This window comes from Chroicocephalus ridibundus, chromosome 11 (genome assembly GCF_963924245.1).
Source record: "Chroicocephalus ridibundus chromosome 11, bChrRid1.1, whole genome shotgun sequence".
NCBI lineage: Eukaryota > Metazoa > Chordata > Aves > Charadriiformes > Laridae > Chroicocephalus > Chroicocephalus ridibundus.
This window is the reverse complement of record NC_086294.1, coordinates 15,568,999-15,712,339: the sequence shown is the minus strand read 5'-3', so window position 1 is coordinate 15,712,339 and position 143,341 is coordinate 15,568,999. Positions and strand designations below refer to the sequence as shown.

At 46.7% G+C, this 143,341-nt stretch overlaps 2 protein-coding genes and 1 long non-coding RNA gene across 9 annotated transcripts; 1 reads left to right on the top strand and 2 right to left on the bottom strand.

Annotated features, from left to right (window-relative positions):
* Window positions 1-1,603: 1,603 nt before the first annotated feature.
* SLC25A48 (solute carrier family 25 member 48) lies at window positions 1,604-28,323 on the bottom strand. 5 transcript variants are annotated; one of them, XM_063348909.1, is made up of 10 exons: window positions 27,848-28,323; window positions 25,063-25,106; window positions 21,359-21,430; window positions 20,535-20,787; window positions 18,929-19,177; window positions 17,553-17,686; window positions 3,745-3,789; window positions 3,615-3,641; window positions 2,816-2,944; window positions 1,604-1,810 (listed from the first exon to the last, which is right to left on the bottom strand). In XM_063348909.1, the coding sequence occupies exons 4-10, from the start codon at window positions 20,764-20,766 to the stop codon at window positions 1,703-1,705; spliced, it is 924 nt and encodes a 307-aa protein (XP_063204979.1). In that variant the 5' UTR covers window positions 20,767-20,787; window positions 21,359-21,430; window positions 25,063-25,106; window positions 27,848-28,323; the 3' UTR covers window positions 1,604-1,702. The 5 variants fall into 5 exon arrangements, 4 of the variants coding, with proteins under 4 accessions (XP_063204979.1, XP_063204978.1, XP_063204981.1 ...); XM_063348908.1 differs by lacking the exon at window positions 27,848-28,323 and adding an exon at window positions 27,013-27,768 and having other exon boundaries at window positions 1,605-1,810; XR_010072884.1 differs by lacking the exons at window positions 1,604-1,810; window positions 27,848-28,323 and adding exons at window positions 14,421-14,550; window positions 27,013-27,747 and having other exon boundaries at window positions 2,907-2,944.
* A 12,514-nt stretch (window positions 28,324-40,837) lies between these two features.
* LOC134522046 (uncharacterized) lies at window positions 40,838-81,103 on the bottom strand. Of its 3 annotated transcripts, none has more exons than XR_010072941.1 (5): window positions 80,889-81,103; window positions 56,418-56,496; window positions 49,455-55,383; window positions 48,530-48,994; window positions 40,838-47,664 (listed from the first exon to the last, which is right to left on the bottom strand). It is a non-coding gene; the product is annotated as an uncharacterized LOC134522046 (long non-coding RNA). The 3 variants fall into 3 exon arrangements; XR_010072942.1 differs by having other exon boundaries at window positions 52,284-55,383; XR_010072940.1 differs by having other exon boundaries at window positions 48,530-55,383.
* A 34,493-nt stretch (window positions 81,104-115,596) lies between these two features.
* On the top strand, window positions 115,597-124,602 carry CXCL14 (C-X-C motif chemokine ligand 14). Its single transcript, XM_063349322.1, has 4 exons — window positions 115,597-115,988; window positions 116,875-116,980; window positions 121,625-121,735; window positions 124,278-124,602. The coding sequence occupies exons 1-4, from the start codon at window positions 115,925-115,927 to the stop codon at window positions 124,291-124,293; spliced, it is 297 nt and encodes a 98-aa protein (XP_063205392.1). The 5' UTR covers window positions 115,597-115,924; the 3' UTR covers window positions 124,294-124,602.
* The last annotated feature ends 18,739 nt before the right edge of the window (window positions 124,603-143,341 follow it).

The following is a 143,341-nucleotide window of genomic DNA, read 5'->3' as shown; positions in this document are numbered from 1 at the left end:
CACAATGCGGGTGAGCTGCACACACAAAGATATGAGAATCAAGGCATTGTGGAAACACTGAAGTAGCTTGCACTTGCACTTGGAAAATATTAACAAGACTGAGTATCAGTATTCCGTGAGGCAATATTTGGAAATTTGAGACTTGACGTCATAGATTCACTGAGATCTATGGAGGTTAATGAGCTTTTTTCTTCTGTTTAAGGCATGTGTAAACATTTTGCTGATTTCTCAGAAATGTGGGTGATTTTTCTTTGCATTAGAATCCAAAAAAACAGTTATTTAGTAGAAAGCTGTCTGAGCTTAATTTGGAGTAGAAGAAGTAGGAAGATATGAAAATGTGAGAAAGATGAAATTTCTTGGTTTCATCTGCATAGGCGTTACCACAGAAAATAGTCTTTTGTATTTTAATATTTATTATCTTCTTACTGTATTTGAACAAAGTGGGAGGAGCACATCAAGAAATGCGTTTGATCTGATATATATTACATAAGTTTAACTCCTTTTATCCAGTTGTTTCAGATGCATTTTCTATAATCTAGTTCTCTCTTTTCCCCCAAGCCCATATTAATGGAAACCTTAAGAATATTGATATAGTTGATGAGTGTTTCCGTCCTGCTTTTGATCCTAGAAACACGTTCATCCCATCAATATCACACTTAATGTTGAAAAAAGAAAGGAAATTATATACCTTATTGTACGTTCCTTGAAGTCTGAAAAATCCACCATATTACAGTGGAGGTGGTGAAGAAATGATGTCTGAGTTCTTTGAAGATCCTCCATCCAAAGGCAGCCCTGTTACGATGCCTCATCTCTTTTATTCCTCTCTGAGGCACAAAGGAGCTGAAATCTGACCGTCTCTCACCTGGTTGGGATTTTCCCTTGTGTGAAGAGATCTAAGAAACTACTCGAAAGGCTGGAATAGGTTGCTGAGATAAGCGTCTCCCTTTATGTTTGGGTTTTTTCCAGCAAAGCTCCCTTTTTGCCTCTTTTGTTTCTGCTGAGCTGAGTGGAGAGGTGATAGAGAAGCATATCTGAGCTCATGGCACTACAGAAAGCTCTTCTTTGAAGCCAGTGTTAAATACATCCTGAGAAAGAAACTTGTTCACATGTTGCAAATACACAAGCGCATTAAGAACTTATAATTAACCCTGGGTATGGTCTTGCTTTTGTATATTAAGATGTTCATGAATTCTCTACTGCTGAATATTTAGAAGAAAAAAAAATAATAGCGGCTATGAGCAGGAAAATCTGCAACCTTGCAAGAAAGAAGCAAAGTGAATGGTGTGTAGATGTTATCAAAAAATAAAACTGAGGCAGAAAGAAAGCTAGAATTTCTGTTTGAATCTGAAGTCCACAAATACTTCTGTCCTGGGGACAGGAAGGGGAACTGGTGCAAACTCAAGTTCCCGAGCCCATGGGCATTTTGCTGTGGCATCTCACGTGAGGGAAACTGTTGGACCAGAGCTCTGCAGAAACATCTTAACACTCACTGGTACAAACACGGGTTTCAGCAAATATAAAACCTATAAAATGAAGACTCTCGAATCCTTTTGGTGCTTATGTAAATTATAGTTTTATTGGTTTAGCAGTTGTTATTTCTACCTTTTATATTTCAGGTGGACAATAAATACAATAAATAACTTTTCTGTTCCCTCTTCTTATTGAAGAGGTTTGGTTTTTTAAATCATTTTTAATTTTTTTTTTAAGCTCTGCGTTTATTGATTGCTTGATATGTTTGCAGGATTTTTTTCAAAAATTCCTTCACATTTCCCTTGGTCTTGTACTGGCATTGCTTCCCACGTGCCAGGCTCTGTGATGGAAGAAAGAACAAAGATTGGGTTACCAAAGATTTTATAAAAAAATAAAGGGCTTAGATGAAACAGTTAAAATACACATTCTTTGGAGCTAAGCAAGGATTTCAAAAACAATTCCTAAAGAACTGTTCCTAGAGCAGTGACTGTAAGAATGGCTTTTCGTGGTGACTAAGAAGGTGGAGGCTGGACTGTCATATAGTTATAAATGAAGTCATTCGAAGTAGGCTCTTTCAACACGGGAAACAGGGCAGGTAGAGCAGTTTAAGAAGCTGGGTAAGACGAGGGCAGTGGCCCTGCTCGGTGTTGCAGTGTCACTCTAACAATATTCCCCCTTGCAAGTTTGAAACCAGCTTAAAGGAGCTCGAGACACTGCACCACCAGCCTCTTCCCCGGCTCACTGAGTTACACAACAGTTTTGCTCAGTGTGTAAATAAAGGATGTTTCACTGCCTCAGAAAACTCATCTGGGGATCCAGGAGTCTTCTGGAGCATCATCACAAGTTTGAAGATGCTGCAGTTCACAGCAGTATTTCATGCCCAAGTATCCTTGAAGAAACTGCAGCTTAGGTAGAGTTAATGCTCCAGAAGAGGAGGTGGCTCTGCCTGCCTGTCCCCAGCCACGCTGCTTCTGCTCATCTCTCTGGTCTTATATCATTACTATTTAGCCTAAGAACACAGTTTGAGAAAGGAAAATAGAAAAGCGATTTAAATAAAGCTCCTCTCCCGGAGATCTGTAGTGACAGGTCCTCATGCTAAAGGGCTTTGGAGACGGGCAAGAGCGCAGCAGGGCAGAACCCATCTCCCTGCTTCCTCTGCCAATTTTAATAGCTTTCCATTGCCTCACACATGTTGCAGCTATCATATCTGGCTCCTGCATAAAAGGAGGATTTAAAACAAATTTGAAATTAATCCAACACTTAGCTACAAATATTTAAATTATCAGAAACCCTCTCTCTTGTAGAAGATAGACCAAGAGCTATGGAAGAGTAAGAAAAGTCTTACTTCACAGAGGTTTCTGTCCCGTTGAGCCTGAAAGATTCGATTAAGCCACTCAATTATTGTGTTTGAAGATAAGTTGTTTTGCCGCATGTGTTCGGTTCCTTCCACAAAGCATGCCAATTCATGGCCAGGCTGTTAAATGAAGAAGGCATTAGAAAAAAATAGAATACATTTTGTGTTTATCTACAGCAAGAATATGTAGTCCTAAACACGGCAGCAAGTCACAGTTAAATGTAATATATTTTGTGTTCTATTGAAAACTGATACAAGAACTTTGGGGGGTTGTAAAACACCGAATCATCATGTGTGCCTGTATATCATGTATAATAACACCTGTCACATCTCTCAGAAAACCTTGAACTGTAAAAGTAACCTCTTTGAAGTATAGTTTCAGCAAATGCGGGGTTTCACCGTATCTGAGGAGGCTTACAAAAATGGCTACACCTAGAGCTGAGCATCTGAGGCCGGACATCTCTGGCCCAGGTTCACTGGGCACCTAACCATAAAACAAGGTCTTGCGGAGATTTTCAAAGCAAGAACGTGTATCTCTTGATTTGTAAGTCAAGCCCACGGACGACTTTTGCCTGACTCTGGGCTCGGTTCTGGTTGCACTGGTAATGGGAGGACTTCTGCTTCCCTCTCCACCACTATTCATCACGCTCAGTTTTGCTGCTACTGGTGTATTAAAATCTTCCTCATAACCGAAAGCAAAAGTTGTATAAGGAGCAAAGTGAACAAACTTAAACTCAGTTAATACTGAAATTCTTGAACAACTACAGTAGCTTAAAAAAAACAGACTTACCTCAGCAATGGGAAGACATGAACATGACTGAAAGTGAAAAGAGTGAGCATTAAAATCCAGCATTGCTAGCATTCAACACACAAGTACATTTTTGTTTAGTTTCACAAGAGTCTCAAAGCGATGTACTCACACTGCCAGCTGTCTCCCTACATGGGCAACCTAGAGACCTTTCCTCCTGCAAGAATAACAAGAGAGAAATCAGTTATTTATTATCATCTACTTTACAAGCATGCATTCTTACAGAATTACGGTGCTAAACAGCCACTTACAAGTAGACGATTTGTATACCGGATAATTTCACGGACGCTGCAATTCTGTGCGTGCACAGAGAGCAGCAAACAAGAGAAGAGTATGTATGACAGCATGCTGGCATTCATGTGCAACTCAGCCTGATGGGTGACAGAAGAATAGGAGGACACTCCTTTTAATTGAGTCTTCACAAAATTCCCATTCTAATATGGAAAAACCCAATTATAAAACTGATACCAGGTGCCCACTATTTTTTCCCACTAGCTTGGACAGCATTTTAGAGAAATCAAACGTGGAATTGAGTCACCTTCTGCAGTGACTTTTCTTTAGTACTGCGGAAATTCACAAGTGCTCCTCAGAAGTGATTAATTTGAACATTATGATATCACACCCCAACAGGAAACAATGGTTAAAAATCTACGAAAGCATGTTTTTTTTCAGATGTGGGTTTTGTCTCCTATGCTTATGTAAATTACAGTTCCATGAAAGCGAAGAGACAATGTTCAGCATTGCCCAAGTTCCTGAGAAAACACACTGCCAGGCTGCGAGCTGGCTTCCCCCTGGATTCAAAGCAGGACCTTTCTCAGAGAGAGTTGCCAACGCTGCAGGGCTCTGTTGAGCAGATGAATGGACGGAGTTGTGGAACGGTGCCTGGGGAGGTTGTCAGGCCGAATTACAGCTGCCGGAGAGTGATCCCATAGTCCTCGATCCCACCTCTGCCGAGTGCAAGTGCACCAGTGTGCAGATAAGGATCGGGCCCTCAGATGTCACATCCCACCTGGTCCCTTTGAAGCAGAAAGGAGTGGATGCAAAACCATTCCTAGGTGACCAAAATGGTATTAACTTGGAAATTCTCCCAGATGGAGTCTCCAAATCAGGTTGAATGTCTGCTAGAGCTTTCTGTGGCCACAGAGGCTTCCTTTTTTCAAGTTGCACACCTTGGCAGAGCAAGTGGTAGCTCTTCAGGTGTTTTTAATATCCCCAGTGTTGACTTTTAAGCTTCCCTCCTGTTATGCCTTAAAGCCTGTTATGCCTCAAAGTTCTTCTCCAAAAGGTTGAGCTTTCTGCTGGTCAGTCTGGCTGAAGGGTGAGTGCGATCTCACTGGAAACTGTCCTGGAAAGAGAAAACATTGGGTTGCAATTTGCTGGGTTTTTTTCTCTGGCATTTGCCTATGGGCAAGGGATTCATCTGGCCAAGCGGGGCTCCGCTGCCTGCCCGGGGGAGCGCAGGAGGCTCTGTCTGCTTCTCCTGCCCCCGTGTGCCTGCCTGCGCACCCAGCGCCGGCTCCAGGCTGGGGCGGATGCTCCCTGCCTTTTCTTTGAAGTTTGTCCTTAGATGATTTAGTGTGGGAAGTGTACCATCCCATCACTCAGCTACAGCTTTCACACAAGCCCCGGGGAATACCTAGAAGAAGCCAGAAGCCCTCCCTTGGCAAGCTAAAGCTGGCAGCAGGCTACGTTAGGATGCACAGAGGCACAAAAGCGTATCACAGGGAGGGATGGTGTTCATGAGCTGGGCAGTGGCATATTTCAAGGCACTGGGCTGTTCGAGAAGGCCTAAATCATTGATTTGTGATCGAGAGCCTGTGATTCCCTGAAAGGCAGTAAAGAGACTGCTGGGATGGGTAGGTGTCCCTTGAGGAAACAGCCTTTTGCTCAAGCGGAGCCATGGGTGTGCTACGCTCTGTTTCTTCAGCCAGTAAAGCCCCACAGCAAGAGCGAGAACAATTAGTTCAAAGCGTAAATCCCTGAAGGAAATAAATGATGTGCAACGGTTGTGGAACACTCGGTTTCTCACATGGTTGAGAAAAGAATTTTACATGGTTTTACAGGAAGGAATTCACAAGCATCTTTGATTTAGCCAAGGTTGTGCAAGGAATACGGTAACAAGCCATGGGGGCAGAGGGACAAGGGGCTCTTTGTGACAGCCAGGGGTTTCTACCGCTTCTTGTTTTTAAGGAAAATATGTTCATTAGAAATCCCATTTTGCCCAGCAGCTGCCGCGCTCCATCTTTGCAAGGATTTTACAAAATCTGATGTACTTAGCAGGGTCTCTGAGGCCTCTTCACCTAAGGAATAGTGTCTCAATGCAGCTGCCATGCTCTGTAACTAAAAGCGATTGATGGCATAAATTGGATGCAAGACACACAATTAGGACCTTTCCATTAATGAGATGTAATTATGCTCGCTGGACAGTGAGCAGACCAGATAATTGCTTCCCAGGCCTACCACCCAAAAAGATAAGATCTGTATTTTTGTCACAGGTTGGAAATCAGAGTGGCAGAGCTTCCAGAGCTGCTCCTGGGCGGCTCCCTGCTCCTGCGGTTCCTCCTCACAGTCTCTGGCTGCCAGTGGTGCCAGCACTATCTCTACATCTTTTCATTTCCATTCGATTGCTCAGTGAGATCCGTTTCATGCTGTTGTTGCTCCAGGGTAGATGGGTCACCAGAAAAGCTGTATTCAATCTACAGTGAATCAGAAATCACCAGAAGTCAAACTGGCAGAGAAAGAACTTTCCATGTATCGGTTAGAGGAGTAGTGGATTGTGCACAGAAGTGAGTGGCACAAGTTACGGCTTCTCTTTGGAGAGTTTAGGCTCTATTCTGGAATGTAGAGGCTGATTCAAAGACCATGGAAATTAATATTTTCTGCCATCCCAGCAAAAAGACCAGGTTTTTAATGTGATCTTTAAACACTTAGTTTTGATATTTTAGAAGTCTTCATTTTGATTAACAGCTGCAGCAACGCATTTTCACAAATATGTTGTCATTTGTGTGTTAAATACAATCAGCATTTTATTTTTTGTCCTCGTGTCTAGATATCTGATCTGCCACTGTTCTGCTCCCTTAATCTCTCTCTAAACAACACAGGCCAAAATGTAGAGAGGAAACAGAGGTTTTTCGACCATCGTGCAAAAAAGCTGAAACAAATTCATAATATATTGGAGCAGGTTGGAAGGTGACAGTGTGAGTCTGCTTCCCTCCAAGGTTGCAAACCCACAAGCCTCAAAAGGCCGGTTGTCAAAGTGGGGAGCCATCAGTGCTAAGTGTGGTCTTTCTGAAGCTTTTTTCCTCCCTTTTAGGCTTTCTAGCTGGAAAAAAAACAGAAACAAAGGACTGAAACCCAGGATTTTTAGGAAAGGTGACCAAGCTCAAAGCCCACAATGTAGAAACATCCCCTACGTTGCCATTGGGAAACCTGAGTGGGGAAAGTTGCGGTTCTCAGCCTGGGGCAGGACCGTGCATGAGGAGATGGTATATCTCCATCCTTCTTATCGCTTCCCTACATCCTAAAGGATGCAGTGGATCAGCAGAGCGAGGAAGGGGGCAGAGGGCACTGCCAGCACCAGGGGAGCACATCAGCTGGGTGTGCCGGGGTCAAGGTCGCAACTTTCAAGTAACAGGATTGTAAGGTTTCAGGCCAGAACAGGTATTTGGAAAAGGTGAACACAAAAAACTCTCCCAATATATTTCTGTGCTGCCTTACAGGCAGTTCCCTCTGGCTCCTTTGGGAATCCTCATCTCACATCCTGTACATTTGGGATATATTCTCTTTTCATGCACCTATTTTGATGAGAGGTTGATTGACCGAAAATGCGACACAAATGCCCAATTTCCAGGTAACTATTTTAGCCTGGTCAGCGTGAACCTCCAGATCTGAGTTCTCATGAAAGAATTTGCGTCCCACTGTTGTGTTTCCAAGAAACTCTGTATGGTTTGGGCTTTTTTTAATGTAGAAAAAAGATTCCCTGTAGAAGAAAAACACCAAGATAACATACCAGCTTGTTTTACATTTGCTGTGTACACTGATCAAGATGTAAGAGCTTGCAAAGACCACAAATGAAAAGATGCTATTGATAGTTTCATTTTCCAGACATAAGGTGGTTTGGAGGTTTTCGGTTTTTTTTTCCTTTCTCTTAGATAAAGATGACATATGCCAGTGTAGAAATACAGGAAAACAGGGTCATTCTAATTCCTCCACAAAAGGCTAAACCATTGCATAGTAATAGCAAGTTTGTCTATGACAGAAAGGTGTAAAATCCAGATGAACTCAGGGAACATTTCACGTGCCAGCTTGAAGAGGGCAGTGACATCTCCTGAGAGCTGCAAGTTCTGCTCTGTCCTTGCAGATGGACCATGGGATATCCCCAGACTCAGGTTAGCTTCTGTAGATAATGGAGCCCCCATTACTTTCAGAAGAGTTTAAATTAATTGGAAATCAATCAAGCTAGCTAATCAAAACTGGTTGTGCGCAAGAGCTGTGAGATGGGGGAGCACAGCTGAGGAGAACCTTCAGAGCTGCGAGTCATCCTTGTTTCATGCAATAATACAGTCACCAGAGCTTTCCTGGGTTTTCTAGCAGGGGAGCCAAGCTGCAATGATATTTAGCAAGAGCTGAGGCATCTAAAAGCGAAAAGCCCTGGCAGCAACGTGGCAGCCATGCTGGGCATTGCACTTATTGCAAGTGCATCTCACAACCGACAGCCTCCGTAAGTAAGCAGAGGAAAACAGGAATCGCCCACAGAGGTTGCCAGATCTTTTGTATTTTAAGATTTTCCTGATGCCGTTGTTCTCACTTCAGCATCTCCTTTTGTGGTCCTGACCACTTTCACACTAGGAAAGAAAAACATTGCAGAGCTCTCAGGTCTTAAGCCCACTCACCCTTCCTGGCTTGTCCCACTGCGAGGTGCAGGATGTCCTTCTCAGCACAGCACACGGAGGAAGGTTGGACACGTAGGATGGAGAGACAGCACAACGCATTCACCCCGTGGCTGCGTTAGAGCCCTCCACCTACCATACCCGTACTGTAGCTCGCTTCCCATGCTGGAAGCATTGACAAAGCACCTGCAGATTGCTTGATGGAAACACGGCAATCACAACTTAATAACAAAATAAGCACGGATATTGGTTCACACCTAGTTGCATGAGTAAGAGCAGCCTGGCCCTCTTCCACAAGTCTTGGCAGTTCTTTCCATAGTATATGTAAAGTAGGCTATGTTAGCGCTAAAGTGTTTTGAAACGTGGGGGAATAGACCATGAGCCGGTCCAGTCCATGCAGATAAGCTGTGTAAGTCCTGATGCTCTTACAGCAGACGAGGCCGTGGAGGTGCCAGTCGTGAAGCAGCAAGTGTTGGCAGCAGGGCAATCTCAGCCTATGCTTCCCCTCTTGCAAGTTTCTTGTTTCTCCAACTCCTTCTCCCGGTGACCCAAGGTTCCCTGTTGCTTTCTCCATCACTTAAGAGGACCTTCTTTTCTTTGCAGAGGTTTCATGATCTACAACCCAGCAGCTTTGGTATTTCACCTAGACTAAGAAAGGATTTCTTGATGTTTTCAGCATTTTATATCTTACAGTGAGACCTCATACGGGACCTCTGAGACCCCCTTAAAAATATATTCTTCTGCTGCATGTCTGGCTCTCAGCAGGTTGGTGATTCCAGTAATATCTGACTGGAGCTGTCGCAGGATCTACAGTTCAGGAAAACTACTTTGAAAATCAGTGTAACTACTTAAATTTCCCCTCAGTGCATGGCTCAATTCCCTTTGGAGCCTATCTCTGGAAGGAGACTTTACATACTGCTTATCTAAGTTGGCAATGATCAGTCTTTGCATCACCATAGGAGCATATATAGGCAGAAGGTGGCTGTAGAGAAAGGAAGCTGTTCATGTGCAGTTTGTATTCAATTTAGCAACTTGAACTTCTTCCCACTTCTCTCCTTGGATCGCTCCATTTCTTCCGACTCTGCACTTCACCTTTTTCTTCACGGATACAAGCCAGGCGTTGGCCTTCTTGGCTTACATGAATGCAATGTCTGGGAGAGAAATCTCCACTATATCAATCTCTACGACAGAACAAGGAACTTCAGATAAACCGAGGAGATATATTATATCTTAATGTCTGCAAAGACGTCACCTACTGCTCTGTCTCAGAGTGCAACAGAAAAAGAGAAACGGAGATGGAGACAGTGTTCTCGCCCTCCCCTGAGTGTGGACACACCAGGCAGTGACTCCCGAGGCGTGAGAAAATCTCAGCCTGGCCCAGAGCGATCAGAGGCAGGGCTTCAGCAGGCACTAAAACCCCTGGGGGCAAGCGCCTGCACGCAATGTCACCTGCACCCTGCCTGGGAGAAGGACTCAAGGGCATTATAGGTGCCCAGCAGCAGCGGGGAGGCAGGAACAGGGAGGTGAGGTGGCCCCCTCCTTGCCCCCTGGCCAGAGAGCAGCCCCAGCCTGCTCCCTCCTCACCGTCCCCCCCCCTCTATGGATGTCACGAAGCTTGTCCCAGCAACCAAAGACCGTCCTCCAGGTCAGGGCTATTGTCCAGAAAAATTGCTTTTCACTGGGAAATTGGTTCCCATTTTTTTAACTGGGGAAATAACCTGCTGTTACCTTTTTTTTCCTTCCATAGCACTACACAGTGTATAAACTGGGAAAACAAGCTACATGGTCTCATTAAGTAATATAAGGTGTTGTAAGAGCTGGAATACCACCAGCGACATGAAAGTTGGGCAATTACAGACTCATTTGAGGCATGACGAGTCTAGATATGCTTTCATATTCCAGGCAAGAAAAACATAGAAGTAGGTTTCCCTGGTCCTTCTGGTCTCCCGTCTCATTTTTTACCAATTTCAGGATTTGCTGCATTTATCTTACAAATGTGGGGCTCTGTGAGCATCTGTGAACAAGCTGTCAAGCGGATGGTGTCTCCCACTCCAGTGTGTGTGGGGAACGTGCCGCCGACGGCAGGTCACTGTGGCTACAGCACTGGCAGAGGGGCAGGTCTGTATCCTGAATTCCGTTGACGCAGGGAATTTTTCTTTTGTGTAATTCAGGGACAAAACCACCAACATATGCAATCAGTGCCCCATACAAGGGATTTGACTCAGCTCTTTCTATGGCAAACTGTTGGCACTGTTTTAAAATCCCATCAGCAGGTCCCCGAAGAGGATTCCTTAGAGATCCTAGTTTCTATCAGTGGATAGTGACATTGATATTATCTCTAAAAACTACTGCATTTGATATATCATAAGGAAAATCATTCACAAGACACAGACCTGTCAAGTCTCAGCGTGCGTAAATTGTAATTGCCATCCCTCATCTTTGAGACACGGGCCTGACCCCCACTGTGGCAGCACTCGACCCCACCACCAGACCTCTTTCCTTAGTGACACAGTCAAGCACTCATTATGTCAAAAGCAAGACTGGATTATTTATTGGGCTCACAGCCAATCGTACCAATCACGTACCGTCACGGCGATGGGTACAACTGTGCCACCTAGTGCTGTGCCTCAACCGCTGCTTGTCCCAACCCTGCTGTGCCTGACCCAGCATCAGCCCCATCTCCTGCGCAGTGGCTGGGGCTGCTGACACCCTCTAAACCCTCATGCACCAGCCTGGCATTGCTTTGCCTCACTCGTGGTTTGTCTATGGATGCTAACGGGGTGATACACCTATTAACCAGTGCATCCAGGGCTTGACTCCCTCCTGCCGGGCCGGGTGAGCCATTGGGAGGGCAGGGGCACCCCAAAATCGGCTGCCGAGCGAGGGGCTGCGCTGTTGGGATGGGACCATGTGCTGGTCTGGCAGCAAACGTGGGCTCGGGGTTGAATGGGGCAAGGCAGAAAGAGGTTTCCTGGCAGCTGGAGTAAGTGGGGCGGTGAGGAGCACAGGGGCATGCCCTGCCACGGACGAGGGTGCCATCATGTGGCCAAAGCCTTTTATTCGCTCCTCATTTGCTTTGCATATTTTTTGTACTAAAAACTTTCTGCCCTCTGCTCCCTTTCAACGCCTGGAAATCCACAGCTCTCCCCGACAGCTCCTTCTGGCGGGTGTGCATTTCACAAGAGTTTTGTCCAAGTAAATCCTGAGCATCCATCTCAAAATTGGTTTAATTGGATGAAGAATGCCAGGAAGAATCACCAGGTGACTCCAACATGGGTCTTGGGGCCTTAAGCCCAGGAGGGCACTGAACACACCAAACCTGCGCACTGTGAGGGTGATCCAGATACGCAGCTCATTGCAAACCTCAGCAGTTTAATTAATTCATGGTCCATTTTACATAAGGCAATCAGATAAGTATCACCATTTATTTGCACTAAACAAATGGTCTCCCCGAGAATTATCCCTGGAGACATAAGATGTTACGCATCTGGAGAACGTTTTACATATATGCATTAAAACAGGTAACATGGAAAGGATGAATCCTTAAATGCAGCCAGCAACAAATACTTGTGTGAAGGCTCATCAGTTTTATCCATATTGTTTATCAAAAACAGATCCCTGTGCTCTCGCCAAGCTCAAAGGCACTGTGAACCTCCTTGCGTGCAAGTCCTGAGATGAAGCAACACCAGCTGTTTCTCCAACTTTAAGGCTGGTTTTGGAGGAAGCCACGCTTCTGGTTTTCATTTGGGCCAGAGCGAAGAAGAGACCAATGTTGGGGACCCCGTTTCTGAGTCTGGCTCCAGACCCGAGGTTTTAGGCACTTTCTGCAGAGGTATTCAAGTCTCGCCACCAATTCCTCCATTAATCCGGGGAAGAGAACTTAGGAGTTTCTCTTTCCTTCTCCTCCCTTTATGGAGGAAAGCTGGACAGCTGCTCCAGGTTGTCTTCAGAAACCTTTATTGAGGGCATCTGCTAAAACTGCCATTGCTGGGCTTTTTCCCCAGAGCTCTTCTTCTCCAGAGGAAGATGCAGGGAACTGGACATTTCTCAGAGGACAGTGTTGTCCCACGCTGTTCCCCCATGTCCCTCTTCATGCGAGGCTGTTACCCCTCAGCCTCTCCTGCCACTGCCACTGGAGTCTTCTTGTCCCAGCAGAGCTGGTTCTTCTTGGTTTTTGGCATCAGAATCTCCATGCTTAGAAAATAAAGCATGAAGATATTTAACAGCAGTAATCATGATGTAAAAGATCTTGGAATAACTGAAAGGCTGAGGTAGACCACAGAGAGACCTGGGTCTGCCCCAGTCATCTCAGTGGGAGTGCAGCAAAGAGCTGGAAGTCTGAAGTTGGCCCATGTATTTTAGACAATAATTTGGGATAAACCCTGCATCCCTTGAAGAGACTTCCTTTGGTGGTAGTCTCTCAAGGCTGCAAAGTGATGTCTGCAGGGTTTGGGAGTTGGCAAGTTGGACTGTCACATCAGGGAAATCAGAAGGTCTGACGAGATACCTCTAGCAGGTCCCTGGAGGGCTACACAAGGCGAGTTCGGTAAATCAGTAGGCACCTATCCATATGAAATGCGGACTTGTTCTATTGTTTTCTGAAGAAAAATAGCAGCTTAGTCTCTGAATTTAACGTCCTTCTTTTTCCCAATTTAATTTATGCCTTGGATAACTGAAGTTGTTGAAGCCCTTCACATATTTTCATAATAACATGTTAAATTGTGGCAAACTGGAGAGTTCTGTGATGTAAAATATGAGTATCCGTTCATACGGGTGGAGTCATCCGTTTCTTTGATCCTGAAAGCAAGCTAGGATTTGGTGGGAATCCAGACCTTCCAACATGAAAAGCACCTGCACACCCATCACAGCTCCCCCTTTCCTTGTTCACATAAAAGATGAGCATTAACGCAGTGTTGTACAAAAGACGCTCTCTCATCCGGTGTCGGTTGGGCTGGTTTTGGGGTATATCTCACTGGTGTGGGTAAGGGAAGTAAGTTGTTCTCTTGGCTCAATGGGAAAAATGTCATCGGTGAAAAAGCCCAACACCAACATGGGAATTATTAACGTGCTCTTAGACAACAGAGTGAAAGATTTGATAAAAAAAGCAGTCTTTGGATTTGATTGAGCTGGTGCAGTTTTTGGAGTCCTCCAGGGACTAAGTCCATGGCAGAAGAGAATGGAGATGCCATAGGTGCAGGAACAGGAGTCTTCAGTCAGAGCAGCTGAGCCCTCACCACCACCACACTGCTGATTTGGCTCAGGGAAGTAGGAGACTTTCAGGTCTTCTTGGCAACACTTTTGAAATAAGAAGGAAGGAGGTTTATAACGTACTGCAGAAAACAGCAAAGACTGCGAAGAATAATCTTGAGTATTTAAGTGCTAAAAAAATTTCTGTAATCGGGTATTTTTGATGCTGCTCCTTAATGCAACCCTAGGTTTATGAGGGAAAGAGTAAAACTGTGAGTTGGTAGTCAAGACACTTTGAAAGGGCTTAATTTCAGGTCTGCGTGGATGGATCAAAGAAGGAAAGGATATTGTGCAGGGACTTCAGTGAGAATGAGATTTCAAAACTCATAGAATTCTAGAGAATATTCTCTAGATTATATATATATAATATTTCAGATTTTCTTTTCTGATTCACACTCATCAAAACAATCACAACAATCAGAATGGATTGTAATGAAACTCCAGGAGATCTGGAATGAAACCAAAATCCATCGGCACATCTGTTGTCTGCTCCGAATCCCACAGACCCAAATTTGAAAAGTGTTTGACTATTCAGATGTAGGTACACATGTAAGGTATCTGACTTTCAGAGGATCTATACAATTGCAACTCCATTTGTTTCAAAGATTAATTCTCTAATTTTAATAAAGCTAGAGGGTCTTCACGCGCTGACCTGGAAGTTAAGGATTGCTCTCATTTTGGTCTCTTTTCATTGCTTTGAGGGAAAGTTCATAGCCAAGAAACATGGCTGAACTCGTTGGGAATCCTCGCACTGCATTGACCGTGGCGCCCCTAAAAAAGACCTGTTGGGGATGGAGAAAGGTTAGAGCATAGGAATATACCGGCTATTTTAAGAAGAAGAAGAAAACATTGAACGAAGTCATGGTGGGCTTCTGAAGAACCAAATATTGGTTTACTCAGGAGATAGATTCTCACTGCCGGTCTTTGCTAAAGTCTGCGCTGGAGAACAGAAACGCAATGGCAAAGGTCACTGGTTTGGTATCACTGGGCTCCAGTCTCCCTATGGACCTCCCCTCCGCATCTACCAGCAAGAGCTACGAGAGGTAGAGGGTAAAAAATGGCCTCATGCCACTGCTGTAGAGCAGAAAGCAAGAAATCTAGAACATCTTCCAGTGTTGTCCTATCCAGCTACAACCCCTCCTTCCCTGTGCATACATAAGATAAGCATGAGGGGGTCACGCACACCCCAGGGTACAAGAAAGCTGTTGCTTTCATGCAGCAAATGCTCAGACTCCCGGGGTTGGGTCTATGGGTGCAGAAGACGTTTGAGGATCAGAGAGGGAGGAGCGGTGTGGCTGTGAGCCAGCCCGGCCAACGCGGGCGCTGTGCCACGCGGACTATTTTGCAGCTTTCACCTTTGAGCATAGAAACAATTTCTCAATCAGCAGAAAACTAGACTTGCTCCGTACCTTGCTGAGAGCCAGCTCTTGCCACCAACTTTGGGAAAAAAAATACTTGATAGAAGCTTATTTTTTCACCTGTGGGTTCCTAAGGTCAAGATTTGGTGCTCATACATATACCAGTGTTTTCTTTCATCAAGATAATAAATATGAATATATATAATATATAATAATAAAGATGAATATATATAATAAATATGACTTCCCCTTCTGCTGAATATGTATTTTTTGGAAAGATGCTGGCACTTACAAGACCCTGCGTTTTTTAAGTCCTTGAACAGTAAAGTGCTTTCTGGAAAGCAGAGAAGGTGCCCTTGTTGCTTCTTGCTCCTGGCATTGGCTTGTCTCCCTTCGAAAAACCTCCTCTTTACAAACATTGTTGCCTGGTGATTGCAGGGAGTATCTCTGCTGGCCTATTTCTCACAAACTCACCCCATTAACGACCCAGGCTAATCACTGTGGTCACTACTCTAAGCACCAGAAGTTCAGAATAGACGTGAAAAGTAACGTCAGCAAAGCAAGCCCTTCCACGCGCTACAAAGGCAAAACTCCCACGCCTGCTGTAAGAAAGCATGGAAGATCTCGGCTCTAAGACCAGAAGCCCATAGATTTAAGTATCTAATCAGTATTTCCCCTGAAATACTGAGCTCTGCTAAACACAACCATGTTTTGTATCCAATAAATCCAGTGAATGGTGCCGACTTGTACCAGGCAGAATCAAAACATCTTCCCATTGTTTAGGATAGAGTTTGCAATGTGAAATTGCAATATTGGGATATTTAGGGTATTACTTGATTTATTGGGCTCTTATTTTGTTAGGAAAGACAGAATTTTCTGGGAGGAAATTTATATTTTTGCAGTAGCTATAAAGGAACACAAGAGAGACAAATTAAATAATAATGAAGACATATGAAGAAAAGCCATAAACTTTTCTCATCAGAATGAACACACCTGACTACGGAGAAAGAAGAGGGCTATATTTACATTTTTTTGTGTGCCAGGCAATTGTTTTCAGCACTGTGAATGCCGTTCCTTTGTCCCAGAATGAAAACATCCAGAGCTGGGTTTGCCATTTATCATCTTTGTGTTTCCTAACATCTAAAGAGATTTTTGCTTATAAGAGAAGGATCTATCACTCTTATCATCGACCCTATTGCCGGCTTCGGTCTGGGTGCCAGGCACGAGAGCAGAAAAACTGCAGGCAGCGCAGACCTCAAACAAAAAAATTTAAGTGCCTGGACTGAGGATGAGGATGGAGAGAGAAAGGAAAACACATAGAAATTCCCTTTTCACCCATCCTGTGTTTTACTGTGTGCCAGACTGCCCGTGCAGGGCAGGTACTCTGCGTAGAGCCTGGGGCACCCTGAGCCTCCTCCGACCACCCCAGCAGGGTCTCTAGCGTCTCTCCCGGTGCCTGTGCATCATAGGAATGTGACTTTCTTCACTCAACGGCAAAAAACAAACCAGGCTGCTGTGACAGCTGCCGTAATATAGTGGCAATAGGTTGGCAAATATTTAAATCACACCAACTTGTGATTTTGCAGGTTATTTTTTCTCTTTGTAACTTGTTACTTTCCCCACAGAGTGTGAAAATTAACCCTTTGGAGCTAAAAGCCCACATCATGTTTTGGTGACAACTTAAATACAGATTTATATCAATATCAGGAGACGTCGCTTCTCATAACCGTGCATTGGCAGCGCAATAAAGCTGCAAACCCTGGTTCTCTGCCATTCACATTCAGCAGAGGCAAAGTTTGCAGGTAGAACAAACAACTTTTATTACACTGATAGACAAAGTCAGAAAAAGAGATAAGTATTTTTTGGCACACAGCCCTTCTTCAGGTTTGAAGCCAAAGCAATTCTGATTTAAGAGCATTTTCAATCCACTCTATCTTGGTGGAAAATGAGGGTAAATGCGGCATCAGTTCCACCAAAGCATTGCCCAAGGCAACCCAACGCACCTTGGGTGCCAGCACGGTCCTGCTGGAATCAATTCCCATTGACTTCGGTGTCAGTGGGAACCATTTAACCTCTGCATTTTGTCAAAACAATCACGGAGGCAAGGATTTCTACCTCTAATTTATGATAAATCACATCCACAATTAAATGCACTCACATGAAGTGTTATTTTAAGTTAATTACACCAGCAGACCGTGACCCCCAGTCGTTCATTTTTTCATTGCTGTAAGGTGCATTATTACTCTCACTATTATGATTTAGAAAGAATCTGCACTATAATTACCGACTGTCATTATTATAATTTAGCAGTAACTAACTGGCTTTAGCTGTCTCTCAACCCTGCAGGTAGGTTCGTAACAGCCATTGCATTTCCCAAGTGAAAATTAAATGCCTAATATCCAGATTTTACTTGAAATATCACTTACTTTTAGGCCCTCGTTCCGGTAGCTCTGCAAGATACAGTCAAGGGTCCCTTTGTACTTGTTTAAATGAACTCCATCTGCCTGAAGTCGACTTTTCACAACGTCCATTGGCGTAGCAGTCACCCAGGAAATGGCTCCTAGAAAAACGCAGAAGTATTTGAACAATTTCTTCTCCCTATTTCCACGGCCGCAGCTCAGTGAAGTCAGAAATTCACCTCTTGTCTACCACGTCATATTCACGGGATTTTTGTTTCAGTGCATTCACCCTGCTCAGGCACAGGAACGGTATTTCTGGGAGCAAGTTCCCTGTTTCTGGAAGAAGTGGTGAGATTTTGGGATACGCTGGTAATCAAATGCAGAGAGCCCAGGAGGTGCTCCCCCAGGTGCAAATACATCTTCTGCCGTGCTTCTGGTGGAGCATGGAGATGCCGCGGGAAGAGCCTGAGCTGCAGGGAGCTGCTGCTTAGGGCAATTTAAAAAAAACCAAACACCTGGAGTCCTCAGATAATACTGTTGAAAAGCAAAGTTTGAGCTGAGAATGCAAATAAGAGGCTGGTCCATCTCATGCAACCAGGATTAGGCTCCACACAGCTGAGACACATCGTCACTCCTATAAAGAAATCCTCTATTTACATTGATTAGCCTGCAGCTGAGTGGGATGTTTTGCCTCTCTGGAAAGGTCAATGTATGACCCGAATACATGGCCCAGTTGGACAGACAAGAGCTACGTGAGTGTGGGGGCATACTAGAGAAGCTGTTCAGATGGGCCAGGGCTCTTGTTTATTTGCAGAAGAAACAGAGAGGGCATTTTGTAATCATTACCTGAGCTAAGGATTGATCTGCATTTAGGGGTCTGCAATTGAGAAATGGCCAAGAAACGGGGAGTGGGTGTAGGGGTGACCTCACAGATGTAAGCATGGTGGGGAATGAGCATGCTGGTCTTGCGGGCAGGTGTACGCAGGAAAAAAAGAAAGAGAAGATCAGTAGGAGTCAACTCTGCTGCGCGCGGGTAGGGTGCACGCCCTCCTGGTGGGCAGCCAACAGGTTGAAGTCCTCTTCTGGAGGCATCTTGGCTGCTGTGTATCACTGGCAATGTGATACTCAGGCTGCCGTGAGACATCCAGGGAGGTGAAGGTGCCAGCTCTTTTCCTTGTCACTGACATTGAGCCTGATGAAGATCTGATAACATGACTTCCATAAAGTTTGTCAAGTCATAAAGCGCAGCTGTGGTGCCAGGGGACCTGGCCCCGGGGGAGGAAGGTCATTTAGTCCCCTGTCTTCTCCTGGTGATCGGAAGGATGTGGTGGCCCCTGAGCCACCCCCCCAGGGAACCTTCCTGTCCTTGTTTTGCCCAGTGTTGTGGGAAAAAAGGTGCTTACCTGCTACACCCCCTGCCAGCCAGATGGAGGAGGGACTAGGGGAAATGCATCCGTCAGGGTTAATCCAGCTACAGAAAAATGTGTAAGGGATGAAATAGAGGCAGTACCCAGGAACATCCCTCAGAAGCATTGCTCCCATGCCTCGGTATATTCCTGCTATCCCCTCTTTCTGTAGGACTGTCCTAAAGCAGTGAATTGGGCCTCGGTACGCAGGAAATCCAGGAACTGTGGGCTTCGGTTTAATGTTTGCTGCAAAAAAAATATAACTGTTATAATAGCTCTATTGCTACAAAACTCCTCTCAAAAGCCCACTGCCATCCAACAGAAATTGCTGCCATCCATTTTCTTTTGCTGGAATGAAGATGTACGGTGGGGAAAGAAGGCTTTTGGAAAGAACACTTAGGTCCATTTTAAAAAGACATTTAGATGCTTCAGGACAGATTTTTCTTAGATACTTTGCATGCCTCCCAGTATGTGTCGAGTGAGATTTCCAAATGAATTTAAGGCCATGCACACAAATTTCATGGATTTTAACCACATCTGGTGCCAAGCTGCATCTTTGAAAGCCTTGACATCTTCAGAGTCTGGCCCTTCTGATACAGGGGACTGAGATGCTTTTGGAAAGGGCATTAGGTTGCTGAGCTGCATGGAGGCTTTTCAAAATGGACATAATAGTATTTTATCAAAGCAATAGAAAAATGTCAATATTCCACAGTTAAACACCACAACTGTAATCGTGAGAAAGGTGTTTGTGAAACTGCTGAAATACAATCTGTCAAGCTCTGAAGCTGTGCCGTCTCTTCCTTTGGCTGTGCATGGGCTCGGTGGGGCTTCATAGAATCATAGAATGGTTTGGATTGGAAGGGACCTTAAAGCTCATCCAGTGCCACCCCCTGCCCTGGGCAGGGACACCTCCCACCAGAACAGGTTGCTCCAAGCCCCGTCCAACCTGGCGTTGAACACCTCCAGGGATGGGGCAGCCACAGCTTCTCTGGGCAACCTGTTCCACTCGAGCAGAAGCAAATCCTTCTACCTGCAGCTTCTGGAGAGGTTACAGCTGCCCACTGCCATCCTGCCAGTGTCCCCTTCTGACCCATCTTGCCTGTGCCTGGGTACCTGGAACCCTGTCCCAATAAGCCAGCAGTTTTCCAATGTACATGTGAAATTTTGGAGGTTTATGGGCAAATGTATGTGGGATTGAGAATGTGCAGCAGTAGATGGGGAGCTGGCATTACCACTGGCAGCTGTGATGCTGCTGATGGGATCTCCAGGGGACCTGACAGCCCGGGGACTTGCTGTTCCTGCCCCATGGCTTGTGGGGAAGGCAGCTCCTGCGGCTCCTGGTCCTGAGCAGACCTGCCCGTGTGTTCATTATAGATGCCAATCAGCAGGAAATGCCAGCGGAGATCCGATCAATGTCATTGGTAAAAACCCTCCCCTCGAGCTGCGCAGGATGGGGTCCATCCTGAGGCTGGAGGAAGCACCTTCAGCTCAAGGTGGTGGCACAAGGCAGCAGAGAGCTGGGCCTGGAAGCAAAATTGTCATAAAGCTCTCAGTAAACACCGAGGACTGGCAGACAAAGGAAAAAGAAACTCTTGCTTCTTACCTTCGATGTACGGCTGCGTTTGCATCTGCAGCCTTATCTTTACCAGGTCCACAGGAGTGCCGATGCCCACAGAGATGAACCCTGCCACGATGCTGGCCAGAGCCACATCGGCAAGCACTGGCGCCCGGGCCGAGTCTCCGTGGCGGAAATGGCTGAGGAGCCGCTGCGTGTTGCTGAAGACGCCAAAGACCACGGAGCTGTAGACGGCGATGCTGGCCAGTGGGAAGGACATGCCTTTGAAGAAGCCGGCCACCTACCCAGGGAAGGGAGCAGGAGTTAAGAGAGCGAACAGGGCTGAGCAGTGTAAAAACCAACTTGTCTGTTGGGCCAGAAATGTAAATCCAAGTAGCAGGTGTCTCCTGGAAACGGCTGTTTGTACATGCTAATTAATTCATACTAGAGACTTGTAAAGATTATGCGGAATACGGGATATGCTGAAAGCACAAGAACCCACGTAAAAGTCCCTCTTCTGGCCAGCTTCTGTGCTGGCATCACCAAAGTCAGCAAAATACCTGCGGCTGAGCTTTGCCAGCAGGTACGGGCAAACCATCCCCTGTGGAGGTAACACCCTGGCCCATGCGGGAACATGGGCAGTGTCATTTATCACTCCCTGCCAGGGATCTGCCTTTTCCCTATAGGAATAACCAAGAGAGTTACCTTTGAGTTAAGCAAGAGGCGGCTATAGGGATTTGCAGGCTCAGTTGCACCAGCTTTATTGATCTTCATATAACTGCTGGTGTCAACAGTGACTTTGTGTAATTGCTTCATGTATTTATCTATTTGCATTTTCTACCAGTGCATTTTAAGTAAGATAAAGTACTTACAGACTCATTTCTGTACACAGTGAGAACACAGCTGAGTGTATTGCCATACCCTTGTCCAGCTTGCAAACGAGTCTGCAAAAGACATTCATAAAATGCAATTAAAATCTGATGCTTCCAGCCCAGGGAAGGCTCACGCTACATAAACAATGTGCACTTTGCTTTGAGAACGAAGCCTTCCTTAGTTGTAAAGAAAACAGAGCAATAAAATAAGATATACGTGCATCCACCCCCTTTGAACTTTGCCAGAAGCGGGGCTAAAGGGGATCTGAGAGGTCTGAAACTTTCTGCAACATCTGGAATCGATGACTGTCAAATTGCTCTGGAGTCCAGACCAGCTACTCTGGCCCAGCAGAGTGCTGGTGTGCAGAGCTGTCGTTGGCAAGGTCCGGATTTATGTGGAAATCGGAGAGTGATGTGGTCTCCTCCATCCGGGGACTCTCGGGGGAGGTTGGGATGTGTTGCTGAAGGATGGAGAGGAGAGTTCCCTTGGGAGGCTTCCAGGGCCCTTCCCATCCTAGGTGGATTTTAAGAGGTAGAAATACTAAACGGAGCCAAAATAGTTTGGAAATTCTCCATGCTTGACTCAAAAATATATTTTTTACATCATGTCCAACAAAGACATTTTGTTTCTGGAAAGCAATGGTCGTATGCCTTCCAAAAAATGCCTACAACAGCTGTGAGAAATGGCGTGTAAATCACGACAAAGCCTGTATGATTCAACATGCTTTCCCTGCTCTCACACACACACATATATACACACACATGCGCACACATATTTACACCATCTTTCATTCAAGCTGCTGAAAAGTTTGCAATAAAAATATCCTAACAAGTGATGCATTTTGGGGGCTTAGAGGTGTGTGAGGAAGTGGAAACCCTGTTTGGGTCAGAGGACCTGGGGCTGCAGCAATTAATCTCGGATGAGGCTGGAGCTCATATTTTTATCGGAGGACACTCACATGTGCTCTCTTGGGGACGTTTATAGGGAATGGGGACAGCATTTCTGGTCACATCCGTCAGCATTGCTGCTAGCAGGAATGACACAATGAAGCCCGGAGGGACAATGCCGACCTGTGCTGGAGACACAGTCCCTTCTGGCGGCTCAGCCCCAACTTACACTGGGGGTGAAGCAGAAATGTTATTTGGGAATTTAAAGCCCAAAGGAGTGAGTGTCCTCCAGAGTTCATGCCTGGGGAGAGCTTTTGGACAGCAAAGAGCAGGTTGAATTACACAACGGCTTGGCCCAGAGCCCTGCAAGAGCCTCGCCGGCGGGGTGCCGCAGGGGGACCCGGAGGTGGGGAAGAGAAAAGGACAGAAGCTCGGGCTCACCCCTCACCCCGGGGATGCTGCATCCATCCATCCATCCATCTGCCCGCACCGAGCCCCGAGCACTGCTCCGCACCTGGCCAGAGGCCACGGGGAAGGCGGCAGCGAAAGTAGAATATTTACCGAGCCCTTACAAACAAGCCGGTACAGGCAGATGCCAGCTGCGGCTCACACGGGGCACGTTGTGCAACGCAGAGGCGGTGGGCGCAGACCTGTGTGTGCCGTGACTCCCGCCGGGGGGAGCAGGGATGAGGGGGGCACCCCGGCGCAGCTCGGCACAGGGCGACCACGGTGCACAGCCCTGCGTTCCCTCCTGGCTTCATTTGCACACTTAGCCAGACATTTCCGTTTTGCCTCCGTGGGCTTGTTTTTTTTTCCTTTTACACAGTAACCAGGTATTTAGAGGTTCAAGTTAATACATTTTTTGACTAACTGAGTGTCCTCACAAGCTGCTTCTCACACATATGCCCCTTAACGAAGCTGTTAACACCCAGCCCTGAAATCCCCGCTGGCTTCTCTGTCAAAGTCAGCTGATGGCAGCTGGATATTCCTCAGGAAACTTTTCCTTTCTGTTACGTTTTAATTAGACAGGGCCCTTGGGTGACACCCAGCAACTGAAGAAAGTCCTGGGGAAACGAATGCAATATGGAGGATAAAACGTGAGAAAATGTAAAACTATTTACAGGGGAAAAACAGCTGCTTGGGTTTGATGGAAGCTACGACGCTGGGAAGGGGCCAGCTGGAGGAGGAGGCCTGCTGGATGGGAACCATGGTGCAGATACCACAGACCCCATCCAACCTGTCTTCCAGTCTTGACCTCTCCTCCAGGTGGGGAAGGACCCCCCATGCCTTGGAGGCTGCGAGTGCTGCTGAGCTGCCCCTTTCACAGAATCACAGAATGGTTTGGGTTGGAAGCGACCTTAAAGATCACCCAGTGCCACCCCCTGCCCTGGGCAGGGACACCTCCCACCAGCCCAGGTTGCTCCAAGCTCCGTCCAACCTGGCCTTGAACCCCTCCAGGGATGGGGCATCAACAACTTCCCTGGGCAGCCTGTTCCAGCGCCTCACCACCCTCACAGTGAAGAATTTCTTCCTGATATCCAATCTAAATCTCCCCTCTTTCAGTTTGAAGCTGTTACCCCGTGTCCTATCTTTACACTCCCTATCTTAGCGCCGTGTAAAAACCCTCCTTTCCACTCCCCTTCCGCTAAATTTGGAAAGATAACAATTCTGCCTACTTGGTATTCCCAGGCCATGCCCAAAGCCAAGGGCAGCAGAGGGGTCAGCCTGACAGTTGTCTTTATAAGCACTGAAGGATGGGCTCGCTCTTTCTTGGCAGCCAGAAACTCAATGCTTCCCAGCAGGATCCTCTCTCACTTGTTGCCAAACTCCCCCAAACCTGGCAGTGACGCCCTGATGGCTAGCCCGAGATGGGGATTGCCTTGGCAACCCTGGGCAGAGCCTGCCTGCGCTGCCCGTGCCCTGACAGGCCATCTCCTGATCCCAGGAGAGCCGGCTGCCTGCAAGGGGGTGGCTGTGATGGCTGGAGAAGGGACATGGCGGGGGCCGCGCTGGACCCTGCCTCCTCCCCATCACCCTCGGAGGGTCTCTAAGGTGCAACCAGGACCACTGGCTCTTGGGTTTGTCTCATCTGACGGCCCCACCGGGTGCCAGCCATGAGGCTTGAACCAGATGAGAGCACATGGGCAGAGCAGCAATGGAAGCTGGGCAGAGATGCCTATCACGCTGTACAAAAGGAGAAAGGAAAAAGAACAGGATCTTCCTCTACATCTCTGCATCACTAGGGATGGTCAACTCGCTTGGGTCAGGCTGTATTGGTGTCCGCATGGGCTTGTCTGCATCGTGCTAGCAAATACCTTCTTACATCTCTAATTCCTTCCCTCTGCGGAATAATTGTCTGGCAGGAATAATTGCATCTCATTGCCCTGGGATAACAATTTCAGCACTCTGCCCTTCCAGCGTTGCCAACACTAGGAAAACACATAAAAATGTGCCTGCGGCAAAACAAATATAATTCCCCCGTTGCCCTTTGAATACTTGTCTGTGGCAAAGTTCAATCAAACATTGGCAGAACAGTTTGGTAAACCACATATTAAGTAAGGCCAGGTTTAATTTTCAGCGTTAATCCTCACCGGAGGAAATCGCACGTATCAGCCAGTTCCTTTAGTTTCTCGTTTGAAATGAGCATGGGAGAGGAACAAAGGCTAAAGTCTATGAAAACCTTTCTACCCAGGCTAAATTCCCCCTTGGGCTGGCAGGGGAAGTGAAGGTCTTTTGAAGCATCATCTCGAGAGAAGCCACCTCCCCGTCGGTGGGGTTTTGGGTGGTGACATGAGAGCACAGTTCAAAGTGTTTACCTTGATGGTGTCCAGGGGGTGGCCCACAACCACGCTGGCGGCTCCTGGGGATGGAAGCAAAGTATTACACAAACCATTGAAGAAGGTTTTGTGACGGGACAGGAAGCGACGGGTTTATAGGGGAGGAGGAAATTTCCACGGGAACAGCCATACTGGGCCAGTGCAGTCTCTAACAACAGGCAAAAGGTGGGCAGAAACACTTGTACCTCTTCTCCCCATGCCCCCCCCAGATACTCTCCTGGACTCCATCAACATCTCAAAGGCATCCAATCGAGAAGAGGAGGCGGTGGATTTGTATGTTCTGTCCATGAACAACCCCCCTCACACTCTTGTAAGCTCATGCAAATATTTAGCCTCAAAAAGGTGAGATTCAGGTTAGACAGGAGGAAATGCTTTCCCCTGGCTCGGATAGTGATGCACTAGAGCCAGCTGCTGATGAGGACTGTGAACCGCCATCCTTCGCTGTTTTAAGAGCAGTGTATAGAGCTACCCGTCAGGGATGATTCAGATAAAGAGGATCCTGCTCCATATTGATCTCGATAGTTCCATCCAGCTTCATTCCCCATGGTTCTCCAGGAGAAACTGGCCCATTCCCCAACACTGTCCTCCCCAGGCCACTCACTGCCAGGAGCCCCCGTGGCAGGCCAGAGCACGGTTTGGTTTTCCCCTTCTCCGGGAAGACGGAGCAACCCATGTGCCGTGGCCAGGATATGGTTTTGTGTGCTTATAGCAAACACCACCTGCAGTTTTCAGGGTGTTTGTGGAGATGGTGGAGAGTTTGTGCTGCTTCCACATCTGCAAGTCTCCGTGCAAACCAGTGTCCCCAAGTGCTTTGGAGACTACGTTAAATTTCCCACCTATAGTGGATTAGGACTGAAAAGAGCATCATGTCCTTGGTCAACACGTTACGACTTTACTCAAAAATGTGTTATAAAATCTCCCCGCTCCTCCTGGACCTTAACCTGAGACCACCTGTGGCCTAGTGCTATGCATGAAAACTGGCCGCTGCCACCCACACCGGTGGCTGTTCACCCCCTGGGCATCCTGTCCCGCTGCCGGGGGTGTTCGGCAACAGCGCAGTTCAGCGGGGCAGGCTGTGTGCTGCAGCCTCCGCAGGCTGCAAACATCCCAAAATCTCATGTATCCTTTTGGCAGAGGTTCTGGGGTGGGTTTTTTGGGGGGTTTTTTTGTTGGTTGTTTTTTGTTTTTTTTTTTTTAGAGTCAGCTAACCTATTAACCTGAGCTGGCCGGTCAGGATCCGTGAGCCATCTCACATCCGTACCCCGAACCTGGTAGCCAGGGCAGAGCCCTGGGCTGCAGTGGCCAGTGCTGTGATTGCCCCTTTGCCCGGCCGCTCCTGCAGCCGCTCCCGGGAGCGGGGCAGCCCAGCCGTGCCCCTTATCAGCTGTTAAACCCAGGGGGAACATTCGCGTTTCCCTTTTCTCTCTGCTATCTGTTTTCCCGGTGTTTGCAATCAGCATTTTCAGCAGGCGGGATCGATACCGCACCTCTGCCGGCATCGCCGCCCTGTTTGCCGTACCGGAGTCAAAGCCTCCCCCCGGGGGTGTGTGCGGCTGGGCGACCCCGGGTTGGCTGCTGCGAGCCCCGGGCTGTTCGCCTCCGAGCCCGGGGGTGCTTCCAGCCGGGAGAGCAAGGGAGGGAGAGCCGGGGGCGTGCGGAGCGGCTCCGGCAGCCGGCCCCCACCACCGCAGCAGCATCACCCGTACCCACCCTTCAATTTTAAGTATCCCGCCCGCGGAAATGGGATTAAACTGCACTTCTGAGCCAAAGCAAAGCAACCCGCGCATCCACCGGTACGAGCACGCCGGTGGGAGGCACAGAGCGTAGGTGACACGGAGGATTTTATCCCCGCTCAGGCTCCTGTCCCCGTCCCCTCTCCCTCCACCCCCGCCCCGCCGCCATCCCCCCCTAGCCCACCGCACCACTTACCGCCCACCCAGCCCGCCGCGAAGTCCTGCAGCTGGAGGCTGCCCATGCCGCGCCGCCGAACCCCTCCCGCCGGCGGGGCAGGGGGTCCCCTGTGGCCGGGGGCGGGGGGCTGCGGTCAAGGGTCCCCGCCGGGTAAGGGGGCTCCCTCCGGACAGGGGCTCCCGCCGGGCAGGGGGTCACTCCGGACAAGGGGTTCCCCGCCGTGGGCAGGGGGTGCCCGCTGGGGAGGGGTCCCGCCGGGTAGGGAGACGCTCCGGACAGGGGTCCCCTCCGGTGCGCGGGGTCCCCTCCGGTGCGCGGTGCCCGCGGCAGCCCGGCGCGCGCCGCGGAGTGTCTCCCAGCCGCGGTGACATCACGCACCGGGCCTTAAAGGCGCCGCAGCGGGTCCGGCGGCGGGGAGACACCGGGGCGGGATGGGCTGGGGGGACGGGCGGGCAGCGCGGGTGTCCCCCCGCCTCTCCGGTGACCGGGGTCGGACCAGGCTCCTCTTCACCCTGGGGCTGGTGGCAGCGAGGAGGTGGAAAAGCAGCATCGGGGGTTTCCGTATGAAGGGGGAAAAACCAGGGATTACTGGGGAAGTATGCTATAAATACTTAAATTAGAGGTGTAAGTCCAGAGATAAAAACCATAACTCACACGGCCTTACTCAACCGAAAAACATCTCCGTTTGCTTCACTGAAATCACACCGCCCCATCTTTTCAGGTGATACCCCCAGTTTCTGTGTTATCTTTTCAGGACGTATCCCAGTTTTCTCTATTTTGGCAAGCAATGAACAATCGCTCCCTACCCCCTTCCCTCTCCATAGCATTCACCATTTTCTTGTACCACTCTTACCTGCTTCTTCCTCCTGGCTTTCCCAGAGTCAAGAGCCCAGCTCTGTTTAGTTCCCCTTTCACGCAAGATACTCCTTTTCACCCTCCTCTGTCATTTTTTTTTTTTTAAAGTCTTTGAACTGGGCAAACAGAACCACAAGTAATAGGAACAAACCAGGCATTCAGCAGCGTAAAGGTATTTTCTGTTTTGATCTCAAACCCTTCTCTGGTAATTCCTAACATGCCTTTCTGATTGAGACTGAAAGCTGGGCTCTCTTTCCTGAAGAGTAAATACCTGATTTTGAGCCCAGCCTGGCCTGTGTGGCACCTTCAATTAGTAAAATCTAACGTCTTACACCTGAATAGCATGAAGCTACTCAATAGCAGGACATCCTTCTGGTCCTTAACCAGCTCACTGATATCCCTGTGCTCACCGACTCCACCACAAAGCTCCTCTTGGACTCCAGGGGCACGACTTTGCTCCGCAAAAGATGCGTTGGCCCTTCGACACCGAGCACGTACGTCTGTCCCATCTGGCTGTGGTTTACTACAGCCCAAAGTGAATTTTGTTCCACAGAGGTCAGATTTCTGCAGGCAGCAGTTCCTTGGATCAGTTTTGGAGGCTTTCTGAAAAGACTGGCATCAGGTTTGCTGCACTGCCCTTCTGGAATACCAGATTGGGTTTTGTTGAAATGTATTTTGTCTACACATTCTGGTAACTACGCAAAATGTTGAGAGTTTATAAACAAGAAATCCTGAACACCAAAATACTGGCTGAAAATATAATATTTTTTTCTGAAATAATTAGTATTTTAATTTCTATTGATAAATAAACATTTTCTACAAAGAGAGACATAATTATTCAAGCAGACCTTAAAACAATGTCCCCTTATGTGGGTGCACATATAGAGCAGAAACCTTATCACCAAGTTGACTGAAGGGAGCTTTTGTCTAGAAATTGCTGATAGAAATTCGATATTAGGTGCATAGTTATCAGCTCAGATAATCTACACCTGAAATTTTAGATTTTTTAATGTATGTAACAATGCATGTTCTGCATGAGGAGGGTTTTCCTCAAGCACCAGGTCCCAAATGGTGCACAGCAGGTTCCAGGGGTCTGTGGTCCCGGATGAATGTTGGAGACAACGTGTGTGCACAAGCTCCGTGGAAACCTGACGGCTATTTGTCTTCTCAAATAAATCTGTTCTTGTCTTTTTAGAAGAAATGTGATTCCATATAAACAGTAATGCAGAAAGAGGATATCATCCTCATTTTTCACACATATTTTCTTGCAAAGTCAGGAGAAAAGCTGGCTGAATGAGGTAATTATTCAGATAGCAGCATTAATCATTAATCATATGAATTCTCTTTAACTGTGAGCAACACATTTCCACGCCAAAGTCAGAACATCTACTGATTGCACAAAGACCACTTCCAATAGTCTCCAGTATTTCCAGGAATACTGGAAATGGTCTTTGTGCAATGTTGAACCAAGAGTTGAAACCAAGTATTACAGAGACTTTATTGTAAACAACTCCCAGCCTGGAAGAGGAGGGTGGAGAAGCTGGGAGGGATGCAGAAGGTGAACTGGGATGCTCTTGCAGCGGTACCCGTGGACATACTCACCCAGCAGCATGCAGGGGTGCAGGACGCTTATGGTTCTTGCCCTCAGCTGCTGTCAGCAATACCCAAAACCCCAGAAATCAGCCCCATAGTGGGCAGAGACCAGTGCACAAGCTCACAGTGGTTAATATTCATTTGGCCCCTCGGTGCCCTGCTCCTCTCTGGTTTGTGAGGGTGCGTTTGCCCCTAAGGAGAAGTGGCTGCAACTCAGAGAGTTTATTGTGACTGTCAGCTGCGGACTGCGAGCAGACGAGCCGTTCCCATGCAGACTGCGGCACCTCTCAGCGGTTATGCACAAATAATCCTGTGCCGCTGCCGGTCCGTCTGCAGGCGTTTTGCTGTTATACTGGAGTGAACTGGGACCCATTAAAGCATAGCAGACCTCCCTTGCTCTGGACAGTGGCACTAGCCGGGGCATCTTTGCACTCAAACAGGCTTTCCAGCATGCTGCCAAGTCCTGCCAATGGACAGGACTTCAGCCGACAGTGTGAGATACACTACTGCTTGGTGAGACCTGCACAAACACCTCTGTCTCCCAGCTGGTGGAGGATCTCCTTTTGCTGATAACAGGCAGCAGTGCTGCATGGAGAACCGGGAAGGGATCCATCCTTTCTGCTGCTCTGAATCCCACCCTGGGCTTGTAGCCACTGACAACAAGCACCGGTCAGAGGGAGAGGAGCGTGGTTTCCATTAGGGATGAGGAATCCTCTTCCTCCTGCCAAGAGGCGCAATGGGGAGATTGTGTCCTTCTCAGCACAGCTGATTCTAACTCCTCCTCAATCACAAACCCATTATTTTTCGCTGTACCACACTCTTTTCACCAGCTTACCTTCTTTCCACAGCAGGTTTTAACACTACTGGTAGAAGAGAAGAAGTTTCCCATCATCTTACCAGGGGCCGTATATTTTCTCTGTGCGAGCACCGCAGTGCAGGGACTGGGGCAGACTCGGTAACTCGTGGTAGATTCACACTTAACCGCTCTGGGAATTAAAGAACCGACTCATCAGGGACAGAGTATGTTGGAGATGAAAGGGGATTATACATTTCTTGTCCAACTGTAAAAGATTTCTAGGCTGTGATGCATTTCACTGGAAATACAGCTGACCCAGGGATAAATCCCCTTTAAATATTAACCTCTTAGTAACATATAATGGCTTAAACTGCTGGGCAAGATACAAGTAAAACAACATTAAACCTCACCGCTGCGTCCAGAGTCGCTGGTCATCAGTGTCCAATGCTTGGTGCCTCTTTGAGAGGCCGAGTCCCATGAGCGGAGGCCGGTAAATTACAAAGCAATGTACAGAAACACCCTGAAGCAATGTGTGGGCAGTGATAAGAAGAGAACTTCATGGTCTGCAGCAATCAGACGGATCCAGGCAGCAGGAAGACATGTCAGGGGCCACATAGCAGAAATAGTTATACCCTCCAGGAGCTGCCGAACAAGCTCGGTTCTGTGGGCAGCGAAACAGGAGTGATTTCTCTGCAGAAATGTGCGTGGAAGATGGATTAGGGACTATGAAGACACCAGAAACAGGCATGGAGGGCCCCACTATCAATGGCTGCAAAACTCTCCTCTGCCCTTCCTTGCCTGGGACCTAGGGAGGTTTTACTGGAGAAACAGTGTCCCAGGAAGTATTAGGCAGCGAGGGGAATCCTCTGGTCTTTTCATCAGCCATTTGTTTATGCTATTATATAGGGAACACCTCCGACAAATGCCTGAAGTAGCTGACATCCCATGAGAAAATATGTCTCCAAACCTACGGGCAAGACTCAGCTGATGAAATTGCATAATGCTGGAGCAGATCTCCTGGGACAGGCTGCCCTCAGCCTAGAGGGACGAGGAGATTTCCCAGTTACATCCAACATATCCTTCCAGATCACTGCCTGGCTGAGCACCAGCTAGCAGTCAGAGCAAGTGTCCCACAAGCAGCCCCCTGGCACCACCCAACATCTTCACTTGAGGGCCACAGACAGCCTTCTCCAGCGTACCGAGGTCTCCCTCTGCCACAATTTCTGGAGAGCAAGAGAAGCAGCAGCACCTGGAGCCCGGCGAGCTGGAGCCACGCTCCCATACGCCAAGGAGGTTTTGGCTGAGATGAGGCATCTCACAGTAAGGACACGCTTGAAGCTGAGAGCAGAGCAATGCTGCAACAGGCAGCTACAGTATGGAAGAAAAGGGATTTTTCTCTGTCCTGTCGGGAGGAGACAGCCAGCTGTGACTCACGCTCCCTGCTCCCATCCCCCAGGTTCATTTTCGACACAGCAGCTATTGATAAGACCTTGAAAGAGCAGGAAGTTTCCCTGGCAGAGGTGGCTGGACAGGCAACGTGTGGTTATACTGCTAATGAGCCTAAGTGGAGCACTTTGCTCAAAGGCATGAACAAGTTCCCAAGCTTTGACTGTATCATCAACAGTCGCCTGCTCGCGGTGCTCAACCCAGCCCCACCACACTTCATGGTCAAAGGGACATTTTTACCAGCACCCCATTATATTGGTTTTATTATAGGCAGAGAAGAGAGGGAGCTGCCAGAGAGGAGATCAAGGGACGGGTTGATGTTCAACCAGAGCAAAATTCAACAGCACGGGTCATGCTGCCTGCAATAGCAACGTGATGGTGTGGTGGTGCAACCCCCACCCTGCCCTTTAGGTCTCTCAATACCTGGCGTGATTTCCTCCCCACCTGGGCGAGGAAATGTAATAATACAATGGACCAAAATGATACATAATGGACTACCATGAAAGAAAGAAAGGTGGAGAGCAATAGACTAAAACACTACAGCAACCCCTTAATAGACCTGGTCCCCATGGCTCCTACCATTTGAAAATAATCACTCCTGACAACATATGGATCGTGGACACAGTGGGGGGGATACCAGGACCCCAAGATCTAGCAAGTTCTGGGCTTGTGTAGCTGGTGGAAAGTACCGGAATATTCCATTGTCCATGCTGGGCCAGTGTGGAAAAGTACCTGACAAAAGTCAGTTATCTCAGATCCTGTAAGTAACAATTCTAGTAAAGACCCTTTGAGCTCTTCTGGATCTCAGCAGGCTGTGGCCAGTATCTCCCCTGAGCTGGGATGCCGCTCGGGCTGACATCTGGAGAATTTGAAGACAAGGGCGAGCCAACCCACCTTGAGTCTCAATTATCGCCCATTGAGGAATACTCACGTATTGTGAATATCTTCTCTAAACTCGGGAAAAGAGAAATTTTTAACTATACCTCTCTTTCATCCACCTCTCCACTTGTATATTTATGATATATACGTGAGCTTTACGGATGTGGATGTTCTTCCATTTGTCCATGCACGCGTAGGAGCTAAAAGGGGTATCCCCCAACTCGTTAGAGTCGTGCGATACTAAGGGCTCTTTGGTCTCAGCAGTTACAGACCGCAGTGTGTGTGTGTGCTTATATGCTTTGCTTATATGGATATGCGTTAGTTTGAGATCTGTGCTTTAGCTTGTATGTGTTGATTTGGAATACCTCATAGTAAGTCAGTGCAAATCTTGCCATCTTCGAATCTGTAGTTAAGTCACTGTTCAATTTTGGTTAAATCACTTGGTAAACCTTTAAATTGGTTAAAGATTAAGTGGTTAATGATTAAGATCAAATCATTAATAAATTTTGAATCGCTGCTAAATCATAACAGTGTCAAATATTTCTATCCACGACAGGCAGTCATGGAAAAAATACTTTCCCAGATCCCTCTTGGAAATGTTGACTCCCATGACCTGCCCTCCTACACGTCAGGCCCTCCGCACTCTCAGAGGGAACTGGAGCCTGTAGAAGGAGGGGTTGAGCAGGGAGAAGGCTTTCTCCAAGGTTAGAGACAGGAATGTCTCTGGAGGTTACAAACAAGTTGCAAGCTCAGGGAACTTCATGGTTCATCAGACACGAATCTGCAACAGCCGCCCCAAAGCACTGACACGGCAAGTAGCTGCAGGAGAGATCGTGCATTTGCTGCCCTGCAACCTGCCGAGAGCCGAAGTCCTGTTCAAACTCTCTTTTGAAACCCCAGAATACTTCAAATATGACCATCACATGTTATCCCCCCAACAGTGACGTCCTGACAGACAAAAGTCCTTGTAAAATGCCCTCGGAAGTTCACCAGGCTCTCTATGTTTTCATTTCTTGGACAATGGTTAATGTTTCAAGTAGAAAACCCGGTCATTTTGCTTAAACACATGAATGAGAATACCTGAGCCTCAGCCAGTTTTCATTGGAAAACAACAGCAGAAACATGGAAAGAAAGCTTTGAAAAAAGCGTCTAGACCTAAGAGGTGCTTGTCAGCTGAGATGGGTTGTCCTGCCCTCTCTGAGGGTGGAGGGGAGCTGAGAGGACTGGAGCCAAAGCAGGAGCAGAAGCAAAAGGGGAACAGAAAAGGAGGAGGAGGCGGCAGGCACAGGGCTGAGACACGAGAAGGTCCTGGAGAAAAGGATGGTAGTGGAGAGGAATCGTCTCAACATTTGGGACAGGATTTGTCCCTTTGAACTTTACATTTCCCTTCTGCAGTTGTCTGCCCGAGCTGGGCATCTCAGCAGCCTTTAGGCATCTAAGAGGAGCCGTGGCTTGTGGTCCAGTGGGAACCTAAGCTCAGACATACACATTTCCACTACAGAAATCCATGTTTAGGTAAAATAATTTCCCACTCTTGGCTTTCAGGTCTTTTGTCAAGTTAGACACCAGAGACTCCCCAGGTGAGATGAGCTCCCTTTGAGCTCCAGCTTCATGCGATCAAACCCCTCCTGCTTATATGCCCGTGCTAAATGCCACATCTGCAATAGCAGCATGTGAATGCACGGTTCCTCACACAAACCCCACTGGCAATCGAAAATTTGAAAAAGCCATTCTTTTCAGCTTGTGGAAGGTGGATATCTAACTCTCCAGAAACCTAAATGGCAATTCGGAGCTTGGCTTTTGCAAATTGCCCTGAAAAATCTCAGTAACTGGGAGTAATTAAAGTATTTAGTTCTAAAATTTAGTTTAAATGGGTTTTTATGTGTGCATGTATGATTGTCTTCAGCCAGTTTTCTCCATGTTTACCCCTTCAAACATCTTTCAACACTTTTTTTCCTCTTATTCTCTTGTAGGAAAGAGATTTTGTGAGGCTGCCAGGTCCAGCTGGGCTGGGGTAGAAGCTCATCATGAGGGAACGAGGAGCAGGCTAATTTTTCAAGGTGAACACTCCTATTCGAATGGAAACATCTCTGTGATCAATAATACCAGGACGAAGAATGGCAAACAAGACAATTCAATTGAGATCTTCAAAGTTGCATATACTAATCAGAGTGCTTGAAAGCTGCAGGAAAATTTACGTGAGAGAAGCAAACACCACTTCTTTGTGGGCACCGATTTGATTAAACAAGCACAGTGAGACAGTTTCTCATTTGTGTTAATGGAGAAGCATCCTTTGTTCGTGTTCAGTCCCACTGATTCCCAGCTCACAATGTCCTATTTAAGCTCCATTAATTCACTGTGGAGTCTATAGGAAGAATTTGCGTTCATCCTCGCTGGAAGGACTCACAGCATCACTGCTAGTGAAAGGAGAAATCAAGACAGCAGCTGAGAAGGGCTTGGATATGAAAAAATCAGCAGAGTGAAAACTGGAAAATGAGGAGTAGAGCCTCTGGTCTGCTGAAGAAATCCTGGTGGTTGTGCCTGAGTCACGAGCTCACCCTTTGTGAACCTCTTCATGACAATGATCTGACCTTGTAAGTCAGGGCTCCTAGAAGGTCCCTCTGGAGGCTGGCCAAAGACCGTAAGGCAGGGAAGAATGCTGCACCTCCAGCTGGGGCTGGATGGATCCTTGTGCATTTTGGCTCCATGAGCTATTGAAGATGAGAAACGCCTCAACCACTAACACCTGCAGGTGACCCCTTCCCCATGGCCTCTTGTGGGACCTGCCCCAGTGCTCAGGGAGAGACTGTGGGGCTAAGCAAGAGCTGCCCAACACTGGCCACCTGTAGAAACAGGGAAAGCAAATATGCTGGAGCAAAGAGCCAGGCCTTCTGCTGAGCTTTTAACAAAGCAAAGCTACAACAAGAATTTCAAAGAAAAAAAAAAAACAAAGTCAAGGTAATGCTGGCAAATCCAATCACTCATTGCATGTGGTCACGTTGGCATCCAGGCAGTTTGGTCTCAGCCACCTGGGGACCATGAAGGGTCACCTCCCTGCATGATGGCTTCTCGCACTGGTTTTTGGTGCTGCCATGGGACACGGGGCCATCTCAGCACTCATGTCCCCACGCTGGGCTCCACATATGTAAGGCTGATGGGCCTTACAGCAGGGGCTAGGTCTTTGTGTGGATGCTTTTCCCTCTAGCAATGCATGGTTCAGAGCCCAGATGCGGTCCAAATGGTGCCTTTGCGGCACCTATCCAAAGCTCAAAGAAATGCTTATTCTTCAAAATGTGTTATTTTGGCAAATGGCTCATTAGTGTGCATCCTTGCTGTCACTCCAGAGTCCCTATTTGTGTGACTGCTACCAAAAGTTATGCACAAAAACTTCAGGTCCAGCCTGGACCAGCATTAGGAGCTGCTCTCTGGTTTGCCCAGCGGATATTTATCGCTGTTGCAATGCTGACTAATTACCTAATTGTGTGGATTGACACCTTTCCTGCAAAACCTGCCACAATATATTTCCCCCAGCAGCAAGAGCTGCGGGTTTGCACCTGGCAGGAGCCAGACCCAAAGGAGGGGTTTCCACCCCAAACAGCAGCTGATGATTTCATAATACTTGGGCAGACAGTGCCACCAAAAGGAAACGTGATAAATTACCCAGCCAAAAAAAAATGCCTTTTGCCGGTGCTTTTTGAGCAGTTGCTATGACTGCCCTCCCTCCCCAGACCCCTCCTTTGTTGCCCCAAAGCTCCTCAGACGGTGCTTTGGTGCATCCATCACACACACAGCCCTCCTAAGGCTCCGCGCTTGAGAAATTAATGGTTTTAGTCGTTCAGCCAAGGGAGAGTCTCTTGTCAGCCTAGCAGCTAAATAGCGATTTTTCCAGCCCTATATGGCACAATCTTATGAAATTCCTGGAATACTAAATTGCAACACATGGAGGAAACTTATTGATAGTTTTTAGACAACATATTCTGCTATATATCCTGCAAAACAATGTTTCATTTCCTCCTGATTAACTGGAATACTTTTATCTTCTTTTTTTTTTTTCCTAAGCAGGCACTACCAATAAAAGATTAAACATATTAGAGTTTGCCTGGACCTTTAAAGTACCCATTGCTGTAGCTGACTTCGCTCCAGGATGCAGCTGAGCCGGGTCCCGGTCCATGGCCTGACTCCAGCCACAGCCGCCGGAGCATCCCAGTCTCATTGCGGATGAAACCCAGCCTGGATCTGCCGGACAGGGATGAGGAACTCCCCATCTGATGTGCTTTACGTCAAGCTGATATCCCAACTGCACATTTCTCCTAAATTAAAGAGAAGCTGAAATAACAGTCTCGCATTTATGCAGGAAGATGGATTAAAATGCTTCTCCCAGGCTGGATTCTCCTAGCTTTCGCTGCCGGGGTGGCTGCAGAGGGTGCTGTTAACCTGCGTACACCAGCACCGAGCGGGACAGACCCTGCGGGCGCTCTCTGCGTTCGGGGGGATAGTAAAGAATTTTACTGTTAGGAGGAAAATTTGGGCTCTGCACAGACCTGTCTGCTACAACCCCACCCGAAGACTTTAATTGAAGATGACAGAGAAAGGCTGGGTCCTGTTGGCACGTCCCACCCAGCTGCCTTGAGTTTGTATCTTGGAAAAAAACATTGTCCTCTGCTTTGACAAAATGAGCACAGCAGGGTCTGGCAGCTCCCTGCGGGGTCTCGGCACACCCTGGGTGTCCCCGGAGTGAGCAGCGGTGCATTTGAGGGGGACAAAGCTGGCAAAGGCGGGTCGGTGAGTCCAGGCTAATTGCTTGGAGCCGAGCAGAAAGGAACCACGAGCTTCACACAGGTTGTGTTCTCTTTGCTGGTGGGGGAGGATGTGTATCCCCATTTCTTTTTAACTTGATGATGAGGAAACCACGGCTTGGCCTCCCTGCACTGCTGAAGTATAAAAATAGTCCTTTATCACCATCCGAAGGATCCTCGTCCCTTCCTAATATTTGAATTTCATTACTAATGACAACACAGTTGTTACCTATTTTACCAATCTGGAAATGCGGTTTGTTCGTGGCGAATGGGCTGGGCACAGTCGGGCTGCGTCAGTCCCGTCCTCGGGGCTGGGAGATGGAGTTTTCCTGCAGCATCACGTCTCAGGAGACAGTAAAAATTATTTCACTCCTTTGGTATGATTCGAGCTTTCATTTTCTGTTTTCAAAGGCAGCTTCTTGCCCTAACTAATGATAAAACCAGGCTGTGCTCCCACTACCAAATGCTGCCCTTTCCTTTGATATTCGCTAATTCGGAGGAGACGGCCGACGGGCTGAGAGCATGCAGCAGGTTTCACTGCAGTGATTGCAGGGTGGGCACCAGGATGGGGGACATGGGGGAGACACGGGTGAGGGTGGCAGGTGATGGTGGGGGCCATGAGCCCTCTCCTGCCACCGAACATCCTGGAGGAGCTTTCAGAGGACTCGGCAGCTGAGATCATTTTTTCATGATGGCTTTTAAATCCATTTCATTTCAGCATTAAATGCATATGCCTTCCTCATCATACACTATGCAATGGTTTAAAAAGCTGTTTTCTTCCCTTAAAAATCCTGCCACGGTTTTGCTCCTGGTTGCTCTTTGGTTTCCTCTAATCCTGCCACTCTAGCAAAGGCAGCTTTAGCTCTCCTACCCTCCGCTCTGATGCGGACCACCTTGAGGACCATGATTTTCAGCATTTGGCTTGCCACATATGCGATTATTTTCCATTCAGCGAGTACACGCAGGTGCCAGAGAGCAGATGCATCCGACAGACTGGTCTGAACGGGCCAAGGGTGGCGAGCGCCTTTTCGAGTTGGGACTGTGACATTTTTACATATGGAATATTGTTACTTTCTCAGGTTTTCTGTTTTATTTGGTTGGGTTTTAAAAAACAAAACAAAACAGTTTCAGTATCATTTTTCTGGCTTTCTGCCTATCTCCGTAAGGAAGAGTAATGCTAGAGAAGTCGGTCCAAAGCTAATTGAATTTTTGTTCCTGCTGCTGCGTGAGGATGGGGGTAGGAACAGCCACTGGAGAGTGAGGATACTGCCAAGGGCAGGCTGGGGCTGTGCCATTTCCAGCCTCAGCATCCCTCAGACAGGGCAGGTGGTACCCAGCCCCCTCAGCCTTGCCTCTCAAACCACAGGCATTTTGATTATAAAAAGGAAGAGAAGACAGAAAAGAGGGAAAAAAATGCTCCCAGGGAGGTGCTTACAGGAAACATCAGAAGACTAGATCCTAAATTATCCCATGATCATCCCACTCCATCCACTGTTGCTGCTCAATGGAAAAACAGTGAAAAATCATATAAAAACTAGTCCAGAACTGCCATACATGAAGACAAACTGAAACTTTCAGCTTGTTTTATTACCTCATAGCTGCTTGCTGCTGTATGGCGGTTTCTTCAGTGGAGGTGACACAAACCTCCAAGCTGCACCTGCAGGCACCGTGTCTGGATGTGCTTTGACCTCATCCCCACCACTCCACGGGCGTCCCAGCTCCATCAGCAGAGCTGCTCCAGCAGCCAAGGTCCCAGGGAACCTGGAGGGAAATAGCCGCAGCAGGTAGTGCTGTGGCTGCTTTGCGGCAAGCCCCAGAATTAATGCAATTAGTGCAATTAGCAGCATTAGTATCATTAGCACATACACATGCTGAGGCCTAGATTGAGCCCCCTGAGCTGCTGCTGCTCCCCACCAGCTCATCTCCAGTGGGGGCCTGTGGCCAGGCTCCCCTCCTGTGTTGTCTCCTTTCCTTTTCCTTGTATGCGTTTTTATGTCTTATTAAATTTTAGAGTTCTTTGATGGTCCTTAAGAAGCATCATCTAAGTTTCTGTCCCTTCATCCTCTCACGAGACAGCAGCAGTGATTGCTGAAAAAAAAAGAAAAAAAAAAAACAACAAAAAAGCCATTTCTGTTTTTCTACCCAACTATTTCCTTACCGGTGATTCAAGAGTGCCGTGATTTCCCTTCAGCTCCTCCGGAGTTTTCAGTAGTTCCTTCTCCTGTCCGTTGCTGTGATAACTCAGTCTGAGAAACATCTGCACCCCATCAGGAGCAGCTTTGGGTACATAAAGCTGAATACAAAGGGTAAAAAAATGTTTGATGGCCGAGTCACACTCTCATCCAGGAAGCAATCTGGCAATCGGCACAGAGTCCCTGGGGTGTCCGAGCTGAGAAACAGGCTCGACCCTTATTTCTAGCACATCACTGAAGCCACTCACTCTGTTAAAATACTAAAGCTGCTATGAATCATACCTAGAGCATGGAGAAGCTGACATCTTGTGTGTCACCTTGCAGCGTCAGCTTCCTTTTTAGTAAAAATTACCAGATGTAGTGCTATCATAGTGTCACCACCCAGAGAGAAGGGCTTGGTACTCCACTTTCTGGCTGTTTACAGCCTTTGGCTTCACTTGATTTTTTTCTCAAAAGCTGGAACAAGGAGATGCTGGAAATCTGACTCGCTGTCAAGGGGCTTCAGGTAGATCTGATTTTGGTAAATTGGGGGCTATTTGGCAAATTACCCATCACACAGCAGTGATTTGCCAGCTGTGCTTTGTGGTTAATCTCAGTTGTATATCTGAAGCCAGCAAGGTGCTTTTCAGGGACCATGAGCTCAGTGTGGGACCGGCAGGATATGTCTCCCCTGGGCTTGGGTCCTGAGTTCCCCCTGAGCCAGCCACCTCCCATGGGTGACTTTACATCCCATCTGCCTGCTCTGGTCATTTAAGCGCGTTGTTTGCAATCTTTCCTCAGGAAATTCAGTGCACCCTGCAATTTTGGTGGGCTTCAAGTTTTCTTGTGTTATCTGCAGATGCCTCATGGCCCTGTTCTTCTCCAGATGACCAGCACGCTCCCTGAGAGCTCACCTCCCCTTTCTGCCATCCTGTTTTCTCTTAAAATGTTTCTGGTTTCCCTTATCTCTCTAGGAACAAGCAGAGATAAAAGGGTTTAACGGCCATTTGAAGAATTATTTTTCCATGCGTGGTGTTCTCTTTCGAGGCTGTTTTGACTGTGAAGCTCCTTCCATGCCCATTGCTGTCTGCAGCAGACCTGTTGCTGGCTGCTGCAGACCCTGCTGGTGGATGGACTCAAGTGTCCTCACCGTTTCCCTGGCTGGACATGGTTTTCCATGTTTTCCCAGATGCTGGGACATTTCCATCAATTCCTGAAGAAAACTCACAACTGTGCACACAGCTATTTTAATTTTTTTTTTTTTTTTACATACAACCCATTCGTGCTTTCTCTGTGCCCACATGGTTTAACAACTTATTTTGGAAAGTCTGACTCTAAGGTTGAAGTCTTTGCAGGCTGAGGAATGCTTCAGGCACAAAGGCTGACCATATTTTCCATCCTCATCTGCTGATTTCCTTAGTCTATACATGAACGTGATCGCAAGATTCATGTTCCTATTTTCAAGTGAGAGCTCAATCAAAGAAATCATATCCATCCATCCATAGTTCAGGCATGTCTGGGGAGGGTAATAAAATATTTTACGAAAAATGCAAAATGTTTTTCGTGCTGCCTATTGCTGCAGCTGACAGTGCGTTGCTGAGAGCCGGGAGGAGATTCCTGCAAACTTAATAGCTAGGACTTAGATGGATAACTAGAAATAAATCAAGACAAGCATAGACCAGAGCCAAATGGTTCACTACAGTGTGTAGTGAGAGGATCGTAGTTTGGGAAGCACAGTGATTAATTTGTTTTCATAGAGTAATTACCAATTAATCATTTGGCTAATGATGCTGCATTATGAATTAGTTATAAACAGACTTCAGCCCAATTATAAGGACTCAACTAGATCATTTAATTGAATGTTTATTCTTCTAAAAGTGCTGCACCAGACTTTTTTTTTAGCAGCTGAACACATACATCTAACTGGAAAATGGCACACTTTTAAAATCACTGGCTGCTAAAGATGCCTTAAATTACACCCTGTTGTAATTAGGAGGCTCAGTGGTGTATCCATAGCCGGGCTTGACCTCTATGATAATGCCAGTTGTTTAAGCGCGTAATCATTCCTTTACATCAGATCCTTTTTCCTCAAAATGTTGGTATTTAAGGGGTTTTTTTACTTCATCAGATGAGGGGGCCTAAAATAAACATTATTCTCTAGGCTGACACATGACAGCATTAACAATGAGTTGAAAATAAAATTGCACATAATGTGCTGTTTAGAAGAATGTCCTCAAAGTTGCTGCAGAAAATACCAGCTGTACATTGCAGACTAATACTTAGCAATTCAAGTTCCCCCTTGGGGGTACATCTGCCAGATATAAATATTAATGAAAGGGAATTGTGACAGGAAGATTAAGATTCATTAATCATTATTATTATCCAGCATCAGGTGCTAACGGGGCAGCTGCTTGGAGGGAGACGCCATCACCTTGACCTAGCCCACGTATTCGTGAGGATGCCGTAAGAAAACGAGGTCTTCAAAGGGAGCAATAAGCACATTGCTGCAAGATGAGACCTATTTTGGGAGCAAATCCAAGGCTCGGTGGGTGCGGGTGGGCGCCAGGTCCCCGGGAGGATGTGGTGGGACAGGGGAGGACCTGGCGCGCAACCTCTGGTCTAAGCAAGTGTCACTTCAGCTGCTGTCCCCGCATTGCCGGGGTGATTCCCTCTGCTCACCCCACACGCTGACGGCGACTCCACTGTCCAGGGAAAAGACAGTCAGAGAAACCAGGAAAAGCCGCAGCTCCCCTGCTCCGGCGGGATAGAGATTTCACAAACTTTCCCATCTGACGTGTTGTTCAAACACTCTGCAGCTGTCAGACCCCTATTGTTCGGCTTTATATTGTGTTGGGGTTTTTGATGTCTCAGCCATCGAAGAGTGGGAATGAGAGGTTGCATCCTCCGGGCTGATCCTCCCTTCCCTGCCAGGTTGGTGTCTGTTTTCACAGCCCTCCATCCAGCCAGGCGAGCTTAACTCCTCGCTCCCCGCCACAATCCCTTTGCATTGCACATATTGCCAGTCGCCTTCAAATCTTGCTTCAGCAAGAGTTTCCTTTTTAGCATTCTGATAATTTTGTTCCGTACTAGCCATCACGGAGCGTGCTTGCTCCTTGGCGCAATTGCAACAGAAGCAATTGCAGAGTTTTGTGCCACCTCTAGTCTTTGGCATGATTTTTTTTTCCTCAGCTAATAACAGGGGAAGGTGCCCCAGTTTCACCCCGGCCCGCAGGCGATCGCCGTGCAGGTTGCTGTGCCCCGTGCAATAACTGAGGCGTGACAACCCCATGCACAGGAGGGAGGTGCTCAGGAAAGCAGAAGGACAGTCATTCGTTCCCCTGCACAATGTATACGCTTCATTCATTCGCTTGGAGGAGCCCCACAGCCCAGGTGATCCTGCCGTAAGGCTGTCCTGGGGAATTCATTTCTCCATTTACATTTACCAGTAGCAGAAACTAGCCCAAGGACACCAGCTTCGATAAAAGACTGCTAACTAAAATACACAGCACATGAGCTTTTTCCACATGTGAGACTAATGATTGCTGCAGAAGTCAAAATAAAGACTGCATAACTTGGATCAGGTGCTGGCATTTCTGCCTTACCCCCACCTGCAAATCCCATCAGCTTGTGTTCCTGGGAAAGGTGAAAGTGCCCCCAGCAGCCTGGGAGCCTGGAGGGGGTTAATGAGAACTGGTAGCAGTGGGGCAGGGACGGATAGATTTATGGGGGATTAGGTAGGTCAGTGGACTGTTTGCTCTTTTGTCATCTGTTCCCACCTGTATCATTAACCGAGAAAGGACAACAGACAGGTCCAGCCTTCACCTTCACCCCAGCCCAGCTCTTCTCTTTGTGTTTTGGAGAACAATTGCTCTGGGCAGAGTCCTCACCTGGATTACGCACACGTTTGTTTTGGTGAGAATGAAGATACAGCTCTAGATTGATATAGGTATGGATATAGATGTCAGGATAGATGTCCTTCCAGTACCTGAAGGGGGCCTAGAAGAAAGCTAGGGAGGGGCTGTCTGCAAGGGCACACAGCACTAGGACAAGGGGCAGTGGTTTTAAACTAGAGCGGGGTAGGTTTAGATTAGACATTAGGAAGAAGTTCTTTACAATGAGGGTGGTGAGACACTGGCCCAGGTTGCCCAGAGAGGTGGTGGAGGCTCCATCCCTGGAGACATTCCAGGCCAGGCTTGATGAGGCTCTGAGCAACCTGATCTAGTTGAAGATGTCCCTGCTCACTGCAGGGGGGTTGGACTAGATGGCCTTTAGAGGTCCCTTCCAACCCAACACATTCTATGATAGACTAATCAAATCTATTTGAGGGTCCAGGTGTGACGGGGAGCGCAGCTGCTTCCCCTCCTGATGCCCCAGCTTCCATGTGGACCACTGGAGCTTGCATCCCTCGCTTCTTCATTCCTTTGTGTTTCCATTTATTCCTGCTGATGATTAGTGCCCTCAGGCACGACCGCCAACCTATTCCTGTTCAGCAAAACACAGTTCCCAATGTCTGATGTGGTTCCTAAATTGCATTGGCAAAACAAAGAAGCCTGGGTTGGTGCATCAGCAGGAGGGCTGTATGGTTCCCCCACCGATGTGCGTGTGCTGCTTTTGGCACAGGAGGTCTGCATTCAAGGTATTCTCTCATCGCTCACCGCAAATATGGTTCTGAATGGAAGCCAGGTTGTTTCGTATTAATGAATTGCTTCCATTCCTCCCGATCACGTTGTGGGGAAGGGACCTATTTAAGCTTCTTTGTTTAATGCCGGGTTCTGCTCCTCTATGATAAGTGCTACTTGCCAAAAGCTTCGTTTCTAACAGAGTTCAAAGTAAAGTTATTAAGTCACATACGTCGACGTAATCAGGATTTGGGAGAGGAAGGAGAGCTTAGCTAATCACGGTCCCTGCGGCAGGCTGCACACGGATACAGTTGAGCGTTGCCGAGCTAATTTTCTCCCTAAAGCAGCGTTTGGTGGGTTTACAAAGGGACCATTTCGGCTTGCTGCTCTACGCCACAGGGGGAGACTGGAGGCCCAAGCCCCACCTCGCTGAGGCTGAGGGAGGTTTCCTACTGATTTTAGGATGCTTTGGGTCTAGGTCTTAAGGCTTGGAGTACTTTACTAAAGAAAGCCTCTCGTACCTAATTTCAGAGACAAATTCCATGCCCTGCAAAGTCTGTGTGAACCTTTTTATCGACTCTGAAGGAGGTTTTTCCCTAGGGGTACGCAGATTAACAAATATTGTGACTAAGTCTTTTTCCCCCTTTCCAAATGAAATCTAACATCAGCTCTTGAGAAAGAAGAACCCGCGTTATAAGAAATCCCCAAAGACAGTGATGGTCATGACCACTTTTGTTATTAAAGGGCATATTTTGCCACAGTTTGTTTGGTTTGGTTTATGAATTAAGTTTGTGAATTCATGAGATTAAAAGCTTAAATGGGATCAATGAAGACTACACAGCATGCATCAAAGTAATTGCGGATTGTTTTTCCAACTCCAGAGAACCACTAATATTGAAGTACTGAGGGTTTAGAGCAATAGTTATGAATTTTTCAAATAGAGAGATGAAAGGAAATATGTTATCAGTACACGAGGCTGAACTGAACTGTTTGTTATTTCCAGCTGACTAGGACCTCTCTTGGGGCAAAGGTACACGATGTCCTCTCTGAGGTAGCAATCTGATCCGTGGGGCAGTTTGAGGAAAATCATTTGCTCTCTGTGTACAGGATGTTAACTATGTGGAAAAGTAATAAAGCAGCATAAGCCTTTGAGAGAAACACAGAAGCTTCCAACTCTGCCCTCCATCCCTTCCTTTCTACCTCTAAGCGAGACTGTATGGAAAATATATTAAAATCCAGAGATTTGTTCAGCTCCAGTTTCCAGATGGCAACATATGATATTTGCTGGCTTTTGATTAAAATTAGGCTTTTCTGATCCAGAAGGGTAAAGCTTGTAATATTCTCATCTCCCAAATCCTTGATTTCTGATGTTCATTGTTCCCATAAATTATCAAGTACAGCCAATAGAAAGCAGCTAATTTCTATCTAGTGGAAGTCAGGCAGATTTGTAGATTTGATATTACATAGTTTAAACTATTTTAATATGCCAATTTTGTGGAAATGCTGAATTTAATATTCTCAGAATAAATCACACCCAATTTTCAGACAGATTTCCCTCCCTCCTCTGCCCCATCTCTTGAGTTTAGATAATCCCGCTATATTTTCCATGGCTTGCTTTCAACATACCCAAGGCGTAGGCCTTCTTCACACTTAAAACCAGAAACTATTTCATACAGCCTGGCTCGGTTCAACCGGAATCTGATTCATCTTATTTTTGAGGGAGGAGGTGTCAGAATGATACTGAGGTGACCACGGGGGTGCAGGGATGTGGGGCAGGGAAGGCAACGCCAGTTGCTCTGGTTGCCTTCATGTTTCCAGCCAGGACAGCTGTGCATGGATATCGGGATGAAATTTCAGCAGTTTGACCAAGCCCAGGTTTCCTGGAACAGTACCAAGCTCTCACCCGCAGGGGGACACAGGCTTCAGGTGGTGCATCACCTCATCCTGAGCAGTCCAGAAAGACCAGGGTTGAAGCTCCTGTCCTCTGCTGGGTCCCAGCATCCAGCCAAAAACCCTTCCCTGCCTGTCAAAAACACTTAAGTGCAGCGTGGGTAGAAGTTATTATCCAAATCCTCACGTACCTTACAAGGCTGTCGCCTTCCTGGCCTTAGTGTCATCCACAAGGAAAACTTGTCTAACTATGGAGATGTAGCTAAACATGATGCATTTTGCATCTTCAATCCCTTAGAGAAACTAGGTAACACCGGTACGTTCAGCTGCAGGTTGTCAATACCAATGTGTCATCATTACAGAAGCAGTCAAAGACTGACCAAATGGTTGGAGTAAACACCTCTATTTTGAGCAGCAAGTGTCTACGCACATAGCAGGGTCGGGAAAGAGCTTCATCAACTTGTGTGGCGTCTCAAAGAGGTGACATAGCTGGCAGTAAGGAGAGTGTGTTGCAAGATTTCACAACTGCAAAGGAAACACCGCCCTGACCTTTTTTTGGTCAGATCCTCATCTTGTGTAAATCGGTCAAGATTCACCAAAGCCAAGTTGTTCCTGGATGCTGTTGCCCAGTTTCCCAGAGTCAAAACTGATGTTTTATAGCAGCTCGTAGTTGCACATATTAAAGTCATCAGGAATATTTTCATTACTGACTGTGCAAGTGAAATGAAGACAGACATAATGGAAATGTGTTCAAAAAATTATATTGACAAAGAATTTAAATAAAAATGCTTTTTTTTCTCCTGTGTATGACTTGTGCACAGTAACCAGGTCTAACAGATGCCATTAATACAATGGAAGGATTGTAGTGGAGGAGAGAGGAAATGTATTTCCCAATCCCTACTGGAAATTAGGTCTCTGCTTAATTCCTCCAAGCAGCTTAGATTTAAATAATTCTTATTTTTTTTTCCCGTTGGCCATTTCCTATAGCTGCACATCCCTCAAGTGACCATCTAGCCTTTGGGATTAGCCACAGAAAAACACAGTTCTCTTCCTCGCCCTCTTCCTTTGGGATATTTTCTAGGGCAAGTTTATCTGGATCCCCCAAATCAGTCATTTCCCTCGCTGCTGCTTTCTGCTGTCATTACACGGGCCACGTTATCACTTGTTTTGTTTGAGGGCAGGAGTATTTCTACTCCATATTCATGCGGATTTTCACATTGTTGTAGGTTTCAAGAGCTTCTCATTCTTGCCTGTGTTGACTCAATCTTTTGCTGACGAAGACAACCCCTCCGGCTTTGTTCTCAGCACACCACGCAGCTGGCACAAAGATTCCAAATACCCATTTCTCCCCCTTGTTGTCCCTCTTTGTTCTCCAAACCTCCTGTCCCTGTGAGGAACCCGTCACCCAGAGCTGGGTCAGGACAGAGCTCTCCCTCTGTCCTGTAGTAAGGAAAGTACCTGCTGGAGGGAAAGGTCTGATTCAGACCTGGCAGCCCGCTGGGGAAGGGGATGGTTGATGGGCAGTGTTCAGAGGTGCTGTCTCCTAGGAGTTGGTGGGCTGGTGGCTCTTCATCAGCCATAGAGGAAAGTGCCCTCTTGTCCAACTCCAAACTTGGTGGGATGGTCTGAAAGAAACACGTACAAGACCAAAAACTAAGGTCTCAAATGCATTTAAAAGCAGGGATGACACATTGGAAACTGTGCTGCCTTTGGGGACGCAGCAGTCCCCTGCAGCAATGGGACAAGTCTCATCCAGAGCCAAGTGTCCCCACATAGCAGGAGTGGGGGTCCATGGGGTTGTTTCAAGGGACAGGGACTTTGCTGGCTGTCTCAGGTATCTCCTCCTTGCAGATAGCTCTACCCCTGCATTGTGTTTTCAGAGCACAATCCGTTATTGTGTTAAGGGTCTAATTTTGGGGAACAGAACGGTGTGAGATGTGCCCACCTCTCTTCCTCCCTTCCTACCGCTTTCAGAAACATTAAAGGTGAGTTTCACCTCACCTAAGTGAACCCCATTTAAGCACGTAGACTTTGAAACAGTCTGGGCAGGGTGACAAGAATTCCTAAGAGGCTGTTTGTGTGATAGAGGGAGCTGAGGTGCCTCGCTCAGACCCAGGGTGCAGGGACATGTCCCCACCGCACACACCTCAACCAGCCGCAGGGGCTCCCACTCTCGCCTTTGGCTGATTTTGTTTGGGTTTTTTTCCCAGTTATGTCTCTTCCTGCCCTGAAAGGATGTGTTCACGCAAAGACCCTGCCTGCACAAATTCTGCATTTCTTTGTGCATGACCTCGACTAAAGGGAAGTGCAGTAGCAATACTCAAGCAAAGCACGTCTCCACGTCTGATGCAGCTACAACACCGGGGCCGTTGGTAAGGCCAGTGTGGCCCTGGGGCTGGTGGGGTCAGTGCTCCCACTCATGGAGGACGGAGCATTCCCTGGTTCTGTGCAATCTCAGGGAGCAATTTAGCAATTACCCTTGCAGCTTACTTTCTCAGCATCTCCAACATCCTCTGCACATCCGCCTTCGCTTTCATCTTTCCCATCGTTATCAGGGTTTTTTTCCTCTGTATTTAATCCATATGCGAGTGGCTGGCCAAGAAGCTCTTCAGATGTTCTGTAACATGGAAAATATCCTGTGGAAGCAGCTGAATAACTCACTTTCTCATCATGCTTAGTGTTAACCTCGCCATCATTGAAGCTTTCTGCCGTTTCTGTGCTGATGTGCGATGCGGCAAGGGAAGATGGGCTGATAAAGATGTAAGAGGTTCTATAGTAGGGCAGGTACTCAAGAGTAAACGCCAGGTGTTCTCGGACTGAATGGTCATTGCAATGCGATATTTTCGTATTCAAGTCTTCAGAACTGTCCCTGGTCAGCGGGACGTGCTCCAAGACTCCTGGCCTGGATGGTGGGGGAGTGGTTTCATCCCTTGTCTCCAGATCTCCTGGAAGCTCCTGAAATAAATTTGTATTTGATCAAATACAACAATATTATGCTATCAATGGGCAAGAGTCATTAGCAAAACCAATCACCAATGTTAATCAGTTCTGCTGTCAACCCAGGGCATGCCACATCGGCCGCTACAAAGAGATAATGAGGTCAACCGGAAGACTGAGGATTGTAAGGGTTTGGCTGATTTATCTTTCATGTCTTTGTTTTTGAGTCTTGAAATGGTTTCTCATATAGGGTTTTCAATTAAATTTAAATACCATCTTAGCTCCTATACTCTCAAGCAGCCTTTAGTAGTTCACACAGGAAAAATATGAAATTTCCTGTTTTCCCTATCTTGATGAAGAGCAGCAACAACCAGGCTTCAGAAATAAAACCCCAGTCTCCATCCCCTGCTACCTGATTTTTTACAGACTACTGTTTGGCACTGTACAAAACCATGGCCCACAGAGACAATGTTTGTACCTGGTTTGAGATTAAATTTACATCTGATTTCATGAGCTGCCTTGGCAGACTCCGAGCCAACAAAATGGGACTCCCACAGGCTTGGGCTATTTAGGATGATTTATGGTCTCCTGAAAAATCTCGGTAGATCAGCAGTGCTTGTGAGCATTCTGGAAATGAAAGAACATTAAAATTTGGGTAGAGCCTGAAAAAAAAAACCCCAAACCCTGTACAACCCTCTTCTCCTCCAGATATTTCCTTTTGAATTTTCAATGCAACCAAAACTGGCATATGCAATTCAAGGCTTTGAAAGAGCTTGGATTTGATGTTACAATTCAACTCCAGTTTTATCTTTCTTTGTTTGAGAAGCCTATTTAAACCACTATTGTGAGACACTATTTAATTGTAAAAAAAAAAAAAAAAAAGAGGTAAGAGGTCATCTTACTGTTATAGATAAACACACAGAAATAGTTTGCTACTAGAAAAATTGTCTACCCTTAGCTGTTTGCTGCTCTGGTGCCGTTAATTCCCCATCCACATTTACTTTCTTCTGCTTCTTTCTTATCAAGAGATCTGTCTCTAAGGCTTTTTGCATTTTAAGGATATCTTACAAATATCGCATTCAAATGGGCCCACATCTATACACTTGGGTAACATAACTGCAAGCTATGTGTTCACAGGGGTGAGAGAAACGGTATTTTTATAGTTACCACGGACTCAGGAAGCCTCCAAACAGGGAAACCCAGTGGGGAGAGCATCATCCCACGTCTGCCTGGCTGCCTTGGTGACAGGGTTCCAAGGCAGCGTCACAAACGGGGGGGATATCCCATCCCACTCCCCCTTCCCCCGGCTCCCTGAGCTTTCCCCTTCCTCTTTCCCAGTACCATCTTGTTGGACAGCCTGGTTTTACTGGGATGCTCACAGGTGGCCTGGCTTCCTCCTAAAGAAGCATCAGTTGCTTTTATCCCTGTCAGTGGGACAATGAACTACTGAGATAAGCCCTAACAAACCAACTGGTCCCAGCTGGGGGGTTGGTCCTGGTTGGGGTGTTTCAGCAAAGCCCGGAGGGGCCGGGCCCCTCCACCTTGTTCTTCACTGGTGCAGGAGAGCTTGTTTGTTGGACGCCCAACCAAACAACCAGCAGCCCAAGTGACACATTCAAAAGGATAAATTTCAACAGAAATAGCATCAAATAAATGCAGTTTTTCATTTTCATACTAATCGCTGCAAAGCCAGTGATAAGTATAAATTTCATTTTACCGTGACAGAATAATGCATCTCTCTCTGATTTACAAACATAGAAGAAAGCACAGGAATGCCTCAGTTGTGCCTTTTAAGGCATTTTCAAAGCCATGTATTTCCATACTTTAAAAACGAATATATCCTGTAAACATATAGAAACAGACAAGGACTTCCTGATATTTCACATCAAAATAGTTACCATCTATTTTCCTCCATTCAGGTTTAAAATATTTTTTGCTAAATGACAGATGGTTTTTCTTGTTACTGCATCAACACGTATGTATTTCAGTGTTTAACTGGCAAGTGTAATAGAGTGGAGCAGCTCCTCTGACAATATATTAAAAATGCTCATAAGTACCCGGGTAACAGAGAAATTCAGAATAAGATTCATTCCCGCATACTATTTGATGTATTTACTGAAATTCCAGAGCTCTAAAGCACAGGAATGGTTTTGAATGGACTATATTATTATTATTCATCCCCTTTATTATCCGGGTTGCTGCCTGCAGTAAAAAGTGGTTTATTATAATGTGATTTCTCAACTGCATCAGTATGATATACCGGCAGCTAATGAAGTGTTCAGGCACCCAAAACCCCAGCTTCATTGAAATTCATTACCACGAAGATTCTGCCAGAACTAATTGCTGTCAAGGCTGCTTATGCATATGTCTTAGTTTCATTTCACAAAATGACAGAGCTAATGCGGGTACAAACCAACCTGAAAAAAACCCCCTTCCAGTCTGCAACAGGCACAATGCAGGAGGTTTCTCCAGTGAACTGACACTCCTGCAGGGCCAAGAAGAGTCTGAGGATTTGGATACTTTTTTTTTTAAATTTAATTGAAATATAGAATCACAGAATGGTTAGAGTTGGAAGGGACCTTAAAGGCCATCCAGTGCCACCCCCCGCCCTGGGCAGGGACACCTCCCACCACACCAGGTTGCTCCAAGCCCCGTCCAACCTGGCCTTGACCACCTCCAGGGATGGGGCAGCCACAGCTTCTCTGGGCAACCTGGGCCAGGGGCTCACCACCCTCACAGCAAAGAATTCTTCCTAGTATCTCATCTAAATCTCCCCTCTTCCAGTTTGAAGCCATTACCCCTCATCTTTATGTGCAAAGAAATAGTGATTTTTTTTATGTGCAGGAAATAATGATTGAGTGTGGGTGGGTCTTAAGGAAAAGACGGGGAGGTCTCCACAGCCTCCAGCGCACCCCGAATCACCGGGCTTTGGGCAAGGCATGAGGTTTGGACCGGAGAAGGAGTCAAAGACCTGGGATCTGAAGACAGGAGAAGGCAGAGGTGAGTAGGAGCCCACGGCTGCTGAGATGTCCCAGCCCTCCCTGCACCCCTGGGTCCTGAGCCCCCACCTCCAGCTCCTGCTGCCCCCACAGCCTTCCCTGGCCGAGGTGCGGATTCTCCTTATGCCCCCAAATTCAGACCCACACCCAGGAGACCAGACCCTCTTTCCAAGCTGCGAATGCTCTTTTGCAAGCCCAGTGTTGCTTTAAAGATGCTTTTGTGGGGAAAAGCAATAAATGCAATTTGCCAGGAAGGAAGGGAGAGGAATTTGCGAGCGCAGATGAAGCTTGTGAACCCCGGGACTGACTTGAGCAGATTTGCCGAACAACTCCATTTACATGATGTTTGCGCATTCCTGTTTCAAAAGTCAGCCTACGCGGAGTGCTCCACATATGCCTTGCCAAAATACTTGGGACTGATCCAAGGGAATGATCTTGACTGTTGCAGGTGGGTTATGGAACCCCCGAGAGGTGCCGGAGGTGTCAGGGAGTTCACTAATTATGGCTCATTACGGCTTGTAGAGGAAGGATGCTCTCAGCGCAGCGAGTCCGGGTGCTGTAGCAGGACACCTTCTCAGACACCTCCTGACCTGGACAAGGTGGACAGGGATGTGGGTTTTTTCATTTCAACCTTCTGGAGTTACGGTGGGAGCAAAGCTGCCCTTTTGCGGAGCTTTTCAGCGTTTTCCGTAAGGATTTCCCTGTGACTTCAGAACCCTGCGACTTGGCCAGTTAGTTTCAACAAAGACAACTTTTATTATCCTACTGAAAAGCCTGGATGTGCTGGTATGTTGTGCTTGCTACATACACGTTTTCAAGCATTAGTCATGCCATAACATCTGCTTTTTATTGGTAATTACACTATCCCCATTTTAATAAGAGGTAATTCTTAAATTTCTCATAAAATATATATGACTCCAGGGAAAGAAGGTGAAAGGTTTTGCAAGCCTCTCACAGCCACAAGACCAAAATGAGTGGAAATAAATCCTTTCTGAGCACAACTTGTCCAGCCACTCATGACAGCGCGTCCAGGGATGCCTGTGAGACTCGTCGTCCCTATTTCTCCTAATTGTTCATGCTCTGCAGAACAGACCTGCGAAGTCTGTGTGCCGCGGCCCTTCTGGGTGCTATTAATGTGCTCAAAAACGGGGACCTGCTCCTAAAACTGCACGTACAGGGATACCCCCTCCTGGGTGTAACTTGACTGGAATTAGCGTGAAGGGGGTTCTGCAAGATCAGGTCCGAACAGGGGAACAGTAAAAGTTTGTAGGCTGTTTCCAAGTGTTTCAGACACTTTAGAATTGCAAATAGGTGTCCAGATTAATGGACCGTAGCTTGTTTGCATTCATATTTATGGTAGACTCGGTATAAAGCGAGTTGAAATAGCGTGCCTGAAAAACGAGTAACGTCTGAAGTGGAAGACCAATATCCAGATAAAACATCAAGAAAAAAATCTTCTGGGGCTCCATTAAAAGCTTCCAGTTTCTTATTTCCCATTGTCTCTCTGTAGGCAAGTGCTGCTGCGCTGCTTTGGCAATGCAAGAGTTGGGCTCTGTGATTCCATAGCACGTTTCCAGGGATTTTTCTAGTGCTTCTGGACAAGGCAGTGACAAATGACACTTTTGCAAGGTCATCCCTAAACCTTTGAAAACCAGAGAGCTTTTTCAGTGGCTCCTGCCATTCGGTGAATGCCGGCAGCCAAGCCCATATGGAGCATTGTGTGCTGAGCTCACTGTTGATGCAAATGCACACAACTAGTTTTGATTAAGAACAAAATGCAGAATTGACTCGAACTGCTTTTTTTTTGGTTTGAAAAGCTTCAAGCCTCTCATTATCATCAGGGTTTCTTTCAGGGCAGGAAATTGGAATTTCCATAAAATAATGCTGAAAGGCACAGGGCGAAGTCAAAGAACATTTACGTTCCTAACGAATGGAAGGATAAACACGCAAAACAAATTTGGGGACACTCAGTTAAACATTTGGGGGCATGTTATGGCATGTGGATTGTTTAAATTATTCACTATGTATTAAGCAGTTGCATACACAAGTGGTAAAAGGACAAAGCAGTGGGTTTAAGGGAGGCCTTTTCCCCTCGCAGGGTAACTCATAGCTGGTCAGTAGGTGATTGTTGCGTTCGATAGCCGAGGAGGGGCTGTGTTGGAGCGCGGTTTTCCTGTGAACAAGGAGCTCATTCCAGTGCAGAAGAAGGTCCCACGGCAGCATTTGTAGCCCTGAGGTCACTGAGGTGGGAGCAAAAAGACTTTGTGTAACCTCGGGGCTGCTCTGCTGAGTTTGGAAATGCTTGGAGGGACTGGCCGGCTGCCGAGCGCAGCCAGCACGCAGGTGGTCCGGCACCGTTTCTCGTCTTTGGGATGTCCTGGCTGATTGGAAAATCCTTGTGCCAAGGGAAACTGGGAAGTGGCAACCACAGGCTTCTCTCTTTCAACACCCGGATGAATCTGGCGAGAGAGTTCCTTCAGTTTTATGGGGGTTTAACCGTAGCCAGGGCTGGCAGCGTTCCTTACAAATAAGGGGTTTGGTATTTCCCAGTGCAAGACCGGGCGGCCCTGCGTATGGTGCTGCAGGGCAGGTTTGTGCTTTCTGGGAGGAGGGAAATAAAAGGAAGGACATTTTTGCCAAGGATGACATTAAAAAGCTATATTGCAAAGACGAGCTCTCCAAAGTTAGAAACCTGGGGAACTGAAGCTGCTTTGTCCCTATTTCTCTGCCTGCCTCATCGTGCAGATTTCAATAACAAAACCAGCTCCTGTTTCCTTGCGTTGTCTGCCTGCCTTCCCAGGTCTGCAGCGAGCCGCGGCACACAGAATTCAGGTTCATTCCATGTGCCTGGAGAGAAGAACTGTTTTCAAGGCACTGTTTTGCAGAGGATAAACTACCTGTGAGCAGGTGAGGGCCTGGTAAGCGGGTGGCCGTTGCTTTACTCTGCTCCCAGGTGACATTACTGGGAAATAAATTGGTTTTGAGACAGATACTTACAAATGTGGTTGTTGTTTCCAGCAATATCTTATAAATAAGGAAACAACAACAACAAAAAAAATCTTAAAATCTATTAGAAACCTGGAAGCAATTAATGTGAGGGAGATTAACTGTCCAACTGTTGGCGAAGTTGGAGATTACGGTGTGCTGTCTTCACAGCAGATGTTCCCAGTGTAATACATTTGCTCACACCACCTCAAAAACCCAGTAAAACCATTGTCCTAAACAACACACAAACTTAGTCTTTCCTTTGGTTTGAAGATTCAAAGAGCAGCTCCCAGCCTGTCGAGTTGTGGACTCCTGGAGTATCAGTGGTGGACAGAGAGTGGGGATAATCCTAGAGACACAGGAATTTTCTTATGGGGAATATTCCCACCATTTGGGAGTTGGTGGCGTGGTGTTGTGGAAGCCCTGCAGAGGAAAGAGAAAAGAACAGGATGGGAAAAAATAAGCCAGATTTCACAGTGAATTGGAAAAAAAAACTCGTGCTGGATTGGAAAAATACTGGGAAATTTCCTTTCTTTTGGTTGTTCCACCTCAAGTAAAATATCACTGTATCTGTGCAGGGCAAGCCCAAATGGGGGGAAAGCATTACAGCTAGAAACATCTAAGAACCAGAAGAAGCCCAAAGCAGAGAGAAGAGAGGGAGGATGTGTTGGGAATTGGCACCATAAGGTTTTCTTAAAACAAATCTATCTCTGCCTGCACACTGGTAGGTGGCAGTGGAAAGAAAACTCATTTTGTGTTAAAAAAACAGGTCATCCTCAAGAAACATCACGTAAACCTTGAGTAGACATGAGCAAACAGCCCTGGGGGAGTCATTTGTCTTTGCTGTCAAGAGGAAAATTAAGACTCCAGGGGACAGAGAGGCTGGGTTTGATGGATGCTTGCAGCAGAAGGCAAGTGGGTCAGCATTCCTGTCCACCACGAAATCGGGTGCTTTCCCTGGAGAAAAGCGACTGTATCAAGTGTACACCTGTGGGGAGGAGAGAGGGGATGGCAAGATAAATGGTGGAAAGTCCCTAAAATGATAAGTGTCTCTTCTTGTTTGGTATTGACAGGAATAACCTTGCTTTAGAAAGATGAACTGGATCACCATGAGCTGGGGGCTGGTTATTGCTGCGTGAGCATATCTGTGGGCAGAGCGCGGTTAGTGGCTACATCTGCATTGGCTTTAGCAAACAGATCTGAAAAGCGGGTGTCCGTACTGGAAGTTTTCAGGGGGGATTGGTCCTGATACTGCGTCATCATTAGCGGCCCGTGCGTTTAGGTGAGCTGGAACACATCATCTAGTCTCACGTCCTCCAAAAGCCACCCAGTTCGTGTGCTGCAGCACCACTCCACAGTGCAAACCAAATTGCTGTAAGTGGAGATGATTGAGGTATTTGCTTCAAAACTTCTGATCCTGATGACAACCCTTCTGTAAAAATACATGGATACAGTACCTGTTGGTTAGGAGAACATTCATGTGATGGACGAAGCCATGCAGCTCTGCAACCACCACATACTGTATGAGATCCAGCCCTGAAAAAGGAAGAGAAAATGCAGTTTCTGTTACAGTCAAAATCCAAGAAAATATTTCCCCTTGTACGTCCTTGGAGCTCTTCTAGATCAAGGACCTTGTCATCCTCTTAAAACACACGCACGGAGCAGATACCTGCTGATTAATTTAGCCTGGATTCAATTTAGTGGACGGACACACCCCAGTCAGCTGTGCAATATATATTTCTACTTGAAAACAAAATTTGACTCCTATAAGCAACCTGTTACAGTCAGCCAGGGTATGGCGAGTCATGACACTAGTTTACTGACTTTTTTGCTGCTTTCTAATCAGATTTATTTCAGCCATAAAACACAGAATCTGGTGATTAATGTTCAGCAGATTTCAGCTGAGCAATATGTGGTCTTGGGTTACTAATATAAAAAAAAAAAAAAGGAAAAAAACTTTTCTTATAATATTTCAATATTGATAACTGCCAATGCTGGAAAAAGCTGCAGACAGGCTTCAAGTCTTGAGGTCATCTTAAATACTATTTCAACTTTTTAATGAAATAAATTAGAGCTTCTTGGTGTACTTTTTCAGTTCAGGCATTGAGGATGTACTGAAGTCTTTAAACTTACTTTTCCTGCAGTTCTCACATAATCATGGGCTGCAGAAGGGGGGAAAGCACCACATATAATGAGACATACTAGTAAACTGCGGAGTTTGGCAAGCACAGTGGTCTCTGAAGAGACTCAAGGTGTTTATAGACATTTCAGCCACAATAGATCTTAAGGACTAGGCTTTAAATTCTCAGCATCTGCAGCCGTTTCTGAGCAGGTAGAGAAGAAAAGGTACCGGTGACACAGGGGTAAGACTGGAAAGAATTGCCTGGACCTTGAGAGCAGTCCTTGGACACAGCAGTCACAGAATCATAGAATGGTTCGTGTTGGAAGGGACCTTAAAGATCACCCAGTTCCAACGCCCTGCCCTGGGCAGGGACATCTCCCACTAGACCAGGTTGCTCAAAGACCCGTCCAACCTGGTCTTGAAGCCCCATCCAGTCACCTCCATCAGTTAGACCCCAGGAAGGGACGAGCCCCTGCTTGGCAGCAAACCTCCTCGTTATAGTGTCCTCTTAGAAACACATTAAATTTCCCTTGTATCCTGTGACATGCAGCCCTGAAAGGTGAGGAAGAAAGGAAAATGCTCTTTGGGTTGCCAGCCCCACCGCCACCTCCATGCACGTATCGCAGTGGCTGGTGGTTCATACTTGATGGTCCAGATAACCATTCAATTTATTTTAGGGAATATATTCTGCATTTGGCATCTGTGACTGTTTCCTACCGGGGAATGATTCATGGGTGCAGGAGCTCTCCAGCTTTGCATTCGCTCAAGCTTCAGCTCAGTTGCCTCTGGCAAACTTTCGATGGTGCAGCTGGAAAACAGGTCCACAACTGCCCTTGGTGCAGTCTGAGATAGTTTCACGCTGTGGGTTTTTACCACGGGTGTCTGGTCCATAATCACTCCTTACTGCGGCAGCAGCTGGAGGCAGCTGTGCTCCTCCAAAAAACGGGTGGAAAGAAGGTCTTTGCCCTTTGGTGCTGGTCCTTCTGTGAGTGCCCCAGAGCCCGACGGGAGGCTGTGCCTCCCCCAGCGCAGGCTTGGCCAGAGGAGCGAGGGAGGCTGGTCCCGGCAGGACGGGCAAGCGGAGGGAGGTGGATGCAGCGCCTCCAGGAAGCACATTCCCGGAACATGACGGCACATCCCGGGGGCCCGGGGGCTGCACTTGTGCTGGGAAGGAAGGACTGGGCTTGCTTTCAGGCTCCCCTTCTCACTCGGGAGCAGAACTCCGAACACATTTTCTAAAGCCACTTCTGTTTTTTTCCCAAATTCCCTCCTCAATACTTCCACTATGATTCTGAAGGAAAAATAATCGGTAAGCAAGGGTTAGCCTGCAAACTGCTGGGAGCTCGTGGCACGGCCAGGACCCCCCCCGCCTCACTCCTTCCGTGTGTGTGTGCCCACACCTCCCCGTGCCGGGGGAAAACTTCTATGGAGAAGGGACGTTTTGTCCCACAGCAGCTAACATGGGGTCCCCAGTGAGCCACGGTGTTCCCGGACACCAGACTAACACATTAAATAAAACTCCAGTAACTAAGGAGGACGTGCCCAGCTGCAGCCTTGCCACGGTCCCAGCCCATGGGAGATGGAAAGGAGACGATGTGGATCAGCCGGACACATGCTGGGCTGTGTCCTCACCTTCTCGGCAGGTTCATGGTCACTATTGCAAGGAGGGCAAGTACAGCAGGACCTGGATATCCAGCCATGTTTCAGCTGGATATGCTCTGTCCAAAGTCGTGCCCACTTTTGCCCGAAGAGGTGCTTTACGGGAAGGAATTGAGTTCACTCACACAACGCTCAGGGGAAATTTGAATTCACCTTCCATGGTCTCCTTGCACTAGAAACCTGATTTCAGCGTTCACACTTAAACAATCCAAGACTAAGAACATCTGCCATTTGCTCTTCTCCACTGAGCTATACTGGGCAGCACAACTGAACTCTTGACAATTATGAAAATTACATTCATTATTTTCAAGTCACAGATACATCTGAATAGGTATTAAAAGCAAACGACAACTGTTGGAGGGAGCTAAGGCAGAGCATGATCACACCAGAAATGAGATTTGGAAATATACCTTCTAAATCGACACAGGCTCCCCGGTGATGATGGGCTTGCGAGCTTGCAGCGGAGCTCTGAGCCTGGAATTTGCTCCGAGGGAGCTGTGGTTGAATTTCTTTTTGTCACCGTTGTTTTGCAATGCCATAATAAGTGTTGGTGAATTTGCAAATCATAAAAGCATGGACCATGGGTGGGTGCTTTCATCCAAGGGCTAGAACAAACATTTTTGGTGTCAGCCCATTCCAGAGAGATTTTCAGTGTTATAAATAAAAAATAAAATAAAAAAAAAAAAAATTAGAAAAAGCTAAACAAGCAACAGCTGTTTGGAACCGGGCCCTAAACCCAAAGTATATAAATGGTGTTCACACAAATGCTTAGAGACAGTGACAAAAAAATGCTCTAGCACAAGAAATGCAGGGTGATTTCTAGCTATTCTGCTCACAGGAAGCTGGGTTTTGTCCAGCCACAAGAAATTAGCAATTCTCAGCGATGAGAGACGCTTCGGTGACACAGCCACTGCCACATCTACCTGGTGGGCTGGACCGACGGAGCCCCCGGTGACAACGGGTGGCAGCATCAGGACACGTCCCCAGGATGGGGCCCAGCCTTGGAAACATTTAAAGCAGCTGAACTAGGAAGCCGTCCGTAGAAATTTTAAGACTGGGGATAACAAACCAGAGATAACAAGAGAATAAATATCAAAAGAAAAGAGCAGTGCTGGACAGCCATCGATAGCCTGCTATCAGGGGACCGTAGACGTACATACTCTCCAAGTTGAATTATGAGTATTAGCTTGTTTGGAACGGTATTTGCCCTTTGGACAGCCATATTTGTGTTTTGAGCTTCAGAAACATAAATTACAGTCATTTAACCCCCAGGCTTACATTTTACTTCAATGACGTAAATGAGTTCCCAACTTTCAAAGGCCAGCTGTCCCTTACAGCAAGAGGTAGCAATTATATAAAATTCTTTTATTGCATGGAGGTATTTTCAGTCCTTTAAGTTTATGTGCCCCAGGTGAAGCAATATAAACAAAGTATCGCTGTCACAATTGTGTTAATAATGGAAACTGCTTTTGGGAAGTTTTAGGGATAAAACCTATAACTTTATACTGCTAAGGTGCCAAACCTTTCCAATGTAAAACAGAAGTGCAGCTGTGTAAGGCACCGAGAAAGGTTTCTGAGAAGCCAACATTCACACACTCTTTAGGTATATAAATATGAAGGCGGTTGCTTCCAAGCCCCAGACGTTAATAAGAATTGCTGGGAAAAATAAGGTTAAAAATACATTTAAATGGCTCTGGGTTTTTGGTAAACTTCAGATACACAGAGTTAAATCCCTGCCTAATCCAGCCTCACCGAAATCCATATTTTACAGATGTGCACGTGTTCATGGCTGACGGCAGCACTGAAATGCTGAAGCGCAGTATGAGCAGGGAGATTCCGAACAGTCCGGCCTGGCTCTCAGCTCAGGGAGTTGCTCCATCAGCCCCAGTGCTGGAGTTTTCCATTGTGGATTTCTAATCCCTTGATTTAAACTTCAAAAACAGACCAGGCAACACAATTGATTGCAACAGTGCAGGTAGTTGAGGTTCTTGGGTTTTTTTTCCCTAACCTCAGTAGACGAATAGAGAAATTCCACTACTTTAAAAGAACACTTCAAAGATTCAAAACCAACAAAACACATCAAAAAGTAGCAGCATGCCTATGGATGGCTCTAATTTGCTGCCCTGTCCACCCCGAGAGCATGGTGCAGCAGCTGAAAGCACACTGTGCTCCCAGCTGTTCACGCACCTGGAGCTGAGCTTATTCTACTTTCCAGCTTTTCATTCATTTTTGTACAACAGTGACATATTGAGCTACATGGAAGACAATAATTCCACTCCACGGCCATTTTTAGAACCAGTTTTCTTTCTGCATTCAGAAATACTGCTTTCCTTTCACCCTTATTCAGGCAGAATGTGGGAAAATTGGGCCTCCTCAATCAATGGCAGTGATGTAGCTGGAGAGCTGCAGCCACTCTGCCTGCTCCAAGGAGCCGTGCATCACAGCGTATACACGGCCAAGCCAGCAATGCCCGTCACTTGCTTTTCCAAACCAGAGGACGGAGATGGTCCACGAATGGTTCACAGTCAGGACCTCACCATAGCTCCTCCTCCCTGCTGTGGGATGGAGCAGAGCTTTGCAAGCCCTGATCACAGAATCACAGACTGGCAGGGGCTGGCAGGGACCTCTGGAGATCACCCAGTCCAACCCCCTGCCAGAGCAGGGTCACCCAGAGCAGGTGGCACAGGAACACGTCCAGGCGGGTTTGGGATGTCTCCAGAGACAGAGACTCCCCCACCTCTCTGGGCAGCCTGTGCCAGGGCTCTGCCACCCTCAAAGGAAAGAAGTTCCTCCTCATGTTTAGGTGGAACTTCCTGTGCTCAAGTTTGTGCCCGTTACCTCTTGTTCCGTCACTGGGCACCACTGGAAAGAACCTGGTCCCATCCTCCTGACACCCCCCCTTTCAGTATTTATAAACGTTGATAAGATCCCCCCTCAGTCGTCTCTTTTCCAGACTGAAAAGACCCAAGTCCCTCAGCCTTTCTTCATAAGAGGGATGTTCCAGTCCCCTCATCATCTTCATAACCCTTTGCTGTCCCCTCTCCATCAGTTCCCTGTTCTTCTTGAACTGGGCAGCCCAGAAGGATCCCAAAGGAGAGATATGAAACCTCCTGGTGAAAGCACCGTTGAAACCAATAGCCTTTCAGTGCCACAGTTGCAGTGTTGACATGTTTTCATGAAAGGCCTTTTGCAACCTGCAAAATGCAACTTTTTTTTTTTCATGGGAAAAATCCCCAAGCCCAAACATTTAGTCATCTAGCTTGATTTAGGGACAGAAAATCCAAATGCATTTGCATCCGGAGAACTGAGTTCACATTGGGATGGGCGCCCAAGCTCTCCTCTCCTGCTAACTCCCCTACTCTTTCAGCTGTCACCTGGAGAGAGAGCTATTTTTTAACACAACTTTTTCTGACCTCATCCCATGAAAAAGTCAGGGCATTTACTGTAAGGCAGGCTCTCAGCAAGGCAAGGGAAAGGTTTAGAGGCAGAGAAGAGTTTGGATGCAGTTCACGTCTCTTGCTTGGTGAACTGACAAGGGGGAGAACCGAACTTCAAAGGCTTCCATTGCAGAGCTGATGACATTTAGTAAGAAAAGGAAAATTGTTGCTTTTTTGGGAGATTTACAAATGCCATCCGTGTCCATGGGTGTAATTTTCCATCAGGAAAAAGAATTTCAGAAGCAACATATGGACCGTGCAGTAAAGAAGTTACCATAGCAACCAGCCTCCTAAAAATCCCCCTATATGTATATAGAAATCAAATGCATGTAATAATTATGGCCGCATGTCTAAAGTCATTTCTAAGTCACATCTTCCTAGCATCTTTTTTTGTCTATTAAAAGTCTAATTCATGCTTCAAACATCGGCTTACTGTGCTGCCTCTCGAACCTGAATATATTTTGCAACTGGAAGTCAAAAGCCTCATCACTGACAGTCACTGACAAGAGAGTAAAATCTAATTTAGCTAATTCAAGATACATGCTATAAGCGTAAAAGAATGGTTATGGGACCAGAAGGAATTAAGCTCTGGGAATACAGCTGAGATGACATTTGAGTTCAAAAAATGTTAGCTGTTAAAAATAAACAGGTGAAGGGGTGTGAATGTCAGAAATATATTTCAAAAGCGGGGTGTTTTACCACAGCAGAAGGGAGTTTGCGGGGTCACAGCCCTCCCTCCCCTCTGCACTGTGGCCCCTGTGCGAGGACAGATGGGACCATGTCCTCCCCCCTCAGCCCCGTGCTCCCATTACGGTGGGCTCGGGGAGAGACGCTGCTCCTGCTCTACTTTTTTGCAATCTCTGAAGGGATCCTAAAAGGTTTCGTGGCTTGGCATGGCATTTTTCCATGTTCCTCTGTGCTCTGGCATTAGGCACCAGGGATCTTCCTTGTTGTCTCATGGACACTCTGGAAATTTAGCAAAGATGGATTTCCTAGATGGACATCTAGGAAAACAAAACCTCTGCTGTTGAGAGGAGATGGGGATAAGGAGTCAGTGCCAAGAGAAGACCTTCTCCTGACACAACTGACGGTGGGATGGGAGGCCATCAGGTGCTTCAGTGTTGTCTTCCAGAACTTGTTTCAGAAGATGCTGCAAGAAGACAACGTTTCACCCTTTCCCCTGAGGCACCATCATGCCCTCTTGCCTTGCCAGAATAGGGAGCATTAATCATTAATTAAATGTAAATTTTACAGACTCATGTCACAGTCTTCAAGCTGACAATCCTGAATGTTGAGGTCAGTTACAGCACCCAGGAGCCCCAAGGTTCAGGTCCCATTTTGATTTATCTTCAGCCAGGAAACGAATCAACTAAATGCATAACAAATGAACAGACTCTCCCTGTCTACCAGTGTTCAGAAAGACTCTCAGTGAGCTTCAGCGGATGGTCCAACCAAGCAGTGTCAAGCTTCATCTGTTAAAACCATTTTTTCATCCCACCTGGCTCGTGTTACCGCGGGTGGGAGCTGTCTCTGTGTGTGCTGTGCCAAAACCTGCTCTCCCGTGCGGGGGACGCTGCAGCCCTGGTGTACAAACAAGGTTGCTGCCGTCACAGGAGCAGACGGCCCGAGGAAGACATTAGCTTCCTTTAAAGAACAAACAATTTGAAATGTCGAGTACCTGCTCATGGCTGGGACATTTCACAATCCCTCCTTCCCCCAACTGCCGTTCCCATTCCTGCTCCAAGCATCGGCTGCTGCAGGCTCTGTGCGAAAGGGGCTGAAATGCAGCCTTAGACAGGCTTTGTGTGTGTTGCCTCCACTTGCATCCTTTCAAAGCCCTTCCAACTGCTCGTTCTTTCACTTTTTCAAAGTGAGTTGAGCAGCTGGTGAGAAGATTGGGAGGGGTGAGGTCCTGCAAATGTCTCTTCTGAGGGAATGCATCGCTAATGCTCTTAAATGGACATTTATCCTGCACTGAACATTGACAGAAAGTTAATAAAATCACATTTCTAAGCCCCTCGAGCACTTGTTCTTGATGAGAGTTATTTCCATTGCAAGCTTTAGCTCTCTCCCTCTGGCTAATTTGCGGCAAAGACGCTCATGAAAAGCCTGAGCCGTGATTCTTCTTACGTGAGCAAAGATGCATTTGTTCTCCCTGGGTGGAAATCGGTGCTGCTAGGGAGCCAGGATAAGACCTTGGCTGAACTTACATCCTTTCTTTGGTGTGAATGGATATAAAACCAGCTTTTGCTCAAATGTCATTTCACTCTTTGGTTGCACAGACACTTGATTCCATCTTGCTCAACCAGAAAATAAAAGGCATCTTTGGACCTGAAAGGCAGTACCTGTTTTGTGCAATGTCTCGTGGGACCGTAATACTTCCCTTCCGCCTGCAATGGGGACCAGAGGTTTTCTGCCCAGATGAAAACTCGCTGGTTTTGCTGGTTTTGTTCTTCTGTTTAGGCAACAAGGGAGGTCCTCCTAAGCAATGAGGGTACAAAGCCCATGTCACATGTGGACTGGACTGGATCACCCTGCACTTTGGCTGCTGGGGAGGAGGTTTCGGTATGTTACACCCAGTGTGACGTGCTGAGACTTACAGCTCCTGCCTGGGAGGGAAATGAGAAAGAGTCCCAAAGCTTGGTGGTTATGGGAAGGTTTTCCACCTTGCTGCTTTGCTTGGTGCCCACCTCTGGCAGCCCTGGTGCCACCCCCTTGCTCCAGCCTCAGCCTCACAGGGCTCATCCTCCCAAGGCATCCTCCCAAAGCATGTGGTAGGGCAAGGCACTGTCCGCAGGGATGAAAACAAATTGTTGCAACATTTTCTCTAGCTCACATTAAGTCCTAAATGGCAAAACAGATGGCTTTTAGGAAACTTGGGCCTGGGTTTGCATGCCATGGGAAGGCCACACTTGTCACTCGCAGGGGGATTATAATTCCACCCTCATCCCACGGAGAATGTGCGGTTTTATGGATGATACGAAGTTTTGTAAATGTTTCTTTGAACCGGCCATTCTTTCTCCTTACAGGCATATAATATTCTATTTGGTGGCTGGACACATAATAATTTTTCTTAATACTTTGCCCATAAAAAATTCACTTAACACAGGGAACTCCACATGCCTTCAGGGGTCTAACTGAGGAATACCAATTCTGAATAGGGCAGAAACACAGCAGCATTTTAACATCTGGCAACAACAACAAAGAACCAGCAACAAGAAGGGGGCAAAGAGCGATGTCTTAGGGCTGGGCATTTGAGTTCTTGCACTGCTACAGGCTTCCTGCTTCATCTTGTATGATCAAGCCCTTCTTGGATCCTCAGCTTGGCACCCTTAAGAAGGTAAAAATGTGTATATCACTGCGTCCCCTAATTTATTGTGAAACAATGTAGAGACACAGGGATGCAGGAGCTGCACAGACCCCTGTGACATAGAGCATATGGACGGAAACAGGAGGGACCTTCTGCTTCTCAGAAGAAATTACACACAGAGACAAAGGATTTTTATAAACTCAGTCACCTAAAGATGAGCTCCATGACCTGCATGTAGCATGCCAAATGTGAGGTTTGAACATTTTGGTTCTTGTCTGTTCTGCATATCCCCATTTCTCCTGCTGAAGGGGACCGTGCCAAGGCTGATGCTGTGATCCGTGGGTTGTACGCCGAGAAAGCAGCGTGTGAAACCTGCTGCCTCCTTCTGACCTGCTGGGCAGAGTCTGTCCATCCTCAAAGCACAAGAGCCTGAGGGTCCAGACTTGCTGGCAGCGTCAGGCTTCCTGGAGCTCATGGTGTGCTCACGTCTCTACCCAAGTCAGCGTAACGCCTTATGTCATCCCTTCTGGCTGCCGTTCAGGAAAGCATCTCTAGGAAAGGACATACACTCCTTTGAAATGAGACTTAAACACATGCTCAGGTGCCTCCTTGCGCAAAGACGTCTCTGCACATGATGATGGTGAGAAGGTGGCAAAGAATAGGCAAGTTCCCTACAAGCTGGCACCTTGTCCTCCTCAGGCCAGCATCATGGTGCCCCAGATCCACAGATTTACCCCCTTGGGCTTGAAGAGAGGCCGTTCATGGGACAAATTCCCGTGACCCTTCCAAAGCTCTCCCCAGGCTAGAGATGCCAGGCTTGAAAAAAGTCATTTGCTAAATGGTTTCTTAATGTTTGTGTCTTCGGGTGAAATTTGTTGTGCTTTTAATTTATTACAGAAGAAAAGTGGAAACAGGGAAGGCTTTATGATTTTTAAATGTTCTAACACTTATTTCAGTGTTTCAGTTTTTATTACAATTATGTTTGTGGCAGAGGAAATTTCTCAAGACCGAGAGATAATGTTGCTTTCAGCCAGTAATGCATTTTCAATTAGCGTCAGAGAACGCCAAAACTATCCTTTTGCTGCTTCAGAAGTGAAGAAAAGCCTCTGGCACATGAGTGTGCAACATCGCTACTCCCATTAGTTGTGCATGTTGCTCAAGATCACCTTCCTTTTACTATCTGTTTGCTTTTACTGGGTCATGATTTTCCTCTGTCGATTTTCTCTGGATTTCTCTCTGCAGGCTTCATGGTGAGCATTTTGAAGTCACTTAGTTCTTTTCAGGCTGGCATGTGAGAAGAAATCTGTTCTTTTCACACTGTTCTGACCAAAAATGCTGAATATGAATCTCTCGCAACAGCTATTTTCCTTTCCTGCAACCACATCCGTGAGTGCCAAGCTCCCCGTTGGTGCAAACCAGTGTGGTTCCAGCGGTAGTACCAGCAGTGTGCAAACTGGTGTCATCAGATGGTCTGGATCTCATTTCAAGGCTCTGCGTTCTTCCACGTGACATCTGAACCTCAAATAAAATGTTTAATAGTCTCTTCACTCATGATCCATGGATTTCCTACCTCGGCATTGTTAATAGCTTACATCCACTTCTGGCATTATATGATACTTATTATAGTCGCAGAAGTCTTGCCATCCAGCAAGTTAGGTCACGTTGTGACACTTCCTTGACCTCTGTGTCAGCGCAAGGTTAGCAAACAAAATTGATTGTTTAGGTGTTGGTTCTTTTACCATTGTGTTTCAAGTAGAAAATTTTCCATGAATTTCAGGTCTCAAAAAATAACTTGAAACGCAAGTACCGACGGAGGAAAGGTGCTTCTTTGCGTTCTGAAGTTTTGCTTGTATAACACTTCCCCAGTGGACACCTGTTACTTAATTCTTACATTTTTCATCTCAAGAATATCTTCCTGATGCCTGAAATGCGTGGCGGGGTTTTGCGGTTGCCTTCCGCGGTGGCAGATGGAGCTCGCACCTTGGCTGAGGTGGAGGGAGGGCTGTGCTGAGCCCCCTCCCCGGCCCCGGCAGATGCGCGCGGGGCTTTGATGTGGGCGATGCCGGGATGCGGCCAGCCCCGCCCGCCCCTTCCATCTGCGGAGCCGAGGCTCTGGGGAGCGCGGATGTCAGACCTGGCCGCACAACAGACGCCGCTCAGCAGAGGGAACGGAAACCCGCGAGTAAACAGCTTCATCTTGCTGCTCTGTGATCACCTAGACTATTTTGATCCCAGCTATTATAAGTTAAGATGCGACTGTATCAGATAAAATGAACACATGTGTTCTCAGAGATGCACGATGCAGACACCACATCTTGATCGAATTAGGTAGGGCTCGGTGTCTATATGTGGTGCATTAATTCACAAGCAACAAGTTGGGAAAGGAGCCTCCTGGACCGGGATGTGAACTTTGAGATGATCCTTTCTTCTGGTGCAGAGCCATTTGCTGCAATCCGTGTCCAGACACATGGACACGCTAAGCTTTTTTGTCCCAGGCATGTGGATTGGGATAGGTGGTAGGAGGTGAAAACACCGAAAGTCCTGCCTCAGTCCCATCATACAGGTAAAGAAAATAGGGACGAACAGGGGAATAAAAACAGCAGGACACTGAAGGCTGAACAGCCAGGATGAGGAAAACCAGGATGGGGAAAATGTATCTCATCCTGTCAGGAAGACAAATGGATTAATGTAAAAATGTAAGAAAGGCTCCAGTGGGCCAGACTGAAGGTTTCACTACCCCAGGAGCCTGTGGTCAGCTGTAGCCAAGAACTGCACATCTAAGGACCACAGCGACAGACTGCAGGAACATGGTAAGTGTATGCCTCCCTGCTTCACTGTCCCAGGTTGCAGGCAGGGTTTTTTAAATTATTTTATTTAAAAACTCCACTTCTGTTGCTCTGTTCTGTTCCTCTGCTTCCTAAAACATCTTGGGTCACTTCATGCACCGATGTGCTCAAGAGGGAGACTCACAGAAAGGACAACCAGCCCGACTTGGTACCCAACCCCATAAAGTGCAGCACAGTGTGTTCCTTTTGTTCCCCATCGCAGAGGGAGGGAGCTGTGGGGCCCAGGGACAGCAGCATTAGTCACCTCCTTACCAAGGCCCTTGGAGCCGTTCTCTGTTTGTGAAACGTTGCGATGAGTGTTTGGTTTCTACTGGTGACATAAATCAATGTCACTCCCTTGGCGCTACTTTTTCCAGAGCAAAGAATTCCCAGAAAAGGGAACCCCGCTGCTGGGTTGTATAATACAAATGTATGATCATGTTGTCCACATGGTATTTCCAACATTGGATATTTTTTTCTCCAGGATACAACCAGGATGCTAACAAAAACAACACATGGAAGACCTCAGGATAAGCCCCAGTGTCTGCTGAAGAGTACGTAGCTCTGGTCTGGGTCCTAAAGCAAACACAGATGCATCTGAAACAACTATCAAAGAAAAACAACATGTGGCTCGAGAAGGAAAGTCTATACGTGCCTGCAGACTAATGGCTGGTTGGTCTAGGCTGTGGGATTAACTTCCAGACTTCGCATATGAAGAAGCAACGTCTAGTAAGAGGAACAGGGGCTGAACGGACGAGTGGCCGCAAAGGGAGTGTTGAGTGTTGTTTCTCCTGCTGAGGACAGAGAGGAGCTGCTGTTCTCCTCCAGCTGGGGAGACTTTCCCACATCCCTCCTTCGCTGGCTGGTGAACCGGAGCGGAGTGCCTCAGCCTTTGGACACCCAACCCCAGCGTCATCCTCTGTCTCGGTGCATTGCAAAAACTTACAAGAGAAAGGTGAATTGTGAGCACCACAGCCAAAATGAGAAAAAAAAGTCACGTGTCTGTTCCTCAAACCAGAGCTCTCTTGTCTGGAGGGAACTGAGGAGCAGCCTGTTTCTCCTGCTGTCAGTGCTGAGGGCAGCCCTGGGCTAAGGCCTCCACAAACACCACCAAAAGATTTTGACAAACTTTAAAGTGCAATTTCTGCAGGGAAAAATTCCTTCTTCCAGGTTAGATCATAACAAATGACAAAGGTTTTTCTTGGCTATAAAGCTGAATATTTCATGTAGCGTTTTGATGGGCAAATTTTTTACTGATCACAGGCGATACATTACAAATCATAGAATCATGGAATCATAGAATTGTTGAGGTTGGAAGGGACCTTTAAGATCATCGAGTCCAACCTTTAACCTACCCTGACAAGAGCCACTTCTAAACCATGTCCCTAAGTGCCCCATCTACCCTTTTTTTAAACACCTCCAGGTGTTTAAAATATCCAAAAACAGGTCCAAGGAGACACTTAACATGAGGTTTTTTAGCAATTCACTCAACGGATAAACTGATGTCTGAGCACAGGAATACTGGAAGAATACATTTTAAAAGCAAGTCCTCAACCTAGCAGAAACCTTCCATCCCAGCTTCATGCTATTCCGTGTGCTGGGTGGCACACCTACCGCTGCCTGCTCTGGCAGCGTTCTCCCATTTCACGAACATGGGTTTAATTATATCTGTTGGTTTTGATTCCTGTAATTTTTCAGAGGAAAGCACTAAGGAACTATAAGTGGAGAGGAAATTATTCGGTTGGGACTTTGGGATTTTTTCTTCCTTTTCTTTATTTCTGTCTCAAAATATCTCTGGCAACGTGTGAAGTACTTTTCCGTTGACATTGGGCATTCAGTGAGTTCTTGGGAAATTTCGGTTTGCCTTGTGATATTTGCTAGTTTGCTCCATGGAAAACTATATTTTTGGGCAGGCTGTAGAAATACCCAAGAATTCACAACACAGATTTCAACATCCTCCAGTTGGAAGAATTTTGGAGTGACAGCAGATCTGTTTTCCAGTCTACACAGTGAGCTGGATCACCATCCTACAGCCAACATCTCCCTGTGTTCAGCCTTGTTTCTGACACACCATCGAACGCTGGAGACGAAGGATTACACCTGTCCTTTATTTCTGTACATCAGGTCAGATGCACGTGGGGACACAGCACAGATGGTGGCCCAGGAGCCAAACTCAAATTGCCACAAAAAACACATCAAACACAGACTACCCTAAACTGGACGGGAAGTTATTTAGCAGAATCAAATTAAAAAAAAAACCAAAACAACCCATTTCTGGGTTGTACTTTCTTTATTCTAATACGATTTATTTTCTCTTTTCTTTTACCTACTGGCAGCTCCTGCTGTTCTGAGTATGCATGGAGCAGAGCGTAGTCTCATGAATTTTGATTTCTCTAAGTATATTTTCAACATTTTCCTGTTTCCCCTGAAAAAAATGGTGTTGTAAAGAGGTTGCTGACTGGAGCAGCATCAGAGGTGGAATATTCCCAGACGTCCAGCATTTGGTCCCATTTCTCTATACACCCGAGCACTTGTGGGAATCACATCTCGTACCCCTCCGACACGCCCTGTGTAGTGTTAGACCACCGGTGCCTAATTCACCGAATTTCCCAGAGCCTGGACTCACTCCCGTGGTGGCTTAAAGGGAAATCAGTTATCTTCACTCCATCACAGAAAAACAACTTTTAAGTGCTGTCCGTCATTTATCCACATACCTTGTTCCTGGCATTTGCTCAGCAGCCTCCCTCACCAAATAAAACTCTTCTCCTTGAAGGCTGAGGCCAATGATGAACCTGAGTGTGTGTTTAAAGCAGATTACGGCTGTCACAAGTGAAGCATCCTAGTAAAATCATTTCATCCTCCTTTTCTGTCTGCTCACCAGTACTTATGCAGACAGGTAATGAAATACCAAAGTACTCGAGCAGCTACAGGTGGGGTTTGGGTTGGAGACTCAAGGCTTCATTTAACTCCGCTTTGGTAACTTACACATATTAGTCAAAGGAAAAGAAAAAGCTGTCCTGTTATCAAGGGAAATTCCTCAGTGCCTTTTTTTTGCATGCCAAGAAGTTATAACTGCACAAACCAAACCTTTCTCAAACTTCACTTAGGATTAAAATTAGCTGATTCTTCCCTGCAGACTCCTGTAGCAAACCTGTCTCCAGTCCCTCATCTGCAATTGTAATTAGTGACTGGGGAGCAGGACTGGGATGAATTCCTAAATTAGGCTTGAGATAGCAGATAGCAGCCTGTAAAACAGAGTCTGCCCAAGTGGCTGCTCTCAGCAAAGACTTCATATTTGGGGATCTCCTTTATTGGAGAAATCATGGAATTCCTCTCACCACAAACTTGCTTTCTGAGGTCCCGATCCAAAGGCAATAGATGTCAGGAGAAAACTGTCACGGGCTGACCTGCATGGCCACGCTTTTTGCTGGTTATCTAGATGATTTCCAAACTTTGATTTTCGTGCTGAACATTTTCTGTGCTGTGTGCATGAGCCTTGCTGGCGTTTTTTAGTTTCAGCTGAACTGGTGCAGCCACCTTTAGGGAAATAGTCTCGCTTTTTGCCCAGTACCCAAAAGAAAATAAAAATGCAAGTGTTTTTACTATGAATTCCTGAGACACCAACCTTTGGAGACATACCTGAGTTGGGATGAAGAAGCCACCCAGGGATCAGGAATCAATGTCTCTTGGAACATGTCTGAAAAAAGCCTACAGGGCTGAGCATTGGGTTTAGCCCGGTGGGATGTATCAGGGGACAGTCCTGGACACTTGGAGCAGCTCCTGGCATGGATGTGCCAGGGCAGGACAAGGGCTCTGCAGGCTTAGACAGGAGATGCAAGTGGGCAGCATCCTCTATGTCAATGGCACAGCCAGAAAGTAACAAAAAATGGATTTTTCAAAGCTTCCAAAAGAGCAATTTGTTCCTCTGCTATCTGAATTTATGAAAGTCAAGCATCCAAATCCCTAGGATTTGCTAATGGCCCTCAGCGTCTGCACTTTCTGACCAGACTTTGAATATCTGAAATGGCTAAATATCAAGAGCAGGAAAGTGGATTGAATAGAGACATCCTAGCCTCATCAAAATCCCTCCTGTGCCTTTTCTCCCATGAGCTTTAGCACCATATAGCTTTTCTTCTCTTTAAAAAAAAAAAATCTGTTCCCATATTTAGGTTTCTCTCCTCCTATGAATCATACTCAGATGATTTTCGAGGACCTTTCATTCTCTCTCTGCCTCACACGTTAATCCAAATCTCCTTTCTTAATTAAACTTTTACTCTACAAGAGTCTTTAACCTCCATTTCCAAGTGACAAAATCAAACCCAGCTCCTCTTGATAAGGAAAACTCATTTCTGGTTGATTGACAAGTTTAATTAAATACCAATATTTTCTTTTCTTTGCTAGATTATTACCAAGACAGCAGCTTCAAGGATTATTACGGGTGCACAGGGGAACGGTACCTATAGACCGAGCTTGCTTTCTGCTTTTCCTTTCCCAGAAGGGGCTGTATCTGCTCGATGTTACGTGGAGGAGCAGAGTATGGGCAGGCTCTGGGCTCTGATCACATTTGATTAAGGCCACTGACCTTCCTGTGCTTAACTGTAGTCCTGAGCATCCCTGTAGACACATACACGGTCCCTCTACAAGGATACTGAACATCCCTTCTGCCCGCCGCAGCCTGCGGCCCCATCAAGCTTGCTGGGGCTTGGGTTTTTTTAATTTGCAGAGATACAAGATGCAAGCAGCCAAGCCCTGCCAAGCCTTGGTCCACATATATCTCTGTTTACGCTGAAAACTGCAATTAATAATTGAAAGATGGCAGGATGGAAACTGCATTATAAAAAACAGCCCGTACACATTCCTGGGGCTTCTCCGTATTACGACGCTCTGCGGTGTTGCAACACAGTGTTGGTTGTTCGAGAAAGTGGAAAAACCTGGTTATGGGTCTATTGCACCATTGTACGTGCCAATAGCCATCATCTTTCCAAAACCGTCGAACGTCTAAAGAAAACAGGGTGACCATCGCAGACCAGGGATTCTCTAATTAATTCAAACTTCATTCACAATGAATCACTGCTTATTTCAGTGGCAGTCTGCAAACAGGCACAAGAGTAATCATGTCCATATGTGAAGCCTCATTTTCAGGGATTTATTCTTGGCACTGATTTCAATAAATTATTGGTGAATAGTAGTCAATTACAACTGTCTTTTTTTTTTTCCCCCCAGGTAGCTACATTTTACTTTGTTAGATTGCTATTACAGAAAACAACCTAACCATAATAAAAGAGGCTAACAGGTCTTTCCTCCAACACACCGCTAAGCCCTTCCCTTGTTGTCCTAACGTTATTTGTGGGATATGAGTCAGACATTGGTTTTGTATGAAAAATAGAGCAACAGAGCTGAATCACATGAAAGGTATCGTGGTAATGGTCTTGGTGACAGGATAAACCCCCAAGAGCCAAGTCAGATAAACTTCCCTAACAAGACCTTCCACTGTCCTCCATAAACCATATAATGTGATAGGAAAGCTACTAAATAACTCTTTCAAAGAGCAATTACATCCCAAAGCTCCCTATCTTGACAAAGATACTGTCATGGCGCCAAACTATTCATCATACACTATTAAGATGTCAAAGCTGGAAATTCTCTTCAATTTGTTTATGTATCTCAGGAAACTGTTTATGGTTTCCCATCTATTAAAGAAACACCATTTTATATGTATTAACTGGGCTGTAGTTTTCATATGGTCTTTACCATAACTTTGATGATATACAGGAATGAGATACATTGGGGGCATCCTGATCACTGACCAGAGAGACGGAGGACCCTTGATACCTTTCCTAAGCTTGTTTCTGACCAGTCAATTAAAACATAAAGCCACAAGTTCACGGAAGCAGGAACTACGTTGTGAGGTTAACGTTACTTATCACTAAAAGAAAAAGAGCTTGGTTTTTGGTTCATCCTGACATGAGCTGGCAGAGAAGGGCAGTAAATATCATTCAGAGAGCCATTCCCTTACACATGCCTTTGAAATCTACCTCATTTTGTATGCATTTATTTGAAGGCTATCATAACCGCAGATTTTCAGTTATGATTCTTACTAGGCACCTTCACCAAATTTGCATCCACATAACATTAGTATATGACGGTGATTAGGTTATTATTTAATCTATTCTTGCTTTTCACAATTAAACTTGAACTCAATGCTGGTAAACAATTCAGATATTCAAATAAGTGGTCTCCTATCCTCCTTCTGAAGTCCTAAGACTGCCACAGCCTCTGGGTTATTTCTTCATATCATATACCCACGGTTCAGTCCACATGATGCCAAGCAAACATCACAGGCCAAAAGGGTTCATGATATTATTTTTATAAAGTTAAAAAAAACCCACCACTGACCACTGATAGTTTCCATGAAACAACCTTGACGCTGTGAGATACATTTCCAAGGCAATGTAAGAGATTTCAGCTACAACACTCCCATTAAATTTAACAAAAGCCAAGAGACAGGCTCTCCACATACATCACAGACATTAAGATGACCCAGAGGCTCAAAATTCAGCTTTCAGTTTAGGTGATTTATTTTATGGCATATTCCCCCATCGCATAACTCCATTAACGTGCTGTTGGGTTTCATTTTCACATGCACTCTGGGCTGAGCTGTTAAGTATTTTGGAGCATGAGCATGTATGACATGCTGATAGGGGTGATCTTTGTACAACCAAGCTGCTCCTCCTTTTTGCAGTAGATTTGATTACTAGTTCTCCAATATTTAAAATTTCTCCTCCATCACCAAGAAGGGACAGGCTTCATCACCTCAAGATCATAGAATCATAGAATGGTCTGGGTTAGAAGGGACCTTAAAGATCATCCAGTACCACCCCCTGCCCTGGGCAGGGACACCTCCCACCACACCAGGTTGCTCCAAGCCCCGTCCAACCTGGCCTTGAACACCTCCAGGGATGGGGCAGCCACAGCTTCTCTGGGCAACCGGGGCCAGGGGCTCACCACCCTCACAGCAGAGAATTTCTTCCTGAGATCTCATCTAAATCTCCCCTCTTTCAGTTTAAAACCATTACCCTTCGTCCTATGGCTCCCCTCCCTGATCCAGAGTCCCTCCCCAGCTTTCCTGGAGCCCCTTTAGGGACTGGAAGGGGCTCCAAGGTCTCCCCGGAGCCTTCTCTTCTCCAGGCTGAACCCCCCCAGCTCTCTCAGCCTGTCCTCACAGCAGAGGGGCTCCAGCCCATGGTCATCTTCGTGGCCCTCCTCTGGACTTTCTCCTTTTTCTTATTCAGCTTTCCCTGTCCTGTCAGTGATGCAGTGCTCAGCACCGGTTCCTCAGCTGGCACCCACGGTGGACGGTCCCAGAGAGCCACCACAGTTCCTGGGGGACTGCATCCCGCTCCCCTGGAAGCACCGGTGCTGCCCTCTCCATGGGAGCCAGCCCCACCTTGCAACCTCCTGCCAAAGGCGCTTGGATGGGAAAAGGGGTTATCCTCATAACAACTCGCAAGAGTCGGAGCAAACTCTGAGCTCTTGCTCAATACTGCGAGCGCTGAGTGTATGAGAGCGGTATCTGATACGCTAATTAGTGAAAATTGTTTCCTTTCCAACATCCTGTTATTTTACCCGCATGGTGATTTACTGATGTTAAAAATTGGGTTTGGCAGGTGGAGTCGTCCTTGCTGCTGGTAACTGCCAGAAAAGCAGGTGTCTTGTTTCTGGTTTTATGAGGCTTTTTGCTTTTCTTTGCCTGGATACTTTTTTTCTTTCCGAATATACCTTCCTTTCCTTCATGGCTTTGTTCATTGCAATTCATATATTTTTCTTTTTTTTCTTTTTCCTAATCTCTGATTTTGGAATGTTTCCATATTTGACTGTCGCTGGTATTTAAACAACTTCCTAATCCCTAGGATTTCCTTTCGTCTGTAAATCACCTTTAAAAACCCAGCAATCCCTTATTATTTCCTCTTTCATTTTCATTGTTTCATCTATAACAAGCAACATTAAATCCAGAGAGCATTTAAGACCAATTTCAATTTCTGCGTGAAAAAAACCCAACATTTTTTCAAGCCTGAAGCGGGATTTTTGCCAGGGGGAATATTTGTTCTCTCTAGTAACAAGGTGACATGGTGCCAGTTCAGTCTAATTTCACATGGGACCAGGAAAGATTCATTTAAATGGCTGCAATATTCATTCAGCCTTTCTTTCAGAGTGTCCTAAATAAACTAAGAGCGGTGTGATGTCTGCTGAGCTGTTTCCTTCCTCCCAGGGAAATAGGAGGACTGCACTTATTTTCACAGGTAGCAACAAAAGAGACCATCTGCTTGGCTATTTTATAATCAGCTTATTTATCTGCATGTGGTCACTGCAGGAGGCTCCCAACATGCCCCCTGAAGCCGATGGCCGGAGGGGACCCGCAATGTCTATGTGCTCTTTGGGACGGGGACCAGCGCCCGCCCCTGCATGTTCCATCCCATGAGCGGTCCCTTTTGGCTGCGCCCGTAGCTGATGTTATTTCCACGCATCATTATTTGCGAAAGCCGGGCTGAGACCCAAAAGGGCAACAGGTGGGGCGAGAAATCAGCAAAGTGGGCATTGCAAGGGGGAGAGAAAGGGGCAAGGAGTTTTCTTGGCAATTAGCGAACTGCAGCCTTCGTAGATGGAAGGAGCCCGGCAGTGTCAATAATTGCAGTAATCAAAGGAAATCACATCTTGCCACTTGCGCAGATGACATTTTTCTCCCTGTACATGAGAACAGAGATGAATTTTCCAGTTGCGTTTGAAGGTGACAATTTCAAAGATTTTGCAAGAGGATTAGTTACACATTTCAGCTTTCAGTGCTGGAAAAAGAACTCGTATGGAAAAGAGAAATTCAGAGGTTTTTGTGTGATTTTGGAGACTGCTACAGAGAGCTGGACATAAATCAGAGCAAAAATGGATCCCATGTATATCAGACTGTTGATATCTTTAAAAGAGCAATTCTGCTTTGAAGTACCATAGGAAAATAGAGATTTTTGTCTCGATGAGGTATGAAGATAATTGCACTCAGACGCTTTAATCAGCGTGCTTCAGATTTAAGCAAATGGATACAGAGGGCAAATCTGTGGAGGATGAATTATTTATTTTGGGCACACTAAAACTTTGTCTCTTAAAGGTCATCAAACTTTCAACAGAACTGACAAAGTCTGCTGCATATGTGAATGCGATTAATCTTCTCATTAGTAAGAGGGAGCGTTTTCTTTTGAACTTGATATGCCTGGTAGGGGAACAAAAAAAAAAAAAAAAAATCCAGAACAAAATCATTTATGGAAAAGTACAGCTGAAGAGCATCTGTTTGTCTTACATCAGTGGTTCTGCCCAATTGCTTTAAAAAAAAAATTAAACTGGAAACCTTAGAGCAGAATCATATGTTCTGTCCAGTAGGCACAAATATTTGACATATCTATCATTTTTAATAGGATTATAAAATTAAAAGCCACCCCCGAGTCAAGCAGCATTTATCAATTAGTGTGATGCCTCTTTAATGGCTGGCTGAGGGACTTCGGTGTCAAAGGCAATAAAAGAGTCATTTACACCCTGTACCAGAAATCAGCAGTGAATAGAGAAGAAAGAAATGCCATTGTTCGTAATTGACTTCAATGAGACTGCTCGCATGGGTAAGCTTAAACACATGCAGGAATGGCTTTAAACGATTTACGATACTTTGCATTTAAATCAGACATGGGTCAAAACTGGGCCCCCAGCTTGAATTTATCCATCTGGATCTTGATCAGTGGGGCCAAACGTTCATTTCTGAGGTTACGTTGCGTTTCAGATGACACGGGATGGTGGTTCGCACGGGGCTGGGACCGCGGTTACGCTGCCAGCCCCCACAGCTGGAATTTCCAGGGGGATTTCACACGAGGGAACTCAGTGGTGCCCACGTGCCAAAGGGGTTTATAGGCAAAGGTAACTCAGACTCTTCCATGCCAGCACAGGGAATCAATGGAGGAAATAAAGAAAGAAACTGCATTATTAATGGAGTTAAATAAAGAGATGAAGGCTCGTGACTGATTAAAATATTGTGTCGCTCAGAGAAAGAGGCCTCCAATGGGTACACTATAAAATGGGACCACAGACAGGAACACTGTTGATAAAAATTTGGACGAAGCCCCATGGTGTTTAGGATTTGTTCCCTGTGCTCTCGGTGCCGCAGGAACAACTGAAAAACTCATTTCATGGTCTTTCCCAATGTATAAAATAGGGATAATTATCTTTCATTTTTTTCAAAGTACTTTGAAATATGCCAATGAAGGATGCTTGAGGTATGTTATGTGGCACTAGCTGTTTCCAGTAAAAAGCAGCTTCTATTACTTTTATCAAAGAGTATCTTGTTTTTAAATAGATACTATTTTAAAAAACATTTTATGTGATTGCTTTTGCATAAAAACTCTTTAATCTATTTGCAGAAGGCAGAAAATGCTCTGCGATTTTTCATTCTAAATGAGCTAATTAGGGACAGGACAAGTCTTACTCCATCAGGCTTCTTAGCGCATTAAAGTAATCCCGAGATGAACAAATGCCCTAAGAAATCTTCTGCAGAGGGATGGAGAGAGAAGCAAGAGGAAGAGCTGCACAGGCAGGGGCATGGCTCTGCAAGCAAGAGCCACCAACCAGGAATTTAGCCATTTTTTTCCATGTAGATGTGCCCAAGGGCCCCAGGTCAGGAGAGCACTTTGCTCTGGGCACCGTGTTAAGTGCGATCTGCCAGCAAAACCAGTGTTACTGGAGGTAGAACCAAACTGGCTACACAGATTTTGGTAGGTGGTAGATCTCCATCCCTGGAAACATTCAAGGTCAGGCTGGATGAGGCTCTGAGCAACCTGGTCTAGTTGAAGATGTCCCTGGTCATGGCAGGGGGTTGAACTAGATGACCTTTAAAGGTCCCTTCTAACCCGAACCATTCTACGATTCTATGATTTTATGGAAAGATGTTATTCCTTCCAAAAGAGCTGATTTGGTGTCTGGCTTTCATTTTACCACTTAATTCCCCCATGGAGAGTAAATGTTTAATCTTCACAGCCTAAACCAGAGCTGACCTCCCCACCTCCACCATCTCCTACAAACCAATAACCAGACTTTTCTGAGGGGAAGGGTGAGGACACGCCATGCAGGCAACCAGAGTTCAAAAATACAGATAACATTTTCATGCTACTGTCAAATTAAGGATGTTATGTGACTACTGTACGTGAAGGGGGGCAATTAATTTAATCAAATAACTGATAATGTTCCTTAAAATTACATCTCTACGTCTTCTCTGCTTAAAAATCAATACAAAATTACAGTCTAATGTACCTGAATATTAAAACTCAGAAATTCATGCAGAATAGGAAAAAACCTGAGATCCTAGCAATTACTCAGATGACACAGTTATTGAGTTAATGACACAGACCTGAGCTGATTTTTATTCTTGGAGTGGGGCCAGGATAATATTACTGGCTACTTTTGTGACTCTAATAACAGCACAGAGTGTTCATTGTGCTGTGCAGAAACAAACATTTTAACAAATGGTACCTTCTTTTTAATTGCATGGCCTGCAGCCTTACTGCCTCAAAGCACGACACGCACATGTTGCAGTGTAAGTTCCTCTCTACTCAGGAAAGTATTTCAAGATGCACAAAAGTACCTTTTTTAATCAAGAAGTGAGCAACATAAAAGGCCGTGCCTATGCGCTAGCTTGCCTTTCATAAATAAGTGCTCCGCAATAGCTTTTTCAATATAGTTGCACAAAAAATGCTGCGGCAATTTCAAAAACTGGCATCCAACGTAAGTGCTGCCATAAAGACAACTTTGTCTGAAACCCAACCTCTTAAGAGGAATATGTGGCAGAATTTTTTTATATTTAGGCTAGTATGAAAAGCCCTTGGGCATTTTATTTGCAATGATACGGTTTAGATAGGGAAAAAGCTCAGCAAAGCACAGCGACAGCCTCGGCACCCCAGGGGACAGGGCGAGCTGGTGTCCAGCTCTGCTGCTGGCGTGGTCCAGGTCGGGCATTTACATGGATACTTACAGCACCTTCGGAAGACTTAAATCAGCCCCAAAACGACAAAGCTGGGAGAGCTGTGGCATCGTTTGCAATGGAAAACTGGTCTGAAAGGAGGGCGCTGAGCATCCTCCAACCGGGCAACGGAGGGCATCGGGATCTCCCTCACTACTCACCTGCCCCACGACTATCCAGATTTATTCGTGGCACAAACTTGGCACAGAACCACTCAAAACTCAGCCCTGAGATGCTCTGCATCTAGCAGGACCACAGCAGTAATTAAAAGAGTGAAAGATCTGCTGCCAAATATCACGGCGTAGTGCTATTTGCATGGTGAGGGCTGAGCAAAGCAAGCTTCAGAGGCTGTGTTCTTTGCAGAGATTTTCTTTCTTAAGAGAAGATTGTAACCAAACTACCCCGGGAAGAAAAGAGCCTTTGAACAACATCCTTTATAAAATTTTAAATTTAAACACACACTCACAAATCATTTCTGAATGTTTGTTTCATTTCACAACGGGAAAATCCCCCTTCCTTTGGTTAGAATTATTACCTTTTAATGGGTCCCAGAAGATTTGGTCATTGCCATAATTTTTTCCAGGATTTTTCTTTCTCTGTGTGCCCACAGTGTTGCCCTGTTTTGCTCTTTGCAGTAGTCCCAGGAGCATGCCCTGTATTCACTGGGGCAAACAACTGGGTGGTTTCAACGGCACCTGAAATTTCCAGCCAGGTTGGAGTAGGCAATCCAGGCAGAGATTTTAGACTGGCCATCAGAACTAAAACAGAGCAAAAAACAAAGGAATAAAAGCTAAAGAATTGTTGTTATTATTAGCAATTTCTTTGATATACGGCACTGCACATAACAGAATGACTTTATGATTTATTGTCAGTTTGGAGGTACCACATCTGAGATGCCCGAGGTTCCTCTCTTAAGAAGTAAATACAAACTGGTGTGACAATTTCTGGACTGAGGTGACATGCAGCTTATGATTCCTGGCTGTGTTTTCAGCATAACAGCTAGGAGATGTGACGTGTTCTTGGTGTGGGCATGCCGATCCCCCACACTGGAGCTGGGGAGCAGGGGAGCCCTAAACCAGTCCCTACACCAGCGAGAGGCTGGGCTGGGAAGCCAGACTGACTTAATTTATTGCATGGAGGAGGTCTGGAAAGTGGAAAATTACCCAAGGCTGAACAAAGAGGCTGGGCTGTAGCCATGGGGACACATAGAGCAGCCGAGCACCACCCAGGACGAGTGGCTGGGGTGGAAGGACACACAGACATGCTGCTGTAGAGGGCTGGCTCTGCTTTCGCTGGGGAACCGGCATAGTTAAAGCAAGCCAAGGTGGGCAGGGACAGCAGCTCTCAGCAGTAATAAGCTGCAGGACAACTTGGACAACCCCAGAAGGGTTTGACCCCTATGAATATGCTGATACATGGATCAGTAGCACTGTGTTTAAGCACCATAAGGATGCCCAAATTTTCCCCAGCCCCACAACTGAGAGCTACGGGGTGCAAAAGCAGCCAAGAGATGCCCATGCAGATATGGGAAAGCTGGTACAACAGCCAGAACCTCCTGTCTCCTTTCATTGAAATGAAGTAATTAACTCTCCTAAAACCCATCCTCACCTGTCTCCTGGCACAGAAAGGACATTCCCATTTATTCTATGAGATACTCAAAACTGTAATTTAAAGAAAAATCAAGGATCTTTACCCTTATCTTTATGCCCTGGTCAACCCCACCATTGTAATAGGATTTCACTGGATTTATGGAACAATTTTATTTCCTACTGGTAAACCAGACTTCCCTCCAGTTACCACCTGTTTATCATCTGCCTGACACAATATTTTTTCAATCAAGAAATTCTTTTTAAATCACTTTTTTGGTCAAGGCTATCATTGCTGAAGAGCGTCAGTTTACAAACAGATGGCAGTTACAAACCCTTGGAAAATGGGCAACAGGAGATTAACACTCTATAAAGGATGAGTAAACGCATGGGAACCCGTTAAAACGGTAGGAAAGGAGGAATTGTGAACACATGCCCCAGCAGCATCCAGAAATTTGCTTTCATCCATCCCAGCGAAGCCTCGCCGTGCCCCGGTACTGAACTGTGGCTGCTCCTGCAGCCGTCCCGCGCTTGCACGCAGCCACGCTGCAGAGGGAGAGATTTATTTGTACTTCCTGGGAATAAATTCCCACCCCTGCTTTGAAATGGGCCACTCCTTGCACAGCCACAAAAGCAGCTCCCACGGCCGGCATCCCCGCAAGCCAACAGAAGAGTTGGGATCTGGAATCTTCGCTGCCCAGCCCCACTCCTGGCTTCAGGAAGAGTTTGCAAACTTGATACGTCTGATTTTTATCTGCTTGTTTTCACTTTAGGGGTGGAAGAGAAGAGGAAACACACACAAAAAAAGCTTTCAAAACTTTTCTCTTTTTTGGTGTGGTTACTGGTATCAGAGGGCTACCTAAAACTATATCAGCCTACACAGACATATATTATCTTATGTAGATATATTACGTAGACCAGCAGCCAAATCTCTACTGCTCTGTCAAGCTGATGTAAATCTGTTTTTCTGAAACTAAATTATGGGAGAAAGACAAATTCCCTGCATGCACGAGTTTTATTCCCAAACCTGAAGGCAAGAAGCTGCCTGCACTTAACTACTCTGTGACCTGACCTCAAGATCACAGAATCATAGAATGGTTAGAGTTGGAAGGGACCTTAAAGACCATCCAGTTCTAACCCCCTGCCCTGGGCAGGGACACCTCCCACCACACCAGGTTGCTCCAAGCCCCGTCCAACCTGGCCTTGAACCCCTCCAGGGATGGGGCAGCCACAGCTTCTCTGGGCAACCTGGGCCAGAGGCTCACCACCCTCACAGTGAAAAATTTCATACTGAGATCTCATCTAAGTCTCCCCGCCTCCAGTCTGAAGCCATTACCCCTCATCCTATCACTACACACCCTTGTAAAATGTCTCTCTCCAGCTTTCTTGTAGCCCCACTTCAGATGGCTTAGGACATAACCCACAAAACAGCTCCCTTCTCCTGTCTACAGGGCACCATGTTCTCCCCATGGCTTTGGGGAGCCGGCAGCCCAGGCTGTCAGAGGAGACGCGTTAGCGGAAGGACCGCACTCAAAACATATTTGCTGGAAAATGATGATTCCCACATGGTCTCAAATGCCTGGAGAAGTTCCTGCTCCCACCTTGCATGGTCCAATGGTGCTCGCTGGCTTCAGCACGGGATGCTGAGCTCCAGCACCTCTTTGCAGGACCAGGATGAGCCCAGGGGAATGACGGGAGGGGAGGGACTGGGCTGGGGGATTCACTTGAAGTGAAGCTGTGCTAAAAATGAGCATGCAGATCCAAATCGGGATGTGTGATGCAGCAGCAGGACCACACAGCCAAGAAGCCCACATTTCTAGCACAGCTGCTGAGACGCCTCCTCACCGTGAAGGTGACAGGGAGGAATCCACAGCTGACATATACATCTTTTTGCTGGAGCATTTCATGTCTTTTCTCAGGGACTGTGACTAATTATGTGAGTTAAAAAACAACAAAAAAAGAAAAATCATAGATTTTGCCAGCAGACATTAGACTTAAAAAAAAAAAAAAAAAGCAACCTACCAGGGGACAATTCACATGACTGACCAGAAAAAAAAATGATAAACAGCTGTGCCTTAACATCTGTACTGCAGAGTTGGACTCTGCAAGAAGGAGTAAATGACCAGAATAAAAATTGCCAACAGCCTCTCTATTCAAGCCCAGATCGTGTTTGGGGGCAGGAGGGACCCAGGAGTCGGGCAGGCTCCTTTCCTCTCGCGGGACGGAGAGTCGCTTAGGGTGGGACTGATTAAAAGCCAAATTTCTACTCAAAGTGCATTTGCCTAGAAAGCTGCTGCGTCTAAGTGATGAGGTTCAAGCTCTCCTTTGGTCCATCACCCCTCTGTTGATAGCTCCGAGATGGGGACATGGTGTTTTGAGCTGCAACCAAAGCCATGGCAAGTGCCTTTAATGTTTTTATCTTAAATTACAGAAATGGAAACTGAGGACATTCGTTTGCTTCTCATGTTTGCCCCTTTAGCCTAGCTCCCTCCCAGGTGGAAAAGAGCCCGGCAACGAGGACTTTGTGCAGTCCTGGTGGATGCTCTTTACTCATAGGAAGCTGCGTTGCTTCATTGGAACCTGCTCCTATTGCAACCAGAGTTGTCTTTAATTTCTCAAACTGGAGTAATGAGATTACATTAGATCCCGCATTCTCAAACCATTTTACTTGAACAGCAGAACTCTAGACTTCATTAACCTGATGGCTCAAAATCAAAAGACAACCACCCTCTCCATTTATTTTCACAGTTATTAAGCCCATCTCATGACAGTTAGGGCATGACTCCTCGATTTCGAATGGTTTGTTTTGCTAACAGGACAAGAGAGAAGGAGAAGCTTGTGCATCACCGGCTTTCCTTTACAGACCAAGGCCAATACGTACCTGCCAAACACACTGATGGGGCTAAATCGGTCCAGCGGAACTTGGCTATATTGCCCCCAAACGATTTCTTAATAGTGACATAAATGCCTGTTTTTTTTTTAAATAGCGATTGCAATTCCCACGTGCTGAGGCCGCATCCCAGGTGACACAGGGCCGTGCGGCAGCATGGTGCCCACGCAGCCACATCCCAGGGCTGGGGGAACACCTCCATCATGTCCCTAACAGGGCTGAGTTCTGCCAGCGCCTCTTAAAAGAGGGTAATTTAAAGCATCCAAAAGAGCTGAAGGCGTATTTACTCCCCATATGCTTTTTTTTTTTTTTTAAATTACAAAAGTAATTAATGCCCAGTCTGTTGAGAGGCAATAAAATGAATTTGCTGAAAATTGCAATTTAAGCCTATTTCAGGTGAGCTGAATTAATTAAAACACCGAGTAAATCCAAACAACAAACATGTACAGAATACAACCAAAGCAATCTGAAACAGCCAGTAAACACCTTCTCATTAGCAGCGGGCAAGTGTTTTCTTCTGAAAAGGTTTTTTTTGGAAAATAGATTAATATGTTTGAATAATACACTCATGTTCATTTAGCAATATTTCCAAAAAGAACTAAAAGTATTTCCAAAATTGCCTATGTACTTTGTTTCATCATTTTCAAGAAGAAACAGATTAAGTTTTTAAGAGAAAAGAAATACTTCTTTTTTTCTTTTTGAAACTGTTGAAAACGGGAAAAAAGACCCTATCGTTTGAAATGCCTGGAAACAATTTTTTCAGCAATGTTTTAGATCTTTCATCTAACCAGAAAAGTTACTGTATCTTCACTCTGACTCTCTCTAGAGAGCATACTTTGATATCATTAATTAAAAAAAGGGACTGAAGAGCAAACTACTGAGTTTGCCTCAAAATCTCAGCTTGCATAAATCAAAGGAGAGCCATAAAAAGGGACTCGGAGGTTTACATGAGCTGCGGATCTGTCCCATTTTCACTACAAATATGTGCACGGGAATGTCACGTACACATTCACGTGCTAATGGCAGCATCACATTAATCCTGTGAAATCACACTTGTAAGCCCCAGACTTTAAATGTCACCTGAGTAAAAGGATTTTAGAACAGAGCGCAGAAGTTTTGAAAACTTGCTTTTGGCTGAAGGATGAGGAAAACGGACAGTCCTTTACACTTTTATTTTTGACTCCTCTGTCAATACTGACTTGTTGTGGCTTATCACATAATGCGGCTGGCAACTCTCCAAACCCTACTGAAACCAACTGAGGTAATCACCGTGAACATTTCGGGGCTGGAATGATGAGTTTTGGTAATGAATATTTTAAGCTCCTTTGACATTTGCAGCACTCGTTCCCAGAGCAGAGATGGATTTAAAAGACAAGTTGATGATCCCAGCAGGGTCTGACGTCACCTGAGCTGTCGTGCTCAGCAAAACCAGCTAATTACACGGGTGCCAAAGTCCTGCAAAACCTGCTGTTCCCACGGGTTAAAGCTTAGGAGTCAACTTTAAATCTCTTCTTCAGATCATTTCTCTCTTTGCATTTTGTCTGTAATGCTTTTTGTGTTCTATGTCTTGATATGTGTCATTAATTAATCACGTTAGGTGCTGTTCACTTCCCATCAGTAGGAGGTCTTTTGTTGCTAGACGTGGTTGAGCTGTGTTGCTCTGTCCACGAGCAGTGGACGAGGGCGTCTGGGTATCTGAATTTTGACTGGTTTCCATTATTCCTTCGATCCATCCATCCTACCAAAAGGAAGGAGAGCCATAGCTCAACCTGGGAGGTGGTGTCTCCAGCAGCATTGCTGATTGACTTGGAAAATCTCCATTGTCCCCGAAAGGGAGACTGCGTCTGATATCCCATTTGGCTTTGGCTTCAGTTCCCAAGGTTTTACCAACAGTTATGCCATTTTACATCATCATCAAGTTCTTTTCTTTTTTACCCTTTGTGGGCTTGAAAGTAGGCACCTAAATTTGTATATAGGCTTGTAAAGGCATGGCCTGACCTTCAGAGGACCTAAGTACTGCAGTCTCCATTACTTGCCACATTAGCCCTCTGAAAATCAGTGGCCGATGTTCCTCTGCTCTGTATTCCCCCTTTGTCTTATTTACGAGTGAAAGGAAAAGAGTTACTGGTGAAGGAAGAGAGTTACTGGTGCAAGTAACTTTGCCATACTTGCATTGACCCTGCCATATTACCTTACCCATATTTACCATATTTGCATGGATTTTTCCAAGCCGAATACCCTGCTTGCTATGGGTAGGAAACAGGGTTCAGGCTCATGATCCTGCACACCCCAGTCCCCCCAGTACCCTGGAGCTATCATTCGGTTTGTCATAGCATGTCACAGGAAAATAGCAATGGCAAGACTGGGGGTGGGCGAGGTGTTTGTGTCTTCTGAGCCTCAAACAAGACCAAAAAAAGAAAATGAACTCAAAATAAAGCTTGTGATGCTCCTCCCGCAGAGATGGAAGATATTTCTTTCTCCCTGCAATGTGGGAGTCATCTAAATGTGAAGAAGAGATCCTGCACAAATTTTTAAGGTTGGAACTAATCTCATATTTCAGCTCTGTAATCTAGGACCATTAAATATTTATACTGTTGGGATACACACAAAGAGAATTAATACCTGTTCAAATGAAAAGGATCAAGCTGGGAAGGAGGTTAAAAGCAAAAGAGAACAAAATATCAAGTTGGATTTTCTTTCCATTTTTATTCTCGGCTCTCCTTCTGCTAATGTGTTATTTCACCCTCAATACCTCTGACAATACCAGCTGCTTTGATCCCAAAGGCTTATTTGCTCCCTAAATCAGCAAGTTTGCAATAGCTTAAATAAACTCCAAAAGGTTCAAAGCCCAACAGAGAGAGATAAAATAGACCTTAAAAAGACATGAAGTAAGGAAGGCATGTGTTCCTTAATGACTTTCCTGGAGGCTATATCTCTCCCCCCCCATCCCATTCCTCCTCCTCATCTACCTTCCTTCTGTTTCCTGCCTTAAATTAGACTGTAAGATCTTCCGGATAGTGAATGCATCCTTCCTGTGCAATGGGCCATGGTCTTCACTAGAGCCCCTGGTCGATCCTGGGACTAATTTTCCATCTGTTGTCAAGGGTAGCTCTTTGGTCCATTAACACAGAGCAAAACAAACAAAGCAAAAAAGGCCAGTTCACACATGATGTATTAATTCTCATCTCCACACTGCTCGTTTCTCATCTCCGGAGGCTCCTTCTAAAACGCAATGGGTATTTTGTGCTTGCGCCAATGTAGCGGAGAGGCTGTGGACAATCATAACAAGCCCAAACAAGTTATGGAAACTGCAAGGACTGCTTTTATACCCGGCAAAATATATTACCTGTTGCATTCTGCTAGTGGCAGGATTACGTCTGTCACAGCCTGAAAAGGGGAATAAGGAGGTGCCACAGGAGTAGGATATCACACGCGTTACTGAGTGTCCTAAAGCTGCAGCTGTAAAAAGCAACTTGTCCTGAGTGTCGGTGTGGGGAAGGAGGAACAAATGCAGTAGAGAGGAATTGTTTTTCTTTAAACACAGCGAGGCTTTTTGTCTGTGACAGCAGTGAGATCAAGGCCATGTTTTGCCCTGAGTTATATCCCCTTTTCCCCCTCTTTTTGGATGGTAATACCAATTGTGCTGCTGACTTCTGCCCTTCTCAAGTCTTTCTCAGCAGTCTGATGCTAAGGACAGAACCAGAGAGCTTTGCCAGGCTCCCTGGACTTCAAACGACTCGAGTGAGGCCGCACAGTTTTAAAACAGGACTTCTCCAACAGTGCCATCCTTGAAATGCCCAGGGAGAGTTAATGCTATGAGAAAGCTGAGACTGTAACTTTCCCACTAAAGGGAAAAAAATAAAAAAAAAAAAAAAAGAAGAGTTGAACATTATGTTTGCTGCCAGTGCTCGAGCCTGGCTTAAACTGCTTGTCCCACTCCGTCACCTCCCCGGCACGCAGCAGCGCAGGGACCGGCCGCTTCGGGCTGGTGCACCACGGTCCCCACACAGCATCACCAGGGAAGCAGTGAGATGCCACCATGCCATCACCTCTCTGAGCTCCCCTACCCGCCTGTCCGCAACAGCCCACTCTCCTGTTTCCAGAATTTAGGGAATCTTGTTCAGATTAAAATAAATTCCATCAATTTTCTCATTAGCAAATCCAGGAGAACTCTGCTTACTGGCAGAACACGGATTGTGAATTTATAATTGTTTGCATTTCACATTGGTTTTATGGCGAGAGGTTGCTCGCATTCCTGAAGGAAGATGGCATCTCCCCTTCTTCTTCTCCTTATGGCTTGAGGGGAATGATCTGGGGAGTCTCTAAGTCACCTCATCTGGGGTCCAGCATTTTACCAGGTAGCTCTGCCCGCACGCATTGCTGGTTACTACTGACTTTGATTCATTTCAAATATAACTTCTGGTCATTCAGTTTGTACAAAGGAAAAATGCTGGTGCGTGAAGCTGTGGCGTGCGGGGCAGGAGGAGCCGCTGGGAGACGGACACAGGTGGGAGTATTTACTTACGGCACGGTTTACAAACGTACAAAAGAAATCGACAGCCCCAGTCAGCACCAACAGACACCTGGGACCGGTCACCCACCAGGGTCACCCACCAGGGCCACCCACCAGAGAGGTATAAATGGGAGCCAGGCTGCCATTTACCTCTCTTGCCTGGGAATCTACTTTAAGACGACTGAAATTGCACACAGAAGTGTCTGCTTCTGTTCCGCCATTACAAAGCAAGCTTAAAACACCAAGGACAAATGGGGGGTGATGTTTTTTGACCAACTGACTCCCAGCCCAAGTCCTAGTTTAGGTGAGGCCTGCCCACGCAACTGTTCTTTACATCTTTAAACTCTTTCCTTTGGCCTCTGCACACCCTTGGTCCTCACAGGTCATCCAGGTCACAGCGACAAAACCCAGTCCATTTCTGCACAAATCCTTTCAAAATCTATAGGAAACTGGGTGTGCTTATATGTATCTCTGTTTCGACCCACTAAGGGAACAGCCACAAGTCGATCTGAATGTGTTACAGTCCCATCCCTGTGTGCAACCTGCCCATTTCCAAGCATCTTTATCAAACGGCCTCTGATCAACAAACACATAAAACCTTCTGCACATCAAACTCTAAGTCTCCTCTTCTAGACACAAATCCCGTAGCTGATCTTAATCCAAGGCCTTCCAGCAGTAGAAAGTTACTGTGTATTAAAACCACATGTAAATCTTTGGTAGATTATGTCCAAAAATGCTGAGAACAACAAATGTTCGCATTCGACCAGTAGCCACCAACTTTGTTATAAATATTTATATAGGAAAACAGGCACAAAATCTTTGTTTACTGCACAGCAAAGTACTCAAAATTAAGGAATTTTTAAGTGTATATGCAGCTTTCGTTAGCTGAAGATCTGTACTTGAAGTGACAAATCCTGGGTTTAGTTACACTCAGTTTCATGCTCCTGAATTGAATTCAAGGACTTTACCTCTTTGCCAGCAGCAAAGGGGAGCTCTCACGGACCATTCCCAATGGTGCCCATGTAAATGCACGGACGGCTCCCTGTTCTACATATATTAAGTCAAAAGGTGACTGCACAGCTCCAGCTTTACCCAGCCTCGTTCCTTCAGTTTACATTACATTCACGTCACAGTGCTTCAGAGCAGACCAAAAGGTCTTCATTGGCAGGACCGCTTCCTTTTGATATTTTCACGGGATGCTTATGCATTAAATTAAATGTGGACAAAAAGAATGGTCCAAAATATAAAGGGAGCCAGAGCCAGCAGACACTTCCCAGCTTGCATATTTTCCATGTGCACTGTGTGGTCTGGCTGCCGGAGCAAACTGATGGGGCGAACACGGCTCCTCGGGATCCCATTCCCTTTGTTTTGTGCCGTGAGCTCTCCTCAGGCCAGGGCCCCTGGGCTTGCCCAAGGTGTTTTGGGAAAAGGGGCCAGCCCCGCTTTCCTCTCCTTTGTCACAGGGCAGGAGGAAAGTGCCTGAGGACCCAGCTCCCGATCCCAGCTTTGCAAAGGAGCTGGAGATCAATCAGTGGGACGGCAGGAGATGGGCACCTCGCCAAAGACACAGACCCGAGCATAAATCCTTACCGATGTCTGTGTGCTTTTTTGGTTTCTCTCCCTTTTTCTCAATCTGTTGATACAACAGACAAGTTTCTACATTTGTGTGGGGGTTTTTCCAGGATTCTCAAGGAGCAAGAGACTTTGGGGGCAGATATAATCAGCTTGCCATCCATCAACCAAGTAGACACCTAGGGAGAGTGAGGGTTAAACATCAACCCACAGATGGGAAATTTTTCCCTTCATCGTCAACATTTTTCTTTTCATTTCTGTGATCTTTCCTACAGCAAGATGCTTTAGCAGATCCCAGCTTTACTTCCCCAAGCAATCGGTATGGGTGCATTCTAAAGCAAGGAGGTGAGGCAGCCTGTCCTTGGGGGACAGGGATGTGCCCACGGTCACAGCCAGGGTGACCTGGGCAATGCCCTAGAGAACGAGCTGAATATAGAAGTTAGACTTTAATGCATACAAAGTTAATGGGCAAGGGAATATTTTTTAACCCTCAATTTATAACCACAGAATGGTTAAATGCATGGGTTTCCCCTCAATACTGTCCCCAAGAAACAGCCAAGTGAACTCAGCCCTTGGAAGGAGAGGGGAGAACGCTGATGAACATCTGATCTCACATAGGGACAGGCTAAAAAAATTAAACCTTTTTCCAATGGAACAAACAATGAACTGTAAAGAACATAAAATAAGCTGCAGATGATCAAACCTGGAATATTTCACATTATATGGAAGAAGACAAGGTTTGCTAAAGGATTTAACCTCTCCTCAGTACCCTGTCCTACCTACTCACTTTCTCTATTTCCTTTGGATTTCATAATCTTGATAATTTCCTATTTTGGATGCAAAGAAACAAGTAATAGTCACTTAGGGAAAAATGTATCAAACGTAGGAGAGGATTTTTTTTTCACTTCTGCTGCTTAATAACTTTAGGAATGTGAGTCAAACTATTTCTTTCTCTACTTCTATTACATTAGTGACACATGTAGAGAGCTCCATTCACCATGTTCCCCAGCATCTTTTTCAGTTGTATGAAATTAAGGCTAGTCTTTTTTGGGAGACCCCCAAACCAGTGCTGTACACTGCCTGGCAGGGGATAAGGTCAGGCGTGGAAAAGCTCTTTGAGACCCTCGAGCCAGAAGACTCCCACAAGCATCACCAACCAGGCATCCTTCCTAACCCTGTGGCCAGTGTGGTTTTTGGCCCACTGCAATTTAATACCTTGTTCAGAGAAAGCCCTTGAGCATCCAGAAAGCAGGATGAAAGAAAGGGATAGCGGGAACTCGCAGAAAGACAGCAAAAGAGAAAAAAATCTGGTGCCTCTTAAAGACAGCAGAAGAGCCTGTCTTCAGGAAAGGTGCAGAGGGCATCCCAGAGATACTAATGGTGGGACCCAAGGGTGCTGAGCAGGATGGGAGCAAGCCACGGGCTGTGCCCCTCTGCAAGGGGCAGGCAGGGCAGAGGCGGACAGAAAGCGAGTCCCGTAAAAGCATGCTTAAAAATTAAACACAGAGGATTAAATCCCACCCCTGTAAGAAATAGCTCCCTCTCTGTCCTTATACCATTCTGTAGAAAGCTTTTTCTATCAGAAATACCTACTAATCCTCAGTATCTGTGAGAAAAAGGATGCTGTTAGAGCAAAGGAAGAGATTGAATTAAACCCAGCTTCCAGCCTAAGCCGAGCCCTGGTGCAAAAGAGCTGTATCCACCGCATGCCTCTGCTCCTGACCTCCCGGGGCCCCCCCAATCCCCCGTAAACCCCTCTGAGCAAACGCTGGCGCAGACAGCTTGATTCCCATCAGCACCCATTGCCCATTGCAGATAAAAAGGGAACTGCTCCCGCGTTCCTCCTCCCCAGGAATCTTTATTGGCAGTGGCAGAGTGGGAGCTGCAGGGAAACGTTCGCTGGCTGCCTTCAAAGCCAAATTTACAGCTATTGAGTAATTCAGTAACTCTTGGTCTGATCCGCAAGAAATGAGATCTGGCCAAGTCCTTCCATGGTGGCAACAAGATTTTAATGAAAGACTTATATTAACAGCTCCCGGGTTGTCTCCTTTATTTATATTAGAAGCTGGCGATAGACGCAATTACAGTAGATTAACTTTGGCATGGCTTCAGCATGAAAACAATATACCAAGGCCAAATTTTATTCCAAGTATAATATATCTATTGCCCTGCCTGTGTTTCTATTTATTTTGTTTGGACTAGCAAACTTTAATTCAAAGAATGTAATTACAACATAACTTGCCACTACGTTTTTTCAAGACTATATTATTCATTTGAAGGCAAAGTAAATTTACTTCTCATTGAGTTTCAATATGAAGGTTAATTTTCTTTGAGCTAAAGGAGTTTGGTTTTGACTTGATTTCTATGCATTTGGGGCAACCAGCACAGCTGTGAAAACATAATTGCTCTTAGAAATTTAGGGCCGCTCATCCTCATTTTCAAAATTGCTCGCTCTTTTGTGTGCTTTCCTAATTTCAGCTCTCTGAAGCGGCCGCTGATTAGCTACCCCAGGTGCAATCCTTCTGGACTGTTCACTACCTCCGACTCGAACATTTCCAACCCCATTCCACATCACAGAAAATAGCCTAATTAGAGACAAAAAGCTGATCCGTTAAAATAGCAGAGGGGCCAGCAGGAGAAGCAGGAGAGTTATTTGCCCCATCGAAGTGAAGGGGAAATTCACCCTTAGCATCAGCAGGGAGAGGCTGCCCCGGGGAGATGCAGAGGACATGCAGCTCTGTGCACCCATGGTGTCACGGCACGCACGGCGTCAGATGGCAGGAGTGGAATAATGGCAGAAGCCTGTTATTTATGACCCATGAATACAACTAATAAACATACAACAGCGGCATCCCCGGGACCTCACCTCTCTGCAGCCTCTGGACAGGACAGAGGCTTTTCTCTGTGAATACACAGAGGTGAAATGAAGTCCCCGTGTGGGTGCCGAGGCCTGGGGGGATGCACCAGTGAAGCACAGCGCAGTGTCCGGAGCCGTGGCTGTAACGAGCGCATAAATCATCCCTAACGACCCCCTCGGCCGGCCAGCATGTGTGCGGGGACAGGGAGCCCGGCCCACGCCTGTGGTGGCCGCTCGAGGAACGCTTCGGGTTGCAGTGAGCACAAATGGCTCTTTCACACGTCTCAGCAGATGTTACTCATTTTCTCCTCATCTGACTTTAAGATTTGGCTCCATTCTTTCCCTGCTCCCAAAGCCCAGCAGTTGTCCTAGAAACCTCTCCCGGTTCGTCCATGGGCAATAGGCTACCCCGGCTATTCGGCAGGGGCCGGCGCGCATCTGCAGGCATCCCACCCCTCCAATTTCTCATCCGGATTGCTTCTGTCTTCCCCACTGAAACTCATCTACTGGCCATTTCCGCTGCTCCACTGCACCTGATGTTATTCATCAAGGTGCTTGTCCCTTCTGAACAGCGACAAGCGGTCCAAAATACTTAAGGACATTTGCAAAATTTGGATGGAGGAGAGTAACAGCAAGCAGGACCAGATGTTCAGTGGGAAGGACTAACGATGCACCTCTGTAACACAGCATCCAAGGTTCAACCCTGGACTACAGGAGGCTGAAGAGCAGCCAACGGGGACAGTGCAGGAGATGCACGGGGTCAAAAATGACTTCCAAAAATGCAAAAATAATTAGCTTGATTTGGGTGGGTTTGCCTGTGTGTACATGCACCAGCAGAGTTTAGGTTTGCAGAAGGTACCAGCATGCTGTCAGCAGAATGCCCACCACAGCAGATGACTACAGGGTGTTTAGTCCTATTGGAAAACCTGTTTTTACAGAAAAAAACCTACAGTGTTTTGCTCCCAGTTCTGTCTACTGCTTAGTTCCCCAGCTCTGCATGAAAATCAAAACATCTGCACAGCCCTGGCAGCACGTGGGCCAGACTGCTTTGACTGAACAGTCACCGTGTGAGTAGGAGTCCGTAATTCACATGACACCTTCCCATATACTGGCTTTTAATTTATTTGAAGGATCCCAAAAGAAAGTAAAAAACCTCAATAGATGCTTCTTTCTTTTTTTTTTTTTTTTGCCATGTCAATAGTTTCAGCTGGTTTTGTAAAGGAAAAAGATGATATGACCACATTCTTAGAAATGGATTGCTGACAATACACGTGTATGTGGTTTTGCTCAAATCTGTATACCAGTTGTGCATCGCAAGACATAGAAGTCACTAACCAATCTATAACTCAAGATAAATAACATTCCCTGGTGATTCTGCTTGTTATATTAAGCACACAGATCACCCAAAGTCACTTGTCACCACCAGCAGGAACTGACCTAAAATAAATCATCAGAGCGAACTGCAGTGCTAAGCTGGGAGCCCAGGGTGGGTGGGAAAAGGTCCGATTCCTCTGGGGTTGAGGGAACGTGTGCTTGCCCGGCTTGGTCCTTGGACCCCCCACGCTCCTCACCAGCACAGCAAAGGGGACCTTCGCAGCCCGCAGCACCCCTAGCACGTCCTCAGCAATTCACAATTTCACAAGAAATCCTGAGATGAAAATAAACTCCACGGTCGTGTGTGTTCACGGGAAACACGATTAAAACGTTAACATGTAAAGAAGAAACCCTCCATGCAAAGTATGTGTTTCACTCCAGCTCTAAGTTCACCAAAACTGAGTTTAGAGAAGCCCCGGGCAGTAAAGTAGTGAAATAAAAGCAATCACGACCAACAGTTAATCAATACGTTACTCAGGTTTGCAGTAGCCTTTTCATATGGATGGAGAAGCTAGCAAAGTCACTCTGTTGTTATGAATGAGAAAAACATAAATCAAGAATGGCTGCAGGTAATCAAACCTCAGTCGTGGGGCCTGAAAAGTTGACGTGTCCAACCAGTGATTTGTTTTTTCTCTGGGAAGAGATTTGTGGTGAACCTCGACACTAGAAATGTGCCCATCAATTACTGGATTTATGAGCGTGCCTCCACGCCGTCAGAAACCCTGCGGCCACCAGCCGAGGGACAGCACACACAACCTCCATCCGTGATGTATTTCAACACAGAAAACACCGTGCAATACCTTTAATTTAAAGAAAACTGGTGAATATTTCACCAGCAGCATAGCGGATGTTGGCCATGCTGTGTCCGCTCCCATGGCAAGCCCAGCAATTAGGGATGCAGAGAAGGTGAAAGGAGCCATATACAAGGAAGTTCAGAAAATTGCCGCGTGTAGATATGACTGCTCTGCTCCAAGAGCATCACTTTTTGATGATGACCCTCAGCTCGGCTGTTGAAACTCATCAAATCCCATCACGTTATGGCACCAAGGCGCATTTTTTGGCAGAGGCGTTTGCCGCCGTGCCGGCGGGTGCGGTGCAGGCAGCTGCGCGGGGAAACGCCGGCAGCGGAGCCGGGCTGCAAACAAAATCAATTAAAAGGGAATGAGTTCCCCAAACGGGAGGCTGGGGGGAATCGTCAGAAACAAATTAAAATCAAAACAACTTTTCAGCAGGAAACAATGGAACAGATGTAATAATATTTATTGCTGGAAACTGCTAAACATGCCAATTAATTTGGAAGGGACTTAAATGGATTAAGCCTGTTTTTACTGGAAAATAGGAAGGAGTCATGAATCACAGCAATACCTTCAGCGATGTAGACGGGTTTTCCTGGAAGCCTGTTCGGAAATCAAATGAAAAAAAAGTCTGAAAAGTCCCAAACTGGACAATAATCTTTCTGTTGCATGAATTGTATCAATGACCCCATGACTGTGCCTAGAAATATTAAGGGGAGGCAAAAATCAAACTGCTATTTCCGTACGTCGGGTTGATCATTTCAGTCGGAACCAGAAAAGCGCTTGGCTGGGGCCAAAATTAGCCACGTAAGCATTCTTGATGCTCTAAGCACAGCAATAGTTTTAAATTCATTCTGATGCTGAAGGTTGTACACGTGATTAAAGTTTAGATGGACAGTGGCATAGCCCACCTCTGTTACCATACAAAAATATCATTACGAAAAACAGGAAAGAAGTATCCACCTTTACTCTACTTATTTTGACAAAAGAACATGGAACTCCTTTCCCACAAAAATGTATAATGTTTTAAAAATGTTCATCCTACATTGGAATGTAAAGTAAGACATGAACAAAAAATACATAATAAATCAATTCCATTTTAGGAGCACTGAGAGTGATTTTTTTACTATTTTTTACATGCCCTCTTAGAAGACCTTTACTCACATTGTTTTCTGCCAGTACGCAGAAAGAGAATTGAGAAGTGCCTGTCTGATAAGACTAGGAAATCAATTTAATTTTTCCAAAAGGAAATTAAAAGTACTTCCCAGCACTGAAATTTGCACATTGTAAATGTTGATTTTGCAAAGGGACTTTTTCCTTCAGACAACTATCTGGAAACATTCTGCTCTAAAGGGAAGGCACTTATCATCAGTGCCTCCTCTTCCTTTCACATTTTATATAGCACTCCATGTTTTCTTATGCAAAATTGTCACAATCTTCCCAAAATAGTACTATGTTTAGAGAGGTTATAAGGAGATACTAATAAAATTGTGGTTATGTAAAGAATACAAGATAAATATGACACACATGCTCTCACAAATAGAAAGCAGCTGGAAGAATACTAACAATGTCAGGGTTATGTGTAAACTCCGTTTTCCTATCAAAAACTATGGAAACAGAAAAAGAGCTGAGAAAAATTTGCTGTTTGCTTAAGCTGAGACTTATTGCTGCTGATTCTGGATATGGCTCGTACAAGAGACAAATTGCTTCACGTTTCCAGGCTTTGCTATTCTGATCTCAGCAACAAAGTTTAATTCTGATTTCCTCCCTAATAGCTTACGTGTATTTTCTTTGGCAGATTCACTGCAATTGTGAAAATATTTTGTCCCTAAATGCGCGCAGGTTTTCTTTTCCACAAAGTGACCTAAACCCCTCAGATTCTGACCCATTTATACATACTGAATAGTTGTTCAGTGGGAGCTTTGGCTCTGTAAGGAACCTAAGATGAGACTTTTTCAACAAGGGCATGGTGGCATTTGAGCTATCCCTGCAGAGTCCTTCAACAGGCAACAGGGAAAGAGAGCCACCTCCAAAAACCAATGCATCCTGAACAAGTTATTTGTGAGGAAAGGAGGGAAATGGGCCATAAATACAACCTGATCTTGCTCATCCCCACGTAAGACCAGCCCAAAATGCCAAACGTTGCCATCATGCAATGGTCACAGGAGCCATCCTTGTGGAAAGGGTTAAAAAAGCCCCCCAAGTAACCAGAAGCGAGCAGCCTCGGGGCATTTCAGCTGTTGAAATGCAGGTGTCACTTATGGAAACCTCACAAAATACAATCTTTTTCCTACCACCGATACTAAAGCCCACAAGGAATTACTCTCACACTTACAACCAGATGCTGCAATCAACGGCGCTCGGATAGCAGGGGGAAGGACCCACCGCGTCTCACAGGCTGGCTTTCCTCCGGCGGAGGACACGTGGAGCCAGATTGCACTCCCGGTGACACTGGCACAGCTACTCCGCTGGAAGCCGAGTGGCCGTGCTGGAGCGTTACCAAGGATGCCAGAGCAGGAGCTGGTCGCCTGTCTCCTCCAGCGAATGGGAGGCCATCGAGCCAGTTCGCTCTTATTTATGAGTTCCTCCAGCAGCCAAACCCGCTCAGTTGTATGCCTTCCTTTCTTGTTAAATATTTGATTATTAACTCTAAATTCCTTGACATTACGGACTTTTTTTTTCATATTTAATCATAGCTCAGGTGCAGGAAGCACTGCCATCATGGTGTGTTGTTTGTTGCCTGCATTCTCTGGGCCTCTGTTTCCTCTGCCCTCCTTCAAGGGATGGGTGAAGCCTACAACATGTCATGGAAGGGGTTTAAATAGCAAATACTGCTCTAAATGCTGTACTGCTGGATGTAACGCCACTGAGCAATCAATCCTTTTATGCTCTCCTTGGGCATAAGGTACAGTAAGGCACCACACTGCATTTGTCAGGTCTGTCCCATTGGAAACTCAGCCTCCATGGCCAAAGCCAGCACCTTCGGATTGCTTTTTTTCCATGGCTTGCGCCACCCATGCATAGAAGCACACCCATGGGGGAGGCTGGATGCTGTTGACGGGGCAAGGGAGATTAGCAGGAGGTAGAAAACTGCTTAACAGAGTCTCCCAGGATCCAGCCATCACTCACTGTGCATTTTCTGGAACATTAATCTGGACCAAAATTAGTGATAGCCAAAAACCCCCAACTTCACAGGTCTGCCCACTTCCATTTCCAACCCATTTATACCCTTGTGGCCACAACTTCTCTCAGTCATTTATGCACCAGGTACAAAGTTAAAACAAGTCTTTCCATTTAAAGCAATCTTGTCTTTTTGTGCTCCTTGTAGTACAAGAAACAGGAATAACGGACTTGGCACTGGTGAGGCCACACCCCAAATACTGTGTTCAATTTTGGGCCCCTCACTACAGGAGGGACAGTGAGGTGCTGGAGCGGGTCCAGAGAAGGGCAACGGAGCTGGTGAGGGGTCTGGAGCACAAGTGCTGTGAGGAGTGGCTGAGGGAGCTGGGGGTGTTCAGCCTGGAGAAAAGGAGGCCGAGGGGAGACCTTCTCGCTCTCTACAGCTCCCTGAAAGGACGGGGTAGCCGGGGGCGGGGGGTCCGTCTCTTCTCCGAGGTAACAAGTGATAAGACAAGAGGAAACGGCCTCAAGTTGCACCAGGGGAGGTTTAGACTGGATATTAGGAAAAATTTCTTCACTGGAAGTATTGTCAAGCATTGGAATAGGCTGCCCAGGAAAGTGGTTGAGTCACCCTGGAGGTATTTAAAAGACTTGTAGACATGGTGCTTAGGGACGTGGTTTAGTGGTACCTTGGCAGTCATCAGTTAACGGTTGGACTTGATGATCTTAAAGGTGTCTTCCAACCATAACGATACTGTGACTCTATGACTTCCCCTTCTCCCCTCCTGGTCTGCTCCTGGCTCAGCCCTCTCTTCTCCCAGGAGGTTTAGGAAGGCTGAGGTATCGCAAGCCCAGAAACCCAACCATGAAACCTTTGAATGTGCTCACAGATTTTTCCCCTGTTCAGAAGAACAGGGCTGTGTGTGCTGTTCAAACAAAAACCCAAGAAAAACATCTTTTTTTTCCATATCAGCATCCCCTCACTGGGTAAAAGTATAAGACAGCAGATTTCAGAGGAATTAAGGAATTACTCTGGTTGAAAAGGGTAATAATATTTATCACCGTAAGCTACGATTCAAACTGACATTGTGGAAGAGGCAATAAGGCATGAGCTGCTTCCAGCCCACATTTCTTAAATCAAATACGCAGCGAGGAGCACGGTGAGGAGGAGGAGGAGAGCCTGAAGGCACCCATCGCCCATTGCTGCCGCATGGTGCCCACACGACTGCTGCTCACATCTCCCTGCTCACACCATCCCCTGCTAAAGGAGGGCCGTATCCACCCCAGAAACCTCTATGTACGTGGAAGAAAAGAAAAGCAATGTGATACTCGTTTGGCTCAGTCCCTGGAGAGGTCGTGTTTTACTAAATTAATAATCTATATAGATCTGTTCAGCTTCAGCTTCTTAAGAAACTAATCCAGACAAGCCCAAAAGTACTAATAACATTTCAGTCTGGGCTTGAAGAGAGATTAGAGAACATTTATTTTGCTTCCAGTATTTTCTGATCGCTCCCAACCTTTCCTTGCACAAGCGTCTAAATGAGGAAATGAACAAAAAGACTAAGAGTAGGGTTTACGTTGAATTAAATTCCACTGGAAAAAAAAAATCGAGCCAACCTCAGTAAAATTGATCCACTTAACATCCACCAAAATAAATATACAGGAACATGCTTGGCTGTGCAAGTAGAAAATTGGGGATTTATAGGTCCATATTTCAAAGCTACTGCAATGAACTTCTGCATCTGCCACTTAAATCTTAGCTCCCAGCTCACCCGCAACCCGGAGAAAACTGTCATGCTTGAAGTTTCCTGCTTTGATTGTTTTTTGGGGTGGGTTTTGATCCCTCAGCATGAGCATGTTGACCCAGGTGATGGAGAGCACCCCGTAATCTGGATTTTCTTTAATGCAAGAATAAAACTCAACTTTCTCCTAAAATCCTACCTTTGGCCGGAAATCCAGCGTAAATATATCAAGGCAAAGGAAAGTGGGAAGGCTCAGAAATGTGGATCTGGAATTCAGATTGCTCTGACCACTTTGCCCGTGCCCACAGGGCTCAGGGAGAGGGCAGAGTGTTTTATTGCCCACAGAAGAATTTATGAAAGGCGGGTGGTTGTACAGGAAATGTCTCAAGGTGAAAACAGCAAGTAGTAATGGCTGGGGAATAAAAATAAACAAGGTTCATGGGAGGAGAACTGGGGCAAGGTGTTTGCTTTAGGCATCGCTGCAAAAATATATTGTTTAGAAACTGCCATAGTGACACAACCCAAGACAGTGCCTGGGAAATCAATACCAGGAACCGGCAAATTCGCGTTGTTATTATCCACTGTTTGGGCTTGCTCAGATTTATTGGCTGATAAGTGGATCATGCAAGTAGGTATAAAGCTGTAACAAGATTATGTGTGAATGATAAGGAGGTTATAGTCTATAAGAAAGCACGAGGCAGCCCAGGAAAAGGCTCTGGTGATTAATGGCAGCGAGGCACTGCAGTGGCTTACGCAGCGCTTGGCAGTGGGACAAAACGCAAAAGCCAGATGAGGTTGTGTTAGAGGCATGAAAATAGAGGCGTGGGGCCAGTTTCACTTGACCTGCAATAGAGAGAGATAAATTATTCCTGTCAGCACCCACCGGGCCCTAGGACTAGCGTATCCCCCCCTGACCCCTCTTAGGTTTTCCCCTCGGCTGGTGCCTGTCCCCTGCAAACGAGAGCTGCAGCCGCGGCGTTTCACGGGGGCAGACCCACAGTGCGGGTACCTCCTGCACCCCAACGCTTTACTGGGGCTATTGCATTGATTATGCAAATTTCACCCTGTTTAAATGATTTCAGAGCCTTAAAAATCCACGGTATGACTTTGTCCCTGCAAGCTCATGGTACTGGATCCAGAAGCACTTCCCAGCCCTGGGATGGGACTGTGTCACCTTTGCCTCCCTGTTCCCATGCAACTCGTTTCCCACTGGGAAAGAAACCCGGGCATGTGAGTTGGAAAGGAGCTGTGATACCTGCATATATATATATATATGTATATGCATATATATATACGTTTAATATTAGAGTATTGTGAGTCTACATCTTGGGAAACAAATGTTTACTTGCTCTAGTACAAGGAAGGTTCATGTTAATTCTGAGTAATTATATTGAATTTACATATATATATGTATATGTGTGTATATATATAAAAAAGCTTACAATCTTTGTTTGAAGTCATTAACTCTCCACCTATTTTTGGAAGTTAATTGGCACTGGGTAATTTGCAGATGGGGAGAGCCCTGTCTTTCGAGCATCGTGTGGGTTGGGAACAGCCCCAGGAGCTTTGGGAACCTGTCAGTGACAGGGTGGAGACAAGCAAAGAAAGATGGTGTTGTGAACACCACCCCGGGCAGAGATGGAGAAAATGTTTCTGCAGGGGGAGGAAAGCGTAAATGAATGCAGAAAAAGTCCTCAGGGGTTTTTTTAGCCCTTGCAGCCCCCGTCTCTCTAGAGGAAGGCTCCAGGCAGGGCCACAGGCTGCTTTTCAAACTGCTCTGCAGGTGAATACACATATGGATAGCACAGTGGTGTTAAACAGTGGTTCCAGACCTTCCCCATCTCCTGCATGCCACGGAAAAAATCAGCCAGATACAGGTGCCCAGCGCTGTCACCCGCAACCCATCAGAAACTGTCTGTGTGACAGAAGCCCTCTGTTAAACTCAGCTGGAAGTAGCTATCGAGTTTAAATACTTGTTGTGGGAGAAGAGAGAGATAACACAATCACAGAACTTCATTTCTGTAAGAGACATCACTAAAACTGGTCACGTTATCAGGCTACTAAAATGTTGCCTTGGTGCAGGATACCCTCGTTATCCCTCAAATAATTGCACATTTAATCTGCTTGAGAGAGGCAAAATTTATGGAGGTATTTAACATGGCTGACATCTGTCTTACTGTATTATAAAGTGTTTTTGAATAAATCACATTCTTCACTCTAAGACACAAGTCTTAACATGAGACACAAACAGCCGAGGAAAGGCATCTGCATGGACTTGGACTGAATGTATATCAAACCCACAGGGTCCTGGGCAACAACAGACAGAGCTATCAGCAACCTACCCACTGTTATAAATAACGTTTTGACAAAAATGAATACAGAAAGGGATTTGTCAAGTTAGTTTTCCTCCATGGCTCAAAGACAGGGATGATTTATAGTACACATCTTGAACAAATTAGGGAGAAAGACACGAGATTTGGCCACTGAGTTTGTTAAAACTATGCACTGAAAAGAACGAGAACATTCTGCAGCGGAGCTTCAACTGATGGAGTTACGCTGATTTACGTGTCCTGAAGACCTGATATGTGGTTTATACAGTTCAAGGCATTCCCAAATGATACGCAATACGCTGTCAACCCCATCAGTCCCACATCCAGCAAACTCCACCAAGGACATCAGAGAGGGGAAACTGCTATTTTTGCTGCTACTTTTTTTGCTTAGTTGGCTTCCACCAGCTTTCGAGCAAGCGGGACTACTCATGGTGACATTAGAGAGGTGAATATTTATATCTAAACAAGAAACTGGTTTTAAAGCATCTTTGTGTTTAGTCCTGGTAAGGAGCGGTGCGAGTGACCTCCATGCCCATCACAAGCCGGTGTAGCTGGAAGTTTGGGTGCTGTGTTTTGGATAGCAAAGTGTTCGAGAGCAGAAAAGCAGAACACTACAAAGCCAGAGCTGGGCCTGGAAAGCACCTCCTTCAAAAGAAGGACCCTTTTGAAGCATAAATACATTAAAACATGTTTCAGCCAGGGGCTGGCCTCCCTGGGCCGTTGCAGAGGTAGGAATTCCCTACCGCCGTCTGCGCCCACAGAAGCAGACCCGATTTCCGCCTCAGTCATTAGCACTGTTGTAATTTGCAACGTGCTTGTCGTTTTGCTTCTCTTCCCCCTCCAACTTTTCTCTGTAAATGTCTGAATTACAGCTCTTCACAGGCTTGCTTTCATTTTTAATGTTACAAACGCTGTACGGGTTTGTAGAGCAGCAAACACAGATGCACCGCAGAAAACATTTGCTCTTTTCCCTTGGAGGCTAAAGAAAACAAAGCAAAGGGCATCAAGCTCAAGGCTACTGTAAATCTCTACCAGTTTCTTCTTTCTCCACCCCCCCCCCACCATTGAATCCTTTAAATTTGGACCTAGTGGGCATCACGGCTGCATTTTCTAGAGAAAGACTACGTGCAAAATCCAGCCGCCTCGCCCTAGGAATTGTCTCCCAGCAGCACAAACCAGAAGATAAAGAATGTTAAAGATCAACTTGTCTTATCATGCTTTAGCTCCAGACGGATTTGTGCAGACAGAGGCACAAATTATACCTTAAAACAAATGGTTGTTGACATTGAGAAAACAATTACGGCACCTTTTTCCCTGTCTGGTCTCATCAGCCAGATTCCCATCTCTGCAGCTCCAAGTGTCACCCCAAACCGTGTGACACACGAGGCCGGGGAAGAGGTAAAGGGCTGGAATGGAAATCCCTGATGTTATTTATACTGAGTGGACAGAGGCAGCCCCGGAGGTGTATGGAAGTTATTATAGGAGTTATTAAGTTATTATAGGAGGCTTTAAAAGCGACACTGGTGCGCCATATCCTCAGCTGTCTGCCGCCCGGGGTGTGTCCAGAGTTTACAGAAGAATTGAAAGAGAAATTTCTGAGAAACTCAGCGTAACTGGAAATACCACTGAATGTAATCGTGGGGGTGAAGGGAAGGGGGGGACGGTTGCTTAGCTTGAACTGGACCGTTTTAAGAGCTTTTTAAGGAAAAACACGTCCACCCTGTCTTACACATACGAGTCAAATTAGTAATTACGTTCTTGGCTGATACAACGCTCCTGACCGATGAGCACGGCCATAGATGCAAGATTAAGCTGGCATAGTGGGAAAGGCAAACCTATCCTGGATTTTTTTCTTTCTGCAGCCAGCCTGACCCAAGAGTTTATTTGGAACTATTTGCGTGCTACAGAAATTAGCACGTTGGGTACAATGTGGGTTTGTTTGGGTACAAACATGTCTAAAGGCTGTGTGGGCTGCTTCTCATACTTAGAAACTGTATTTTGCTATTCAAGAGCATTAAAGAATTCAATTTTCACTTCCGGAGAGCGTTTCCCAGGCGACTTTCTTCCGCTGCCCTACTCCGGTGAGGAACATCAAGAGCCGCTGCAGATCTTTGAAGAACCGGCCAATTAATTTCAACGTCTCCTTGGCAAAAACAGACCCCGCAAGGCAACGGTCCCACCTGACAGCTCCGGAGAGAAGGGGTGGGCTGCGCAGGGAGCGGGGGCACAGCTGCATTCGCAGCACAACAGCCTGTCCCAAGCCAGGCACTAAATGCAATTAGAGAGAACGGAATAGCCCGAGCATAAGATATCCAAACAAAACACGTTCAAAAGGCTGGAAGCCGAGCGTGGGGCAAGGCAGGGGGTTGTTCGGAGCTGGCCTGCTTTCTGCTGGCACCCACCGCTCGCAGACGCGGAGAGCAACGCTGTCTAAAAGCTTTCTCCTGTTGTCCTCCGCATTCGCAGGGAGTTTCAGTTCTGGAGGTTTAACTGCCTGTTATTGCAGCAGAGGTATTCTTACTGCTAAAATGTGGCTCACCAAAGTGCCATTTCTATGGAAATTTCACTATGGAAAGGGGAAGAGGTGCTGCACGGCACGGCCACAGTCATTGCTAGAGGGAAAGAAAAGCCCACCGAGGGGGTTGGAAGGAAAACCAGTGCCAATTCTAGCTGATATCACTAGCAAACGTGTTCAAAGCACCAGAGCTGCAAATCCTAATGAAGAATTTATGAAGGTGAAGGAGTTAATTAGAGAGACCTCAGTCTGGAGAAACTATGACAGTGGCACAAAGATAAATCATGCATTTCGGCCTCCGGCAGCACTGGCCCGCTGCCAGTCGAGACTTCAGACCAGGGGCTTGTACGTCAGGGCAGGAGGAAAGCCGGACTGTTTGTGCACACACGCAGAGGAGGGGCCTTCGGCAGCAGCTTGTGGATGCAAAAACCCCGAATCTTCGCTCACGGGAGCTGATTGCCAACCACTGACCACCAGTGCCAAAAGGACAGGGCAACCAGCCCTGAGAACATGGAGATTATTTTTTCAGCCTCCAGCGCAAGACTTTTCGCGTTGATTTCCAGCTGGGCAGAGGTTCGGTGGTTGCAGAAGCAGGCGTGGGAGCGTACGACACACACAGCACAGCAATGCCCCGCAGCCGTGGAGCGGGCACAGCGATCTGCTTTAAAGGAAGAAGAAACAAAACCACATCTGGCCTCCAGGGAAACGCGGAGAGCAGAGCTACTGCTGGGGATGGGGCCTCATGGAAAGTACTTCTGCCTCTGAGGGCAGGTCGGTTAGGACATAAATGCCAATGCCCACAAGCAAATCTGAAGCCCCAGAAAGGATCTGTTTAAAGGCATGAGGACTGTGACTCCAGAAGCACTGCAGAAGTGTTGAAAGGGAAGGATGGAGTTCTTTTTTCTATCTTGGTTTTGAGCATCTGCAGTGCTGCCTCGTTAACGGGCCTGGAGAAGGAACGTGTGCGCAGCTCGGCCTCTGTGAGACGCTGGCATCGACCAGCAGACATAGCTGTTAGGATGTGCCTGGACTCACGGCTCCGATAACCCGGACCTTGAGCCCTGCAGGAAGCCACACTCTGGCAGATGCCGCATCTCTGCGTGGCTTCTGAAGAGCACCGAGGGAGGGGACATCCAGCAGCATCCCACCGCTTGTACCTGAAATGGATCGTTTCCTTCTGAATCCCTGCAGGGGATCAGCCTCTATCACGGGTTTCATCTTTGCAGCCATGAGTTATCCAGCTCTGTTAAAAATATAAGAGAATATTTGATCCCCTGAAGGGAAAAATTTCCCAATTCGCCATATGAAATAACCTGTAAAGCAGCATTTCCTTTGATTTCTCATTTCCTTTTATTTTTCCATTGATCTCATCGCATTCTCTCATTGTCTCATCTTATAGAGCAAGGCAAGAGGACAGCTAATCTGTTTTCCCTCTGCCCTTCTTAATGTCTTCTTGATTGAAATTCACATTAACTCTTAGGTGCCCTAATCTCGGGGAGCATCCATAAACCCATGTCCATTTCTATAAAATTCAGCTGCTCCGAAACTTCTTTTTGAAGCCACTGCGATGTGGGGAGCTCTCAGGAACGGGACAGATACTTGCATAATCCTTAGTGTGTACCCAAAGAAGTGCTGGCTGCTGAGTTTCTTCAATATTTTCCTGGGGACAGAGCGATGCTCTGACACAGGGGACAAAGGGAAGGACAGAAGGGTACTGCCCATGAGCCTCCCGGCTTCTCCTTTCAAAGGTGAGCCGATAGTGCAAAGCCAGCCCCATTCCCAACGGGGACAACCTCGGGCACCAACCCTCTGCTGCAGCATTAGGGCTCCAGAGCACCACTTCTGCTTCCAAATCGCTTTAGCAACAACTGCCTGCCTTTTCAGAAACAGCCAACTGCCAGGAGAGGCTGCCAAAGGCCTTTGGAAAGAATCACGAGCCGGACATATTTTTGTCCCCAAGAGTGAAAGCGGCGAAGCCCTGAATTTGGGGGAGACACCTCAGGCGGCTTGCAGAGAGCAGAGAGGCTGCACCACCAGTTCGCCAGTCCCTGGCCCAGTCCTGCTGCTGATGCGCAGCCCCATGACACCATCACATTTGGCATTTATAGATTTTATCAGCCCTGCCTTGTTCTCTAGCTGATTTTTCATTTCATTTCAACAACAAAAACCAGTGCTTATTCACCACATCGGTTCTCCAACGTGCCATCCTTGTGTAATTTTTTGGATTATTAACAAAAACCAAAAAGCTCACATCTACCTGCTGAGGGATGTGGCAGCGCAGTAAAGCACAGCGTGAGTTTCCTGTGCTTTAGGTATCCTTGGTGCAGGGACCCTCAGCCCCAGCCAGGCAGGAGGGGGCTGTGGAGGTGCAGCGAGGAGGGGGATGCTCCACAGTGGTACCTGCTCTTTCCCTCCCCATCCGCATCCCGTGATCATCCGCAATCCTGGCCAAACCACCGCGCTTTTAGGGATTGATGAATTTAAGAGTATTTGATGGCAAATGGAGCTGTGGAGTGCTTGGCCCAGCTTTACTACAGCCCACCCAGACCACACATGAAGGAGATATGATGGGTGGCATGGAGGAGTCACGCTTGGGCATGTAACCAGGTGGAAAAACCCACAAAAAGTGGGCAAATCCAGCCTGGGAAGGGCTCAGAGCAATGAGGCACCTCCACCAAGTCCTTACTGATTATAGCACTGCCAGGAGAGGTGCAGAGCCCAGTTAAATTGGGAAGGGGGATGTCGCAGAGCCCTCCGGACAAGGGGAAGACGGAAGACGCAGGGATAGGAGCCTCTGCTGCAGCCAGGCTCAGGCTGCACCAGCACGAACATCGCTTGGTTTACTTGCAGAAATGCTCATTGCTTTATTCGTGGAACAAACTGATTTTCTTAGAAAAACTGGGCATAACAACTACACCCCCTCCCCCCCAAGTGCTACGGTAATTAAGCTTTTATCTGAATAGATAAAATAATTAACATATTTATTACTCAGAAGAAAAACCTCATTTTATGATTTATTGCAGCCTACTAATCTTCCGTCAAATATTTAAAGCCTGCATTGTTAGGTCATTCATTTTATTTATTTTTAAAGACATTACATATGTTTTCTAACCCAAGGGGGGACAAAAATCAGCATATGAAAAATTTCCATCATTACCAACACACAGCACAACAGAAAATGAAGAGACGTGGAGCACCCATCCTGTCTGCAGCAGACGGGGCTTCATTAAGCTTGCAAGGGCTTTTTGCACGTTACAGAAAGCACTAAGGGGGTGGGAGAAATCCTGCAGAGCCCTATAGGCACCTACAGATGCGGTGGCTTCATGCCCAAGCCAGACACGGTCTGCCGCGGTGCTTGGTCCCGGCATGCACCCACCTCCGGTTGCACCACGGGCACTCCTGCATGCTTCCTCTGCCTGCCATCACAGGAGATGTCATGAGACGATTTACCTCCATACTTAATCGCTCTAAATTATGGGCATTTTTATCTAATGGCTTTAATTCTCAGTTCTGGGGAGTTTTGTTGCTGTGGTTACTGGGCAAGTGTAAATAGCTCACAGTTACCCCGGAGCAAGCTCATAAAGAAACCTCTGCCGAGGAGACCCTCCGTTGAGTGCTGCATTCACACACCCGCAGAGTTTTGGGGTGGGGTTTTTTTGGGAAACGTGAAGCCAGAAGTCCAAAAAAAGAAGCCAGGAGCCACCAGAGAAAGAACCACAAAACACATGGCAGTAGTCATTGCCTCCTCCTAGGAGGGAAGTCATCCCCTTCCTAGTCATCCCCTCCCTATGGGGTCTCCAGGGCAGCTCCCTGCCTGGATGCCACCAGCCAGGTCATGGACCGGGCCATGTGGTGTTCCTGGCATGGAGACGGCACAGCGTGGCCTTGCAAAGAGGTTTTGTGCAGGTGGGGAACCTGCAGAGAGAGGTGCAGAGCATGAGGGACACCTGGATAGGGTCTGGCAAGGAAAGGATTGCGGGCAGGCAGGGAGGACAGCAGTGGGGTGGCCCTGACCTCCGCTGCATGGCTCTGCTGCTGCAATCTTCATCTTTTTGATGCAAAAGCCATCCTAAAAGACAACAGGAAAGCCCCACTCATCCAGAGCTTTGCAAAAGACCCCAGATAGCTGCCAGTGTGTCCCTGCTGCCGCATCCACTGGCATGGGGCTGTCACCACTGCAGTGGCTGTTGGCCATCAGGCACTGCACCTCCCGTCCCAGGTGCCAACAGGGCACATGGGTGCTGTTCTTGCTGCTGTAACTCCCGGTAAACAGTCCCTTACACCACAAACAGTTCAAAGCATCACTGCCCTGTCCCCCACAATCTCAGTTTCCTCGAATTAAAGGCCCATGAAACCATTGCAACGAGGGTGCCAGCTCTCCCAAGGGACTCCCCACCCCGAGGGGACCAGCGCCGAAGGTGGATGTGCTGAGTCCCCACAGCAGATGTTGAACCATGTTCCTGTCGTCCCTGGAAGGGTTTGAAATTATGCCCAGCTCTGCCGAGCCGTGAAAAGGAGAAGAGCCAGGAATGGGTTTTCTTGTGCCTGAGCGTTTGTGGTTCTTGCTGCCATAGCCCTCCATCTCGGCAAGAGCTCATCTGGGACTGGATTAGAAACGCATCCACGTGCTGATCTCACTTGGTCCTATTCTCTTGCAAATATAAAACACCTTTTGGTTTGCTTTTCAGATTCCCCGGACTTTTGAATGTGGATGGGTTGGCAGCGGAGACAGTTCTTTTCAGAGAAGTAGCATTAATAGCGCAGAGAGAGGCTGCCTGTAGTTTATTACTTACAGTAACACCCTATTCGATCCCAAAAGCCTTTCATCTGAAAAGCTGGCACCCACATATTACCCAAGCCTACCCACACACAGAAAGAGATGTCACGAGCAAATCAGGACAGCACAACTTGTTTCCAATTCTGGGGCAATAAGGAGGATTTTCCATCCAGTTGCCCTTGTGTTATTTGGCCAGTGTAATGCTCTAAGTAGACGTCTGGGGGGTAACACAGCATCCTTGCCCAAGCGCTCTCAGTCCAACACCAAGGATTAAAAAACAAAAGGGAAAGGGAGAACACAATGACGAGGACAGTGCTGGTGCCGTCCCCATCCCTGTCCCAAGCAGCTCTCATCCCACCCAACGCCACGGAGACTTCTCAGGGCTTCAGCCGGCACTATCAGGAATGTGACTGAGTCAGATCAAACAAACGGCCTTTTCTTACCTTCACATTATTCCCTCTACACTACAGAGAGTGTCAGGGTGAATAACAAAAAAGCCATCCAACTCACTGCATGATTAAGCACAAAATAAATACCTACAACCATTCTCAGCTTAGATGCCTATTAAAAAAATTGTCTAAAGCGTAAAATGTACTTGCGTGTGAAAACCAATGGTAAGTTGTAGCACGCAAGGAAATGAGTCAGTAGGAAATTAAACACAACTTACTCTTTTCTCAATGTAAAAAGCCACAGGCAGGATTAATCCTTTTGTACATATCTAGAGGTGATTCTCAGATCACCGACACAAAAAGCAGGTTCTCTGTTTTGCCATGTTGTTGCAGCCCTTTTTAATGATTCATGATGAAGAGCTTCAAAGAGCTCCAAGCCCTGACAACAGTCCCGGATCCGACCTATTCATTCTCATCTCAGCAAAAAATCCTTCTTGGTGAATAATTTAGGTCTATGAAGAGAACTGCCTTAAAATTATTCCCCAGAGAAGGAGCAGCGTCTAGAATTTAATCTCATCATGGAAATAAAAATAAAAAGAAAATATCAAAAGAAAGCAGCGACTGCAACAACAATGCAAGCCTTATTTTGCAGAATTCATCCGTTGTGAAACTCCACAGAAGGGAACACAGCTGTTTTCCCTGAAATATGTTTCATGTTTCCAGAGACCAAAGACGGAATCCAAAGCTTTGACTTTCAACTTACGATACACAAACACATGCAAGGATGACACAACTACTGTTCAGGGCTATTGAGGGAAGAAAAAGGTCATTTAGAGCTAAAGGTGAAAACGCGGATTTGACCACAGCCTGTAGCACATCCTCCACTGACTAAGGGCAGCACGGCGGGAGAAGGCTTGCAACACCCTCCCAAAATCTGAGGCAATTCTCCCCTCGCTTCAAGCTTGGGATTGAGTTTTAGATTTGCTCTGTCGCAAGGGCTGAGAGCCCGTGCGCTGCAGGAGGCTCACACCACCTCTCCCATATAACACAGGGCATCTGGTGCTGGACACAATGTGGTTACAACACTAAAAAAGTCATAAAAACCTGAAGTGGGGCAACCAGAGGAAAAAAGCTACATACAACACACGTGGCATCTGTGCACCTCCACCTTAATGCTGAATTTTCCAGTGAGCATTTTAAGTCTAATTCCTCTCCCAAACTCCTGACACGATATGCAGGGATTATGTCACGTCACTTCAAATGTGTAATCTTCTCCTCAACAGGCTGATAAGGATATTCTTATACATGAAACCTAGATGAGCCATTCGCATCACTTTGCCTCAACAGCAATAAGTAGCTTCAGTTTCATGGCCACTTTACAAAGATTTCTCACGATGACTGGCATCTTCATCTTCCTTGTATGGAACACTATGACATTTTGAAGGACAGATAATTGTAATCGTAGCTAAACCTGCATTTGAAATAACCAGCATAACCAAAACCAGCAATACTGAAATATTTCTAATAATGGTAACAATTGTAATCGTGTATCTTTTGGTCCCCGGGATGCAGAGAAATACCTAAGGGACCCTCAGCAGGAGGAAAAGCCTCACCCAATTGTGCATGAGGGCACTGACCCCATCCGAATCTCGTTCCAGCACAAAAACACAAATGTCCTTGCCTTGGCAGACCCAGGGGATCATCTAGAGCCCTCCTATTTTCACGCTAACACTATTTATTTTTGGGGTGAGACACTCTGTTCCACCAGCTCCTGCTTTGAAAGGCCTCCAGGATGGCAGCATGTGGCTGGTGTCTGTCTCCATGCTTTAGAGCACGAGCGTCGTGCTCCAGCTCAGCTACATGTTGTGCTCAGCATGAAACATTTCTACTTCCAGGTGGCCAAAACCAGTGAAGATTTTGCTTCGAATGGTAATCCTATTGCTAAACCTCTTCTTTCTTATTTTAGGAGGAGACAAGCGCTCATCCCCCCCGCCCCGTGCTACAAACCACCCTCCTGGGGGTGGCAAATCACCGCTGGTCCCACCAGGTCTTACCCTCGGAGGCAAAGCCTTGGTTTGCCAGGGAGCCTTATGCTGGGGCAGAGACCTGAAAAGAATAGTTAATGAAATTAAATGACAGACCTTTCACCAGCGACAATGCCCCTCTAATTAGCCGGAGATAGCGGGCGATACGCTATGTGCACAGGTATGGCTGTGCTCCCCTGGGGACGGCGTGGCTCAGGCACGTCCCATCTGCAGAGCTGAGGACAACAGCGAGACCCTGATGACAACGCCCGGGCCGAAACACTCCTTTTGTGGGGGGGCAAAGTCCAAGCCCTGATTAATGACTATGTGATTGGGAGGCTTTGTGGAGGGCTGAAATGGCTGCTTCGACCTGCGCTCGCCCTGTGCAGTGTGAAACGCCGGCTGCTTGCCGAAACACGTTTGCTGAAGCTGAGCAGACCTGCTGGAGATACAGCAGGCACACAAAGCACCAGCGTATGCTGAGCACCTCGGCGTACGTTTGCATAAAGAAAATACGTCTGGATTATCAGGGTTTCTTTTGGGCCAGACCTTGCTAAATTCCATATATGTTTCCTTTCCCTCAAATCCTTTGCTAAAGCTTCTTCCTCTTCTGTGTTCAGCATTTTGAGATAGAGCAGGTGTCAGAGACAGCTGTACATGGCCACCAAAATCTGTCACACCAGGCAAGAGACACCTTTGAGCTCTCAGAAGTAATTACCATCAAAGCCAGCGCTTGGCATAAAGACACTGAACTGCTCAGGCGCAAAGTGAGCAGTTACCGTATTTACACACACCTCAAATACATCCATTTCTACATTTAAATTGGAAATAAAGCAACACTTTGCTTATTTAATAACTAATATGCTTGGCTCTTTCAACATGAGCAAGAGTCACACAAGAAGAGATTTGCTTTTGGAAAGCTCGAGAACTGCCTCCAATTTTTCTCCAGCCTGTACGTGAGTTTCCTGGCTTGGGGGAAGTTCAAATTGCCATCAGCTAAGGCTGCACCCAAATTTTTATTAGCAGAGGGGGAGGGAAAATAGCTTTCCCTTCCCACAGTTTCCCCCGAGACTGTTCCTGCTTACAGAAGAGAAGAGGCTGCCGAGGAGGAATTACCCTGAGCCGCAGCAGGGCAGGATTACAGCCGTGGATGGGATGTGGATGAGTTTGTTTAAGCTGAGCGTCCCTGGTGCCCAGCGAGCATCCCCACACCCAGTCAACAGTGACTCTGAAATAAGCCTTTTCCGCTCTCCTGCGGTTTTGTCTTCCTTGTACAGGGAATTGGATAATGACAATTTCTTTCAAAGATTTGAACCGAGACCTGCCATGCCTCGGGTGCTTGTTTTTATCACCAGGCTGTGAAACAAACCTCTCTGTTTGGTCCTGTTGACATTTAATAACACACACCCCAGACCATCCCCAGCAGAGTGAAACAAGACCCTCAGGAGCTGTTTTAAAACCATGCAGTGCAAATGCCCAAAGCAGAAGAAAAACTATCGGACTGTCCCCCCCCCGCCCCATTGCGCCAACAGCAGCCGCACAAACCTGCCTGGGAACAGGGGCTTTCACCCCAGAATCTCCCTGCCACGTTGGCTGTTCCCCCCCACCCCCTTGTCCCCAACGTGCCGCCCACCCTTGCTTCCCCATCCCATGCAGGGCAGCGGAGGCAGGCTGTTCCCGGCGTGTCGGCACGTCTCGCATGAAACCCAGGGCCAGGAACAAGGCGGCTGCCTGTGCGCAACGTGCAGGCTGTGTGTGGTAGGGCTGTACTCACAGCCTGCCAACACCCGAGCCGGGAACGTGGTGGGGATGGCCGCTGCCAATGGGAGCCGGCAGGAACGAAGCCATGTGGGAAACTTAAAATGCAAGCGGAGCTGGGAAGTGCGTGGAGCGTCCTTCCCAAGCGCTGCCTGAACTGGCAGGATGGCTGGTTTCGGTCGGTTTTTAATCAGGCGGATGGGCGTGCGAGCGGGGAGCGTGGGCAGCGGTATGTCGGGAGAGGGGCTGAGATGAACCAGGGATCAGCAGAGGCATTTATCTGCAATCTGTTTTGAATATATTACTATGAAAGAGATCAGAGACCCAACTCTGCTCTTCACCCATTTCACTTACACAGGCAAAAAATCTGTAATCTGGATTTTAAAGATGCTATTTTAGCTGTTACTGAAATCAGAAACAGACTCCGCAAGGGAGAGGGAACACGTATTTACATCTGTGAAGTTCCTGCGTGTTGCTACCCTGTTCCTCACAGAGCAGAGCATTGCTGGAGTGTTCGTTAAAGCAACCCGAAATTCATCTTATTTCCTGAAACATTCCACATGCTAAACCCACCTAACACCACTCTTCGGAATAATTTTTCCCCCCCATTTAATTCACTAAGCTTTCCTTTAGATTTGGAAGCCTGTTAAAGCTAGAAAATAATATTAAAGTCAATAGGTGACACCCCTCTGAAGGTGAGACTTCTCCGAATTCCAAGGTGCGTGGGAATTTCTGCGGAGCGTGGAGCACTTGCAAACGAGGGGTTTTTTTCCCACTTTGCAGCCCCATTCATAATTCCACACACACGCACACACATCCCGGCTTTCCAGCAAACCTCCTCCCGGTGAGAAATGTCCCAGCTGGGCAGGGACAGGAGCAGCCGCCCCATCGCCAGCGCTCCCACCCCCGGGATGCTCGGGGCGGGAGAGGAGGGGTGTCCGTCCCCCCCCAACCCCCCGGGGGTGCTGCGGGGTGCCGGGGGGAGTGTGTCCCACCCCTCCCCTTCCCCGCCGGGGCTGAGGAAGCGGAGGGAGCCGTGGAGTTGCTCTGCATATTAATGAGCCGGGAGCAAGGGCAGCGGGAGCTGTTTTAAAAGAGGACAAGGGGGGGAAAGCGGCAGAGCGCAGGCAGGAACAGGCAGAGCGCAGGCAGGAGCGACAGGGCAGCAGCATCGCCAGAACCCGCTCTCTTCTGTCCTCTCCCCGGCCACATCCAGCCCTAGGGACAGGGGAAATCCGGGGGGGAACGAAGCCGAAGCAAAAAAAAAAAAAAAAAAAAAAAAAAAAAAGTTAAAATCCCCAGCGTCGCTTTAGGTACCTGCTGTCCCAGCATGAAGCTCCTGACAGCAGCTTTGCTCCTGCTGTTCATCGCGATGTGCTTAGCCAGCGCAGAAGGTAAGTTGGTTTATTCTGCTTTATTCCCACGTAAAACTCTTTTCCAGAGGGTTGCTTTTCCAGTCATTTTAATTTGCCTCTTGGTTACCCCGAATTGGATTTCGCTGTCCCCTGCACGTTGGGAAAAGCGATGTATTGAATCCGTGGGTAACAGAGCTGTGAGGGTTTTTTTAAGGGTGGAAGTCGAGGTAAAATACAAAGTTGGGTCTTCATCGCAAGTGAAATAGCCCCGACTCACAGTGTGGGAGATCACCCCGTGATCGCTGTTGTTCAGGATATAGCTCAAATATCTCCTTCGAAACTGAGGGTGGTTTTCACAGGGAAAACAGAGCGGAGCTGGACTTGATGTGGTAGCACGAATCCCACCCAGTGTGCGTTTTCTGCTGTGTGCAAAAGTGATGGTTAAAAAGCACTTGGCTTTTGTCTGGCTGCAAATGCACGACAGCATCCCTGCGAGGAGAAATGACTGAGAGCCCTACAAAGTCCGAGAGAGATGTGAGTGAATGAGAAAGTAGCCGAGATGTGCGTTCGCTTGCTCAGTTTAAAGCAAGTTCTGACTCTTTCATTTCCTTTTGTTAAATACAATTACATTTAAATCACAGCAGGTGCACTTTAAAAAGCTCTCATATTTACTAAGCCTCAGAGCATGTATAGTGCTCTGAAACATATTTCCCAGAGCATCACTACCTTTTCCTGGGATATAGCAAAGAAAATATTACTTTTTTTTTTTTTTTAAAGCTCAGCAGCATTACAAAATTAGAAGCCTTGAAAGACTGAGGCTCAAAAGAGCAAAGTGAAGTTTGTGTGCGCACACAGGCTGGCGGGGAAGGGATGCTTGGTATGCAGGAGGCTTTGCAAGCGCATGAGAAAATGCTTTCTCTTGTAGGCGTAAAGTGCAAATGTTCAAGAAAAGGTCCTAAAATAAGATTCTCTAACGTCCGGAAGCTGGAAATAAAACCAAGGTACCCGTTTTGCGTGGAAGAGATGATTATGTAAGTTTTCCTTCATTTATTGCTTTCTGTTTCCCTATCAGCTATACCTTATACTGCAAGTTCCTTCTTTGTTCTTTGTTTTTCTCATGCCCTAGCAAGCTAGTTTCTGGGAATACTTATTTGCTGTATCAGATGCAACAAACATGCAATTCTGACCAAAAACCCAGCTATCATTTTTCAACACAATCCTTTTTGCTCAAAGAAATATTTACAGAACAGGTGGTAATAAAAGGATAATCATTAGTTCAAGCGAAGATAGGGACAAATCCTACTTCAAGCTGCCCGATGAAAAATCCAGAACTATTTACTCAAGTTACTCTGGGCGTGCAGAGTGAGAACACGAGCAGAGTTTGGTCCGTGGTGGTTTCTGCAAGGAAGAATTATCCCAATCAGAGTCAGATTTTCGCCTGTGTTGTACCAGAGCCATCCCCTTGCATTCGATGGGATTACCCAGCGAGTAAGAAAACGCTTTCCTCCCCGTCTCACCGCAAGCTGTGACATCTCAAAGTGATGTAGTGCCTAACCGAACCCAGGCAGGTATGGGGATTTTTGACATCTCTGATGACTGGCTCAAAAGGAGGGTTGTTTTTGGTTTTTTTAGATTTTAAGGTGGTTTGTGGGGTTTTTTTCCCTATCCTGTTTTGGAATCTTAAGATTCCCCCAACAAAGCAGCATCCAACCAGCACGTGGGGCTGGATAAGGACCAGAAGGGCAGATCAGCCGAGAAGACTGCACCGAGCCCCTCTGCCACCTCAGAGGGGGGAAAAGGGTCCCACGAGCAGCCACATCACCAGAACGCCAAGGACTGACTTACTCCAGCATTTGTGCCCCCTCACTGAACGTTTACCATTCGCTTAATCTTAGAAAGGTGCTATAGCAGCAAGATCCAAGTCCTGTCCTGCTGAGCCATGTACCACCTCTGGCGCTCATGGGGCCAAATCCTGCCCATCCAACTGGCACAAACAAGGAGATACCACAGGAGCCTGATCCTGCCCATGCAGAAATGGCTCACCAGACTCGGTGGAAAGCATAAGGAGGAGGAGCTGAGAGCCAAGCTTCCTTAGGCATCCTCCAGATTCGCACCAGTATCACCGCAAGCAATGTTTAGCTCAGGGAACATCAGACCCACCTCCTTGAAGCCCAAATCAGCTGATGGCGACCTGAACAGAAACACGCTCACAGAGCATCACTGCCTGAATCAGCTCCTTGCAGCTTTACTTTGTTTGCTTTGACCTTTCAACAGCAAAGGGATGGTGTAGAGGGGCACTAGCTCTTTGCATCCCACTCCAGGCATTTGCCCAAAAGCAGCTGGTGGCCAGGGGGTATAAAATAAATCTCATTAATGCAACATATCGCTTTCAATCAGAAAGCCGGGAAAGCTGGAATGCTGTGCAGGAGTGGGTTGCTTTCCCAGCTGGATAGCTGTGCAGATGCCGAGCAATGTTATTCAAGCCCGGAGGGTTGCCCTGGTTTTGCAGCGTCTGTGGGGACAGAGCCGTCCCGTCGCTGCCCCCACCCACAGGGCAGGCAGGGCTAACCCGCTGCCGTCACCACCTTTCCAGCCACCCTAATGCAGTCTGAAGTCAGCACTGAAAGCAAACTGAAATTAATATTCCATGAACCAGTTGATCCAGGAGTCTCCGGACAAGGCAGAGAGGAGCTAAATTCCTGCAACTGAGTTTTTGTTGCCACGGTGATCATCTAAAATGAGTTGTTGAAGCTGGGTCCCCTCCTGCCCTCCTCAAAAGCTCTCATACAGCAGAAACATGATGCAAATTATGTTGGGCAGAGAAGTAGTAGGTATGGGGGTGCAGTTTAGGAAGGAATTTGTCTTTGGCTATAACCCCCCCAGCAGAGCTGTGGTACAGGCTAAGAGACAGCTAAACTATATCCTCGGTCTAGTCAAAGCCTATCAAGAGTCACAATACATCTAGCAGTAATTGTGTGTGTATCTGTCACCGGGAATGAGGAAAAGCAGCAGAAAATAGGCACGAGGTTTAACTTTTCCTCCCTAAAGGATCCAACCCCCCTCCACATATTGCCTCATCCTAAAGAGGGAGGAATGTGTTGGGGCAAGAGCAGCTGATGGGAAACAGGCACCACTGGGAGCCTTTCTCTAGGGAGCGCTGAGGTGGATGGCAGTCCCTCCACCGGCTTGGGATGAACCAGGAGCCTCTTGGCCCTGAGGACAGGGTGTTTGCAGGCGAGGTGCAGCCCCACCATCCATGCAGATGAGATGTGTGGGGGCACAAGGCACTGGGGGTCACAGACTGACCCAGGGGTGCTCGTTGCAGACCTGGAGGCATAGACATACCGGGAAGGATTTTGGCACAGGGACCCTCAGATACTGTGGGTGAAGGCTCCAGCCACCAAGCCCTAGGCAGCTAAGAGACAGCTCGGTGCACACCACTGGAGTGAGCTCATGTCACAAATCCCACTGGAGGTGTACATTCTGGTGCTTCAGTTCCTTCTCCATTCCCCTCAGCCTCTTCTTGCAGACCACCCAGGGAACTCCTCACTTCAGGGTATCCGCTCCCGCAGCGCCTCTTCTTAGGTACGTCACCTTACGTCTGCTGGACCAGCATCCCCAAGAGCAGGGCTAGGTCAGCTCAGGGTGCCCAAAAATGCTACCACTCAACCCTGTGCTCACAGCACCAGGGACTGTACAGGAACCACAGGGGATGATGGGGCTGGCTTAGGAACGTCTCCTCTGCTGTCCAGCCTCCAGCATCAAAGCAGAAAACCTACAGATGAAGTCAAAGCAACATATTTCAGCCTGAGAAAAGACTCAGTTGTTCACCTGAAAAGAAAACTATGCATCTTCTCCTCCTCAGACTGCAGGCTCTAGTAAATCCAGAATTGTTCTTCACTGCTTCTGGTGCAAATGTAGGGTTTGCTGCTTTTCAGAGGCACTCCTGTTCCTCTCCTCCTGCGATTCAGCTTGTCCATCGCTTTCTCGAAATACCCTCTGTATTCTGTCAGAAGAGAAACCCAAGCCAAGGTCTGGCATCAGCCAGCACAGACAAGAAGGTGGCTGCTGGATGGAGAAACTTCACGCTGACCTCAAGTCCCTTAACATTTGCACGTCTTGTGCCTTTGATGAAGGTTTAGTTCCACTCCCATTCAAAGCTGTAGGAAAACTCCCCTTCTCACATACACACTGATCCCCAGAGGGGTTAGCTGAGAATGCCCTTGGAGCAGAGACAGTCCAGAAGTTTTAGCAGTGACCCTTCCTTCTCCGATGTCTGCAGCCATGGAGGCTCTTGGAGGCCTTCCACCGCTTTCCCACACATTGGGGAAAGGGCCACATCCTCCCGGCAAGCAAACCAAAAGTGACACCTTGTCTTTTTGTGACTTTGGCTCACACCTGTTGGAGGTGGAGCAGAGAAGGGGAGAGCAGAAGAAGGTTAGTTGAATGGAAAGAACTACTTGAACTCCTTTTATAACATCGAAGTGGGAAATGTGGTGAGACCCTTAGCTGAGCTCATGCAGGCAACAAACAGCATTTCAATTCCAGCCAGGCACGTCCCCTCCGCACCGTCCGGGAGAGCTGGGAAAGTCTGCAAGGAACTTTTTCTTGCATTAGAAGATAAACAGCTCCTTTCTGAACAAAATCACTAAAGAAGCCCATTAGTACACCCAGATATTTCTGGTTCTCTGCCATAATTTTACTCACATCTCTAGCAGTGTTTAAGTAATTCCAGTATGGTATTTTAGTTAAACTAAAAACCGTGTTTCTCTGTTACGGATGATATTTCCAGAAAATGAATAATTCCAACAAAAATTGTCGGGTTTTGTTTTTTAAAAAGAAAAAAAAAATCACAAAATTAATAAGATAAAAAACTGCTTGATTTTAAGCCTTAAGTAGTGATAGCAGTCTTGGACTGTCTGGAAAGCCATCCTTTTGGGAAGCAGCTCCAGGTCTCTCATGTCACCTCAATTGTCACAGACCAACCAGTGATGGCTTTGCTAAACTCTCTAGGATGAACCCTAAAATGACTTGAAGATCTTTGCTACATTTTGCTTCCCAGCATGTCTTGTCCTGACAATAAAAGGGACACCCAGCCACTGCTGCTGGCGAGGAGAAAGGGGTCAGCCTGTGATCGGGGGAGGCTGAAGCCCCAGGACTGCATGCTGGGGCTCAGAGCTACTCTGGTGGGCACACAGGTACTCGGCCATGTGCGAGAACTTAAAATATTGTGGCCTTCAAAAAAAAAAAAAAAAGAGAAAAAATAACCAATGAAACAGGTCTGATCTTTTCTCTTGGGCGCAGCGTTGTTGAGTGTAAGGGAACCATCTCCTCATGCAGAGGCCTTGTGGCTGCCTGAATGCACGCTAATTAAATCAGCTATTAAGCTCAAAACAAAGCATCTAAGACAGGCAGAACAAACCCACTGATTAGAAACAGTGGGTAAGTCTTCACATGGTCCAACCTAGTATAATGGGGACAATATTGCGCTGCACTGACTGATAGCAGATGAAGATCTGCTCTAATATTACAATAAACTCAAATATCTGCCATAAAACAGAGAGCATGAAAACCCTTCCACTGCCCACCCGGGTGATTTTGGCATTTATCTGGAGTGGGAGCAGGGGACCAGTATTTCCCTCGACTCCCGTAACCCACGCTCGCTTGCCTTGCAGTGTGACTCTGTGGACGCGGGTGAGAGGGGAGCAGCAGCACTGCTTAAACCCCAAGCGCCAGAACACAGTGAGGCTGCTGAAGTGGTACCGAGTATGGAAAGAGAAAGGCAGGTAAGTGCAAACTTACTGAATGGGTGAGGGGGGAAAAAAAAAAAAAAACAAAAAACTTTGGGGCAAATTGGGCAACCAGCAGCACTCAGAGAAAGCCCAGGAAAACACACACGCTGAAATTCTCTATCCAGCACAGATGATGTATTTCGTTACCAAAATTACAGTTATAAATGGATGTTCTTGATGTTATTTCTTTCCTGCCGCATGCAGTCCTCACTTCTATTTTAGGATTAGGCTGTTCTGACTATAAATAGTAATTATTTTCTGTTAAACTATTCATCAGCTGATGTTCTCAGTTATTTACATACACTCACCTACCTCCCTTCTATGGGTAAATAGCCAAGATGAAAAGCTGAATTACTTCCACACGGTCACAAGGAAAGCAGTCAGCAGAGCTGGGAAGATAGTGCCTTGTCACACACTTTAATAACAGCACCTCAAAGTCATCAGTATATGACGCAGAACTTTGCCAATTTTAACTAGTGTGATATTCCCACAAAAACAGTAACTTGCGGGCAAGGTGCTCTGCCACCTTCTCCCTTGCAAAGAGTATGTTTTTTTCTTTGCAAGCCATCAGTCACAGATAGAAGGGAGAGAGCGAGAAACATGAATTCCTGATGGTTGACAGTGGCGATGTCCCTATCTGTAATTAAGGGGAGCTGCCCAACTCCAGCCGTGGCCACGAAATAGCCTCCACACGCAGCACAGGCCCACCAAACCCTGATCCTCCTCAACTGATGGGAAATTCACTCCCCAAAATTGAGGTCAAATGGGGCCAGCGAGAAGCAAGCCCCATCTCTCAGCAGGTCCAAGGGTACCAGCGAGCTCTGGCACAGCCACAGGGTGCCTGGTGGCACGGACAATGCCATGGCACTGCAAGAGGTGGTGGGTGCTGAGCCCCCCAGCCAGCTCCCCTGACTCCCTGCCAGCTCCCTGCGGCTGCTCCGCAATCAGAGCATGTGGGGAAGCCCTGGCTACTGCATAATCACATATTTATCCTCTTCTCCTGTTTTATACTTTTTTTTTTTTTTATAAAGCCATCACTAAGGTGACAAAGGATGCTCAGCCCCAGGCTTGTGCATTCAGGAAACATGCAGCATTCTCCCAAGCAGCCCGAGACAAGGGATGCTCCCTTCAAGGCTGCGAGAGCCAGCGGCCACGTGCTGCAGCCCAGCTCCCGCCTGCAGATAGCAGCGCTGCTCCTGTGCTCAGGGCATGGAAGTGATTTCTCAGTACTGAAAATATAGCAGCCTCCCACTCCCTAAAGGGGCTCCAGGAAAGCTGGGGAGGGACGCGACAGGATGAGGGGGAACGGTTTTAAACTGAAAGAGGGGAGATTTAGATGAGATCTCAGGAAGGAATTTGCTGTGAGGGTGGTGAGCCCCTGGCCCAGGTTGCCCAGAGAAGCTGTGGCTGCCCCATCCCTGGAGGGGTTCAAGGCCAGGTTGGACGGGGCTTGGAGCAACCTGGTGTGGTGGGAGGTGTCCCTGCCCAGGGCAGGGGGGTGGGACTAGACGATCTTTAAGGTCCCTTCCAACTCTAATCATTCTATGACTTTATGATTCTACAGTCCTCCATAGCCCAAAGTAACAGTCAGCTCTCAAGGCTTCCCCATAGTCCAGCCAGGGGAGGGAGACTGTCCCTGCCGCCACGGAGAGGAGGAAGGACAGCAAGCTCAGCATCCCCATGGCTTTGGCTGCCGGCCTGGGACATGCAGAAGGGATGCAGCACATCCCTCGGTGTTTTACCTTGCCCAGAACTGGCATTGCCCCGCTGCAGCACGTCACCCCTGCATGGCACCCAGCAGGTCCCCAACACTGCTAACCGGGCAAGCAGGGCAGCCGAGCAGCGTCAAATGAATATTTCAGACATGAAGAGCCTAATTTAAACCAAGTCCTCATAATAAATAAAAAAAAAAGAAAAAACACAAACCTGTCAGTGCCTTCAGTGCCAGCTGTACCAAACCCCCTGGCCTGCTCCCCAGGAAAAGCCAGGGAATTTAAAGTCAAATGCGGTACAAACGTGAATCTCTTCCCCCAAAACAGCATTGCCCCTAGTTTTCCCCATGCCTGCACAACTAGGATTTTTCAGCAACCAAGCCTGTCAAGTGGTCTTCTCAGGACATAATAATGGAGTCTAATATTATTCTAAACATGACAGATATTGTGAGTTTATTATTTACATACAGCTGATGATATACTTCAACAGTTGTATACAACACAGGAATTTTCCAGGAGTTAAAGTGTATTAGCAGATGTGGATTTCAATCTCATATATCCTGATAATGGTGGCGGAGCGTGTTACTCCCTGCACACCTGCAAAATGCCGCAATGTCAAAGTCCAAACCTTCTCACAGATGCTTTATGGAGAGCAATTCAGTGACTGATGAATTCAATAACTTTCTTTCCAATTTACTTAAAGGCTAAAAATCTGGTTTCTGGGTTTTGTTTTGGTGTTTGGGTCTTTTTTTTTTTTATTATCTGAAATGGAGTTATTTCATTCATCATTTAAACACCTTGCCCTTGCCTTTCTTTCTGTTTAGGGTTTATGAAGAATAAGAGGAGGCAGCATGAGGAATGAGGTGGACTCCCTTGGCTGGCATAGGACTGGGCTTTGCAGAAGATTATTTCTTTCTCACAGACATAAGACACAAATTCTATATTATTATAAAGCACTTTTTACCAAGGGTCAGTTTTTACATTTTATAGCCGCGTGCAAAAGGCTTCCAGATTTCAAAAGCACCTGTTGCACTTCAGATTTCACACCCATCTGCTCTGTACTGAGATTGGGAAAACTCACACTTTTCATTTTAAAGAGGTTGGGTTTGTTTGTGGTTTGTTTTTTTTTTTTATTGTTATTCATTCATACTTCACTATGATTGCAATCGAGCTTTATAAGCTCATTAGACAAACAGTAATGTATGTAAAGGTGTTATATGGCCGCATCCCTCACCCTTTCGCAGTGGGGAAAGCTTCGGTGCTGTGGTGGTTTGTCATGTTTGCAGCCTCCGCCACGGTCAGGCAAAGCGGGGACCGAAGACGAGTTTGCTGGGGAAGATGCCACTGAAATGTGGTGGCTGTAACCACCGAAGTGGGGTCCCTCGGCTCATCGTCAAATGAGTATGAACATCACCTGTGTACCTCTTCTTTAATGGACTTGAGGTCTGGCTGCAAGGTGAAGCCTACCTTATCCCCCATTTAACCCTTCATGCATTAGAAAGCATTTCTAGGTCATTTTTATTACTAAAAGTGTTTAATTTTTTTTTCCACCTGAAGTTCTTACAGACAGTTTGTGGCTTCAGTACTGCGTCATTTTAAGCTTCAAGACTATTGTGTATGATTTCCTAGATTTGTAGCAACAACAACAACAAAAAAAAGCCTTTAAAAGGTACCTTTTTATGAAAAATATGATAGGGCAAACATATAAATACCTATATATGTTTTAGTCACAATACAACATATTCATTACATTATTTTGAATGTAATACTTCAATGTTAAGCAGTGCATTCCTCTTTTTAAAATAACAAAACTACCTTTTCATCTGTAAATATACTATAGGAAGTCTCCCTATATTATCTTCCTGTATAATGTACCGTACTGCTAAATTATCATATCCTATTTAAATGTTTGAAATATTTAGAAGATTGCATGCAGATTTCATATTTCTTTCTAAGACAAATGAAAAAAAAGTAATAAAAAAATATATTTAAAAAAGCTGACAATTGCTCTTAAATTTCCTTAAGCCATCAGGGAACTCCAGCCACTTCCAATAACTTTGTTTGGTGGACGAACTGGTTTGGGGAAAAGCGCTGAACCAGAGAAGCTGATTTAGAGACATGGCAACTCGATGACAGTGAAATTAGAAAACATTATTCCAGTCCTATTTACTTCCATTTCTCATTTTAGGATTTGAACTTTACCCAAACACTGAGGAATCTTTTTACATAAAGAAGGGCTGTGCCATGCAGCTATAGCCACTAGTCTAGCATTACATTAAATAAATGCAAATCAAACACTGCAGATCCATATAAAAACAAGTAAAATGCAGTGATTAAGACAAGATCTCAGGTTAGGGAAGGTTGTACAATGAAAAATCAGGCAACAAAAATCTGTGAGCTGAGATTAGCTACAGATTTATTACTACCCCCTCCTCTTTCTGTGCAGTTTTCACCCTGGCCCAAAAGGAGGGACTTTGCACCCAACAAGGCACCTACACCGCTCCTCGGCTAAAAAGGGCAGCAAGAGACAGGAAGGGTAAAGCCAGCAGGGGTTTAAATGCATTAAAACCTCCTGGTGTTCTCCAAACAGCACCGTGCTCCTTCCTGGCTGCTCCCAGCTGTGCAAAGGCAGCTTCACACCAGGCTGCGACTCCTGCAACACTGATCTTATACTATATAATCAAGGCAATGCCTGGTCTCAGCTCAAGGGTTTCCTCCAGTTCAAAGAGAAAAAAAGGAAAAAATTACATATTTGCACACACACACACTATATACTTATTTACTGTGATAATACCCTGGCAGAGCTGAAGGAGAAAGAGCTATTTGATTTCAAAGTATTTTCCTATTCTGCACAAGGACGGAGCTACAAGCTTCAGATGCCTATTAGGAAGGAGCTTGAGAGAGATCCCAGAGTATTTAAGAAATTAAACCTTTGGAGATATCAACCACAAGGTCCTGCTTCAGGCTGAGCATCTGAACCCGATCTTCGGGCAAACCTAGACCCATGGGTTAGCCAACCTGCCCCTCTCCTTTCTTGAGTCACATCTTAACAAAAACTGCAGTTTTTCCTGGAAGACATTTGATTTCAACACACCAACAGACTTCAAGAAAAGTTTTATGCTTATTTAGTGACTACTGGGCAATGTATTTCCTGGAAGAACATTGATATGGTTGCACAAGTGGTGGTTAACGCTCTGTTGGGAATGCTGTACACAGCTCCGGTTGCCCAAACGCAGCACTCCGTGACTCACCCCTCGCAGGGTATAGCCTGTGCAAATGACTCTTAGCTCTGGGTTTGTCTGCCAAACCAAAACCACCAGCAAAAACTGGGCACAGAGGAAACCAATTGTAATTCCACACATCCCCCCCCTCCCCCCCCCGACCTTACTAGAATGGGAGACTAATGAAAAAACTGTTTGGTTTGGCACATGTGTTCCCTTTAACCCAAAATCTGTGCTTTGAACAAAACAACTCTTGGAAACAATAACTGAAGCCACGAAGAGTAAGAACTGTGACTCTGAGCGGGTTTTCCCAAGCCTGTTAAACTACATCTCCAGGCAGGTTTAAGTTCCCAGAAACAGGAGGATCATCCCTTGCCATCCCCGATACTGCAGTTGCAAGAGGGAAATTCTGTGTCAGAAGGTAAATGCCACATACAAAACACCACTTCCCTTTAGACTGAAACATCTTTGCTAAAACATTTAAATAAATAAATATATATATGGGGGGGGGTACCTTCTCCACCTAGATTTGGCAGCAACCTTAATGTTTGCTTTTGTTTTCCCCAGCAGATTGCAGGTTGGGAAGCCACAGGAGACCATTCAGTCCAACCTCCCTAATATACAAGCCATACGTTTGTGCTTTGAGATTGAAAAATTAAGCTGCTGAAGTACGGTCTGAGCACACACCAGCCAGCCCCAGCTGCTCACCAGTTACCAATTTACCTTCCTAAAAGTTTGAACATTTGCAGGGGAAGCCAGAACCCTGCTCCATCCTGTGGCACTGCAGCACAAGCAGACGCCACAGCTCTTTTACTCAAACACCGATGCTACATCGCAAAGATATAAACCCTTATCAGAGCCTCCAAGGAAAGCAGCAGGCAACAGCTTTCCCCCATCCAACCTGCAAAGCTTCTCCCTAGCCAGGAGCACACAGAGACGGAGCACCAAGCCCTGGGCACAAGTCCTCCATGGCCCCCCATCCCTCCCTTGGGCATCCACAGGTTGCACCCACTCAGAAACAGCACAATCAGGTTTTGTTTTAATAAAAGCAGAAGGCTGAACCAAGCAGCTGCAGTGACAGGACACAATGGCAGGGAGACCTGCCTTGCCTTTTCAGTGAGAGTGCTATGTGGGATTAGTAACGTTATACAGATCCTTTCACCACTTGCCTTTCACTTGTTCATATGCGGTCTAGGCCAGCGATGGCCAAGAAGTTTATTAAGAAGCGATAGCTGCTCGGTGGTCTGGGCGAGACGGCGCGGTGCTTTCGGCAGTTCCAGCTCCCCCCAGGCTCCCTAAATCAAGGCACGGGGCCATGCCAGATTGCTACACGCATGGGGACCTCTCCTGACCACGTCTGTGCGATGGGAAAGCTGGCTCCGCACTAACGAGGTTTCATCAGGGCTGTGGGAGCAAACATGGGGCTCAATGGTAAAGTCATCAGAGGGGCCTGGGGGCTTGCACCGGTCACCCCCAGGCGGGAAGTCGAAGGCAGTGTTACAGCAACACAGCTCTCTCGACTAATTAAACATCAGAGTTGGAGCCCTCCTGGACCCACATTTGTCAAGAATGGGAACAAATGTGAATAAAAAGCAACCGTCCCACAGGACTCACCATACTGCGGAGATCCACAGCCAGGGAACTGCGTCTGTCCAAGGGCAAGGGCCTCCCATGCAACTTGGCATCACTTAACAGGCTTTATATAAGCCCAGGCAGAGCTCTCACTCTCCACAACAGACTTCCCATTACATCAGGTGAAACACCAGTCACATTTTGAGTCTTCTTCCTCTAAAACCAGCTTCCAAAAATGAGGCATCTAAATCCAGATGTCCACAGCATCTGAAGACCTCACTTATTCCAAGTGGCTCAGCACCTTTGGCAAAAGCCAAGCTGTTTTCAGCTGTTGGCTGAGTTTGGGCTTCGGATCCAGAACAGGTAGCAGCCCATCTTAAAAGCCCTGGCCACGGTGACTTCATGCCAGGGCAGCTCTCGGTTTTGACACTCTGTAGATCTTCCATGCGTAGCACTCATGCTGGGATTTCTTGTTCAGTTTGTTCCCTTCAATGGGTTGGGGGTTGTACGGTCACAAATGGAAGTACAGTTATTTTTGAGGATGGCCATTTGCAGCTCTCACCGACTCTGTGTTTGCTCTGTCAGAAGCCCTCTGTGTCTGTCATTCATTGATTTCCCCTGATCCCAAACCACAAAGAGCCGAGTGCTTTCTGGAAGGTGCTCCGTTTGCCTTGAAAGGCTGCACTCCATGAGCCCCCAGATATCCTTGTAGGCAACATGTGGCAAAGTACGCCAAAGCAGATTCCCTATAATTCCTTTACCTGACATAACCCACCCCCAAAGAGCAACTGGGCCTGCCATTGCCTGAGGAACAGCAGCTACAGCTGCATTTGCAAGCACAGAGCTCCAGATACTTACAGTGGTTTTTGGTGCTTGTAGGTACCAATACACACCTTACAGAAATGTTAATTGCAGGCAACTTGGGAAATCCCACAACGCTGTTAGCTGTGCTCTCTGACACCACATACCTCTGGAAAGACTGACCCTCCATCCCTATGGACTGCCTCCGCAAATTCATAGAGAACGCTAAAAACCTGCCCCAAATTGGGTTACTAGTTGGTCATCATAACTCACGTGAAACTGAGATAGAGTCATCGTCTTTTTTACCCCCAAGGTTGCCTCCTTGGGCCATCACCTCTACTAATGAGTGGCCCTGCCCAGGTAGCGACACAGTAACAGTCCCCGATTCATACTAGAGGTATTAAATACCCAGGCACAGACCCAGAAGCTGGGGTTTGGGTGCTTTCCAAAGCATCCTCATTTCTATTAGCCAGCACTACACAAGAAAAAGCTGTGTGAGATCAAAGGGATGTTTTGGAGACCCCAGCAGCCCAGGGTCCAGCCCCGCTCCTTGTTCTCATCAGCCCCGCAGCATTTCAGTGTCCAGTGGCTCCTGGGCCACTGCCAGCAGATCCCAGCCCAGATGGCTGCTCTGGAGGAGAGGTGGGGAAAGCAGAGCTGAAAGGACATCTAGTGGCAATCAAAAACCTTCTCAGACAGCCAGAGGACACCTCTCTATGGCCCTTTGGCTGTCTGTGTTACAAATCAGCTTGGAGTCTGCTCATTGCTGGGAATGCCCTTCCCCAGCACTGCAAAAAAAAAAAAAAGCTTCAACTGTAGCATTTCCTTACCCAGGGATGGGAAACCCACCCCCAGCACAGAAAGTGCAGTTGTAATTTGGAAAACCTGCTCAGAGGTTTATGTGGTCATATTAGTGCATTAACATGGAACACAAATGCTAAGGGCAAAGAGGACACCCGGCTGCCACCGTGTCTACAGGAGCCATGTCCATCACACCAGCATGAGAAACTGCATTGCAGCACAACCCTGGGAAGATTCCTTCCCAAACCACCTGCCCAAAACCCTGTACAAACATCAGAAGTTCCTGCCCAACACACCAAGCCATGTGGCTTTCTTGGCCAGTAGTTCTCCCTCCTCCAGCAAGCCCAGGACCTGCAGGACTACACGCAGCTGCTGTTCCCCAGGTGTTGTGTTCAGGTCCTCTGACCTAACGATCCGACTTTCCAGCGATGAAAAAACCCACGTACACGCTAATCACCTTCAATGCCTGAAGAGGAGAACTTGCTCCCTCTTGCTGGGTATGAGCACAACCTCATTCAACCACCAGACTGAAGCCAAGATCCCTGGAGGAAATGCTTTGTAGAGATGCAACATGCACGAGCATTTATTTTCCGAATACCGTGTGACAGGCTGTATTTCCGCTCCTCTGCTGACCTCTGAAGCACTCAAATCCTCTCAGATTTTTTCCTTTTATCTTTTGCCTGTGTGTATTATCAGCTCTTTGGGCAGCGACCGCTCTGACGACACACATGGAGGGCATCCAGCCCAACAGGAGCTGCTCTGCTGCAGGCGGGCACACGGGGCCGGGAGGGAGGAATGACATGACATGAAGTGACAGGGAGGCAGGCGGCCAAGGCCTGGGAAAATCACCACGCCTGTGTTTTTGTTTTTCTTCCCCCACAACAAAAGAGGTTAGCGAATTCCTCTTGGATGGGTTTCAGAACCTCCCCCAAGAAAAAAAAAAAAAAACACACACACAAACCAATCCTGCTGGTGTTCACTTAAGGCTGATAATTACAGGAATAATTATGATTTATTCCCATCATAAATCTTGGAGCAAGAAAAGGGTTTTGAGGTTTGCAAGCTTTGCTGGATGACAGAAGCAAAACACAGCTCTAATTGCCCTTCTTTGTTGTGTTTAATTAAGGATTCTGAAGCAACTGATCCCTGTGTCTTTTCATGGTTAGAAACCTGCAAGGAAAAGAAAATCTTTCTGCAGAGCCACCAATCGAAGCTTTGTTGGGTTACTAGGCACTAAGTGTGCTACATCTGAACACTCAGGACTCCCAGAAAAAGAAGCTTATTAAAGGAAAAGAAATGCTACAACAGGCTGTGTTTTTTTTCTCCCTTCTTCCAGTAGGCTTTGGCAATTTTGAGCTCACTTCTAATCCCGGAAGAAATGTCTTTTGTCCTTATCCCACAGCATTTTTGCCTCATTACTGCCCGTTCCATTGTGTTGCATGAAAATACTTCTCCATTTCTATTACCTTCATAATTGCACCATTTACATTTTTCCTTGGGGTTTACTTCAGCTTCCTCTCTAAGTCTAGAAGACTTATCACTTCTGCAAACACATTAGGAAAAACAAACCAGCCCAGAGCGCCTCAGCTCCCTCCTTGGACCAGTAATTCCCAGTCAAGCGCCACTCCTCCCCAGCAAAAACCAGTTTGCCAAGTGCTACCTTTCAAATTCAAACTGTTAAGTGACTGGCAGGGTGTTCCCTTTCCATTTTTGTGCAACAGCTAAAGCAGTTGTGCCAGGGAAATCCAGTTCCTCATTAGAGTAATGAGCATCAAATCATCACACCTGGCTCTGAGCAATGCCACCAGCCCACGAGCAGCCATTACACTCAGCCCAGGCTCTGGGAAGCTACAGGATAAAAGAGCAGGAAATCCTTGGGACCACTCGTGAACCTGAAGGCACTCGGGATGGTCTTTTTGCAGAGAGCAATTGCACTTGATAAGAGCAGCATGCCTTCAGCTGAGAGCAGGACCACCATGTGTTGCATCCCCAAAAGGGGCGCCCGTGGGGAAGCAGAGGAGGTTTGGTGTGGTCCAGCAGGTAAAATCCCAACTCTTCAACTGTACAGAGCAAGATGCTGCATAACGATGCCTGGAAATGCTGGTCTAGAAAGGAAAAAGGTCCCTTTAAGGTCCCTTCCAACCCCTACAATTCTGGGATTCTGTGAAAGTGTCAGATATAACTTTAAGAGAAAAAGAAGACTTCTTGGGTTTATCACCTGGGAACTGTTCTTATAAGATCAGGAGGAAAAAAAAGGATGGGATGGAGAAGGACAAAGCCAGCACAGTACACAGAAGGGAAAACACAAAGTCAGCAGCATTACTGATCAGAGCAACCTCCTCTGGTCACAGGTGCTTGGTTTAGACCACAGAGCAAGAACATCAGGGTCCCAGCCCCAAACCCCTCGCTGGTCCTACTGGCCCCACATCAGCACATGAGCATGGCCACGTGTGCCCAGGAAGGGCCATTCCTTGGGGGTTCAATTGCTTTTGTCATAAGAGCTGATGACAGAAGCTGGAAAGCAGCAAGCTCTGAAATCTGGAGTTAAAACACAAATTGAAAGATGTGGTTTTCTATGGGAAAACCAACCTCCTTCCTGTTTTCCTAGAGTTTCAGCTCTGTGCTGTCTGTGTCATGATAATCCAAATAGTTGATTGAATGCCAGTTGCTGTTTTAAGGGTAATTACAGCATGCTGTAACGCGCAGGAGAGGAGCGCTGGGGGCACAGCTCCAGGGACTGGATGGGCATCTTGAGATTCACAGTAACTCACTGCAATGACTCACTACTCCCATATATACACATACATATTATATACACGCACAAATATAACTTGGAACTGATAATACTCCTTTTCTTCCCCCACCTTTGACCTTATCTTTTTTTGGAAAGCATACTCTTTGTAAAAAGCCCCATTCCCTTTTCCACACAGTGACAAGAACATTGAACTTGGCTAAAGCTTGCTGGGGAAAATAATAAAGGAGATCAAATCGAAATAAAGCATGGCCATAAAGCAAAGACTGGTGGCAAAACAATCAATTTTCCATATTCTGAAAAGTCTCAGGGGATTTTTTCCCCACTTACTGGAAGCAGGTAGCAGGGTTTTCCGGCAGAACCTCATCGGAGGGATGTCCATCGCGGCTGCTGCCGGGTGAGCAGAGCTGGCTCCGAGCTGCAGCTTGGTAAAGGTTGACACCTCGTGGCTGTTTCCATCACTTACAAGTCAGGAAAGTTGGGTTTTTCTCTTTTTCCGGCCGAGGCTGTGGGTGGAGTTCATAAATTAAGAGCTAAATGCCCAGCACCTGGCATGTGATGTGTGGGGCTGGGGTCATTAACAGGTTAATGAAGATAAATACCACCTACCACTGAAAACTATAAAAAAACCAAAGTCATACCCTATTTGGGTTTTTTTTTTTTTGGGGGGGGGGGGGGGGGAATAAAGAAAAGGAAAAAAAACATTCTTTGGGGTAGGAGCTATCTGTACATACATAAGGCCCACAAGACAAGTAATAAAAAGTGGTCTTGTGAATGATGTTTCTCTGCAATTTCGCAGCCCCATCGGATCCCTCCTCTGTTTGCAGAGTGGGGCAAGAGGCTCAGAGCTGCCTAATGCAGACACTGCTTGGGAGAAGTGTGGCTGCACCCACCCCAGCGAAATTATCTCTAATTCCCACCAGAGTAAATGGAAACAGGCTTGAGACCTGCAGCGAGTTAAACCTGGGGTGAAAGAAAAAAACAACACTTTGGGTTTTATCCAAGAGGGTTAAAAACAAGGGATTGTCTATAGTCTGAAAAAGAAGTACATTCCCTTAATAATCAGCAATTGCCCTTATTTCTCTATTTATCTGTGAACACAGAACTTACTGCAATTTAATACATGCTTAAATTGGAAAAGAAAGCAGCATCCCTGCAGCAGAGTCTCAGCGGAAACAGATCAGCCAAACCTGTCTCCCCTCATTAGCCAAGGACTTGTTCCAGAGAAGCTGGATACTGGGGGAGCACATTCAGCCCCCAAAACTCACCTAGGACAACATTTACTTTCCATAAATCACGCTGCTCCACTTCCTAATTCCCTGACTGCTAGAACTAGTACTTTGTATTTATTTTGCATCTTACGCCTTCAAGCCATGCTAAAATATGTATTAGCAGATCTAAAACTTCAAGCTACCCCAGTAGGAAAATAATCAGTAATGACAAGGGCTAATATATACCTTGAAAACTAGTTAAGGGTGCTAAAGCACAGCACCTGCAGTGGCTTCCTGCAGAATTTTTCCTTCTCTCCACCCAGTTCAGCTGTATCATTAGGTGCTGGTCCCAGTAAATCCAGTGCTTTGGACCCATGTGCTGCCTGGGAGTTTTCAGGGGCTGTTACACCTGTAATTTAACACTATGCTTTTATTTTTCTTTTTATATCCGGAGACATTATGGTGAGGAGATGCTGAAAGAGATGATACTTGGCTGTCAGCATGACGGAGAGCAAGGCTGAGTCCCTCACCTTCGCTGTCACCGCTTACACTAACAGGGGGATGATTCAGGCTAAAATTTAAGATGTTCGTACCTGTGGTTTTGTCCCTGAAGAATGGGAAATTTAAAGGATATATTGCACATATAACACCAAGGTAACGAACTGCAAAGCAGCCCAGTCAAACAGCCAGCCAGTGGCCGCTTATGTCAGTGCAAAGAACTCCTTTAAATTCCAGGAAGCACAGCAGATCTACAAGTTATTTACCATTTATTTTCAACCACATTTAGAATCATAGAATCACCTGGGTTGGAAGAGACCTTTCAGATCATCTCGTCCAACCATCAACCCAACTCTGACTGACAAAACCCACCACTAAACTGTATCTCTAAGCACTATGTCTACCCATCCTTTAAATACATCCAGGGATGGTGCCTCGTGGAATGAAATTCCATGAAATTTTCATGTTTAGTGAAATTTCTTTGAAAAACAGTAGGACATCCTTCAAAAAGCTGAGTTGGTGCAGGGAAAAATAAAATAAGGTTACTTTAAAAAAGATTTGGGGTATCCCTCACTGTGTTTTCACTGAAGCATCTTAATTCAGCAGCTGCCAGATGTTTCATTTTGACATTTTCTAAAATTCATATTCTGTTTAAGCCAAACTAAATCTTTTCCTCCTTCCACACTGCCTGGATCCCAGTTTTACTGTTGCCCGTCTCCCCGCGCCCCAGAATTCAGCGCCCACCACAGCTAAACCAGCCCCAAACCACCAACCCTCAGCGGCTGGAAAACGGAAAAGGAAATCAAAATAAAAAGGAGGTAAAAATAAAAAGGAAATAAAAAGGAAAAACTCTTTGCATCGTTTTTTCTCACTCAGAAATCTCTACAATTTACTCCAGGTCACATAACAGTTTTACTGAGATGATTAAAAAAATATTTATTTCCTTTTAATAATGCAGTAAAAGCAATAAAATGACAGCATAAGCCCAAAGGGAAGCACAGAGGTTTTATGTCACTAGAGCAAGTTTTGCTTTGCTGAATAAACCCCATTGAGGGAGTTTTTCCAGAGCCCAGGGAGACGTGAGCCCTCAGCAGGGCCGAGTTTGCAGCGCTGTGCCTTGGGGTGTCACCCTCGGCCCTCGCATGGCCGGGGAGGGGGAACTGCTCCCCGAAGGGTGCTCCTGGGGGTCAGGGTGCAGGGGCCAGTGGCTGGGGCTCCCTCCTTGCCTTTTCAACTTGCCCAGCTCTTCCCAGGCGCTGGGGCTTCCACAAGCGCCAGCAGGTCCCTGCCCAGCTCTCACATCTCTTTTGGGATGGATTCACATGTTTTTTTCCTTTTTATTTTTAATTGAGGACATGTCAGTTTCTTCATCATTGATATAATCTTTTACTATAGATGGCCTCCATTTATATATAATACATCCAGCGTCCCTTGATGTGAAAAGCATCTGGGTGGTTTCACACCGATGCCCCTTTACAGGGGGCCAAAACAAAAATTACAGGCAAACCATTCCTACCTGCAACAAAAGCCTGCAGGTGGATGCACTTCAAAACAACTCTCTGCTTAAAAACATGTGAGGCATCTCATTTTTCTTCTGTCTATGTGTACTCTCATGTGCAGGGCAAAGCAGTGACTGAGGTGTGACAGGCAATTTTTGTCAAGACCCCCTGGGAACACTGGTGACCCAGCCTGCCTCTCCCATTTTGTGTGCAGATGTACATATGCCCACACACACGTACGCGAAAGTTGGTATCACCACTGCTATTAACAATTTGTCGTGGCCTGAGCCACGGCCAGAGCCAGGTGTTGCAAAAAGACTACAAACAGGCCAGTATATGACCCCAAATATGACAGCTACAGGTATTGCCAAAAATCTCTGGATGCTGTCATAGAATCATAGAATGATTTGGGTTGGAAAGGATCTTAAAGATCATCCAGTCCCACCCCGTGCCCTGGGCAGGGACACCTCCCACCACACCAGGTTGCTCCAAGCCCCGTCCAACCTGGCCTTGAACCCCTCCAGGGATGGGGCAGCCACAGCTTCTCTGGGCAACCTGGGCCAGGGGCTCACCACCCTCACAGCAGAGAATTTCTTCCTGAGATCTCATCTAAATCTCCCCTCTGCCAGTTTGAAGCCATTACCCCCCATCCTATTGCTACATGCCCTTACAAGAAGTCCCTCCCCATCTTTGGGACAGCAATAAAACTTCGTGCAGGAGCTGCGTGTGTGCACGCGTGTGTGCACGTGTGTGATTGCGTGTGTGTGCACACAAACGAGTGTCCACGGGCCTGCGGGTTCATGGCTGTGGGTACACGTATGTAACATAGCAGGTGGGCACACACAGGTGCACACATGTCCACACGCATGTTTCTGCGTGCACATCAGTGCGGGGGTTATTCCCCAGCCTTTGCCCTCCCGCCCTGAAGCCCGGGGAAGGAAACAGGCCATTCTCTTGCGGGTTCAACCCTTGTACATACAATGCCAGGGAAGGGATTATACCAGGGATTAACATTTTAAACTCCCCTACCAGACCTACTGACTCAAAGATCCCCAGGCCAGTAATCGTATTACTGTCTCTGGGATTACTATGTTCCTGAGTTCAAACCTGAATTTCAGGAGAAGTCGGTACGAGCTGCCCTCCAACCCCTGTGCACCCCAAACACTCCAGGCTGGGGCCAGAGCTGCTGCGTTTGGGTTTTTCTCCTTTTCTTAAGCCATTCTCGCCGTTTTTCCCTGCCACGGATGGGAGAAGACTCCACGAGCGCTTTTCTTGTCGCCTGCCTCCTCCTAATTCCTGGTAATTTATCCCGTATTAAAACTCCCTTAAGGAAGAATGGCCCAGGACCAAACACCTGCTATGCAAATGGCAGCAAATCCCCCGGGCCCCCATGGCGGGCCGGTTGGAGGACCTGGGGGCTGCCGGTGGTCCCGGAGCATCCTCCCCCGGCTGCAAGACTCCATCCCCAGATCTGGAGGGACCCTGACAGCCCCCCCCCAAAAAAAAAACTCGGGCTCAATTTCATCCCACATTACAGAGCTTCAATTATTTCACGTTATCTTTATCGCAGTTAAAAGAAAATAAAAATAAAAGCCACTGCTAAGCAGAATTATTTATATGGAAGGTATAAAAGAAAACCTGAGCATCTCAGCGTGTAGTTAAGCTTCCTGCTTTGCACGTTGTTGGGGGGATTTTATCCTCACGGCAGTCAATGAATTTTGTCCCTTTCTTTTAGGATAAGTGTTCCAGCTTCAATTAACAAAATACGAATCAACAAAAGAGGGGGAATTGTGGGCGGGAGAAGGGGGGGGGAGGGAAGAGAAGAAAAACCTCTCGCACAATAAGGTGGGGGGAAAAAAAGGGCTCGTTTCTCGGAGGTGACATCCTAATCTCATTTTTCCCAGTTAATGTGGTAGCTGGGAGGCTGGGGAAGGGCTGGGCAGGGAGCGTACCCCGGCGGCGTGACCATACCAGGAGGGTTTGGCCCTTTTCCTTGGATAACTCGGATTAGGGTTGTTGAAACCTCAGGCAGCCAGCCCCATCCCCGGGGGCACCCAGTGCCCAAACGGGGAGATGGCACCGCTGTGCCGGGGACTCGCACGAGGACCCCGCGCAAACCCCTCCATCTCCAGGCTTTCTTCCCGGGGCCCTTTACCATGATCATATATTTCCCAGCCCCGAGCGCTTGACTGACACTTGGGCTATTATTCGGGGAGATAGATTGTTTGGCCTGAAGATGCATTGTTTGGGCTCCTCATAAAAGAAACAAGTTAAATGCCGCAGCTACCACACACAAAAATGACTCCTTCTGGCCATAAAACCAGTGGGACAAGGAAGTGGTTGTAGGAGTCAAACATAATTGATGCTCAGAAAGATGTTATAAATAATCAGCGCCGAGTCCTCTCTCATGTGCCTCAAAAACCACAGAAAGTGGCGCTTTTTTTTCTTTTTTTTTTTTTTTTTCTCTTTATCTCCCCTTGAATTCAGGAGCATAATACACCGTGAGCACCAATAATTGATGTATGTTATAATTCTTCATTACCCTATCAGTAGTCTGGGAAAATTGGAAGAAAAGAAAATGCCAGAAAGTTATGGTAAAACTTAAGATGCGACAGAAGTAGCTTTCTTTGCTCATGCTGTGAGTGTTTGAATAAGAAGAATGTCCCTGCACTGTAACAAGCTAAAAGAATGAGGAAGACAAAGGATTTCACGAAAAAGGTTTAGATAGAAGACAAGGCAAGTGAAACTGAAAGGAAGGGAAAAAAACCATTTACAATGGAACAATGCGTGTACTAATCGCTTTGATATATTATACAAACCCAAAGACCCAAAACATTGTGTAATTATTTATAAATGACTTCTCCACTCCTGTGTATAATACCAAAGAAAGAATAAAACTGCAGGCTACTCTCTAAACTATTTCTAAATAGACCTAGCTCAAAAGGAAGCAGAAGTGTTTGAAAAAAAATAATTAATGGTTGATTTTATGGTTGTCTCATTAAAACATTTTAATTACAACAAACAAAATACATTTGTGCTTGCAGGGAACAATCGTTTACCTACTTGTCCGTCCGTCCCCCCACCCCCGCTTCCAAAAAGAAGGAAAAAGTGACATCACACGTTTAAAACCTGAAAATAAAACATTCCCACTATTTCTGCAGAGCCTCCGGAGGGGTTGAGCCCCGGCCGCAGCTCCCAGGCGCTCAGGGGGGATTTCAGAGCCGACCCGGCTCCTCGGGGCCGGGAACCCCCCGGCACTCGGGGACCCTCCCTGCGATGTCCCCGTGCTCCCCTCCCGCCAGTTGCCCCCAGCACACGGCCGAGGCCCCACGCTGGCCACAGGCAGGTAGACGAGGCCAAATCCTCTCTAGGTGAAGCCCTTGAGCTGTTCGCCAGGCGTTTCCCCCGCAAGAAGGGGTTCCCGCTGCCTCCCTGCAGGCTCAGATCCTTTTCAAATATTGGACTTGCAGGGCTGTCCATTAGCCAGCAGCCAAGGCGTGAACCCCTGAACCCACCGGTAGCCTCGGGACGGGAGCTGTAAGCCGACCCCGGCCGGGCGATGGGTCCCAGGGGCACCGCACCGTATGTCCATCCCTGCGGCTCTCGCCTCTGTCCCCACCCAGGGCTGGAGAAGGAGCCACCACGCTCTGCACCATGCCCACACAAGCACAGGGACACAAGCTGCCCCATCGAGCCATCTTCTGGTTTTCTATCTATTTTTAACATTCCTGCTGCATCGACGTGGGCATCCCTCGTGCTCCTCCCGTTACTCCTGCAAGGCACCGGGTCAAGCTTTCTGCTCCCAGGGTGATGGCTTTGCCACAAGCCACGTCCCCTCTCCAAACTCAGTTCAAAGCATCTTGTGCAGGCAGCTCTGCCTTCTCGCTCTGGCCGTGCTTTCAGACAATGAGGGAGCAAAAAAAAGTAGTGTTTTCCCGGTTGACACATTGTTTTAACACTTGTCCCAACATTAGTTTAAGCCCTTAGGTACTAATGGAACAAAACAGAGAGTACGGCGAGTGTTATTGATGTGAATCTTAAAGCTCAAAAAAAAAAAGAAGTACCTCTGACTTCTCTGAGGCATCTTCCAATTGCGGGAGCAGTTTTACTGTGAACTGCTCGTTTCTGTGCTTGGGGAGAAGAGTGACAATAACACTGCTCTAATGATCATAACTGTGGTCGTTTTTGACATGTGAGGCTGATTTCTAAGGTGGAGTCACCTTTACAAGCTACAATAAACACTTACCCAGGGAACGGTATCTTCTCATGGACCAGCTTTTTCCTCACTGGAAACAGTGCATTTAGAGAGGTGCCGAGCACCAACAGCCTTTGCTGCGAGTCCTGCTGGCACCTTTTCTCCAACCGCCTTTATTAATTTCTACTTTTTCTGGAGTCCAGCTGTGAGCGACACCCAACATCCGACATCTCAGCACAAGGACAGAGGAGCGAGCTTCGTGCTCGAGGTCCCGGGTCCACCAAGTGACAAACGTGCCCCATGGAAATGGGCCCACAACATTCTGCTCTGATTTCAGATGAGCAGTTTGCCATCCCGCGTAGCGAAGGATGGGCAGATCCAACTGTGCTTTTACAGTTTCCATAGACAAAAATTATATTTGAATCTTTTTTCTCTCTTTTTTTTTAAGTGCTGTAAGGTGTCTCAAAGCAAAAGGTATTTACAGCAAATTTCCTTAGAGCTCAAAATATGAAACTAATAACATCTATGAGCCCATCTGAGCTTACTGAACTTATATCAAGGCAAAGAAGCTAATACTAAAGGCTAAAAATCAGACTAAGGCCATCAGCAAGATGCTGGAAACACACTTCTATGTTCCTTGAAATCAAAGGTCCTGTTTCATTTTGGGATTTTTTTTTCTTTCCCGATCTTAGAAAACTTCATGAAACCTTAGCAGCTGAATGCCATAGGAGCAGGCCCATAAGGTGTAAGAGCTATTATCTGCGTTGGCTGAATAATTTATCTGCAAAATTAGTAGACTGCCTGCGATAGAACTGGTTGAATTATTCATCGGGAATAAATTATCCAAGATATTTAGCACTTCTTTCTGTTTGCGAAGGCTTCCTGAAACAATTCTGGTTCTGTGAATGCATTCGTTATTCATAAGTACGCAGTGAATAGATTATGCAAACAAATTTCAGCCTATGGGTTGTTTGTGAAACATTCACTTCAGCGCTGGCTATTCATGGCTGTGACTGATCACAGAGACACATGGTGCTCTCTCCCCTCCTTGATTGGAGCACAAACTTTTAAAACAAGAGAATAACAAATGACAAACGGCAAATGATGGATAAGGACTAATGAATAATGCGCTTTCACTGCAAACTTTCAGACAAGTGATCGGTTGTGCCAAAGTCTGTGAAACTCTAGGGAATCATAAACATTTTAATGAATAAACTATTGACTGCGCAAAGACACCTAAACAAAAGACAATCAAAGTGTTGCAGACAACACCGCAGTTTATATCACTATATACAAAGTGCACACTAACAAAAGTTTAACATTTTTGCCATATGCTTCCATAACCTTTAAATTTGGGTCCTTTCTGACTTTCTCCTGGTTTCTGCTGGGAACCCCACCGCTGATCTCTGCCTGCCGACCGAGGCCTCGAATCGTGCCCTCGCTTAAGGACACGAGGAACTCAGTGAAGTGGAACTACTTAGCGCAGAAAGTCATTTACGTATGCACAGGCCCTAAAAACATCAGCCTGATTGCAGGGCCGGTGATTGAGAGAGCTCAGTCCCTGCAGCGGAACAGCCTGGCCCCCGTCACCTGGCCTTACAGGGTTATATCGCACATCGAAGGTCTGTAGCCATATAAAGATGTTAAAGAGCAGAAAGGGAGCCGATTCTGCCAGCTCGGCCACTGGAAAACTATTTCTAGGTTGAGACTCGTTAATATTCATCTCCCAGGGCTTTTTGGATTGCTCACTTCTGTGCGTGATCTTTCGAGCACAAAGAAGGTTGGTTGTGGCCGTTTGCTGGTCTCCTGGATCATCTCAAAGTGAGGGGGGGGGAAGCAGACGGAACACCTCCAATAGCAAACTCCACTCTCAGGTTCAAGTAAAGAGTGGTTGCTAGGAGCTTAAAACAGAGAGGTAAAGACAACAACTTACGCTGTCAATTTTACCCATTTATCAAAGGCATAGGAGAAAATCACAGTGGGGCGAATGAACCTACATCTAATAGAAGGGTAAAGCATGTGATTACATATGAGTTTAGGCACAGATGCCCAAAAATGGCTATTGATGGGCAGTGAAACTGAAAACCTTCCAGAGAGGCAAGCACCTGAGTGCTGACAATGGGGCTTCCTCTCGGCACGGAGAGTCAGGGTGCAAAACGCCAGACGCCAGAATTTGGAAACTTTTTAGCCACTTATAAAACTGTGGCTTCCCAAAGTGTTAAATAGTGATACCTGGGCACTTAACGGGGATTAGCAGCGGCAGCAAGAACTTTACAATAAAAACTGCACAGTTCGTGGTTTTTATCCAGAGACAAAGAAGAATTGTATAAATACTTTCACGACCACTGAAGTTTATAAGATAAAGGCCATTTGGAATTTTTAACTTTCTGAGCACCTGCAAAACCCTTTTCAAAGCGAAGCCCACAAAAGCCAAAGTGTGCGGAAATAATCACTTCTGAAATGCAGGAGGCAAAAAACCTGCTTTGAGTTAAAAAGTTTTATCATTTCAGAGTATTTTCACTTTGATGGGGGACTTGCAATCATTTCAGAGTATTTTCACTTTGACGGGGACGCGTAGAAAAATCGCAAGGTGTAGAGAAAACCCGAAGAAACCCTCCATCCGGGTGAAAAAAATACGGCTCATCCTCTGGGAGTCTGGCCTCACCGCTTTCTCCCAAATCCCAGCGATTTAAACCCAGAATGGGAACCCTCCGGCCGGGGACGGCCGGCTGACCCTTCCACCTCCAAGCCGGGCACCGCTCCCGGCACATGGGGGGGGTGACGGGGGACAGAAGGGGGGGTGTCCCCCCTCACCCCCCCTCCCGCGGGGGCGCGGCAGATGCGCGGCTGCCCGCGGTAATTGCGGGCACGCTCCGGAGGGCGCGGCGCACGGGGCCGACCTGCCGCCTCGGCGCGGCCCCGCGGGGCGGCCACGGGGCCATTGTCCCCCCGCCGCTATAAGTACGGGCGGCCGCGCCGTCGTGTGCCAAAGCCGCCGCTCACACGAGCGGATCGCAGCCCGCAGCACTTCAAAGACAAGAGCGGTCGCGTGTCCCCCCCCCGCCCCGCCTCTCCCTTTTTTTTTCCTTTTTTTTTTTTTTTTTTTTTTTCCCCCATCCAGCGCCGAAGTCCGCCCTGCCTCCCCCTGCAGCGGGACGCTTTTGCTTTTTCCTCTCTTATATTTTTATTGCTTTACTGCATCCCTGGGAGTGCCTTTCCATGTGAGTACGCGGGGCGCCGGCACCTGCTCGGCGCGGTGCCGCCGTGCCAAGCACTACCCCCCTCCCGCCCCCATTATTTTTTTTTCCCCCTCTCTTCCCCCCCCCCCATCCCTTCCC

Bases quoted from the DNA above. Each gene is read 5' to 3' on its own strand.
- SLC25A48 (XM_063348908.1), bottom strand. From the start codon at position 27,058: ATGGGCAGCCTCCAGCTGCAGGACTTCGCGGCGGGCTGGGTGGGCG. The intron at 3,642-3,744 runs GTGAGTACATCG...TTTCACTTTCAG, and splicing joins GTAGGGAGACAGCTGGCAGT to TCATGTTCATGTCTTCCCAT. The intron at 1,811-2,815 runs GTAAGACTTTTC...CTTCCATCACAG, and splicing joins GGGACAGAAACCTCTGTGAA to AGCCTGGCACGTGGGAAGCA.
- CXCL14 (XM_063349322.1), top strand. From the start codon at position 115,925: ATGAAGCTCCTGACAGCAGCTTTGCTCCTGCTGTTCATCGCGATGTGC. The intron at 115,989-116,874 runs GTAAGTTGGTTT...TTTCTCTTGTAG, and splicing joins GTGCTTAGCCAGCGCAGAAG to GCGTAAAGTGCAAATGTTCA. The intron at 116,981-121,624 runs GTAAGTTTTCCT...CTTGCCTTGCAG, and splicing joins TGCGTGGAAGAGATGATTAT to TGTGACTCTGTGGACGCGGG.